Source organism: Nelumbo nucifera, chromosome 4 (genome assembly GCF_055504915.1).
Source record: "Nelumbo nucifera cultivar China Antique chromosome 4, China Antique-T2T, whole genome shotgun sequence".
In the NCBI taxonomy this organism is placed as follows: Eukaryota; Viridiplantae; Streptophyta; class Magnoliopsida; order Proteales; family Nelumbonaceae; genus Nelumbo; species Nelumbo nucifera.
The window spans coordinates 94368777-94512955 of NC_142652.1; the positions used below are offsets into that span (position 1 = coordinate 94368777).

Sequence of the window (144179 nt, forward strand, 5' to 3'; positions counted from 1 at the left end):
ACATGACTACTTTATTTGATTGAGTCATTCTCTCACTAATAAGTAACATACAACCACCTCGGTCTTGAAAGTGGGAAGCAAGTGATGTGGCCCATCCACGTGGCTTAATCTCAGGCCACCATGTGTTCTTGAATGAAAAATCAAGAATCTCACTGATGACCTAAATCAGCCTGGCCATTTGACATAACTAGTTGATTCACTTTGGCCGCCTTCAAGGCCAAATACCATCTCTTAACATGACTACAACTTCTTGGAAAACACAATACCCCCTCTATAAATAGTTAAGGCATATCCAGAAGAAGGGACACACAATATAGCCCTCTTCTTACTCTCACCTCATCCTTTTTTTTTTCTTTTCTTTTTTCTTTTTATAATCAACCTCCTCAACTCAGCCTAGCAACCTCTTGCTTATTGACTTAAGCATCAAAGAATTTCCCCCAGAGACACACCTCAGGGCCATCTCTATCTCTTGTAAGTGCTTGCAGAAGTAGGTTAGTTCAACCAACCTCTTCAACTCGTATGGTATCCAACTACCTCTCACCTCTCATATCTGTTACCCAGATTCGGACTACAACACACACATAACTACAAGACACTACATCTGTGTATCAAGAACATCTCCCCATGAATGACATTGAGATGTTCCCTTAGATGTTTCTGATGTGCAGCTATAGTGTCTTGTGGGTAGCACTATAGGTGGTTGATCTAAATTATTCACTATAACTCTTTTCCAATTCCATGAACTATCTATTTTGGGTGGGTTTTAAGAAATCTTTTTCTTAGGTATTTCTTTATCATCATTTCCTTTTTTTTCCATACGTTTCCCTTTTCTATGTATGGGGTCTCTTTTTATATTATTACATCATATGAATTTTCTATGTAGTGGGTCTAGGGTGATTATAGGTTGGGCCGAACTTTGTACATATGATAAGGGCTATAGCCCGAGCTCAAACCCATGAATTATATTTTTTTGGTGGGCTTTAAGAAACCTTTTTCCAAGGCATTTCTTTATCATTTCATTTTTCCATGCATTTTCCTTTTCTATGTATGAAGGGATAAAAATGGACCGGGTCGGATTTGAATAGGGTATATTCGAATCCAATTTGGCACTGTTCATGTCGGATCCAAATATCCAATCAGATTTGATAAGACTCGATCTAAATTCGAATCCTATTGGATCTTTGGATCTGATTGATCTGACTTGTTTTCTTTAAAAATTAATAAATTATTAAAAAAAAATAAAATATACCAATTTAAATAAAGAAAAAACAAAAAATACAAGTATTTTTTAAATTATTTTCATCATATATACACATGCTTTTTTATAAAAAATAAATAATATAACAAATTTATAGAAATGCAATATAAATAATATATTTATAAATAAATAAATAACATATATATGTATTATATATATTTATATTTATAAATATATAACACATAAAATTGGATCTTCTTAGACCGAATAGGGGGGATCTGAATCCTATCCAATTTCTGAGCAGATCATAGGATCCGATCTAATCCAATCTGAAGGTCCAACCAAGTTTGATCTGAATTTGACTAAATAAGATCGGATCTTGAATTGAATTGAATCATGATCCGATCCATTTGCACCCCTATATGTATGGGGTCTCTTTTATATTATTACATCATATGAATTTTCTATGTAGTGGGTCTAGGGTGATTATGGGTTGGGCCAAGCTTTGCACCTATGATAAGGGTTATAGCCCGAATTGGGGATAGAGTTGGTTTTGGGTCTAGGTCTCTTAGATATAAAATACTAATAGGACCCCATGAGATGCATGGTCATTCTTAAATAAAATCCAAGTTGAAGGACCCTTATGACATTTTCAACCTAAACATTATTTTTGGTTATGTCATCACCATCATCCATGACTTATCCCAATTATATGCGGTCGGCTACATGATTCTTGTTTCACCACAATCTGTTATATTAAAATCCATATCCACTACTAATTATTAATGATTAAATCATTTCTTACTCTACCTAAGTCCTTTTTGGTCCACCCCTAGCCCCTTTATCCCCTTCAAATGTACCAAATCACTTCTTCTCAAATGTGTTGTTGATGGTCTTATATGTATGTGATCAAATCATCTTAGTCTATTTTCTCTAATTTTATCACATGTTGGAGCAGTTCCTAAGTTACTACATATGACTTAATTCATTATTTGATCCTTTATAGTTTTTCCACTCATCCATTTTAGCATTCACATTTATACCATGATCATTTTTTGGACACGTGGTTTCTTCACTGCCTAACACTCATTTCCATACAACAAGCTATCCTTATAACTATTTAATAGAATTTTCCTTTTAGCCTTAAGTGGTATTCTCTTATCACATTAAAGTCCAGATGCACCCCTCCATTTTGCCCATCTTGCTCTAATTCTTTGAGTAACATTTTTGGTTTATGTATTGCTAAATAAGCTTATATTAATTTTTCTATTAATGTTTATTAATTGTATTTTGGTTAGATAAATTGTTGTCAACTTTTGTTATTCTAAATTGAATTTAAATGATAAAACAAAGAAAATGATAACAAAATTTTAAAATATTTATTTCAATAAAAAAGTAGAAAATATATAAAATACATAAGGGCAAAAGATTTAAACCTCCCATAACTTTTCCCCTAAATATCGAAACCTCCCCTCTCCTTTTAACATGGACTAAGACCTCCCCTATTTGGGAATTGTCATCAGACAAAAATCTCTCTTCTATTAATAATAGATTTTTATGGTTAAAATGGTCGTTACCTTATTTACATGAAAAAATACACTTATTAGAATAAGTCTTATCTAAAAAACACTTATTTGGGTAAGTATATTTACCTGGATAATTAACTTATAAAAAAACAAACGGGCCTGGTCAATAGAAGCCAATTTACAATTCAAACGGTCAAAATCGGGTATTTTGGTAATTTTGCGGTTGTAGATCCAACAATGTCAAAGCTCGAGGAGGATGGTACTATTACTATTAGCATAAAACAGGTTAATCGCAACAGTCGAAAAAATACAGGGGTGGTTTCATCTATTTGCCGTTTAATTTATACGGGTAAGACCGGATGCCTGACCCGGGCCCGGATAAAATGTTCGTCTTCATCCTTAAAAAGAACACTGTTGACTGTTGAGTGTTGGCTATCGCTCGTCCGAGGAGGCGGACTCCGGTCTCCGGCAGGGCATTTTCGAGCAAAACCTGAGAGAGAGAGAGATGGACGGAGTTTCTTACCAGCGATTTCCAAAGGTGAAGATTAGAGAGATGAAGGACGACTACCTAAAGTTCGAGCTCCGAGAGACGGACGCAAGTATTGCTAACGCCCTCCGCCGCGTGATGATTGCGGAGGTCCCCACCATTGCAATCGACCTGGTCGAAATCGAGGGCAACTCGTCTGTGCTCAACGACGAGTTCATCGCTCATCGGCTTGGTCTCATCCCTCTGACTAGCGAACGTGCCATGGGCATGCGCTTCTCCCGTGACTGTGATGCCTGTGATGGCGACGGTCAGTGCGAGTATTGCTCCGTTGAATTCCACCTCCATGTCCGCTGCGACACGGACCAGACCCTCGACGTCACCAGCTACGACCTCAGAAGCTCTGACCCTTCCGTGGTTCCCGTTGATGTTGCCCAGCACTCCGAGTCCACCGGTTACGATGCTTCTGAGCAGAGGTAGGAGTAGGACTCCAAATAATGGAACCCTTTTCGAGTTTCTGATGATCTTCTAAAACCCTAAACCCCTTTTTGTGTAGTTTGAGAAGTAAACGGTATTTGTTCGTGTGGGCTTTCCTTCAGGGGGATTATTATTGTGAAATTGCGTCGTGGGCAAGAACTGAGACTGAGAGCCATAGCTAGAAAGGGGATTGGCAAAGACCACGCGAAGTGGTCGCCTGCAGCCACTGTTACCTTTATGTATGAACCTGAAATCCATATTAATGAAGATTTGATGGAAACTCTTACTCTTGATGAGAAAAGGGATTGGATTGAAAGCAGCCCGACCAAGGTTTTTGGCCTTGATCCCAATACTCACCAGGTAAGTTAACCTTGCTATCTTCCTTCTAAACTTTTCAGTATTGTGGTCATATTGCGGGGATACGTGTCTTCGATGTCAGACAAACTAAAAGTCGTAATGGTGGTTGTGAAGATGATGTTTTAAAAGATCTTGAGGACTGAGGAGTATCTCATAATAGTTCATGTAGGTTTTAAGTGTTGGTTTCAGAACAACCATCTAAGATGAAACTAAAACTCTTAAAGTATTAGAAGCAGCAGATGAAACTAAAACTCTAAGATGAAACTAAAACTAAAACTCCTTTCTACTCTCAACCTCTATTGCTTTCATTTCCCAAAATAAAAAGAGCATTCTCATAAACCCTACATACAAAGAAACCCTATATACATAAAGCCCATTTTAACATAAAAGAGGGACCATACCAACTGGTAGATTACAATCTAATCCAATGGTTGAACAATAAGACAAATCCAATTATCTCCATTTTTTAACTACCTTCAAGATCTTTCATTTGTGCTTCCACTTATTTGCAAATAAGGCAAATATCCATTGGTCTTGAGAAACACCTCCAGCTACACATAACTTTCATCACCAGGTCCTGCTACCATGTGATTTAAACAAAAGCAGCCAATGCACTTTTGCACCTGTACCCGAGCTAACAATCCTAATTAACTCCAGAGAGGGACATCGATCATTCCTTTCTCCTAGTAGAAACTTTCTTCTCACCATCATCTGAACTTTGTAAACACATAACATTTGTTTTCATCTCAACTGCAAAAGAGACCTTTCGTGTGGCCACACTACCTTGTGCATCTCATTTCCCACAATCCATCAAAATTTTGGAAATCATTGTACATAGATGTTATAAACCCCTTTTGCAGTAAAGACCTTGCAACCTTTAGAATCCAATTGGATAAGTGATATTAGATTCTTATACATCTTTGGGACATATGCCACACCATTCAAATTGCAAACCACATCATTAAAACATTTTGATTTTCACTGTCCCCACACCCACAATATCACAAGTAGACCCATCACCCAATCAGACAACACTTGTTTTTTCTTGAAATGTACTAAAATATATTTTCTTGGACAAAATGTGCATAAAACATTCAGAGTCTAAAGATCATTCATCTAGAGAAGAAATGTGCATGCCTTTGGAGATTATGAGAACATCTCCATCATCATCCAATGTAGATTTTTTTTGATAGGTGACAGGTAAAAAATTTATTAATATAAATAGAGAATACAAAAAATATGTACAAGAAAGGGTCCCAAGGAGAGGTAGAAGCATCTTCCTCTCTACCATACAACTAATTACAAGATAGCTCGATACAACTGTCCCCTAGTGACCCCTTGTTTGGCCGACAAATCAGCCAAATTATTTGCACCGCTTGGAACCGAATGTAGTCTTACAGTCATATCCCTTGTTAACCATTTAATCCTCCTTATTACATTTCCATGAGTCCAAGATCCTTGCATTTCATTCCTTAGCTAGCCTATCCTCTACTTGAGAGTCCCCTTCAATAACTAGCCTCTCTATATTCATCTCTTTTGCTTTTTGAACCCCTTGTAGGACTGCAAGCATTTTAGCTCTTGTTGAGTCTCAAACTCCAATTAGACCAGAAAATAAGGCTGCTATATTCTTTTCTTTGTTCCTAAGCACTCCTCAAATTCCTAAGGAGCCTTGATTGTCAAAGATACTACCATCGAAATAAAATTTTAAGAATCTATCATGATGTGGTTACCATTCTTTGTAACCTCTACTTTGTCTTGTTGAAGACACAACCACTTCCCTCCAATTCCTTCTCAAATCATCAAAAGAATAGGATGAGAACAAATGCAGAGCTTTTACCCAATGAATCACCCTTGCCAAAATACATTCCAATACTGATTCCAAGCTTCTTTCTTCTTTCTTGAAGATTCTAGCATTTCTTTTCTCCCACATTGTCCATAAAACAACAACCCTGGTACATTTCCACAACATTCTCCCTCTCTTTTTCTGCCATCTAAAAATTTCAACCTCAAACAAGCTGGCCAAGCTCATAGGAGTCCACCTACACCAAAAAAGAGTGAAGAACCAATTCCAAATAGAAGAAATGAAAGAGTAGGAGATTAATAAATGAAAAGCAGATTCATCATTAGTCTTACAAAGTATGTACCAGTTTGGAGATAAGCAAGTAGTCTTTTTTCTCATTTACAGCATGTCTAGAGTATTGATCTTTCCATGAAAAACCTCCCAACAGAAAGCTTCAATTTTTAGGGGTATTGGTTTATACCAAACTTCATGGCAGGGAATGTGGAAGGAAGGATAGTAGGAGAAACCAAGACCCACAAAAAAGAAGCATAAGAGAAAAGTCCCTTTGGACTAGGTATCCAAATCCTCCCATCTGACTTGGTTAGGTTCATCACCACTTCCTCAAGAGTTTGCAGAAACTGAACAACAGAACACTCATTCTCCCTTAGCCCTTTTCTCAAACCCAAATCCCTGTTAGAGTTTTCAGATCCTGAGTAGAATCTTGAAACATGTTCTTTTTTTCTTTTAAAGAGAGAGCATAAAGAGAAGGAAAAACATCTTTCAGAGGTATCTCACTCACCCATTGGTCTTCCCAAAATAAAATTTTATTTCCAGAATAAACATCATACCTGATATGGCTTAAGAATTATGGGAGGATTATCTGAGTAGATTATAGAGGGGTAGTACAAGGGAAAGTTTTCTAGAGTTGACTTGATCAGAGTTATTCTTCCACCCAAGGAAATGTAGTTGCGTTTCCATGCCACTAGCCTTTTCTTAAACCTTTCTAAAATTGGAGTCCAAAAACTATCGTTCCTCGGATTGCCTCCCAAAAGAAGACTTGAGTAATTCATTGGCCACTCACTAGTAGAACAACCTAAACCCTTCGCTGTAGCTTGTATCTCAACATCCTCCATGTTTACCCTAGCTATACAACTTTTTTCTAAATCGATTTTCAGATTGGAAATCCTTTCAAACAACATCAATAAAATTCTCAAAGTTCTCACTTCTCACCTGTTGTGGGTTACAATCATCATAGAAAATGAGTATATCATCTACAAATTGAAGATGTGTAACCACTATACTATCCCTCCCAATTCTACAACCTCTTAACAAACCCCTCTTGATTAGCCTTGGTAATCATTCTACTAAGCACATTTGTAATTAGGGTAAACAGAAAGGGGGACAATGAATCTCCTTGTATCAACCCTCTATGTGACTATGTGTCGAGAAGAAATATCTGACCACACCGTTGACCAAAATAGAAGGATGACAAGTTTGTAGGCAATCACTAATCCACTTACACCATTTTTCCCGAAAACCACATACTCATTACCTCAATCAGACCAATACACTTGATCATATGCTTTCTCAACGTCTAGTTTGCACACTATCCCTTACCTCTAGATCTTTTTCTTTCCTGCACACATTCACTAGCAATTAAAATTTGATCAGTGGTTTTCCTATCCTAAATAAAAGCCCTTTGATATGGGGTGGTAATTGAAGGAATCACTGCTTTGAGCTTCAATGAGAGCACTTTAGCAATTACAAGGTTTAAAATGTCAATGTCGATGGAAATGTCGCTTACCAAAATATAGGACATATGTCGGAAGTGTCAGAAATGTCAAGGGGAAATATTGTAAAAATTAGAGACATTGTGGAAATATTATGAAATATGTGGAAATATGCAAAGATATTTTGTAAAATGATAGAAGAAGCATTAATACATATTTCTAGACTATTATCTTATTCCCAACCATTATATAAAGCTAAGAAACTAAGATTAATAACAAATTAGTAAATGACGATTTACTGATTTATTATGCATTTTGATGTTTTTACAAGGTTATCTGATATTTTCTTTTCTTATTTTTAATTCTGATTTATTATAAATTCTAATATATTTATTTCACACTAGTAAATAGAAATACATTTATTCTGATTTTTTAAATATTAAAGTTATAATACATTATTTTTTATTATAAATTTAATAAACTGATTCTCCTTTTTGTAGTATAAAAATTATGATAAATTCTGATTTATTATAAAACTTAATGAATTTATTATGATTTTCAATACTAAATTTATAATAAATTATGATTTAGTATAAATTTTATTAAATTTATTCTGATTTTTTATATTAAATGTAGAATATGGTTTATTATAAAATTTAATAAACATTTTCTGATTTTAATAAATATTTTAAAAAATACTAACTAGTTAAATATATTGTATTAATGGAATAATCTATATTAATATATTGTATTATATTAATATAATATACTAATATATTATATTTTTAATGTACATTAGTCAACATCATGTCGACATAATAGGAAAAACTGTATTTTTTTTGGTTATTTGGACCGATTTGGTTGACATTTCCGAAATATAGGAAATGTCGACCAACATAATGTAATTTTTAAATTACCATCCATTTTCATGTCGGTGAGCCTCGACATCAACATATGTCTGGCGACATTAGCGACATTTAGAGACATTTGAAACCTTGAGCAATTATTTTATAGCAAAATAATGGGCCTAAACTCCCTAGGACAAGACACCTCTGTTTTTGGGCATCAAAGCTAAAAATGTAGCATTGAGCCCTAGATTTATGACGCTCCTCTCACAGAACTGCTCAAAGGCCTCAAACAAATAATATTTTATTATCTCCCAACAATCTTGATAGAATGCCATGGTAAAACCATGAGGTCCAGGGGCCTTAGATCTATCCATAAAGAACACAACATTCTTAATTTCATAAATCTTAAATCTTTTTTTTTCCAAATTATCCCTAAAGGACTAATCCAAAGCGGGCCAATCTAACCATTCAACAACCAGTCAATCCTCCTCAGGCCTTTTATAAATTGATTTGATATGTTCCACAAAGATATGTGCAATTTCTGGTTGGTCTATCGCCTCCACACCATCTTTCACCAATGCAGAAATGATATTGTATCCTCTAGCTCCTTTCTTTAGATTCCATCTACAAGTCTTTTCCTTTGCATTTAGTGACTCTTCAACTTCCGTTCTATCCAATAGTTCAATGTGAGCAGCTAAACGTTCTTTTTTCTCCCCAAGTCTCTCAAAATGATCCCTATTCCACTCTTTTATTTTGGCTTTCAATCTTTGTGATCTCTTTGAAACCTAACCTCTTTCTATTTGTACTTGCACAATTCCTCCTTCCACCATTCTTCCACTATGGAAAAACTATGGGTGGGTTAACCACAAATTCTCAAATATGAATGGTATTGGACCTCTCACCAACCCTTCTTGCCCTAGCCTAATTGGGCAATGGTTTGAGGTTACTCTAGGCAAGGTTCTAGCTGTCAACCCCTTCCAATGGGATTCCCAATCTAAGGAAAACAAGAATTTTGTCTAGTTTGGACCACGTTGGGTTTGCTTGGTAGTTAGACTAGGTAAAGGGGAGCCAGGGAGGATGAAACATTTCTAAGTTCAGTAATGGCTAAGTGCTAAGGAGGTTGGCTCGGATTGGGAGGAAGGGGTGGTGCATAAAATCATGGAGAACAGAGCAGAGAAGGGGGAGGTGAAGGGATGGTCGCAGGAAGAAGATGAAGGTGAAGTGGAAGAGGTAAAGGGTAAAACTGGAAGTTCAGGGGAGGTTAGGAGTAAGGGAGTAAAAGAGGGAGGGCATGTGGAAAGTTGTAAGGAGAAGGGGAAAGAAGAGCAAGGAACATGTGAAAACGTGGTGGTGGGAGAAATAAGATAGCTGGTAGAGAGCATTAACAGGTTGAAGTGTTCAGGTGGGCTTCACATAACTCTTGGCAAGTTGTTGTTGGGGTGGTTTAGGGGAGTGATTCATGAGGTGGTGGGTTAAGACTCAGATGTGTTTGTGGAAGGAAGAGAAATTCTTGATGAGGTGTTAGTGGCTAGCGAATGCATTGATTTGAGGCTAAGGAGTGGAAGGGCTGTTTGGTGTGTAACTGTGTAAGTTGGATATAGAAAAAGCATATGATCAAGGTTCAAAGTATTGATACGATATGCCCTGTATTGGGCACATCGTATCATATCTTTGGGTGCCTGTTACACCTGTTTACAGGTGTTTTCAGGAACCCCTTTTTTATTAAATAATATATAATTATACTTAAAACTGAAATTTGAAAAAAAAACTAAAAAAAGGCATATCACTTGAAGTACCAATACACCTCTGCCAATACAATCTATTAATGAACAAGGGAGAGCAGTTGGGTTGGGTTGAGGGGTTCAAAGTTGGGCCAGATGGGCCTTGCATATCACACTTGCAATATGCTGATGATACACTTCTTTTTTTAGATGCTTCGGTGGACCAAGTGTTGAATGTAACTTTTATTCTTTTTTTTTATCAGTAAAATGTAAAAGTTAATCTTATTGATAAAAAAATGTAAGAGCTATTCTTGCTAATTTTGAAATACTGACAGGGTTGAAAGTGAATCTTGCAAAAAGCCTTTTGATTGGAGTAGGGGAAATCAGAATAGAGGACATGGAGCAATTGTTTGTTGTTCTTGAGTGTCAGGTAGGGGAGTTACCTTTCTAGTATGTGGCTCTTCTGGTTGGCTCTAAGTCAAATGCAACAGGGATTTGGAATCCTCCTGTAGAGAGAGTGGAGAGAAGGCTGGAGAGTTGGAAAGCAAAGTACCTGTTGTTGGGAGGCAGAATTACTTTGATAAGAAGCGTTTTATCATCTCTTCCTACTTACTACCTCTCATTGCTGAAAATCCTATCAGAAGTGGTCAGGAGGGTAGAGAAGATCCAAAAGGGATTTCCTTTGGGAAGGGGTTGGGGGCTTTAGGAAGTATCATTTAGTTAAATGGGACAAGGTGTGTAGGCCAAAGGAGGGGGGGGGGGGGCTAGGAATTAGAAGGTTGAAGATCTTTAATAAGGCACTGCTGGGTAAATGGCTGTGGAGGTTTGGGCAGGGAGAGGGCGTCTCTTTGGAGTAGAGTGGTGGTAGGGAAATATGGGGTGGTGAAGGTTCATGTGGGAAAACCAAGGGAGGTGACTAACTCTTAAGGGGTGAGTGTATGGAAAGGAATAATGGGCTTCAACCAGGATTTTAGGAGTTTGGTTAGATTCAATGTTGGAGAGGGTGGGAAAGAGATTTTGGGAGGATGATTAGAATGAAGTTGGGAAGTTGTATGAGGTCTGCTTGAGGTTGTAAAGGCTGTCGGAGCATCAACTCAGGATTAACTGATGCTATGAAATCAGAGGTGATCAGGTGGTTTGGTGCCCAAAGTTTAGAAGACCACTATGGGATCAAGAACTGGAGGAATGTATTGTGTTGCTGGAAAGTAGTCCATTTCAGTCTCATCTAGTGATGATGGCCTTTGGTGGAAGGAGAGTAGGGATGGAAAACTCTCAGTACAGTCCTACTTAGGCCTTATCAAGACCATATGACCACAGGACAGGCAGAAGGTGTATGGGGAAATCCAGTCCCTTCGGGTGGAAGCTTTTGCATGGTTGGTCTCCCTGGATAGTATCTTATCAGCAGACCACTTGAAGAGCATGGGCTTCAGCATGGCGAGCTTCTGCTATATGTGCAAGATGGAAGAGGAGACAATGGGCCATTTATTTTTCTCTTGCAAGGTAGCCAATTTTATCTGGAAGTTTTACTCTACACTATCCAGTGCTAGAATCTTTCAGCCAAGATCCACTGCTGAAATCTTTTCATCTTGACCAAGATTTAGAGGGAGCAGGAAGGCAAGGATAGTTTGGTGCTGTATACCTTTTGCAATATGTTGGGCTATATGGAACGAAAGGAATAGAAGGTTATTTGAGAACAAGCCCAAGAACATTGAGATTCTAGTTGCTTCAATTGGCAAACTAGTGACAGTTAAGGTATAGATCCTTCCAGATTTTGCTCAAATAAATAGAGCAGATTTGGGAGAGAACTTCTGGGATGTGCTTGACACCCATTTGGATTGTGATGTACTTTTCCTTTTTTTTTTTCTTTTTAATGAAATCTTTTTTCTTTATTCTTTAAAAAAATTGGAAGGTCAAAGGTCTTAAGAGATAAAAATAGGTCGAAGGGGCTGGAGGTTTTAAGAGGGAAGGACATAATTGAAAAAAAAGGCAAAGTTGTTGGGTTTTTTTGAGTAACTTGACAAAAAATGAGCAACGGTTGGGAGAAAGAAAGCTAGAAACCCAAAGAGGATTGGGTTTGGATGCTGACGACATTTGGGAATGGTAAGAAAGTTTCAAAGGTACTGAGAGAAGGGAGATCGGTTGGGGAACTTGAGAGAGATCGATCATTACAGCAGAATGAAGATGAGGATGAAGACAAGGGCCCTGAGGTCTCATAATGATTTTTTTGATAAGTAAAAGAAAAAATTATATTAAAGGGAAAACAAAAAAGGAATACAACCAAAACAGGTGTTTAGATCACACCCCACAAGCCCCCCTGCAAGACCTCCAACCCATTCTAAAACAAACAAACATACAAAAGGCAAGCTCAATAGGTGCCACTTATACTTCATTCACACAATATGGCAGTGGAGCATAATCACTCTTCAATCTCTCCAAACTCTTCACAGCTTCCTTCCCCATCCCAATTTTCTCCTTCAAGAGCGTCTGCCAGTCTCTTCGTGTTTTCTTCCCTACTCTTCATTTCAAAGGCTTCGAAAGCTTTCCTAACAATACTTTCCCCTCCCAAAAAGAATAAGCCTAGAGACTTTCCGATTTCCACTTCTCTATCAACTAAGCTCTTCAAATCCGCGCTTCCTCTTTTTTTCTTCTCCTCCATCTCCTCATTTGAAGAGGACTCAATATTCTTATCTTCAATTGAACACTCCAACCTCTCTTCCAAACCAATCTTTCTCAGATCCTTATCTTGGGATGTTGCTGAAAAAATCATGTTCCCGTCTTCAACCTGCAAAGATTGATTCTCTGCTTGGGTGATCTCTATAACTCGGCTGAAAGTTTTTGGAGTCTCTGCTTCATTCGAAGCCTTTGAGACTGACAATTTTGGCTTACCTCCTTTTCTAAGGTAAACCCTTATATGGTGTTTTGTTGGTCCTGCCCCTATCAAGCCCCCCTTCAGACGAGAGAAAATTTTAGTAACATGAATAATGTGCGAATTACTTGAACATCGATTCTTCTTTTGTCTCCCCACATCACTAGCCAGCTCCTCACTCTCCTCTATCTTCCTTCTTCGCCCCAAATCTACACCAAGCTTGCCGACCACCACTTCCTCACAAGGAGAGGAATAATCTGATGCCGACTTATCCAAAGGAAGAAGCCAAACTTCTACATCATTTGCTTTAATATTCTCAGGTTCATCTCCACTTTCAGCAACCTCCAAACTATCAACTCTATCAACCTCCTTCCCCACCAACCCTTTCCCCTGATCAAACTCCATCACTTTTTGTCCCTTGCCAAAACCAAACACTCTAGGCATTAACGAAGCTTGACTGGCACCACAAGTCAAATAAAAGTCTCCCTTTTGAACAGCTGGACTGCCAACCTCCTCAACCGACTCATTGGTTTTTCCGTCACTAGCATTTGGAAGACAACCATCTTGAAAGCCTCTGAAATCACTGCTACATTCTTCCTCTTCTTCGACACTCGTCTCAATCTGTCTCTTTACCTCTTCTTCATATTTGGTGATTACCCAAATTCATTTATCTAACTTTCCCCTGTTTTCCTTGACAGCAAAAAACCTCCTCGAAGCCCTCCACGTTCCAGCCTTTGAGTTTTTGAAAAGGACCCGACTCCTCTTATCAATTGAGTTTAAACACTGGGAGATCTGATTGAGGGAGACTGCTTGGCGTAGGCGCAACATCAACTGATTCAACAAGTTGTCGACAATCCTAATCCCTTGGAGATTATGATAGAGGAGAATGAAAAAGGAACAGAGGAAGAAGGGATGGGGATGCTCTAGAGGAGTCATCCAATGGTGGTTTTCTCATTGATGAAGTAAGTCCATTTGACTCTAATTCTTCAGATGCCTTGGATGAGCAAAGGGAGGAAAGGATGGAAGGAAATAAGAAGATAGTAGAAGAAGAAGAGAGGGAAGGAAGTGGGAAGAGAAAGTCGTTGTTCGAGGTTGAAGGGAGTGGTTCTTGGAGTAGGGTTTATAATAGGAAAAGGAAATTAGTGGGTTTAACGAGTGGTGAAGTTGGAGTGAAGGGGGGGGAGGGGGAGAGGGGGGAGGAGGATAGAGGGAGCGGGGAGGAAGAAGAGGCAAGAGAGGTCAAAGGCCAAGATGGTACTAAAATTATTAAGAACAGAGAAGTGGTGGTTAATAAACTAGTGGAAAGGGATGTGATAATTGGGGAATCCTTGGGTTTATTTTTCTAGGGAGGGGGAGGCTTTGCACAGGCTGCTTTTGAACAAGGGGAAGAGTGAGGGGCTGAAGGGCTGAAATCATTGTAGTTGTCAGAAGGGCAAGAATGAAGCTATTAAGTTGGAATATGAGCGGGCTAAGGGAGAGAGCAGAAGGGCAGTGGGGAGGAATTTGATTAGAAAACACAGACTAGAGAGTGTTGGCTGCAGCAAACAAAATTGGAAAATTTTGATGTGGGCATGAGGGAAGAAATCTGGGGAGTGAATAGTGAATAATGGTTGAATTTAAAGGCTGAAGGGTTGTTGGGGGGGGGGGGTTATATTGCGGGATCCAGAGATGTTTAGGAGGCCAAGAATCGTTTGGAGATGCATTCCATTTGCAGTAAACTGGATCATTTGGAATGAGAAGAACAAATTAGAACAAGTCCAAATCATTGCGTTGTTAGTGGCCATAGCTGGTAAATTAGTGTCTAATTGGGTCTTGGTTCCTCCAGATTTTGCTCAGGTCATTTGAGCAGCCTTAGGGGATGGTTTGTGGGGCGTTCTAGAGCTTCAAAGATGTAATGTTGATTAGTTCTGTGTAGAGTAGTTTTTTTGGGGTGTCACCTTGAAGCAAGGGAAGCTCTCTTAATAACTCACAAGACTCAATGAACATATTAAAGTTCCTCATGCTAGTGGTTATTCGTTGGCTTGGTTTGTTGGTTTCATGGGAATACCTAATTACATTGAAGACCCCACACTAGGGACCCTCCCAAAGACCTCCAATTATAGACATTTCCCTCCATTTCTCACATTCTTGAATTTTAAAGACATTGTAAATTTTCTTATCAATTCCTCTACACAATCCACCACTACTAAATTCATCCCATTTTTTCCCATATAAGACAATCTCTTTTTATATAACCAAACTTTGTGTATTTGTAACACTGTCTGTACCTTGCTCTTTTTCCTAACCTTAGATTTAGATCTGCCACTGTCAAATCTTTTGTTAGATGATCCTCATTTCTGATAGATTCCTTGCATAACCATTGGAAAATCATATCCATTCTCATATTTGAACTTCCTCCTAACCTCATTGGATAAGAAAGACGTAGTGACTTCCTCCAACTTCATTGTATCTTTCCCATACAGTAGTAATGTTATGACCAAATTTTTGTATGAATTAGGAAGTGTGGTAAGAAGCAAAAGGGCCTTATCTTCTTCCTCTACCTTGACAGTAACGTTCCCATTTGATGCAAGATACTGTTGAACATGTTTAAGAGTTATAGGTGATTCTCATCTTTCTCCATCTCCAATCCATATGTAGTTGCCGCTTTAGATACAACTTTGTGGTTAAATTTTTCCTCAAATAGAGTTTTTCAGCTTCTCCCACAGCTTTTGGTCTAGAATCTTCCTCTATAATGCTATCTGTCATGAACTATTAAATTGTATTAATACACTTTGATTTGATATCTTATCCTCCCAATCAGCATCCTTCATATCTTCCGGCCTCCCATCTTTTCCCTTCAACACTCTAGTCAAGCCTTATTTAATCAAGATGTCCTTCGTCCTCCTTTGCTCTAGGGTAAATCTGCCTTTGCCATTAAACCTCTCAATTGAGAACTGAGAATTCATCTCTTTTTGCTACTATTACCTCTTAAACAATTTTACAAGCATTTTGTAAATGCCAACTTGGATGATCTTATACCACTTTGTTGGGCTCACAACAACCACCCACAAGATGAAACCACAGTATTTAAAATAAAATAGCAATCAAGAGAATCCAATATTAACAGAGAGAAGAAAACAAACACCACCAAGAACACAAAGGATTTACATGGTTAGGCCTTACCTACCTATGTCCACGGAAGAGATGAAAACCTTTCTTTGTTATGAAAGGAGGGTTAGAGCGAAGGAGGTCTGGACACGTGGCCGTGGCTGGAGGAAAGAGTCCTCCTAATGTGGAAGCTGAAAAATCGCTTGCTAAAAGCAAAGGTGTTTTTCTGGAAAAGTTTTCAAATGTTTTTGAAAACAAAAACTTCTTTCCTGCTGGTTGGTCTTATGCGGATATGGTCAAAGGAGAGTCCCGGTCAGACCAGGGGGGTTCGTCTCAGGTCTAAGATAGAGTTACCTGCTATCGATCTGAACCGGCCAGCTCAAGGTGGGGTTGGTTTGCTCATGTTAAGCTAAGGGTCCAAAACTTTTCGTTGGACTCATGTTACCACTTAAGTGGTCACGTGAGTCGAACCACTATGCAACCGACGATAGACAAAAACAAGCGTCTATCTTCTTCCTCACGCGACTCATATGTTGGGGTCCGAAAATCTTTCTCAGGCGGCCAGATTTCTTCGAAAAAGCCCCTGTGCTGGATTCCGGTGGTGAAGCTTAGAGAAGGCGACCAGAATGGTGCAGAAGGGGATAGGCCAAACCCTAGATATTCCAGAGAGAGTAGAGAAGATGGTGAGGATGAGGATGAAGGATGGGTTAACTGCGATAGTTCGGAGGAGGCGTCAGATTTAGATGGCGAAGATGAAATCCAGTGTGATGAACGTCCAGGAGTGGTGGAAAACACTTTCAACACAGATATTTTGTTCTCAGAGAGTGTAGAAGAGGACTCTTTCTTGCATAAACCCTCCGCTGGGTGTGGAGAATTGAATGGTGCCGAGCATGCTTTGGAAGACAAGGGGGAAAATCGACCTCCAAGTAGGGAAGAATCAAACTAGGAGAGCAACTTAAGACAAGGAATCTGCAAGTGGATTTCGGCTGCTCACCAGAATTCGAGCAGAGAGTGCAAAGGCGGGGATGGACGACAGAGCCTCGGAAGTACGAACAAGGGTGAAGTAAGTCTAGGTAGCGATAAGATAAGCCCTACCCAGCGAGTGAAAGGACTAACCCATTCGGTCGTTATTTCTCCTATTGCCTATGGCCCAGGTATGGCTGTGGTTTCGGTTTTCGATGCTAATGTCTACTCTGCCTGTGGTGTTTGTCTCTCAGATTCCAGCTGTACCCCATTGCTGTGTACCCAAGGGTTAGAGGCTGATATTGGGGAGTTACAGGTGGGGGGTGAGAAGGAGATGAGGGTGGGGGAAGCAGTTTCAAATGCTGTAGTTAAGATTCTGGCTAGGGTGGAATCTAAGGAGGATAGTGGTAAGATGGAGGAGGAAAAGGAGGGGAAGAGGAGGAGTGAGGTAGGGGGGAAATGAAAGACATGGGAGTGGATGAAGAGGAGTCCATAGCTGATTTTGTGGCAAAGTTAGGTTGCAAGGCTAGAGACTTGAATGAGTTGAAAGGATATTTACAGATTGAAAGAGAAGGTGGGATTAGGAGGAAGAGAAGGTTAAGTGAAGCTGAGAAATTGAAGTTGGAAGTGGATGGGGGTAATGATGCTAGAGAAAGGAGAGGGAGGGGAAGAAAAGGAGGTTCCTAGGAAGAAAGGGAGTGGGGCTGAGCAGAGGTGTTGAAGAAATGAAGATAGTAGGAATGTGAGAGGGTTGGGGAGTGCTAGGAAGAGAGCTTTAGTAAAGGAGGTTTTAAAGAAAGAAAATCCAGACATATCTAAGCTTATGACATTTGACAAAAGGTGGGCCAGGAGTGTGTGGAGAGTGAATGGTCTAAGTTGGGCTATGAGTCCATCTTGGGGCTCATCTGGTGGCTTAATTATTCTGTGGAAGGATGAAGTAGTGGAGGGAGTGGAAGAATTAATGGGAAGGTTCTCAATCTTGGTTAAATTTAAGCAGGTGTCAGATGGGTTTGAATGGGCCCTTACCAATGTATATGGCCCCAATAGTTATAAACAGAGGAAGGAGTTGTGGGAGGAGCTGGAAGATGTCAGAGGACTGTGGGAGGGGCCTTGGTGTTTAGGAGGGGACTTTAATGTAATCAGATTCATTGAAGAGAGTAACAAGGAGAGACAAAGGAGTACTACGAGCATGAGGAAGTTCAATGAGTTCATTAATGCTTTTGAGCTAAAGGAATTGAATCTTCAACACAATAGCTTCACTTGGTCCAATCTCCAAGCGGAACCTATTTGCTGAAAACTAGACAAGTTCTTGTTCACCACAGACTAGGAGGAGCATTGGGCAGATTTGGTGTCAAGGGACTTAACCAGAGTTACTTCCGACCATTGGCCAATAATGATTTGTAAGTCCGATCTTGGTGGAAGTGGACCCTTCCCTTTTAGGTTCGAAAATATGTGGTTACTTCACCCGGACTTCAAAAACAAGGTAAAAAATTGGTGGAATGAAAGTAACCCGAAAGTCAATTGGGTAGGGAGTTCCATTGGAAGCTAAAAGATCTGAAAGTCAAAATTAATCCACTTTGGTAGGTTAGAAGAGAGGAAGCAGCAGTTGATAGGTCAGATAGAGGATTTCGATGCTAAGGAAGAAAGGGGTTGTTTTGGGGAAAGTGATAAAGAACAGAGGTGGGAGTTAAGGAAGAGCCTAGAGGACACAATTTTCCAAGAAGAGACTAGTTGGAGGCAGAAATCTAGACATAAATGGGTGAAGGAAGGAGATAGGAACACAAAATTTTCCCATGCAATTGCCAATAGCAGAAAGAAAAACATCATATCTAAGTTGGTAGTTGATGGGACAGTTTTGACTCAACAACATGAGATTGCCAAGGCTTTTGTGGAGCACTTTAAATCCATCTTCAGTAAGCCTCTATTGAAGAGATTAAGGATTGATGGATTGGATTGGTCTAAGCTCCCTGCTAAGTTGATTGTGTGGTTGGAAAGAGAGTTTGACCTGGAAGAAATTAGGGATGCCATTTTCTCCATGGATAGATCTAAAGCCCCGGGCCCTGATGGTTTCACGATGGCTTTTTATCAAGATTGTTGGGAGATAATTAATGCTGATCTTCAAGATGTGTTCTCTGAATTCTTTGAAAGAGGTGTATAAACCCGGGCCTGGATTCTACTTTTATAGCTTTAATTCCGAAGATTGAAGGAGCTTATCACCCTAAAGAGTTCAGACCCATCAGTTTGGTTAATAACTTCTATAAGATCATTGCTAAGGTTCTTTCTAAAAGAATTAGAGAGGTGCTCCCCTCAATTATTACCCACAATCAAGGTGCCTTTGTGATGAATTGACAAATTGTGGACCAAATCCTGATTGCCAATGAGAGCGTGGAAGAATATAGAAGTAGAGGTGAGAAATGACTGGTGTGTAAGCTAGATTTGGAGAAGGCATATGACCTGGTGGATTGGTCTTTGCTGTTGGAGGTTTTAGAGTCTTTCGGATTTGGGAAGAGATGGTGCAAGTGGATAAAAGGGTGCATTAGGACTTGTCATTATTCTGTGTTAGCGAATGGTAGGGTGGTGGATCACTTTCTAGTTGTTCGGGGTATTAGGCAAGGGGACTCTCTATCCACCTTCCTCTTTACCCTAATTGCTAAAGTGTTAGGGGGGTTGATTGAGAGGGCATACTCAAGAAGCTTGATTAGTGGATGGAGAGTGGGGAGGGATAGGGTTCCGATCACTCACCTACAATTTGCAGATGACACAATTCTGTTTTGTGATGGAAAGGAGATTAGTTGGGTGAGTAACTTGAAGAAGGTGATTAAGTTGTTTGAACTAATGACCAACCTCAAAGTTAACCTTGGTAAGAGCTGTGTGATTGGTATTAATACGAGTGAGGGAGAGGTGGAGGAAAGGGCTTGAGTGTTAGGTTGTGAGATAGCTCATTGGCCACTGAAATATCTAGGGCTTCTTTTAGGAGATAATCCTAGAAAAATGAGTTTTTGGAATCTGATGATCGACAGATTCAGTAAAGGGCTAGCTTCCTGGAAGAAGAATTATTTGTCTCTAGGGGGTAGGATTACACTGATTAAGTCAACATTGGCAAACCTTCCAGTTTATTTCATGTCTATGTTTAGAATGCGTGAGATAGCTCATTGGTCACTGAAATATCTAGGGCTTCTTTTAGGAGATAATCCTAGAAAAATGAGTTTTTGGAATCTGATGATCGACAGATTCAGTAAAAGGCTAGCTTCCTGGAAGAAGAATTATTTGTCTCTAGGGGGTAGGATTACACTGATTAAGTCAACATTGGCAAACCTTCTAGTCTATTTCATGTCTATGTTTAGAATGCCTGAAGGAGTCTGTAGGGTGTTGGAAAAACTGACGAGGGACTTCTTATGGGGACCCGAGGAAGAAAAAAGGGACCATAGAGTTAGGTGGGATCTAGTTACAAGATCTAAAAGTGAAGGGGGCCTGGGACTGGGAAACCTCTAGAAGAAGAAAGAAGTTCTTTTAGGGAAATGGTTATGGAGGTGGTCTAAAGAAAGGGAGAACCTGTGGGCCAAAATAATCCTAAGTATTCATGGGCAAGAGGCAATTGGCTGGGATTCGAGACTCTCATCTAGGGCTTCAAGAGTTTTTCCATGGAAGTCGATCCACGCCATCCTTCAATCTTTTCTTCCCTTCATCAGGTATGATCTTGGCTTTGGCTTGTCAGTTAATTTTTGGGAACACATTTGGGTGGGGATTCCCCCTTGAAAGAGCAGTTTCCCTCTTTGTTTGCTCTGTCTAGGTTTAAAAGTGAACCTGTAGCTACCTTTGCTACCGTGTCTAATTCTGCTATTGGTTGGAACTTGGGTTTTAGAAAGGCGCTTAGAGATTCTGAATTGGAACCCATTTCGAATTTGCTTAAGATCCTGGATGAGGTAGTCCTTAAGCCTTCCATTGGGGACTCCAGGGTCTGGTCTCTTGTCCCTTCGGGCATCTTTTCTTGCTCCCTCTTTTTCAAAGCGCTGACATAGCCTAGTCCGGTTCTGGGGTTTTCCTTTCCAGTCCGGGAAATTTGGGGTAATCCAATCTCTCCAAGGGTAGGTGCTTTTTGCTGCGAAGCATTCCTCGAAAAGTGTAACACTTGTGACCTACTTTAAAAGAAAAGGCCTAATTGGTGTTTATCCCCACTCTGGTGCATCTTATGTAAGAAGAATGGTGAAAGCTATTATCACTTGTTTGTTTCTTGCCCTTTTGTTTCAGATATTTGTTGTTGGTTTTTTTTCTCTATTTGATTGTAGGTGGATCTCCCCTTCTAGTGTGCAAAGCTTGTTTAGCTCCACAACAGTGAGGGGTTTAAAAAAGAGAGGGAAAATATTGTGGAGTTGTGCTAGAGCTGCTGTTTGCTAGACGGTCTGGGAAGAAAGAGATCAAAGAGTATTGCATGATAAAGAAAAAAAGTAAGGAAGCCATCATAGAACTTATTTGTGTTAGGGTGGCTCATTGGGTCAAGCCTTTGAAGCTCTTTGAAGATTATTCAGTAGGAGACATCATTAGAAAGTGGGAAGGAGTGGCTCGGTCAGCTCCCATGTCCACTGCTCTTAGACTTGTTTGGACTACACCAGATCTGGGTCTCATCAAATTGAACTTCGATGGTAGCAGTGAAGGAAATCCAGGCCATTTTGATATAGGTGGTATCTTCAGGGATGAAGAAGGTAGAATCATTGCTATGTTCTCAGGATCTATAGGCTGGGGGGACTCACTGAGAGCTGAAATCTTGGCAGCTCTAGAAGGATTTAAAAGAGCTTAGCAACTGAACATTAGTAAGCTGTTGGTGGAAGGTGACTCTTAGTTGACTATTAGATGGTTGCAGAAGGGAGTGTCCAACATGTGGAAGTTCTCAAATGAAAGAAAGAAAATTATTCAGTTAACTCGGAATGACTGTAAGGGTTCAATGGGCCAAGAGGTGCACTAACTCCATGGCTGATACCTTGGCCAAACAGGGGGTGGGAAGAACAAATCTTTTTTGGGCTGTATTATAATATGTGCTTTCTGTTTTGTTAGGGAGGGTTAAGACTTTTTACCCCTCCCTTTTGGTTGTAATTTCTATCTCTCTTTTAATAAAGTTTCTGTTATTGATAAAAAAAGGTATATGGTTTCTTGTGCTTTGCAACCCAAACCAATGTTTAACCCTTGTACACCCTTTCTCTCTTTCCTCTCTCAACTTGAAGAACACAACAAAAGAAAAAGAATCCACTCTTACACCAAGAGCACCCTTCTTATCTCAACCTCCCTTTCTCTCCTCTCCCAAAAGAAAAAAAAAGTGGTCATAAATTCTACATACAAAAAGAACCTCATATGTGTAAAACCCACTTTAATCTAAAGGAGGGACCACAATAACAGTTAGATTACAACCTAATACTATGATAAGTCCTAAATTGCTGTCTTTTTTCAGTAATGATTCCACCTATGACTTTAGATGTAAATCAGTCCTCTAATATCAAGTTTAAATTCAGTAATTAGCAGAATAAAACAGATTTGAATAATTGTATAAGAGAAGAAGATGGCAAAGAGAAGAGGTAAGAGAAGGAGTCGAATTAATTCTCCATTCTCCTCTAACCCTATTTTATTAAGATCTAAAAAATTAATGATGACAAGTATGCCCTTAAGTGGGCGGCCAGCTTGGCAGTTACATAAAGGAAATAAACAAGAATAAATAACAAGCCCATTAAGTGTGGCCCATCAACATAAAATAAAAGATATTACAAGAGAGACTGTTAGGGCCCATTCGGCCCAGTCTCTTTACACCCCCTCAAGCTGAGTATAGATGTCAATCATGCCTAGCTTGCTTATACAGTGTGTCAATTTCCCCTTTGGAACTCCCTTGGTCAAGATATCAGCCAGTTGCTCTTCTGGTGTGATGAATGGTAAACAAACTTCTCCTGAAGAGACTCTTTCTCTTATGAAATGCCTATCAACCTCAATGTGCTTAGTTCTGTCATGTTGAAGAGGATTATGTGCAATGTTGATAGCAACTTGGTTGTCACAATAGAGCATCATTGGTTTTTCATAGTCCACCCCCAATTCCTCTAGAAGGGATCGTAGCCATAGTAATTCTAACACACCATGAGCCATTGCCCTGTATTCTGCTTCAGCTGAAGATCTAACAACTACTGATTGTTTCTTACTCTTCCAAGACAATATTCCTAGCAACTAGAGCACAATAACCAGAGGTGGACCTTCTGTCATCAGTACATCTTGCCCAATCTGCATCAGTAAAGGCTTCCAGCTTCATGTGACCTTGCTTAGCAAACAAAATACCTTTCCCTGAAGTATCTTTCAAATAACACAGAACCCTTTCTGCAGTAGCTAGATGAGTATCTCTGGGAGAATGCATAAATTGACTAATAACACTTACTGCATAGGAAATATCTGGCCGAGTCATGCAAAGGTATAACAACTTACTAAGCAGTTTCTGAAACACTCCCTAATCAGGCAAATGTTCACCATCTGTGGCAGAAAGCTTATGATTAGGATCAATGGGAGTGGAGATGGGTTTAGTGCCAAGTTTACCAGTTTCAACAAGAAGATCAAGGACATATTTGCGCTGAGATATGAAGATACCATCCTTAGATCGAGCAACTTCAATGCCCAAGAAATACCGAAGATCTCCCAAGTCTTTGATTTCAAATCCAGAGTTGAGAAATCTTTTTAGTTTGCTGGCCTCTTCAATGTCATTACCCGTGACCACAATGTTATCAACATAAACAATCAAGAAGGTCACCAGAGAGTCATTTTTCTTTAAGAATAGTGTATGATCAGATTGTGTTTGAATGTAGCCAAATGAGACGAGCAGCTCGAAATCTCTCAAACCAAGCCCGAGGAGATTGTTTGAGACCATAAATAGATCTGTGTAGTTTATACACTTTGCCTTTCATTTCTTTTCCATACACTCCTGAAGGTAGAGACATATAGACCTCTTCATGCAGGTTTCCATTCAGGAAGGCATTTTTAACATCAAACTGGTGGATGGGCTAGTCAAAAGTAGCTGCTAGAGAAAGTAAAACCCTAACTGAAGTCATCTTTGCAACAGGAGCAAATGTCTCAAGATAGTCAATGCCATACATTTGGGTGTAACCCTTAGCAACCAACCGAGCCTTAAATCTCTCAACAGAGCCATCAGAGTGATACTTAATGGTAAACATCCATTTACAACCCACTGGTTCCTTCCCTTCTGGCAAGCCCACAATATCCCAGGTATGGTTCTTATGCAATGCATCAAGTTCAGTCATCATAGCATCCCTCCATTCAGCTTGAGATAATGCTTCCGATACAGACCTGGGTATCACATGGGAAGACACAGAGGCAAGAAAGGAGTAGTAGGAAGGGGAGAAAAGGCTATAAGATAAGTGTTTGGAGATACAATGGGCTGTACACTTCCACTTGCCCTTGCGAAGAGCAATAGGAAGGTCAAGGTCTGGGACAGTCAGAGATGGGTCAGTAGAGGGCTGACCTGTTTCCTCAGGAATGATGAGAGTGGCAAGACGCTCTTCTGAAGGAGTGGAAACAACCTACACATGTCTGAATCTCTGCCTTTGGTACCACCTTTGGATGGCAGGAGCAGAAGGAGGAGGAGGAGCTGAGATATCAGAGGTAGGTCCAATGGAAGAGGTGGACACCCCATGATCGGACTCACAAGGGATGGGAAGAGGAACGACTGGAGACACAACAAAGGGCTCATCAGATTTCTCCCCCTCAGGAGGAATACTAAAGAAGGGAGTCAACTCGACAAAGGTGACATCCCGAGATACAAAGCGGGTGCCACGAACTGGATCAAAACAGCAATAACCCTTCTGTGTGGAGGCATATCCCAGAAACACACACTTATGAGCCTTAGGTTCAAACTTGTGCCTTTGGTGACTATGAATATGCACATAGCAAGTACACCCAAACACACGGAGAGGAAGAGAAAAGAGATCCTCATCCAGGAAGAGAAGACTAAAAGGAGTTTTAAAGCCAAGGACCCGGGAGGGCATACAGTTGATCAGAAATGTAGCAGTAAGAACATCTCCTCAAAACTTTACAGGAACATGGGATGCAAACAAGAGGGATCTGGCAACCTCAACCACATGCCTGTTCTTTCTTTCTGCCACCCCATTTTGTTGTGGAATGTAGGAATAAGAACTTTGATGAATAACCCCAAAAGTTTCAAGATAGGTGGAGAGGGTTCTCTCAAAATACTCCTTAGCATTGTCAGAGTGTAATATTTTGATATGAGTATTAAACTGGGTGAGGATGAGTTCATGAAAATTTTTCACAATAGCTGGTATTTCATCCCTGGATTTCATGAGATAAATCCAAGTGTAATGTGAATAATCATCAATAAAAAGGATAAAGTACCTGTAATCCCCCATGGTTGGCATGTGATATGGCCCCCACACATCAGAGTGAACAATATGGAAAGGAGAAAGTGATCTTTTATTGCTAATTGAATAGGAATGTCTACAATGCTTTGCCAGATCACATGATTCACAATGGAGACTCGAAGACAAGTGACCAAACTGAAAATGACATAATAAAATTTTGTTAACAGACTCTGACACGACTGACTCTAAGGCAACTCCATGAGGTGGTCCCAAAGCTTGATCTGGTGTGTCTAGCAAGTATATTTCGTTCGCCTCATGGCCACTCCCAATCATCCTCTGAGACTGCAGGTCCTGAAAAACATAATGAGTGGGAAAGAAAGTTATGCTGCAATTCATGGACTTTGTTAAGCTACTAATAGATAAGAGGTTTGTGTTAAGCTTAGGGACATGAAGAACAGAAGATAAGAACAGGGTGTCAGAAGTCTTTATATCACCTTTACCAAAGATGGGGGCAAGGGACTCATCGGCAAGGGATATTTTCTCTTTCCCAGAGAGAAGGTGATATGAGCAAAAAAGGTTAGATAGACTGGTCATATGGTCTGATGCACCGGAATCGATAATCCAAGGGATTTTATGATTATCTGAAGCTGAAGCATGATTTGCAGAAGCACGAGTACCTGAGTGAGCAAAAGCCGATGAGGATGATGTACTGTTGGAAGGGTGATCTGAAGAAACTGTAGCTTCCAGGTGATTTAGGAGTCTCCCATACTTCTCAAAATCCAGATTCATTGTAGCCAACTGTTCAATGGTTGATTTCTCTTCACTCTCCTTACTTCTCCCTTCATGTATTGTAGCAGCATTAGCAGTCTTGGGTTTTCCCACTTGACTGCCCTTCTTAGGGTTATTATTGTTCTTAAACCTATCAGGGAGAAGTCCAGGATGAAGTTTCCAGCAGGTGTTCTTTGTATGTCGTGGTTTCTTGCAATATTCACACACCTGTTCTCTCTTCTCAGTAGGGTCCTTTGGTTTCATTACCGCATGTGCAAAATGTTCTGTAGGTGGACTCTACAACTGAACCTGCCGCCTACTCTCCTCACTACTTATCATAGCATATGCCTGTGAAAGAGTAACCTCATTCCTGGCCAAAATATTCTGTCTGATAATATCAAACTTAGGGTTGAGTCCAATGAGAAACTCAAACACCCTATTTTTCTCCACCAGCTTTCTATACATTTTAGCATCATTTTTACTCTCCCATACCACTGTCTCCATAACATCAATTTCCTGCCATAGGGATTTTAGTATAGAGTAGTAGATTGCCACACTCTTCTCCCCCTGTCTCAGGTTTTTCACATCACTTTTCAATTTGTACGCTCTGGCTACATTCAGTTTCTGTGAGTAGGTCTCAGTTACACTGTTCCATATCTCTTTGGCCGAAGACATCCAGAGATATTTTTGACCTATATGGGGTTGCATAGAGTTAACCAACCATCCTGTAACAGTGTAGTTCTCTTGCATCCATTTTTCAAATTCAGGGTCTATCTCTTCGGGTTTCACCTTACTGCCAGTGAGATACCCGAGTTTTCCTCTACTACAAACATAGATTTTTATAGATTGTGCCCAAGCAAGATAGTTCGTCCCATCTAGCTTAATTGTGGTCACACCAGTCAAAACTGAATCTACTGAGGCAGGTCCAGAAACTGGCACCTGCTTGAACTCACTTCCGTATGTCTCCATTAATCAAACGGAAATCAAAGAACAAAAAATTTTGACTATGTAAACTTACTTGAAGCCAAACTAGAACTTGGGTGCTTGAAAAACTAGGGTTTTGCTCCATCCAGCAGATGAGAGGAAGAGAGAAGATGATGCTGCACCTACCAGACTAACCCAAATTCTTCCAAACCTGAACTGCCCTCCTTTAGCAGTCACAAGACACCTTCCAAGCACATAGCGCCACACTCGAGCTTCACCTTTCCTAGTAACCTCGAAAATCTCTAGTCGGCTAGGGTTTCGGGCAGCAGCAAAACAATAACACTTCTTGGCAAAATCTAGCTAGAACTAAACTCTCCAAACCCTTCTACCAACTAGGCAAATGATTCTCTATACTATAGAGAACTTATCTCTCCATACACTCTCTTGATTTTAGAGTGTACATGAACGAAGAAAAAGAAGGAAGAGGAACTAAACCTGCTCTGATACCAAGATGTAAATCAGTCATCTAATATCAAGTTTAAATTCAGTGATTAGCAGAATAAAACAGATCTGAATAACTGTATAAGAGAAGAAGATGGCGAAGAGAAGAGGTAAGAGAAGGAGTCGAATTAATTGTCCATTCTCCTCTAACCCTATTTTATTAAGATCTGAAAAATTAATGGTGACAAGTATGCCCTTAAGTGGGCGGGCAGCTTGGCAGTTACATAAAGGAAATAAACAAGAATAAATAACAGGCCCATTAAGTGTGGCCCATCAACATAAAATAAAAGATATTACAAGAGAGGCTGTTAGGGCCCATTCGGCCCAGTCTCTTTACAACTTTGAAGGTTTATTTACTAAAATGAATATGCCAAGAAGGTTTATTTACTAAAACTTAAAAAGATGACTTTTGGTTTTGGATAGCTTCTGGGTGTGTCTTTTGGTTATTTTATTATGCTCTTGGATTAAATTTGATTTCAGGTTGTGGTAGTTGACCCTGAAGCATACACTTATGACGATGAGGTGATAAAGAAAGCGGAAGCCATGGGGAAACCAGGACTTGTTGAGATTTATGCCAAAGAAGACAGCTTCATTTTCACTGTTGAATCTACTGGTGCCATTAAAGCTTCTCAATTGGTCGTCAATGCAATAGAAGTGCTAAAACAGAAGTTGGATGTTGTGCGCCCATCTGAGGAAACTGAGGAAGCTGATGATCAGTTTGGTGAACTGGGTGCACACATGCGTGGAGGATAGTTTGTCATATCACTATCCGACATTGTTTAGTGAATACATGCATTTAGATTTCCTTTGTGTCGTATACTTGGATTTATACATTTTTTTCTTTTGGGTTCTCCACAGTACACATCTTTCATTTTAAGTCGCATGATATACATCCCAGGCTCATGTTTTTGAGGATGTAATTCTATTTACTCCCCTTGAAGTTGTAACTATTGTTCACTGTGTTCAAGCAGGCTATGCCACAGTTGGGTATTTTGACCTGGCAAGGTGAGTTGATTCTTAGGTGACAACTAGGCAGCACAAATCAACAAATAAATATATACGTAATTTTTGTGTATGCTACCATATATAAGTATTACTCATTACATACTAATAAATCACATATTAAATTGGTAAAATGACCAAATTGCAGCTTTAAATTTTTTCAGAAAAAAATAACAAAGACTTCGAACAACTTCTCTGGTTCAAAGGAAAGAAATGCATACGCAAACAAGGATTAATAATCCAATGTTGATCTCTAAATATACTCCTAACACGCATGTTCAATATTATAGAGGGGGCATAATTATTTATTTCACCCACTATGTTTATATTCTTACTGCCTTCCTGGTTGGAGTCCCAGGTGATGGGCCACTGACATGCCTAGGTAGTTCTAGTACCATTCCACTAATAAAGACAAAGTTTTGACCCTTGAATTTCAATATTACCTTGTTTTCACTGTTTCTTTTATATTTAAAATCATCTGCCTTTCTTAGGACTGCAAATTGGTTGGGCTTGGTTTAGGATTTGTTAAATTTTGAATGGGCCTGGACTTGATGCAGTGATGTTGTGTAAATTCTTCGAGTTGGGTACCCAACTCTCCCTCCTAGCCATCTGAATTATCTTGGCTGCACTGCCTCAGTAAATGACATCTGAATTATGGCTTTGAGGAGTTTAATCTTGAATGTGATTATTAGCTTTAGTCAATCAATCATTGCAACCATGATATAGTCAGCTAGAAGCAGCTTAGTATGAGTTGATAATAGCAGTCAGGATGGGCTACCCCCCGTTGTGTAGCCCCATGGATTGGAGCAGAGAGAGAGAACAGTGAGCCTTATTCTTCAGAGTTCACAGTTCACAGTTCACACCATTGTAAGAGGATTAGCAAGTCACCCAAACTAAGATTAAAACTCACCGAACAAACTAAGATTAGTAAGTCATTTGGCTGTATGCTAAAGATTAAACCCCAAACCAGGTGTGATACAGAACCACTAAAAGAGTAGGGGAAACCGCGCTGAACTTGATGCACAAATGCTTCAAGACCAGTTGGATGAAGATGAAAATTGTCATTGAGGGATCTTGATCTTGTCTGTTATGTTCATCATTCATGGTCATGGGTACTTCCCAAGGATCCCTCTTAACTCTTTCACAACAATGGGAAAATAACACACTGTATAGGCTATTTAGTATTACATGGAACTCATTTCAAATACCATCGATGCATTCCACTACTTTTTTAAGCAAGGAATTAATTGCCCCTTGCATGTTATTTTAATTTTGTTCAACACAGATTCTGCCTTAAATCGATTAACCATATGATTCAGGAGCTCATCCCCTTGCTAGTAAAACAAAATACCAAAATCCAACAATGAACTTAAAGTTAAAGCTGTATTTGTTTGTGGTGTAAATATCAAGACTGGTGTTATATTATATATTATAAACCGGTTTTATAGTAATTTGAGTGGAATGCAATTGAACACCGGAAAATTACACTTACATTGAGTTTTATATTGATAATCAATGTAAATATTGACTTTGATAAAAACGATGTAAACATTTATATTGATAATTCTGATTTTCATTTATATTGAAAATAGCTTTTAAACCAATCAGGCAATCAACATATAACTAAAATGGTATAAAAGTACATTTATACTACAATAAACGCAACCTTAATGGAGACAAGCATTAAAATTTATTACTTGTAAAATAGGTGTCTGAAGAAACATTGTATCATAAGATTAATAAGATTAGTGATAACAATCTAATAATTTATATCAATATGATAAAACCTCAATCAACAATTTATATATCTTGTCTACGCCTTTCAGGTAGTTTCTACTTTCTAGTAAATACGCTAGTTTCTAGTAAATAGCAAGGCTATGGAAGTGAAGACCTGTTCAGGGGCCAGGTAGTCCGATGGGCTGGCCCGATCCGGCTCATTATTAAGTCGGGCTTGGTCATAATTTTAGGCCTATGGGTTTGGGTTTGGGCCTAAAGCACCGGGTCTGATTTTTTTCGGGTAAGATTCGAGCTTTTTTAAAAAAGACAAGCCCGAACCCGAGTCTGATTGATACTATATATTAAATAATAAAAATATATTTTATTTAATAAAAAATATTATACAATATTTTTTCTTTGTTCATCTTCTCTTTTTTTTTTCAAGTAATAGTGAAATGTTTATTATGTTTGAATTTTGAAGGTTTTTAATATAAATAAAACTCTTTTTATTGAATAAAAAAAGAAAAAAATTTCTGGCCAAACTCGGGCTCGGGCTTTATATGAGGGTTGAGGTCAGGCTCAAAACTTAGGCCTGATGGTCAGGCTGGGCTTGGGCTCGGGCCTGAGTATATTCTGTTGATGTTGATGGCCCGAACCTGGCCCATAAACAGATGGAAACGACCTCTCTGGGTTGGAGTTCACATATATATGCGGTCTACAATGTTCCACGGCACATTCCCATTAGGAACATCTCCTGATCATATCATCATTTCTGATACTATTATCGGAAGATGTTCCCAATACACGACGATGGGGATGTGATGTGGGGCGCAGATTTGAATTCCTCTGGTTGCTAGCCTATAACAAGTATCGACGAGAACCGGCCAGCTCGCATAATGAGAGAGGATTTGAGGTGGACGTTTTAGAGGTCTTTCTCAGAGCAAAGACTGCAAGAGAGTGGAAGAAGAGAGCACGAACCATGGCCACAGCTCTCTTCCACACCAATTTTCATCTCCTCCTGAAAAGAACCCACTTTCGTAACAAACACATCTCCAATTCCCGCCCTTCTTACTCCATTAAAGCTACAAAGGTAACCTCTCTCTCTCTCTTCAATTCCCATTTCACAGAGACTGTAGCTCTTTTTTTTTTTTTGTTTTCTGCTTTGAAATATTAATTCTATTATTAGATGGAGGGAAGCCCAGTTGCAGAGAACGAAAAAACAAATGTAAATGAGAGAAAGAAAATCTTCGTTGCCGGGGCTACCGGAAGCACCGGAAAGAGAATTGTGGAGCAGCTGCTAGCCAAGGGTTTTGCGGTTAAAGCTGGAGTACTCGATTTAGATAAAGCAAAAACCAGTCTTTCTGAAAACCCAGCTTTGCAAATTGTGGGTATTTTGATTTCTCTACCCATTATGATGCTCAATTCAAAGTTAGATTGGGTTTTTTCTTTCCCCTTTTTTTTTTCGATTAATCACTGTTAACTGCGGTTCTTAGGAATTGTATTCTATTCGGGTGTAAGGGATTCTATGTTGTTTTATTCATATGCAGGTGAAGGCTGATGTAACAGAGGGTCCAACAAAGCTAGCAGAAGCCATAGGTGATGATGCAGAAGCTGTAATTTGTGCTACTGGTTTTCGACCTTCATGGGATTTATTGGCTCCCTGGAAGGTCAGTCTCTCTTGTGGCAGTGGAATGGTTGAATTCTTGATTTATGCTTGATTATGCTGCTTCTTGAGTCAATAGCTTTTATGTGTGCGTTGTCTCCATGGATTCCATTGTTCATGCAGAAACGGAAAAAAAGTAATTGGGGGTTTGCTTAGTCTCTTTGTTCTACTAACGATTCATGTAAGAAGTTTACTTGTGCAAGGGCATGGAACCCAGAAAGGCCAATTTACAGTCTTCCACATAAAAAGAATTAGTTCTTGTCAAATTTATTACTGTAATTGTTTACATGTTGGTAATGTTTCACCCATACATACTCATAAAGCTTATGCAGCTTGTTTCTCTAGTTTCTCCACCTTTCTGCAGACCACTTTCACATTTCACTGTGGACTGTTAGGCCCATTTGTGAGATCACATCTTCTTCAATCACTTTTGTAAAGATCGCCCATAGGAGTATGAATTCTTTGAATAATCACTTGTTAGGTGACATTTGGAAAGGTGTGTGGTAACCTTGCAAAAGCTACATGCCCTTCCTTTGATTCTCATATTCTTGTATGTATTCAATCATATCACACCAATAGGGGTCGTTGCCTGGTGTAATGGTGGGCCGACAAGTGTGAGAATGCGGGTTCATAACATTGAACTTCATGATTCAAATCATACATGATACTATAAATTGTAACAATTTGACAACTATGCTTCTTATCAGCAAAAATATTTTCTGATGGACTCATTCTATAGTTACTACTATTGTGTATGAGAACAAAATTCAGTATTCATCCACATTTTGGTTGAATTGCTTGGAAAAACCTTATTATGCTGATTGATAATTTTACCATTATACTAATATGGTTTTCTTGCCACATTCTATGTACTTTTTTGAAACTAAAATCCAAAATAAACTTTTAAGTTCTCATCTATGACATTACATATATCTCTTCCTAGTATCTGATATTTCCTATTATTGCAGGTGGATAATTTTGGGACTATAAACCTTGTTGAAGCATGCCGTAAAAGTGGTGTTAATAGATTCATTCTTATCAGTTCTCTTTTAGTCAATGGAGCTGCAATGGGGCAAATACTTAATCCAGCTTACATCTTTCTAAATGTATTTGGACTTACATTGATCGCAAAGTTGCAGGCAGAGAACTATATCAGGAGATCTGGTATAAACTATACCATAATAAGGCCTGGTGGATTGAGAAATGATCCCCCAAGTGGAAATATAGTCATGGAGCCTGAGGTAGAGCTATAACATTTTTTCCTTCCAAATGTGTTTCCATAATCCAGGTTTGTCATCGTAACAGTTTTATCTTTTTTGGGCCTCTTTTTTAGGATACTCTTTATGAAGGCTCTATATCCAGAGATCTAGTTGCAGAAGTTGCTGTTGAGGCGTTGCTCCACCCAGAATCTTATTACAAAGTTGTGGAAATAGTTTCTCGACCTGAAGCTCCTAAACGTTCTTATGGGGATTTGTTCAGTTCTATAAAGCAACACTGATCGATCTCTCTCCCACTCTACAATCATATGCCAATTATTTTATTTATTTGTATTCCTGATTTTTGAACTAAAGCGAATTAGTACAAGATTCATTGCTCGCATTGGAATTTAATTTACTGTGATGTGATCTAGATGCAGAGAACAGCGGTCTGGTACTTTGGAAGAATGTTTTTAATGGATGGTGATGGAACACGTTTGTATGAAAAATCAGACCATGCTTCACCAAAACAAGAATCTCATGACACGCCCATTTACAAAAATAATTTGAGAGTTCAAACTAAACATTCACAAGAAGTCAAGCATATGGAAGGATAAAATTCAAAAGAACCAAGCAACCAGAGAAGCCATGGCTGCGATAGCGACAGATGCACACAGAGCTACTCCAGCATTCTCCATGGCTGGTGATGGGGCAATCTCTCCAACATCTTCAACTGCAACACTGACCCCAAAAGTGGCAAATGCTATCAGAACCATAATATAGATGGTGAATACCAACGACAACTTGCGACCCTCCATTTCTGACTAAGCTTTCTGGTTATTAGAGAGGAGAAACTGATTGTGTAGATAACTGCTGATTGCATTTAAAGAAGGCTTGGAGTGAAGAATCTGCCAATTCTTTCTATGTTGGCATAACCACAAGCATAATTATTTTAGGTCGTAGGTTGTCAATATATTTTACACATCTTAAACTTTTCCACCAGCCAACAGGCTGGAACCTGTCTTACTACAGTCCAAAAGCATTGGAGTAAATATATTTCTAACTTCTGGTTTATGTGTCAAGTACAGAGAATCTTACCAAGAAAAAAAAAAGCACAGAGAAGCAAAGCAAAGAGATGCCATGATATTTAATATAGGAGGTGTTTTTTTTGACACTATGAGTTGCAAGGTTGTGGTTGTAAAATTAGGACTAGCTGCCCCATTGTGAAGTTGTTGACATTCTGCTGTTCCAATTCTTGGGAATTATTTTCAACTTCCCTCTTACAAGTTTTTATGCATATACTTATATGCCTTCACATTAGACATAATTTTCTTGAAATATGTAAAATGTCCATATTCCTTTATCCCCATTGACAGTGAAACTAGTGAGAGGTAGAATACTTGGTCCAAGGTTCAAAGTTTGATATGTGCAAATATTTAGCTGCCATACCTTTTTTTTTTTCACCATGACGTTTCAGGTTTAGGTAAGACAGGATGGGATCATCTAAGAATAATGATTGAACCAGGAGAACCCCCACAAATCCTTTTATTGGTTTTGACAAAAAAACCAATCATCCATCCATGGTAAAAGACTTAAAACATACCCTGAGTTTATGATAAATCCCAATATGGTTTGAGATGCACAGAATATCACTTCTCCCCCTCCAACCATTAACAAGAGATGGCAAGAGAGGTTTTAACATGGATCTTGAGATTGATCAATGAGACTCGATCATTCAATTTCTGATTCAATAGTAGAGATTGATGCTTCAGCTTCGTTATAAAAATACTATTGCAGTGCTATGCTCTCCCCATCCTCCTACCACCCACTCTCATGTTAATCCCTATCAATCTGAGTCTGGATCTGCTCCTTACAAGTCACACCGACCTCACAGCATGCCCTGGCTGCACATCAGGAACATCTCCCATAATTGTATCTATTATTCATAGGGGTTCCCAATACAGGGTGGGATGTGGTTGTGATGTCGGTGTGAGGTGTGTTCTGTGAGAAGCTGATCTCAGTTCTATTAATCCACCAGGCTACCAAAAGACCACAAGCTATCCCAAAAGATAATGGCGATAGCTGTTGGAGAAACTCATAATCTCGCTCTCACAGGTATTCCATCTTCTATGAAGTAAACTTTTTTCTTTAAATTCCAAAATTTGAATTTGTTTAATAACAATTTTGGATGTCCGGGATTTTGGCATTATGGGATATGGTTGTGTATATTAATGGGGAAGATAAACTTTTAGCTAGGGTTTAACGCGATCAAGATCTACATTCAACAACTTGGTGAGAACTCCATTACTGCATGTGCATTCTTGGGCTAAATCTCTCAACCAACATGGACGAACAAAATACAACTTGTTTTATTCTATTAATATCTGGTATTGATCAAGTACTTTCAAATAAACTCCATTGAAGAATTGGAAGAAAACAATATATTTTTCTTCTCATGATCTCATCCTCTGAAGGAATTAGATTTGATTAGCCGCTACAGTAGGGTTATGCTACTGTCAGCACAGGCTGGAGCTCATCTGTCTAATAGTTGGACATGTTGTAATACGACTTGCAACCATGAAGCAGGACATTGAACCCAGCAGATCAACAAATGCAATAAATAAACAAATGAAGAGAGAGAGAAAGATCTAAAAATAAGAGCTTCTAAGCAAGACTATTTGGCATAAGCTTCAACAATTACATTCTACAAACCTGAATGAAATCTCAGAAACTACACTACCTAGCCCTTTAAATTAGTTCAATGGCTAACAGAAAAACCGGCAGAACTGCTTTTGATTCCATGGAAAAATTGCTTTTTCTTTGAAAAAGCAGCGTGCTAGAAAGAATAATGACAAAGAAGCCTCTATAAAAGAAAATCTGGGGAATCTTGGATGAGCAAGATTGCTGTTCTTCCAAAATCACAGACGATTGATCAGGGCTTGAATGCTGAGAATACCACAACTGAGTTATGTCCTCCAAACCCAAAAGAATTTGAAATGGCTGCAAAATGGTATCCAAAGATAAAATGGTAAGTCTGCCTTTGTTTGCTATCAAACAGCTAAAGATCATTACCCAATGTTTCCCAGGTATAGGGATCTTGGGAGGGGCAGACTGGATACTGCCTAGGCTATGCTTTGCCATCAAACGGTTAAAAATGAAAAATTGAGCATCAGGACTTACCAACGTTCACTTCATGCTGTTGCTTTTTATTTGCAACAGTATCAAACTCAACTGAAGGCTCTGGATTCTGCATTAATTAAAGAAATGTCAAATACCAAATCAGATAGGACCTTAGATAATGGTGAAAACCCTGAAACAATTTCTTCCTTCATTTTAGTTGTTAATGTCGTATTTCAGAAATGCTTCCAAGAAGTAATACATACAAACTGGTTTATAGTAGGATGCAGCCACCCTGTAGTAATGGCTTTTACTGTAGCAATGGCTTCTAGGCCTCCTGCTGCACCAAGGCAGTGCCCTATCATAGACTGAACACAAACAAAGATAATTAAAAGTTACAATACAAGGATGCTCATGTGTGTGTGTGTGTGTGTGAGAGAGAGAGAGAGAGAGAGAGAGAGAGAGAGAGAGAGATTTTACCTTGGTTGCATTCATTTTGATCTCCTTTGTGTTCTTGAATACCTTTTTTATGGCATTCACCTCAGCAAGGTCACCAGCGATTGTGGAAGTTGCATGTGCATTTATGTAGTTAACCTGGGAAGCAGGAAAAGTAAAGGAGTGTGGAGGTAAAAAGAGAAGTTAGTCCACTTGCTTACTGATGAGCCAAGGAATTTCTAGAGAATTTTATTCCTTTTGGCATTGAAAAATACTTCAAACAGCAATACAAAGGTTGTTGCATATTAGAATCTATTTGTCAGTTGGCAATTGCATGAAGGCTTACGCCTCCTTGTGTTCGGGAGGCTTACACCTCTTGCACTCGGAACTACACCTCACACCTCTAGGTAGTGGAACGCCTTGCGTCTTGCCTCCATGTTTTAAAACATTGGTCCAGATAAAAGCTTGGCTTGGCTGCTACAAAGTAATAATGCTGCTTAGTCACCGGCCTTACATCTAGTGAGATGCACTAGTAGATAATTCAGCTCTTCACATACAGCTTTTAATTCTGAAAAACAAAATACTCTTCAATTCCCTTATCTCCTTCCCATAAACAAAAGAATTTCTGAAATATCTATATGTTTGGGTGATATTGTCAGTCCCCAAATATATCTTATTCACATGATACTAGACATCCTTCGTTGTGCCAAGGACAATCAAGCTATTGCTAATTCTTTTCTCCATGCCATTCCAAAGCCATGTTCTGATTTGTCCATCCTCCTAAATCCAATATGAAAAGTTAGTTGCATCAAATTTGTGATTCTCTTCAACCAAATAGTGCCCTTTTCCATCAAGAACACCTCGACTGGTTTGACCCAGTGAGCATAATTAGTACCACTCAGTTTAATAGCTGTCATCTGAACCAAGAAGATATCAAATGATTATACAATAGATGTTTTCATCTCCATCTTATCAAACTTCACTTTGAAGAAGCTTCACCAAAAACTTAAGTAACTCACCTGTACAACTGCTGGACGATCATATGCATTACTTCAAAATGGTTTATATTCAATCACAAACACTTTTTATAAATCACCAATTCATACCCCAAAATTGTACTTCATCACATAGTTATCACTCCCCAACTAACCATGTTCGCATCACTTCCAAGGATCCGAGTCAATTCATCCATAAAATTCTTCTCACCAGACACCAGTCACACCCTCTGTGGATGCCAAATAGAGGGTTTACACCATAGCACCAACACACATCGATCACAAGTAGAAAAAGGAAGAAAACTGATTGAACCAAGGAATTTGATCAGAATAGCTTTAATTTGAATTGCCCTCATACAGAGATCAGTTCAATAAGTTATAGATGAAGAATAAGAATGAGGGAACCTAGCATATCAGATTCTAATACTTCAATACATGTAACCTTTTGATCCAACCTGAGAATAGTATAAAGGAAAAGACAAGAGGAGAACCACAAAAGAGAGATGAGTAGAAGAGAAACAAGGGATTGTGGAGTTCAGATTTCTTGTCCCATCACATATGTGGCATTTAAGTTACATGCTGGACCATAACTTAAAAGAACAAAAAGAACTTCATACCCCTAATAAGTAACCTCTTCTTGATTGACAAAAATACTCCTGTTTACACACCTTAAACATAAAACATAAACAGAATATTAACATTAACCCCTTAATACTGTTTTCCTTAAGCAACAGATACTTGTTTAAAACCCAAGTATACAATAAAAAACCAGGTGGAAAACAACAATTGGAAAAGGGACTTGCAGCTTTAAGCATATTTAACAAAGAGTAGATATATTCAACTATGAGTAAATGCTTCTTCATTTAGGTGACAGAGGAAAAACATAAATGTTAAATATAAAAAGTCCAAAAAATTTTCTTCTGTACAATCTGTGCAATCCAGAAATAATCAACCCATCATAATGCTGAGAACAAATAGATGACAACAAGGAGAGTACCTCCTCTGGTGACACACCGGCATCTTCAAGGCTACTCTCAATGCATGATGAAACACCAAGTCCATCAGCCCTTGGATCAGTCATATGATAAGCATCACAGTTAACTGCACCTCCCAAATATTCAGCAATAATTGGTGCACCACGTTTCATTGCATGTTCCAAACTCTCCATTACCTATCAAAAGAATCACCAAACCTTATCAACCAACAAGCAAGACACCTTATTATATATGTGAGAATGTTTACTGCAAAGAATCATTCACTGTTAATAAAGAAATATTAGCTAGATCCAATCTGTAGTAAAGTTCAGGTAAACTGTGGTAACGAGTCATAAACAGATCTGCCTCAACTCCAACTTCACTCATGTCCCTTAAAAATGATGGCTTAGTCATTAGGGTGGGTGGGTGGGTGTGTGTCTGTGTGTACAGACATGCATCGACAGATTTTAACTTCCACTCCATCAAAGTTACGCTGAGGTTTAGACTTAAACTTCCACTGAAACCAAATTAAATCCAATGAAAAGCTTCCACTTCATGGCAACAGAAGGGAAACTTACATAATCGAAGTTCAGGTCACAACTTTAATTTTCAATGAGTTTTAATTATTGCAATCAGCATGTTATGCACATTGCATAAAAATACATTATGTCAGTCACAACACAAAAGCACACCAACTAAAACTCTTAAAAAATAACAGAGAAAGAAGTGTCTTTATGCCAACAATAATGAAAGGGAAGATTCTTTCTAAAACTTAAACAGCAAAATAAAACAAAGTTATTTGAAAACCTCAAATGAGCACGGATGAATGTTCTTTGTATTTAATTCTAACAGAAGATGCACTACCTTATAATCATGAATATGAATTATTTATATATAAAATTTGGATTTCAAGTATATCAAACATGCCCAATGACATACATCACTTTCTATATTTTATGTTCTAGGAGCCATTGGTTGGTCAAATGGTAAAATCTTGGGTGACAAACTTTATGTGGGTTCAAGTCTGAGAGTAACCACTTTGTACAAAAAAAATGCCAAAGATTAGGTCCATATCCAGTCTACCCCTCCTAAGAGTCTAAGACTCCAGATAGCTGGGACCAACAATAGGTAATAGCCTTTTTATTTTATATAATTGTTCTAATTGTTTTTTTTTTTGGTAGAAATTGTTCCAATTGTGTATATGAGCCCCAAATGTGTATTGAGGTTTATTCTATTAATTTTAAAGATTAATCATAGATTTCCAACACTTTCATAGTTTCTATAATTTTACGATGTTTCTATGAGCTTCTGTAAATGTCCACAAATTAATTCCTCGTCCACATGGACTTTAGTTTACCATGAAATGAAGTTTATGACTTTTCCTCTAAGGTAATCTCTCCTTAAGATGCACATCCCAACTGCCACTGAACAAAAAGGAATTATGCATGATAGTGAACATAAATAAACCAAAATGTAAAATATGCCAGAAACACACATGCAACATTTCTCTGTGATAAAGATTCCTCCAAAACTTACCAATACTCCAGCACCTTCTCCCATAACAAAGCCATCTCGATCCTTGTCCCAAGGCCTTGAAGCAGTTTGTGGATCATCATTTCTCTGTGATAAAGCTCTACATGCAACAAAACCACCTAATCCAATCGGAATAATTGCAGCTTCAGTTCCACCAGCAATCATTAAATCAGCTTCACCTCGCCGGATGTGGTTGGCAGCAGCATAGAAGCAATAATTGGAGGTAGCACAAGCAGTTGATATCGAATAGTTTGGCCCCATGAAACCAAGTTCAATTGCAAGTAACGCAGATCCCATGTTTGTTATAGCATAAGGAATAAAAAAGGGAGTGATTTTTCTGTGACCTTTCTCTATTAGAGCTTGAACACCATTAGAAAACACTGTAAGACCACCCATGCCCGTCCCAACAAGCACACCTGCTCGTTCCTTGTCGATCTGAAGAAAACATAAATTCAACAAAGGATAAGGTGTGATAATATAAAATGTAAGTCAGTGAAACTTCTAGAAAAACAATGTTGTAATTAAGTGAAGTTCATTTCAGCTTACAAATCATTTCAAACTAAAATGAGAAATTTGATCATATAAAACAAAGAAAGAAAAACTCCTAAGTTCTAATGCCTATTACACACACACACACACACACACACACAGAGAAGGGTAACTACAGTATCAATAATCAAGAGAAATGAAAATTTCAAGAAATAATATCATTGCTACCATTTTTTACAGAAATTATACCATGCATAGAAGACTGAAGAAGTGATTTGTTACACATTGAAGGGGCTAGAAGAGCTCCGGATAGACCAAAAAGGACATGAGTAGAAGTAGTAAGAAATGATTTAAGCATTAATAATTTAACAGTGGATATAGCTTTAAATAGAACGGATTGGAAAAACAGGATTCATGTAGCTGACCCATATAGTTGGGATACAGCATGGATGATGATAAAGAAAGTTCATTGTGGAAACACCAAACTTAGCAAGTATCCCATAGAACCATTTCCCCGGTACCTCTACGAAGTACAAACTCTGTATTCCCAACTAGAAGCTCTGACTATCTGCTTTATGCTAAACAAAAACGACTGGCTGTTTGGAGGCAAGTCAGGTAACACAGAGCATCCTCCTAGACAGCAGGAGAGCCACGTGATTTTCCATTTCTTGTCTTGCAAATTTTAACGTTTTTAATTATTTCCTAAAAATTTTCAGAATCTGGTGTCCTGTTCTCCAGAATAAACTGAAACAAAAAAGAGGTTTTGATTTGGAATATAAAAATAAAAAAAGTTACAGCAAATAGGGGTTATAGTTTCTGTAAGTGATTATTGTTCACTTACTTAGGTAGAGCACTATGTAGTAATCTCATTTCAGTCAATTACAGGCAAACGGCATTTTGAAATCAAAATACACTACATTGTTAAAAAAAAAAAAAAAAGAAAGACAAAAGAAAACAGACGTAAATCAGTAAGAATGAAAATTTTATAACAACGTCGACGAATCTGAGAAATACGGCATCGTTTTTACAAATGAATGATAAGGAAAACTGGGAAACCCAACATGCTGAAGAATGAGCCAAACAGCAAACATGTACGAACATACGAAGAGAATTTACGAAACCAACTGAAGACAAAATCACAAAAAATTAATGACCTTGGAGAGATTATCACCGCGTAGACCAGCATTTTCGAGGGCCATCTTTCCAGAGACCAGGCAGTAACGGAGGCAATCGTCGAGGCGACGGTCATTCTTGCCATCAATGTAACCCTGGGAAGTAAATCCCCGTATTTGACCGGCGAACCTGGTGGGGAATTTGGACGCATCGAACCGATCGATAGGAGCAATGCCGCTTTCTCCAGCGAGGAGACGGTCATAATAGGTATCAACGTCGTTACCGAAGACGGAAACGAGGCCCATCCCAGTGATGACGACTCTCTTCTTGGGGTCCGTCTCTCGCTTGGGAGCTGAAGTTGTTGTTGACACTGCAGCGCAGATCGGAGTGGATGCGTTCTTCTTGGTAGTGATGGGCTTGACATTGGTGAGTTGAGGGGACTGTTTGCGGAGAGGCTCCAGTGGAGAGATTCGAAGTGCTGGTGAGTGAAGGGCCTCCATGTATTGTTCCTCCGCCGCTACTGGTGGTGATGGGGAAGATTCGGGAGAGAACTGCGGTGGATTGCGAGAGAGAGTGTTATTTGGTAATGAGAAACGGGAAAGTTCTACTTTAGTATTTGGGGTAGTGTCAAGTTAGTACGAAAAAGAAGCCTATTCCAATTGTACTTTGGGTCTAAAGATTTTGACAGTGAGCTGAACCATCGTTCTTCAATTGGTCGTCAATATATGTGATCGACATGTGTACCTAAAGCTTTTTGAAAATATTAAAACTATCCTTCAAACAAGAAAATGTTCGTTATCTTCTATTTTAAGGACAGATGGACATAGTTGGCCAATAAAAAGGCCGAGGAGGCCGTAAACATATTTATGGCTCCTTGGTACATAAAGACTGTAGACACTTGTTGGAATCAAGACAAAAACATTCCCAACCCCGCAATGAATGATGTTGGTAACTTGATTTTGAAACGTTCAAAGTTCTCACCAAATGCAATACGGAGTTGAACAAAAGCACTAGAACCATTTCCACAGGAATTTTTTCCGCTTGATCCACGAAACCGATTACAAACAAGACAAAAGATCTGTGAAAATTAAGAAACCAGAAACAAATTTCAAAGACTAGTATGGGAAAAACTTGCAGATCCAACGGAATTACAAAGATAATTCTGACGTGATGGGATTGAAGCAGTCTGAAGACATCGATTTCAAAGAGGAAACAAAATGAACACGGAAAGCGGTAACTTGATTTTGGTCCCCTACTCCCCCTCAGGCCACAACCACAGCTTTATCTGTATATATGTTCTCATCTCTCTCTCTCTCTCTCTTGATGAATCGTGAATAATTTTATTAGGACGAAAATAAAGTAAACTGACAAGTGGATACAATCTAGAGTTCCCCCAGAAGGTGTGAGTTGCTACCTTCTAAAACAAAAGGAAATCAAAATAAAATTACAATTGAGTCCATAACAAGTGATCTCTGTTCATCCCTTGCTTAGCTAGTAAGTCTGTCAGCCCATTTGCCAACCTCCTCTCCCACTAAACTCTCACTGTGAGATTAGAAGTAAGCCACTTAAATCTCCTTATCTCTCCCATAAAAAACCAATTTGTTGTCTCTGGTTCTTTTAGCCACCCAGTTATCACTTTAGAGTCACCTTCAATGATCAATCTCCCAAAGTTTAACTCTTTAGCAATTTGTGCACCCTGTATAGCTGCTTGCATCTCTACACTAACCACATCCCACACCATTTGGGCCGGCGTATAAAGCAACAATCTGTCTTCATTCCTAAACACACCCCCAATGCCAGAAGGTCCAGGATTGCCAAGGTTGTTGCCATCAAAATTGAGCTTTTATGAAGTCTTCTTCTGGGGGTTTCCAGTCAACTACAAGTTTGTCCTTAGCTAAACAGGAGTTTTTCATAGATTCCAAATTTCTCCATATGTCATCAAAGGAGAAAAGTGAGAATAACTCCAAAGTTTTAGCCCATCTAATAGCCCTTATTAACAAACATTCCCAAACAGTAGCTACATCCCTTGTATCATCGTTAAAAATCCTATCATTTCTTTCTTCCCATACTGTCCATACTAAAGTAGCTCTTACACATCTCCATAACACTCTAACTCTTCTCTTAGACCACCTAAAAGTTGTAGGGTCAAAAAGCCCCCTTGATTTGCAGTGGCATATTCCACACACGCCCAAAAAGACCAAAAACTTCTCTCTCCATTTGCTTTGCAAAGGACACACCAGTTTGGGGAGATGCAAAGGTTGGGCCTTTTCTTTTTTGCAAGGTATCTAAAGCGTTTAATTTCCCAAGAGAGACTTCCCAACAAAGGGCTCCAACCTTGGGGGAATGGGCTTAGACTAGACTTCCTTCCAATAGAAAGCCTGAGGGTTAGGAGCTGAGCACAATTGTGTGAAAAAAGAGGCACAAGAAAAAAGACCCAAAGAATTCGAAGTCTAGACTCTAGCCTAGGTTTAGAAAGGTCCAAAAAAACAAAGCCTAGGTTTTTAGCAACAAAGCAGCCTGATCAAGTTCAGAGTCTCTCAAATCTCTTTTGAAACCCAAATTTCAATTAATGCCTGAGGGTTGGGAGACAGAAACAAAGGTTTGAATGGGTTTGCTTTTAAAAAGGGAGAGAGAATACAAAGATGAATAAGGGTCTTTAAGGGTGGACATGCCAATCCAAGTGATTTTCCCAAAAGAGAATCCTATCACTTGTACAAAGGTCATACCTGATAAGGCTAAGAAATTGGAGAAGGATACCATGAATAGCCTTCCACAGAGAACTTAGGTAGCCTATTGAGACACTCCAGCATCCCAACCATTTCCTACATAACCATGAATACTTCCCACCACCCTATGCCACAACCTCCCTTTCTCTAATCCATAACCATTTACCTAACAAAGATTCATTCTTCTTCCCAATATTGCCTAACTCCAAACCCCCTTGCTTCTTACTTCTATAGACTAAGGGCATGTTCATTTACTCTTAACTCTTGTCTCTTAAGAGAAATCTTTTAACTTTAAGAGAAAAATGGTTGTTCATTATTTCTTATTTCTTATCACTTAAAGTGCAATCATACAACTTTTTATTTTCCAATGATACCCCCAAAAAAGACAAACAAAAACTCTCATATATGTTCAAAATGGATATTTGATAATTTTCATAATTCAGAACAACATTCTCTACATTCAGAGTTCAGAGGAAAGAACAATTCACCAATACCAATGTATCTCTTAATGTAATTATTGCACTTTCAGATGTTAGACTTCAGAGCAAACGAACAAGCCCTAAATCCCATCTCACTAGGTGATCATTCCTTCTTTCACTAGGCTCCCACAAGAAGTCCCTCATGATCTTTTCTAATTTCACTACCTCCCTTTTTGGCATCTTAAATACTGAGAGGAAGAAAACCAAAAGGTCTGCTAAGGTAGACTTAATTAAAGTAATATGACAACCTAGAAACACATAATTCCTCTTCCACACTAACAGTCTCTTGGCACATCTTTCAAGAATTGGGTTCCAAAAACTTCCTTCCCATGGGTTGGTTCCTAATGGCAAACCTAGATATTTCAAAGGCCGCCTAGCAATAGGGCAACCTACGGCTACTGCAACCCTATCCATCTCTTCCTCTCCCGAGTTCAATCCCACTACACATATCTTTTCAAAATTGATCTTTAACTTAGAGACAAATGCAAACAATTTGGTCACCTATTTCAAAATTTTTTCCTTCTGAGGATCAATACTCTCACAAAAAATAATTGTATCATTAGCAAACTGCAAACGTGTGACAACTATGTTCTCTCTCGCAACCCTCTATTCATTAAAAAGTCCGATGCTATCAACTCTTACTAAAATATTACTAAACACCTTAGCTACTAAGGTAAATAGGAAAGGAGAAAGGGGATCCCCTTGCCTCAAACCTTTAGTTGTTGGGAAAAAGTCTTTGACCACTCCATTAACTAGGATTGAATAATGACAAGTCTTTAGACATCCTTTTATCCATTCACACCATCTCTCTCCAAATCCAAAATTTTTCAAAGTGTCAAGAGGAAGAACCAATTGACTATATCATAAACTTCTCCAAGTCCAATTTACACATAAAACCTTTCTTTTTTTATTTTTTATTTTTTTAAATCCTTCACACATTCATTAGGTATCAAAATTTGATCATTGATCTATCTACCTTTAATGAATGCCCCTTAGAAGTGGCTTATCAAATCAATGATCTGTCTACAACTCTCTCTCTCTCTCTCTCACACACACACACACATTACCGTCATCTGATTCCTGTATTCATTGTTGTGTTTGTGCTTCCGACAACAAAGTCATTCTTTTCCTGTCTCTTGGGCTTGAGCCTCAAGAATCTAAAAAGAGCAAAGTAGTCTTGAATCCATGTTCATTAGTGCACCCACCCGCCTTATTGAATTTTCCACAGTACTTGGGAGCCAAGGATATGGAAACCAATTGCCTGTTGGCAAAGAATTCGTACATATCTTCAACTATTTGCTCACAAGTTTTAAGAGGAAACAAAGTTGTTAATCACGTATTGCGAGCAAAACAAAACAAAACAAAACAAGAAAAAAAAAAAAGTAGAAAGATGCGTAGTTAAATACTAGTAGTAAACACAATATATGAAAAATAGATGATAGGTGAAGGACATTTTTGTCCTTTTACATTCTACTCAACATCCGTTAATGGTTTTGGACCTTTTGAAAATTGGGTCCTTGTGGAATTTTTCATTTGACAATCTATGCAACCGGAAAGGTATTGGTACCTAAATAAATTTTATCCAATAATAAATGAGAAACCCACAATTCGAGCTTAGCACTTCGGCTAGAATGGTTGGGCTCCCTCAAGTCAACTCTACCTTCTCGGCAGTCGAGTTGGTAGTCTCATCCCGCTCAGCCTGACTTATCTTATACCTACTTTGTAAAGACATCCATTCCCGAGGGTCGATCCGAACTCTCAATCTTTAACATAGACTCACAAGAAGTGGACCAAGTACTGCCGGACGGGTCCTCCGAATTTAGGAGATCATACACCTTTCAATTTGACTCTACAGACATGGTGGTAGTCGGTAGAATCATCAATTTATTGAAGACCGAAAAAGGACGGACGAAGACTTAGGTGGCGTTTGGTACGATGTTTTTACACATCGTCAGACTCGTTTGGTGTTACGTCTGAAGATTGGTCTGAAATTTGTTTTCATATCTGAACGCCACTGACTTTCATTTTCAGACCGTGTTGAAAGAAAAAAAAAATACCCACTCTTCGTTTTTCATTTAACTTGAAAATTTGGATTCGAACTTCTATATTCTCCACTCGACGCCGTGGTGAATCAAACGGTGGCAAGCTTCTCTCCCTCCCCCTCTCTCTCCCTTGATATTATCTGCATCCCCTGCTTCATAGATCTTTAAATCTACCCAGAGGGAACTCGTATCCATGGAGCAACCTCATCTTTTCACAGGCCTTAGGAGGTCGTCCCCACACTTAATGACGAGTCTCCCTCGGAGGCTTTCTGACCGCGACCAAGATGTCAGGCATCACCTTAATGAGCCACGTGTTCCTACAATTTTCTTGTTCTCACCTCGCCCTTAAATTTATCACACCCTAGGGCCTTTACATCTTTTTTGTGGGCGTAGGTAGGACCTTCGACCAAATCACCTTGATAGTTTTCAAATAAAAAATACAAAATTGTAGAAATGCAATAAAGAAAAAGAAAATTAGATAAACCACTAAAGATTGCAAAAGAAAAAAAATACAATATGAGATACCACACCTTTAATATGCCTATTTTTGTTTTTTTTTTGTAGGCCTATTCTTTGTTATTTTGGTATTTTCTTCTCTTCATCATTCATCAAACTATTGAGCATTTTTAGTAATTTTACTTCTTACCTACGTTGTCAAGCTCGTTAATAACGAAAAAACAGTTTAATGGGGTAGAGTGGCAAAGCATTGGAAAATTCCTTGTCAGTATCTTCCTGTACTTTAGGGGGTTATGTGTCAAGTCAGTCCCTAAACTTGAGGTCGCTGTTAACAATTAAGTGAAATGACGGAAATACCCATCATTTCCCTAAACGAGAAACAAAATGAAATAAATGCCACTACCTAAAAACCCCTTATTTGTCCCATGGGCACCATGTTCAATCGGTTAACGTCGTCAAAGAAGACAACAAAACCCTTGTCGTTGTTGTCTCCAGAGAATAAAGGTCAAAAAAATTACATTTTCTCCCTATTTTTTGTCATCTTCACTAATGTTAAATGATACCCATGTTCCTTGTGTGCCCAGGGTTTAGGTTGTCTTTGGGTTTGAATCTAGAGTTGTTTCACACCATCACCCCTGTGATGAACTGGCAGTAGATACTACAATACCACAATGAACCCGCAATTCACCAAATCTAGTCAGCACCCGAACCTAAAGAAACCATATTCGGACCCATCCAAAGGTCACAAGCCCACCTATGTGCGCGATAAAGCTACGCCCATTAAGGCGTGCGATGAACTCACAACTTGCAAGCCCGCCCGCGACGATGGGTCAAAAGAGACATAGACTGGGCCCATGACAAGGCATGCAGACCTCTTGATAGCAAAAGACCTTATGAGCCGCCACATAGAAGCGGTGAGACGCCAACCACCGAAAGTGATGTCACTGATGCCACGTATAATTAGTCATGGCGCACAAAAGGATAGTAGCACATGTGAGTAATGAGAGATCTCAAGGATAAAGAAAGCTAATCCTTGAGAAGATCCTCATGAAACACATGGCAATACTCCATTACTACATCTAATAATTGACAGCAAATCAAATATCCCCTTTCCTGATACAGAACGAATATCCCCATCTCTTACCTTTTAGGATCTCTGGATCTCCTCCATAAATAGGGATCATCCTCATATTGAAGGAGTTATCCAATCTGAGCATTTCTGTGCTATCAGTACCCTCGAGTATCCCCAACACTCCCATTCTCTAGGACCTTAACCTGCATCTTTCCCCAGACCCCAGGCCTCTCTTTGTCCTTCAAAAAGACCGCCCCATCTAGCCTTACCCCCCATACTACAGGAGGTATCTCATTTTTTATGGTTTTTTTTTTGTTACTTGTTTTGGAAATTAATCACTTGTAATTACCTAAAACCTTGCCCGAACCAGAACATAGAGATAACCTTAGCAATATTGTTAAAATGAGAACAAGCCCAATCAATAGGTTTTCCTTACTAGAAATTTGATTTGCGGGCATCAAATTTACATTGGAATTGATACAGAGATGGTTTCGATGACAAAGATGATAGTTGTTGACCTATGGAGCTAATATACAACCCTACACCCCCCTCTTCTACTCTAATCCCAGTCAACATTGTTTCTCTCAACTAACTCTACTCATCATATTCCGAATCTTCACTTTCTTGATCCTCACCACTTTCCTGCAATTAGATGAAGACATTATTAAAAATAAGAAGATAGGGCAAGATTATATAAGCCAACCATGCCAATTGTGGAAATCCAAATTAGTGGCTTAGAGAGGCTGGATTACAAAGCCAATTAAGAAAAAAAGTAACAGGTAAAAGATTAAAAAAAAGGCAAAAGCCTTGAGTTCAGTGAATAAGCTACCTTTCTCTTGATATACTCCGCCATTGCCTCCTCGAACTCTGCTCTCTTTTCTGTGGCGATGTCATAGTATTGAACTTTTTCCTAGAAAAGGACAAAAATTAAAAGCTAAGATGTTAAGGTAGTTGTCAAGGTAAAACTTTTTCAGGGGTCACCATGTGCCTTCATGTTTTTATATCATGGTATACAAATTTTTGGTGTAGTGCAGCTAAATCACATCATATTATGTAAAAAAGGTAAAATGGTATAAAGAGTACCATAAAAGCAAAGGCTTTAAAAATCGACCCGAAAACAAAAACCGTTTTGACCACCAGTTTCCAGGTCAGCAGTTCAACCGTCCAGGCCGAGTGGTTCGAGCAGGTTGATTTATTTGACCTATTAGGGTAAGGGTAAGAGGATGATGTGTGTGTGTGTATCTATATATATTATGAGAAAAGAGAGAAGTTGCTGTCGGCTGGGAAAGGAAAGAAAAGAAAGAAAGAAAGGGAAGAAGAAGGAGGAGGAGGAGGTGGCGGCGACTCAGATCTCGCAGATCTCTCTCTCTCTCTCTCAGAGCAGTGATTTCAGGTCTGATATCTAATTTCAATCCCTCCCCCCATCTCTTCTCGATCTCTCTGTACATGCTCTCTTAAAAAATTAAATAACAAATATTTTATTAAACCGTGAACCGCTTTCTAGAGTCTACCTGTTTAGTGGTTACACCGCCCAGGTCAGCGGTTTTTGACTAATTCAACGGTTTTTTCAGAAATAGCAGTCCACTTGAAAAAAGGACCCAGAGGTATGACTGTTTCCTGGGTCAAACGGTTCAACCATCCACTCTGGTCCGATTTTCAAAACAATGCATAAAAGGTAAGTTTTCAATTTAGAGAGCATGACAGAGGCTTTATCCCCATTTTTTTACTTTCCTTCTTTGATTTGTCATACAATACAAAGACATTATATTCCCCGTGCCTCTTCACATTAATAGAATCACTTCTAATGTTTGCTTGCTGCTTCAACTAGGGAAACAAGTTGAAATTAACCAAATCATCATGGTTACATGACAAGGTGGCTCTCTTGTTGTCTAGCCTTAACACCTTCAATCTTAAGATTTTCTTGCCAACAGGATAAAGTTACATTTTCACATCAAGGCAAAAAGAAAGCAAGATTATCAAGCATAAATGTCACTCATGAACAGCAAAGCATTGCTAAAGAGCAACAAGTTAGGTTCCATTTAGGTCCCTTGCTGCATCGTCTGAATGGCTAACAAGATAAACTAGTTTACTATGCACAGTAATGCTGAAGAAACATAAAAGATGCTAGTTGGTGTCCTGGACGTTTGATGGTACCTAGGTGGAAAAGGATAAACCTAAAGCCTTTTTGCAAACAGGGGATATCTTGTGACTCAATTCTTTTGTTTAGAGTGGCTGAGGAAACCCTAGAGCATGGTGATTTGACCTAACATTACAGAAAATCAACTCGAATTAACAGCACATGCTCTGCTGATGCAGTGGGTTGGTTAACCATAGAAGGTTAGAATAAATCATGTGGTCCGGCGTCTCACAAAATAAGAATGCAGCAGAAAAAATGTTTCAGAAAATGAGTACAGGAAAAAAGAATTTCAAGTAAGTATTGAGAAATAAAAAAGGTTCAACATCAATTCAAGAACTAGAACTACCAAGAATTAGTCAAGAACCTTTCATGAATACATGGCAGCATGTAGTAAGAGAATCAAAAAAAAAATCAGGTTAAATCACAAGAAATAGAAAAAGGGTTAGATTTTACACAGGAACGGAGAAAGGTTAAAAAAATAACATCAATTCTAGAACCACAGCCAGTAACTTTAATGCATCAAACTATCAATCTATTGCTCTTCTGGCCTTGCATAAATATTTAAGAGAAAGACAGAGAGAGAGAGAGAAAGAACAAAGATTGGTCCACATCATACAAGTTGACCCCACAACTAAGAATAGTCCAAGATTATCAAAGAACACCTTTAAGAGAAAAATATGACCCATCAGCACACTAAAAAATAAATAAATATTTAAATTTAAAGATAATTTGATTCTAGCCATAAATCTGGTAAAATTATACACCATAAACCTGCCACTAGAACCCCACATTCAAGGGAAATCAGTGATCTCTTACATACATGAGAATTCTTCTTTGATCTAAGAACCATCATCCAAGAGTGCTTCAAGATCGCATCTTCAAATCATCTAGAGATCAAGGGTGTGCTGCCTCTAGGTCTTTTTGGTTGTTAAATTTTATTTCTTTTTGTGATTTCTGGGGGTGTGTTGCCTCCCCTCTTGTACCCCTTTCTTCCATTTTATCAAAAAAAAAAAGAAAAGAAAAAAGAAATTTTCTGATGTGGTTGGCCCACTAAACACTGTAGGCCCCACTTCTGATATTTGCTAGTTTTCTATGGGGCCTCTCATATATGCTAAGAATGAGTTCTGAAGCTGTTAACCTTTTTTTCTTTCTTTTCAATCTTATAACCTTCTATAGGACTTGAAGTGGATCAAATTGATATAACCATACAAATGCTACAGCATCAAGGTAAAAAAGAAAAAAGATAAGTTTTTATAGGCACAACTTTACCCAGTGCTGCATGGACACAGACATGAGAATCGGAATTAGATGCCTGTCCAAGAGCCTGACTCGGCAAGATGAGAAAACATGGAGTCACAGACACATCTATGGAAAAGTATATACTATTAAAATATTTCATATTTTTTGAATTCTAACATTATATACCTATAAAAAATGTTTCTTTCATTAGTTGTTTGATGCAAAAAATGGATTCTTGTATATTAGTTGTTCATTTATGTCAAATAAGCTAGGAGATAAAAAGAAACGTTACATAGAAGTGCCCTCACAAATTCATGAAGTGTTGGGCTCCAAAATGTGTCCAACAAGACACATCATCCATTTAGGAGAGTTCATGCAACATGATTTTTTTTTTATCAGAAACGATAACTTTCATTAGAGATAAGTTAACCTGAAATACAGAATTCAACCCTTATTAGAAAAGGTTGATCCAATAAACATCAAACATTACAGCACTGCCCAAAAAAGACTCTCCCTTGCAATCCCTTGTTTTGCTAGGGCGTCAGCAAAACCATTTGCTGATCTCCTTACCCACTTGAACCAAACACCCACCTCCCTTGTTATGCTAAGAATTTCCCTTATCAGCTGTCTATATTGCCAAATTCCCAGCTGCCCTGATTGCATCCACCCAATTACCAACTTGGAGTCTCCCTCTATCTCAATCTACTGTAACCCCAACTGTTTGGCCAGTTTTACACCTTGATGTAGTGCCAAGATTTCCGCTCTTAAGGAATCTCCAACTCCTCTTGGGCCTGAAAACAAAGCCATTATCTGCCTTCATTATCTCTGAAAACACCTCCTATACCAGATGGGCCTGGATTACCTATAGAGCTTCCATCAAAGTTCAGTTTCACCCTTTGTTGTGCCAGTGGGGACCAAACTTCCTGTATCATAGCTTTGGAAGTAGTAGTAGATGCCACAATACCCCAACTTCTATAAATGTCTTCAACTGAGAAATCCTTAAAAAGATCACAGGATTTCAACCAATGGATAACCTTAGTAGTTATTCCTTCCACAACCTCTTCCTTGGATCTACATCTGCCTTTAAAGATCCTATTGTTTCTTTCCTCCCACACTGACCACAATACAGCAGCTCTAGTGGCTCTCCACATAATCCTTCCACGAACCGTTGGTTGCCTGTAAAAAGTTGGATCAAAGAGGTTCGCCACGCTTGAGGAGAGAGTCCACTTGTAGCCAAAGAGAGAAGAGAACCAAGACCAAATAAAGAACACAAAGGGACATGAGATTAGTAAATGTGAAATTGTCTCGCCAGAACCCAAACATAGGCAACAAACATGGGGGGAGAGGCACATATTTGGCCTCTTTTTCTGCAATAAATCCAAGGTGTTGATTTTTTTGAGTACCACTTCCCAACAAAAGGCCTGAATTTTAGGGGGTACAGGGCTACCCCACACCTCCTTTGAAGGAAAGTTCCCTACAAGGTTAGAGGTCTGAAGCAAAATGTTATAGAAAGAAGAGCAATTGAAAAAACCAGAAGGGGAAGGTTTCCAAATTCTGCCATCTCTACAGGACTGATCAAGAAAGACTTCCCCTAACTGAGTGATCAATTTATCAACCATCCCCATTTCAGAATCCCTTAGACCTCTTCTCAAGCCCAAATCCCAGGAGTTATCAACAAACAATGAAGATATCACTTTTCTTTTGTTTTCAGACAAGGAGTAAATAGAAGGAAATCTATCTCTAAGGGAGTTTTCACCAACCCAAATAAGGAAGCATAAGAGGCAAAATACCTTGAATAGCTTTCCAAGGAGAACACTGAGAAGCCCCAGGGTCGAGTCCTGCATCCCAATCGTTATCTGCCAATCCATGAATACTAAAAATCAATCTAGACCAAAGTCTGTCCTGTTCCATCGGTAGTCTCCAAATCCATTTCCCCAGCAAAGCCATGTTTCTTAATCTTATATTTCCTAACCCAAGGCTTCCATCATCCCTACTCCTAGAAACAACCTCCCACTTCACTAAGTGATCCTTCTTAGTATCCCCTGGTTCCCACAAGAAATCCCTCATTATCTTCTCTAACTGGTTAGCTACTTTCATTGGTACTCTAAAGGTAGACAGGAAATAAACTGGCAAGTTGGCTAAGGTTGACTTGATTAAGGTTATCCTACCCCCTAAAGAGATGTAATTCCTCTTCCAATTTTCTAACCTCTTGGAGAATCTTTCAATTACAGGGTACCAAAAACTCTCAACCATTGGGTTCCCTCCCAGTGGTAGCCCCAGATATTGTAAAGGCCAGTCCCCCACTTCACACCCCAAAATCCTAGCTAGGGAATCCACCTCCTCTCCGCCTAGATTGAGCCCTGCCACAACTTTTTCCCTAAATCACTTTAAGATTGGACTTCCTTTCAAATTGAAGCACTAGACTCTTTAAGTTCCGTAATTCCCCTTCCTCCATGTCACAAAACAAGATGATGTCATCTGCAAATTGTAAGTGTGTGACCACCACCTCCTCCCTACCAATCCTCCAACCTCTTATCAAATTGTTAGCATCGGCTCTCGAAATCATGGCACTCAACACATCAACTACTAGGGTAAAGAGGAATGGGGACAATGGATCTCCTTGCCTAATACCCCTCTTTGCAGGAAAGAAACCCTTAGCTACACCATTCGCCAATATTGAGAAATGACATGAAGAAATGCATCCCTTTACCCAACTACACCATCTCTCCCCAAACCCTCTCCGCTTGAGAACCTCTAGTAAAAAATCCCAGTCCACCATGTCATATGCCTTTTCCTTTCTCCTCCTCTTCACCTCAACTCATTCATTGGCAATAAGTATTTGATCTACAATTTGTCTTCCTTCTACAAAGGCCCCTTGATACGGTGAGATTAGAGATAGGAGGATCTTTTTTAATCTTAGCGCTAGGACTTTAGAGAAGATCTTATACATGCTTCCCACCAGGCTTATAGGTTTGAAATCCTTTGGTTGGAGAGCGTCCTTCTTCTTAGGAACCAAGGCAATAAAAGTTGCATTTGCTCCCGAGTTAAATTTGCCTCTCTCATAGAACTCTTCAAAAACCTCCAACAAATCCTCTCTAATTATCTCCCAACAATCTTGATAGAAGGCCATCGAAAAACCATCTGGCCCAAGAGCTTTAGCTCGATCCATGGAGAAGATTGCATTTCTCACTTCTTGGGCCTTCAATCTTCTTTCCAAAGATTCCAATAAGACACTATCTTCCACCCTCCACTCCAAGTCCTCTAAGCTCTCACTAGGTCTCCCTGGGTTGTCATACACTAATTTGAAGTGATTAACCAAAGCTTGAGCTATATCATCTTCCCTTGTCAGCAATTGCCCATCCCACTCCAATTTTGAAACATAATTCTTCCTTCTCCTCCCATTTGCCAACGAATGAAAAAACCTTGTATTGATGTCCCCTTCCTTTAGCCATTTGCACCTAGATTTTTGCCTCCAACTTATCTCCTCCTTCCTAACAAGATCTTCCAGTTCCTGTTTCAAATTCCATCTTTCCACCGTACCCTCTTCCCCCAACCTTCTTTCAGCTTCTAGTCCATCTAGCTCCTACACTCTCTGACTGATTTCCACTTTCCTTTGCTCTAATCTACTAAAAACCTCTTTATTCCAAATCTTGAGTCTAGCTTTCAGGAGTCGTAGTTTCTTGTAAAACCTATACCCCTTCCATCGGAATTCCACTTGGTCCACTTCCCACCATTCTTTTACCTTAGCTAGAAACTCTAGATGAAGTAACCACATGTTTTCAAACCTAAAAGGGCACGGGCCTCCATCTAGTCTTTCTTGAGACAACCTGATTGGGCAATGATATGAAATAGGTCTCGGCAATGCTGTAACACCTAAAGTCCCCCATTCAGCTTCCCAATCCACTTTAAAGAGGAACCTATCCAATCGACAACAGATAGGGTTTTCTTGGACGTTTGACCAGGTAAAATTTGCTTGCTGAAGAGGGAGGTCCCGCAATGCAAAATTCTCCACAAAGAGATTAAACTTCCTCATGCTAGATGTAATCCTATGACTGGGGTTATTGGACTCGTTTAAGAATCTTATGACATTGAAATCCCCACCCAAACACCAAGGGCCATCCCACAATCCCCTAACAGCTGCTAGTTCTTCCCAGAAACCTTCCCCACGATTGTGCAAAGGCCCAACTCAAATTTCTTGTTGACCAAATGCTCCTCACCCATTTCTCGTCCACCTCAAACGGTTTTGATTCTTGTATTAAGACCACATCTGACTTTTCTCTTCTCAAGAAGTCTTTGATCACTTGCCTTTTCTTTGAACTCCCCAAACCTCTTACATTCCAGCTTATTAACTTCATGGACAAACAAATCAGTTAGCCCCAACCAAACCACCCTCTTTACTCCTTTTTTCTATCCTTCCTACCCCTACTCGCTTTATCATAAACCACCCCACTCTTCAACCTCTCCACCTCACTCAGCTTTTTCTTCCTCTTCTTAGAAAGCTCTCCTACCTTCTTACTAGACTCTTCCACCTTCTCAATTCCTTCTAGTTTCTTACCTGACCCCTTCTTCTTCTTTTTCAGTTGTCCTTTTGATTTTCCACTGTATCCACTTTTCTCCACTGTATTGGGAAATTGAATAATCTCCTCCTCAACCCTACCCTCTTTCACATTCAGCTCCTCTTCCATTCTGATTCTAAATAGTTCCATGATCAACACCCAAATTTTGTCCCCTAGTCCTCTCTCTTCTGCTTCTGAATTTATCTCCCCCACTACCTCTGTCACTTGTCCCGAATCAAACGAATTGGCAGACTTTAAAGCTGGGCTGGAATCACCTTAGGCCAGACACACACAGGACTTGAGGAAACAAAGTTAGTAACCAAAAACTGAACCTGAAAACAATCCAAACCTTGGGAGGAAGAAGACGCAATATGAGTTGCTGGAATAGCCTGAACCCCTCTTGTTTGACTTTCGCTGGGAATAGGACCCTCGAAATCAAGATCTGGATTGATTGCAGTGGGAAGCGGGTAGTTTATAGCTCTGCTTGGAGGAACCAGATTGCCAACACACACCGTACAAGCACCCATTCCCTGGTCTTTACAAAGGATTGAATTCCCTTTTCTCCCCGTTTCGGTTTTCTCCTCACCCAAGCCTGTTTTCTTTCTTTCCAACTCCTTTCTAGGCCGAACCAACTCTCCTGGAAGTGTACAAGCCTCTTCTTCGAACAGTAACTTTAATCCTGGGTCATCTTCCTCCCCAAACCTTGAACGGCATTTACTCTGTATACTACCATAGCTGGACACTTCAACATACAACTCCTCTTTCAGAGACTCATCATCTACACTTACCCAGTCTGAGCAGAATCCTCCTCTTCTAACCTCGTGCGATTATATCTCGGATTAGGTTTATCTGGGCTAGTGGAGTAAGAGACCAGTCTTGGCTGCCACGCTAAAGTCGGACCAGACAAACGTTTTTCTTTCGAGCCAGTTGCAGACCAATCTGAAGAGGACGAAGATATACCACAGCGAATGTCCATAGTCTTTTGAACCTTGTTCCACCTCACGTGCCTATTTAAGTGGTCACCTGATTTATCTATGGGCTTACTTGCTGTTGGAGTCTTATTTCCAGGCCCATCCACTTTAAGTTTAAGACTGGGCCCACCAGTACCCCTCACTTCTACCGTTGGCCCATCCTTATAATTTTGAACCTGACCCAGTCTTTTTAAAAGTTTAGTATTGGTTCCCTGACTGCAGGCCTGGGCCATATCAAACGACAATCCACCTGGTTGTTGTTCCAATCTACCTCCACCTGTCCCCACCTTTGGACACTTGTTCAAATTCAAAAAGTCATCCGACAAACTTTCTCCACCTTTGGACGTTACTACCTGAGCAAAAGTGCTAGTCCGATCCTCTGACTTGCCAATTAAAGTGGAAGACTGGGGTACTGCTTTCCTATCCCTTGCTTTTACAGTTTCTTTCCCAGTGTTAACTCGAACCTTGGAGGCCACGTCATCTTCGTCTTCCCCACTCCTCCCCAATCTCCACCATCTAGCTTCTGTAGAAGTTGCAATCCAAACCCTGAGTTCTACATTATCTGAAGTTAAATCCAAAGACCTTGGGATAAGCTCTGGCTTTGCTCCTGCTACATTAATCTGCACGGCACTCAGGTTGGAAGCATCAAAGGAAACCATCTTGCCTCCACATAGCTTCGCAACTTTCCTGAATACCTCCATCTTCCATAGATGGAAAGGCAACCCAATAATTTTCAGATTGATAAGTTCTGTGGGTTCTACCAACTGTACATTGCAAAAAAGCTTCCATTTCTCCAACACCACCACACCTTGCTCTGTTACAGCCGAAACAGTAGCAAAATCCAGAGGAATCCCCTGAAAATACACTACAGCCTTGTGGTCGTCAAAGGGAGAAATCTGCAACACCTCTGTAGTCTTCAATATCTGTTGGACTTCTTCACCTAGTCTCTCCCAATCTTTTACTTTCTTGTTTACCGTTAAGCTGCCAATCCTCTTTAGGTTTGTTCACCCACAATTTCACCAAACCTAGTCCAGCATCAATCTGCAATTTACTTTCCGTCCCTATCTCCTCCTCTCCTGGGATCTCCCTGAAAACTTTCCCTGACTGCCCTTCAGATTCTTCCTTAATTTTTTGACCATCTTTTAGGGCACTTTCTCTGTCATTAGTTGCCACCATAAACTCCTGAATTGCTTCTGCTAACTTGTCCCATCCCGAGGCCTCCCTTCCTTCAGGGAAACAGGTAAACTGCTTCAGCCCCTCACCAAAGTGTTCCTGCACTCCCAAAAACCTCCCGTACTTGGTTCTTTTTTCTTTCAGCCACGTACTTCCTGTTCTGTTCCAATAGACAGCACCTCCACTCCCTTGATTTTTCTGTTATTTTAGCTCCATCGAGAACTCCTTGGAACCATGGTACCGCCCTTCCTTCGAGAAGTAAAGAAGCTTTCCTCGATTATACAATCTTTAGAGAGAGTCCATTTCTAGTCCAGATTTCTTCCAAGATGAAAGTCTTCGCTTCCACCTTCAGCACATTCTTCCATCTTTTTGCTTGCAGGAACTGACCTTCCCTCCCTCTTTCCAAGCTTCCCCCGCTGGTCATCTGGGGTCTTCATGCAACATGATTTTGCCAATGTTTGTAAAGCTATACACCCATGAAACTGGAATTACAATAACCCATATGACACAAGGATGAGTGCATCCAGAAATACCAAATTCCATGTGCATGGTTGATGCACCAGTGCTACTTGTTTTTTTGATAGATAAATATAATTAGCAGCAGTAAAGGAAATCAATCAATGCATTAATGTTACTTATTGAACGATGTTCAGATTATACAAAAAGAATAAAGGACAAAAACAGTAGCTAATCTCATCTATAGTTTAGCTCATTATTTGTGCATTAAGTGTGTTGATTTTGGAACTGATTGAAAGCTTATCTGTACTATTATAAAGTTAACCTTGAATGCAGTTCATGATTCATACTGCTGTAAGCCAATCCTATGAGATGAGGACATGTTGGGATTTGAGATGCCCTCAAAACCACTCACAGCCTTCATATAAAATCACATGCACAAAGACAGTCAGAAACTGAGAACAATAATTGAACCAAACCTCATATGTCATTGTTTTCCACTTCTCCCCACATGCCTTGCCAATCTAAAGAATGAGAATATCACAGAATGCATGAATTAAAAAACTGAAAGGGAAAGAAATAAAGGTAATGAAAGAATGAATGGCTTGAATTAGTAGGGAAAAATTCAAAGAAACAATCTGCAGATGATCTAGCACATACATCGCGCATTGACTTCACATCTGGATTTTGTTCCTGGTATTCCTTGCGAAAATCCTCCCTTCAAAATCACAAAAATGTGCAGTTAAAATGTAGAACGTGACAAAGAACATATGGGTTATATGATGATGTAGAAATACTCATGAACTTGTGCACACTGAATATAGTTCCATGCTTCAATAAAACCAATGCCCATTTTCTGCTAATTGTTGCTATGGTTAACAGAAGGTAATTCTGGGAGACCAAACCTTTCTTTTCTTTATTTCTTTCTTTTTATTTATTTTTTTTCAGGGGGGGGGGGAGGGGGGAGTTTGGAAGGGAGGAAGAGTGTTGGCATTAAGGCATAAATGATAGATCATAAACAATAGTTTACTTTAATTGTTAATTTACAAATCCAAAGCAAAGTCCAATATAATGCTCTACATTATGTTATCCATAACCATGATTTTTTTTCTTTTGCTGCAACACATAACCACGAATATTGAATCAGATAAATGCAGGATGAAACCACAGATAAATACATCCATTTATTTATTCTTCTTGAGTGTCTGAGTATAGATTTAGAAGAGAATGAGAGAGAAGAGAAAGAAATGAGAATAAGAAAAAAGGAAAAGAGAAATGTGGAGAGCGCTAAAAGCATGAGGTGCAGGTGCCAGCTTCTATTCTACTTAGATAGCAACTGTATAAAATAGTAAAATAACCAGTAAACCCATGGTCATGTGACTCCATAAAAAAGCCTCACAAAACAAGGGTAAAAATAAGAAAAGAGAAAATACCGTACAGTAGTAATGGTTGTGCTTAGAGCAGCAGAAAATGTTCCAAGATTGGGTTTTGATAAATAAATATAAGAAAATGTCAAGAATGAATAAAAAATTAAAGTCCAAGTGCTGTAAAAGATGCAGAAATAGAGATGTAGGTAGCAAACTCAGAAAGAGTGATGACTGAATGAGTTACAGTGGCCGGGATGAGCTCCAATAGGAGCCTGCCAGACACTCAGATCCCTTCCTTCTCTCCCTACCAGAGGGACCACTGAAGTGAAAACTTTTGAAATTGAGGGCAATCTCCAATCTAACACTGCCTTCTGCATTCTTATTGGAGAGAAGTAGGGGTTTCTGGAAAAATTGACCCTTAGAGAGGATGAAGCATTGAAAACTCCTTAAGCTTTTATTGCAGCTTCAAGAGGATGGTTTAAATGTTCTGGAAATAAGGAGATTATTCTTCAGAGGCCTACACTCCACCCTCCAACTAAAATCGAAAACTTCACCTCTTGGGCAGGTGAGGAAAGCGCCAGGGGTATATTCATACCTGAAGATGATGATTCTTGTGGGTGGCATGCAATGTTGGATTCCCTCAAGCCACTGATGAGGAAACCTCAAGACCCTCCTTTACCTGCTTTAAACATAGAGACCTTCCCCCCTCCCCCTTTCCCTTGAACCTGGAAAGCTACATAGTCAAAACTAGAAGCAGTAGCTTTATTAACACTCTGCATAATTTCAATCCCTTCAGAGCCTAGAAGCTGGTTTTCATTTGTGAAAAAACAACTGATTTAGTTTGGAGTGACATAGAAAAAGGGTTATCAGCAAACCCACATACCACTGCATTGATTGCCCTTAAACCTCTTGATGGTACTGTTAAAGACACAAATGAACAGAGGCTACAGGTATATTCCTGTTATGGGCCCGCGAATAGGATCTCATCACGGGTTGGTCCACGGGGAAAACCTCCTGCTTTCCCTTGTTCCTCCCTTTCCTTGAAGAACCTATCTTGCCGCCCTAAAGGTGATTTGTTCAAGAGATCACCCTAACTCTCCTTTACTCTTCTCTTTGACTGAAATTTTGGATGCCTTTATTCAATAATAGTGGCCCCTTAAATAGGAGATTACAAGAGTCTTGCTCTTAGGGAGACTCCTTGCTGAATAGGGAGACCTCCAACTCTATCTTGATAAGATAAGACTGATAAGATAAGATAAGTCTCTCTTAATCCTAATCTAATAAGCTAAGATAATCTAATCTACTAACTTAATAAGATAAGAATAACAAGATAGTCTAATCTAATCTGCTGAATGGATAAGACTGTTGCTGCCGAATTGGATAGGATGAGGACACCGGATCATTGCTGCTGCTGCTCCCAATATGCGTCCACATCATTACTCCCCTCTTGGACTACGAGCTTGTCCTCAAGCTCAAATTCAGGATGGGTGTCGGGAAACACCGTCAAAGGAATCCCGGATAGGTGGAATGACTTTGCCCCCCTGGATCGGGTTCCAATGAAGAGGGTTCATCCTCATCTTCCTCTTGTTTCACCAGGAGGCAGAAAAGTCTCTTGCACTTGTGCCCTGCTGAGTAGAGTTCATCGCAATTAAAACATTGGCCCCTTGCCCTGCGTTCCGCCATCTCAGCCCTGGACAAGTGCTTAATAGGGGGTGCAACGACGCTGCTCCCCACACTGGATGCTGATCTGGAATTGTTGCTCGCCTGTGGCTTCCGTTCTTGGCTGGCTGCTGAATATGGAGCCATTCCAAGTGGTTCTGGGGATGCCCATGCTGATGGAGACCGCCCTATACTGAAGGTTCCGCGGCTGAGTTGTAGTTTGCGTTCGAAGGCGCGAGCTATATTCATGGCTGTAACCAGGTTGGGGGGATTCTGCATTTCCACGTCCACCCGCAGGGGTTCTGCTAACCCAGCGATGAACATGTCTACCTGCTGGTCCGGTCGCACTGAAGTTGCCCTTGCGAGGAGGGTCTAGAACTGGCGCTGGTATTCTACCACCGTGCCGGTTTGTTTAAGGTTAATCAGTTGGCCTAAGGGGTTGCTTGTCAGTGGGGGCCCAAATCTAAGAAGGCAGTAGGACTTGAACTGGGTCCAATTGAGCCCAGGTTCTTTCTGTTCTAATCGATAGAACCAGAGTTGCGCTTCCTCTGTTAAGTAAAAGGCGGCTAGGCTTACCTTATCCCGGTCGTCTGTCCGTTGATTTCGAAAAAGCTGCTCGCACTGGTACAGCCAGCCCAAGGGATCTCCATTGCCGTTGTACGACGGGAATTCTAACCTGTTGTACTTGGGGATGACTACGGCCCCCTAGTTGCCGAACTGCTGTTCGCCGGAAGACTCCGGCAGATCTGGTCGGCGGCCGCTAGTGGCTGTCACCCCTTCTATGTTCCTCTCTTTGCTAGAAAGGAATAACTCCATCAGACGCCGTAGTTCCCTGACTTCGTCCTTGATTTCCCGTACTTCCGAGCTGGTCTCCATGAGTCGGTGCTCGAGTTTGTGGACCCTGGACGGCAGCTGCTCCAGATCACCCATGACGCCTTGCTCTGATACTAAAATTGTTATGGGCCCGCGAATAGGATCTCGTCACGGGTCGGTCCACGAGGAAAACCTCCTGCTTTCCCTTGTTCCTCCCTTTCCTTGAAGAACCTATCTTGCCGCCCTAAAGGTGATTTGTTCAAGAGATCACCCTAACTCTCCTTTACTCTTATCTTTGACTGAAATTTTGGATGCCTTTATTCAATAATAGTGGCTCCTTAAATAGGAGATTACAAGAGTCTTGCTCTTAGGGAGACTCCTTGCTGAATAGGGAGACTTCCAACTCTATCTTGATAAGATAAGATTGATAAGATAAGATAAGTCTCTCTTAATCCTAATCTAATAAGATAAGTCTCTCTTAATCCTAATCTAATAAGATAAGATATTCTAATCTACTATAACTTAATAAGATAAGAATAACAAGATAGTCTAATCTAATCTGCTGAATGGATAAGACTGTTGCTGCCGAATTGGATAGGATGAGGACACTGGATCATTGTTGCTGCTGCTCCCAATACGCGTCCACATCAATTCCAGAAGAAGAAGAAGGCCACATCAGCCTAGTGAATCCATTTCAAAGGTAGCTGGAGTTTACTGAATTAAACATGTTGGCAAGTTGTTGTAAATCTGTTGTAAGTTAGTTATGATAGAAACTAGACATTTGGCAAGTTGTTGTTGTAAATCTATTTTACTTACAATAAGATGTGAATAAAGTTTTCACAATTTTCTTCTCTTGTCTTCTTCTCTAATTCAGGATGTCATCCTCCCTCGAAGAGGATCTGCGTTAGGCAGCTCCCCAGCATTTGGTATCAAAGCTTACGGCAGGACACATCATGCCAAGCACACGATTGGAAACCATGGAAGAATGAATGGATTGAATGGAGAGATTCATCTGCATAAAATGACGAGCGATTTGCAAGAGATCAAGCATACTTCAGCAACATTGATGGCCCAGGTGGAGAAAAACTGTGGAAGGAACCCATGATGGCGATCAAGAAGGGAATGGCAGAGATCAAGGAGGAGGAAATCGTGGTTGGACAATGACCAGGTCAGCCAAGTTATACTTCCCAAAATATTCAGGTGAGGATCCCATACCTTGGAAATTTAGGGCAGAAAGATACTTTGAGTACCACGATACACCCAGCCACCAAAGGGTTCTCATCGCTTCATTCCATCTGGAAGGAGAAGCAATCATGTGGTTCCAGTGGTTTTGTCATACCCATCCACAAGATTCTTGGGTGGATTTCACAGAAGCTCTATGTATTCGTTTTGGACCAACAAGGTTCGACAACTATGATAAAGCCCTATCTAAACTTAGGCAAACAGGGTCTGTGAGGGATTATTGTTACGGAAAAAACCCAAGAAAACAGATTCGAATGGCACCCAAACTGAAAGTAAAAGTAGAGATAAAGAGAAACAAGCGCAGAGAACACACACAGATTTACGTGGTTCGGCTTATAGCCTACGTCCACGGGTGAAGGAGGAACAGAAATCCACTATGAAGATGGAAATGGAGAAGAAGTACAAAGTTGTGCTCTCATAGAGAAAACCCTAAGCCCCAAATACACCCAAAGCCTCACTCGTCTCTCACAAGACTTAGACTCTGTATACAAGAGAGAAAACCCCCGAAAATACATAACTCTTCGTATTTGGTTCGGACCTATAAGATGAATATGGATCGGGTCCATAAGAATAGAAGTCAAGGCTCTTCAATCCACTCCGGTGCTTGCAGTGGTGGTCTAGCACAGCTGCAAGAAAAGGACTCAATTGACTTAAAAGGGTGATTCACTTCTTTCTTTCTCCCCAAATCTCTAAATTCTTCCCGCCAGACATTTAATCTTTCCTTAAAAGAAGGATCTTCAAACCACATGTTCTCCAAGTGGAAAGGTGAAGGACCTCCAAAAGGTACTTCTTTCTCAATACGTACAGGACAATGATCTGAAGTAACTCTAGGCAAAGTTCTTGAAATTAATGTCCCCCACAATTCTTCCCAGTTACAGCAAAACAGAAATCTATTTAGTTTGGAGCAAGTAGGGGAGATTGAAAGTTTGACCAAGTAAAATCCACTTGCAACAGCGGGAGCTCTCTCAATTCCAGCAAATCAATTAGGTTGCCAAAGTTTCTCACACTAGTGGTGGTTCCTTGGTTTGTATTATTTGTTTCTTCCGAGAATCTAATAACATTAAAATCACCCCCCAGACACCAAGCCTCCCCCCCCCCAAAAAAAAAGTCCTCTAATAGCAAACAACTCCTCCCAAAATAAGGCCCTGGCCCTGTCTATATATGAGTTGGGACCATAGACATTTGCTAATGCCCATTCTCTCCCATCTGAGGTGCTTCTCATCTTTAGGGAAATTGAGAATTGTCCAATTAGCTCCTCTACACAATCCAACTCCTCATTTTTCCAAATTGTTAAAATCCACCCTGAGGCTCCCCAGGATGGGGTAGAAGACCAACTAAGACCCCTGATTTTCCACAAAACTCCTAATCCATTTTCTGTCCATCTCTAACAACTTGGTCTCTTGGATCATAACCACACTTGGCCTTTCTTTTCTAAGGGAATTCCTCATTATCATTCTCTTCTTTGCCTAAGCCTCTCACATTCCAACTCAAAATCTTCATCTCATTGGTTTCAAAGTCCCAGACAAGTTGTCTCAAATCAGCAGTTCCCTTTTCTTCTTTCCTTTCCCCAGTTCTCCTCTTTCTCAAAGATAAATGCCGCATTTTAGCTTTTCAATCTCATTTTTCTTCCTCTTCCTTTGTTTTCCATTTCTCCTCAAGTAGACTTTTGTTCCCCCTCTTTTTTTTCCTCTAAAAATCCTCCTTTCCCCTCTTGTTTTAAAGGAAAAACTCTCTCCCCCTTAGGCTGCCTTTCTTGAGATGGGTCTAAAATTGGGGAGTTAGGTAATCTATCCCGTCCAACTGAGAGCCTGATCTAAGGCCAAAACAAAAAGGTTTTCTAGGATTAAATTCATGATTTTATTCCTCTCTTCCTCAAAACCATTATCCAAAGATTCTCCAACCCCAAGGTTTGTGGAACTTTAGTCAAAAGCCTTCTAATAAGGTAAAATTCTAGCTGAATCTGCAAGAACAGAGGAGGCAAAATTAGGGGAAGTAATAGGGACAGATGAAGAAACAACAAGTAAAGGAACAGAAGGGGGGATAGGGTGAGAGACTCCCTGCTCCAAGCTTTCATAAGCCTTCCTTGGGGTTCTTTCTACTAAAGAGTTATCCTTGTCAGGTAAAGCATGCATAGCATCAGTTGTCTGTTCCTCTTGTGCTTCCGTACTTTGGTCCGTGTTGATATCAAGATCCCATGTACGGACACCCTAAACCTATGCCTTTGCTGGTTGTTCATTCAATTCCCTTCCGACTACATCTAAAACCGCCCCAAGTTTAAGGCAGGCAGTTCAAACTTCAAACCTACCTTCTCTCAGAGCCAAAGAGTTTTCACTAGAGGGGTCTTCAAGAAAGAGCTTTGTTACATAGTCTTCATCATCCCAGAACTTGTAGGTTTTTGTGGAGTCCTACCTTCCTATGCTAGATGGTTTACCCACTTCATAATCTTCCTCCTATCACAAGTCTTCCCAATCGCTATCTTCCTCTGAATCTTCACGAGAATGCCTAAAAAACTTTGGGTTGGGTTTACCCAGAGTTGTAACATTCTTCAAGGACACCAGTTTCCAAGCCAGATTAGATTCCAAAGCCCCCTTTGATCCATTTGACCTCCCTGAGGTTTTTGATATAGGTTTGAAAATTTTTTCAGTTGTTGCAACAGTGGGAGGGGCTCTAGAAGTCAAAAAAGCAAGATGATAGACCAAGAAAGCAGTCTCCTAATGCACGCCCTTGTCCAGGCACCTAACAATTTAAGTGTTCACATATGCCTTAACTTTTTTGAATGAGTTGAGTTAGCCAAGTTTTTCGGTTCGACCACTAGACCAGCTCTTTGTCACCCCTTTTTCTCTTGTGGGTCACAATTGGGATTTTGGTTTCCATCGAAGATTGAAGGATGGTGAACTTAGGGCTAGCAATATTTGGCACAACACATGAACACATGACCCAAACACGACATGAAGTTAGTGGGTTTGGGTTTACCTTAATCGCGTTTGTATCAAAATCATGGCAACCCAAAGTTGAGTATTAGATCATGCATGTATATTTGGTTGAAATACTATTAACGTAGTTAAGGATGACATTGAAGGTTTTTATGAATTCATTTAGGTAATGGATGATTGAATGTTTATTTTACTATTTATATATATTTATTGTTTAATTTAAACATTTTAATCGTGAGTATTTTGTGTTAATTCAGATTATACATGTTAGTACATAATTAAATAGATTAATCGTGTTAATATGGGTTACGCGGGCAATGTCATATTACCCGTGTAATAAATAGTTCATGTTCATGTTTGAAAATTTGACATGATTAATTAATCGTGTCGATCCATATCCGAATACTCCTACCTTAACACAACACGTGAACAAGAATTGCCACCCTCAAGAACTTTCTTTATTGACTAGTTTGTTACAACTCCTTGAGAGTGTGTGCTTGGACCCCTCCAAAGCGGACAGAAGTATCTGGACTCCCAATCCCACCTTGGCATGACACGTGAACACAAATTGCCACCCTCGTGAACTTACTTTATGGACTGGTTTGTTACAACTCCTTGACAGTGTGTGCTTGGACCCATCCAAACTGAACAAAAATATTTGGACTCCCAATCCCAAAGGTCGTTTTTCTTTTGTCTCCCTATTTAAGGTGGCATTCACTTTCGTGTTTATCTTGTGGACAGGACCATTTTGGTCCATTCCGTGAGAGAATGATGCATTCGGTTCACTATGGATGGTCCCCATCCACAATATCTTGTGGATAAGGACTATCTGCTCACCAATTTATCGTCCCCACATTTATCTCATGGATGGGGACCATCCATAGTTGCCAAACCGGTTTTTATGATTTAATGCATCACATTTTTGTCCTAAACTCCTCTCTTTTAACATTGTCAAGCCATAGCACACTCTTTTCCGTTCTCTGCTAAAACAGGGGACCTTCCTGTATCCTCCGTCATTCTATGCTACCGGACCGCCATTAACAAATCCACTCCTCCGCCAAGTTCACCAACCGGTCTGGAACTGGAACAGGTATGTGAGCCTAGCTATCTCTCTTGCTCTCCATTGGAAAACCAAACAGAAGCTTGTTTTCTCTTCCAAAGTAGCTCCCACCACCACTCCCCTCCACCAGAGCTGATAATTAGCATAAAATTTTTTAGGTTTCACCATAGTTTTTTTTTCATTTTGATTTTATTTTCCTTTGACATATATGGCAAATATATTTTTTATATTTACTAGTAATTACATATTGGTGTTTATTTTATCCATTATTTTTTGAATTATTGTTTCCAATTTATTTTGGGTGTGGACTGTTTTAGTCCACACATTTTGTCCATAGTTCAAAACAACTGTAGACAGTGGTGTGGTGTGGACTAGGCCATACCCACCAATTTCTCGTCCACATTACAAAACACCCCCTAATTCTCTTTGCCTATCCCCCCCCCAGGAGGTTTGATATAGACACACTCCACCCAAAGTAGGAGCTTTTTATTGAAGTGGGTCATGGGAAGATTAACACTATGGACACTTTACAAAATAGAAGACCTTTTCTGTGTGTTTCACCAAACCAGTGCATTCTTTGTAAATCCAGTAGAGAGAGTTGTTATTACCTCTTAATCTCCTATCCTTTTACTACTTATATTTGGGATTGGTTTTTCTCTTTGTTTGGGCACAAGTGGAGTTTACCAATGGAAATAAAGATGCTTTTTGACCCTTCTACCTTTATTTGGCCTAAGAAAAGGGGAAGGATCATGTGGAAATGTGTGGGAGCAGCATTGATAGAGACAATTTAGGAAGAAAAGAATGTTAAAATATTCTCAGAGAGGGAGAGAAGTAAAGAAGCAATGAAAGAATGTCAGATGACCAAAGTAATACGTTGGATTAGAACCATGGACTCATTCTTGCAATTCACTTTTGATGATATTTGGAGAAATTGGGAGGAAGTGGCTAGAAGCTCTTCTCAAAAGAAGAAAGTAAACTCAGTGTTGATGCCTCCTCATAAAGGGTATCTGAAGTTAAATTTGGATAGAAGCAGTAGGCAACCTAGGTTCCTCCGGAATAGGAGGGGTGTTGAAAGGTGAAGGACATGTCATTGATTTATTCCAAAGCCTAGTAAGAGTAGGAGATTCTATTAGAGCTGAATTGCTTGCTACACTCAAGGATTAAAATATCAATACGATATGCCCTATATCAGGCATATTGGTATCAGTATCGATGCATCCAAATTCCAAATATGCTTGGATACAACGATACAAAAATATTTTGAAAACTTTATAAGGTCCCAAACCTCTTCTGGTACCCTCTCATTATTATGAAATAAAAAATAAAAAATAAATAAATGAAGAGTATCGACCATATTGATATGCACCAATACCCATGTTGGGTATTGGTGTGTATCAATATTTCCACAACATATCCCTATGCAGTATGTCAATATTGTAATGATTTCTTAATCAATGTTATGCATTTTTTTGTTTTTAAATATACATTTGTTTTTTAACAGTAATTCTAAAATACTGTTATAAAATAGTGAGTAAGATGGGATTCACATAGCCAACCCCAAACAGTTGGGATTGAGTGAGTTCAACTGAGTAATTATAAAGTTAAGTAAAATTTTCCTTTTGCCAAATGAACCATTTTACCAAAACTGTAAAAATTGATATAAATAGAAGAGTTTAATGTTCTCTCATATCTGTAACATTTTTTATCATGCTTAAGCTATATATAATACATGGAAAATCTCATTTTTATGTAGTAATTGGAATATTCTCTAAGATTTTAGCACAATTCAGGGAATGGAAATTGCAACAATTACATTAAAAAGTAGGCTCCAAGAGGAATTGCTCCTGCAGAAGTTGATGTTATGAAGCAGAAGTGACAAGAAGTGTAGTGATACTCTTGATAATCATGTCCACAAACAAGTTTTAGTTCTCAATAATTTCTATAAGTACGTTTTTTATTTATTCTGGATAGCCTATTGAGATTTTTCTAGTGCCCAAATAAGTCATGGTTAGTTGTGGTAAAGGGGATTTCCCATTCCTCTTGTCTTGGTGATTTCTTGTCACCTGCGAACTATACTGCCTTTTCTTTTCTTCTCTTTTAAGGAGTTTTTTATTTTACTCTCAAAAAACACAAAAAAAAAGGTTTTAAGGTTTTATTTCTAGAGAACTTATCAAAGCATGAAAGTGGATCCAGCATGTTGAGTCAAGATTTCACCTTTGTACGTTTTAAGTTTTTGGAACTGATGACTTGCATGGACTAGCACCTAGAGAATTTCTTCTTAGACTTTACCCAAGAAATTTAGATCTAAATAATGATTAAAGTATTTCTTCTACTATTTTTCTTTCTCTGCTGAATATTCTTTCTGCTGTATGGCAGTGGTCAATTTCCACTGCAGCACTCCTACTTTACCACCATAGCTACAGAACAAAGGTGGTTGAGCTTAGGAGAAAACATACAGAACCTCATACACACACTTTCTCGTTGACCCTTTCAGGAAAGGGGCGAAGAGCAAAACCAAATGGCTCCAAAACAGAAGCAAATAATTATTTGCAAATTCATTTCATCTTTCCTTTTCTTTTCTTTGAGTGTTGTTAAACAATCAGAATAATATATCACCGAGTACACTGTTCTAGTCAGATGTTCAACAAGGAGTAAGAACCCAACTCCCCAATTAAGAAGAATGTGGATTACAAACATCAGAAACAATTCCTGAAGCAATATCCTAGAAAACATAGAAATTTTTGAGGAAAAGAAAAAGAACAAAGTAAATGAAATAAAAGAGGAAATGTAAAAAGCATGATTGATTGAGAGACATACAGGAAGAAGAAGAAAGCAGTTGGGGGTTTCTTGGGCTTGTTGGCATCCTCTTTCTTTGTCTTCTTCTTCGGCTTGGCTTTTGGCTTCTTGGGATTTTTTGGTCTCTTTTCTATTTCGCTAACTCTAATTGGCTTCACAGTCTTCTTCATCTTCTCTGGTGATTTTAACTTCAATGCCTTTTCCCTGACACAAAGAGAAGAACCCATGAACACGATACCAGACAAGTAGAAAGAACAGAGGAGAATTAGAGAGTACTAAGAGTTCATTACTTGTCAGCAGAGGAAGACGCAGAGAGAGACTTCTTCGACTTTGCAGGCTTCTTTGCCATCTCTCTTCTCTCTCCGTCTCTGCTGGGTTTTTATAAACTTTGCCGGCCGTCGCAGACTGGCCGATACTTTGATAGCATGACAGGAAGGGGATGTTTTAATTCGAGTTAAATTATTTAGGGTAAATTACGTATAGGTACCTGTACTTTCGGGATAATAAGTAACAGATACCTTGAACTTTCAATTGTAATATTTGAGTAGTCTAAACTTTTAAAAATAGACACTTCAGTCCATTCGTTAGTTTCTCGTCACTTCAACATTATATAATGTCAAAAATACTTTCTCATGTATTTATGTATTTTTAACATCATTCTATGAAGTAAAATCATCACCAGAGAATGTTGTCGTTTCAAAATTTTAATATGTTATTTGTTTTCCATGTGAGAAATAGGGGTGGCAATAAATAGGAGTTGCTCGAGCTCGAGCCCAATTCAGTGGCTCGATTATTAAACGAGATAAGTTCAGTTTGTGAGGCTCGTAGGGCTATTCATAAGAAGGTCCAAACCGACCAATCTGAACCGACCCAACCCGAGTCGGCCAGGTTTTCATTAGTAGCGGTCGATTTCGAGTTGTACAAATTCATAAACCGATGGTTCGGGTCGGTTTCAGTTTTCTTCTGTGAAAACCGAAACTGACCTGAACTGAACCGACTTAGTTCCTACTTAACTATTTAAATATATATTTCAATTTTAAATTAAATTGACTTAATCTATGTAAATATATATTTCGATTTTAATTTAAATATATTTTATATTTAAAACTGTTAAATAAAGATATTTCAGTTTTACATAAAAACTTGCACCACACAAGCACATGGGCCATGGGGGGCATGGATGAACTTAGAGCCAAAACCGACCCAAATCGACCCAACCCGACTCAAACCGACCAGGTCAGTTTTGCTTAACACTGGGTTGGTTTCGGTTTCCATCTCAAGTAACCCGACCAGGTCAGGTTGGTTGGAAAAACCTCAGTAAACCGACCCAACCCGACCCGTGAACAGCCCTAGAGGCTCGCGAGTCGGTTCAAATATATATATATATATATATATATAATAAAAATATTAGGGAAATTGTCTAAAATTCACCATGTTAGAAAGTTTTTATTTTCCAAAACTCACCTTCCGTTAGTGCACCGTTAATGTTTTTTAATAGAGGTGCCCACGTCAGCATAAATAACAATTTTTATGACCAAATCACCCTTGAATGGTGAGTTAGAGGAAAAGGGTCTTTTTCATTTTTCAATTTTCTTTTTTTATTAAATTTTAGTGTTTTGTTACAATTTCTGTTTTTTACTTTTTTCTATTTTCTACAACCTATAAAGTTTCCTATATTTTTTTTATTTATTTGAAATTTCTATGTTTTCTATAATTTTTGGCATTTTTTCTACAATTTTTATTTTCTGATTTTGTTTTTCAATTTCTATAGTTTCTATAATTTGAAAATATTTTTTTATTTTGTGTGCAATTTCTATAATTTTTTATATTTTTTGCAATTTTCTGTGTTTTTATGTATTTTATATTTGAAAATATTATTTGAACATTTCCTTTTTTTCATATCTAAATATTAAAATATATGTATATACTTTATATATGTTTATATTTTATATTTTTCTATGAAGGTTAAAATGGTAACATATTAACAGTCGCTAGTCTCTTTAACATCAAGTTAGTGACATGGTGAGTTTTAGACATTTTGAAAAGTTATGGTGAGTTTAAGAGAAATGCTGAAAACTCATGGTGAATTTTTGACAATTTCCCAAAATATCATAATTATTAATTATTATAATTCTTAATTTTTAAATATAAAATAAAAAAAAAATTATATATAATTTTTATTTTTATAAAAAAAAAATTCCCAAAATCGAGCTCAAGCCGAGTTGAGCTCGAGCTTATGAATTTTTTACTCGAGCCAAGCTCGAGCCTAGTACTATTTGGCTTGGCTCGACTCGAATCCACCCCTAGTGAGAACGTCATCATGGGGAGACGTTCGATTACCTGAGAATGATCTTAGAAGTACGTGAGAAGGGTATTTTTGGCATTATATAATGTTTAACTGATAGAATACTAACGGGTGGGCCTAAGTGTTTATTTTTGAGAGTTCAAGATACTTATTCAATTATTTAACCTATATTTCAGACCACCTCCTCGCAATTTGGGTATGACAAACTAGCAAATAAGATAAGAGTGCCACCTAGTTCCCTTTCCTAAACTTTCAATTTTAATAAAACCCTAACCCGCCATGTATGTGCCCTACGAGGTCCCTTTCCGTTAATAGCCGTTAATCAATACAGGCACATGACATTAGGTGTACATTAAATATTTTCAAAATGACAAAATTACCCGCATTTGAGGGTTAAAAGAAAGGGAGAAAAGGTTTTTCGGCTCAAACTCCTTTATGCAATGAGCAACTACAATCGGGTAAAGGAGGGAGGCTCCCCTATGCAACAACCAACTACAACCGGACGAAGAGGTGGACTTAAACGGACGAAGAAGGAAGACTCCACTTTACATATTTAATTGCAATTGCATGTGTGAAGGATTATTTAGGTGGTTTTTTCTATTTCGGTGTGTAGGGAAGTCTTCTTCTCAGTCAAGTGCCGATCAACATGCTAGGTACCTTAAGTATAGTCCAAGGGATTGTAAATGTGGTAAGAGGACTGTGATTCGGGTTTAGGAAACAGACTATAATCCGAATAGGATTTTCTAAGCAAATAAGTTAACTAATGTTTGATATTTAGTGCACTGAAGGGATGCTGGCCTCCATTTGGTTGTATTCAGGGCAGCAAACTTCTACCATGCAATTTTTTTTCTTCAGTGGGTAATTCCCATGAACTTTTCTAATGAGGGCATCTCAAGAACGGTTTACCTGGAAAATTGTATTGGAGAGGTTAAGGTATTAGTAGCTGATTTGGACCATAGTATGAAGGCTATGGAATCCTTCCAACTATGGGTGTCAATGGACCGGTTTTGGGTTTGACTCCGTTCAAATCAAAATCAATTAAGACGATTTAGATGGACCAATAAGACAGATTGAATTTGGACGGACAGGATGGACCAATATGACATATTGGATTGGACCTGGTCCGTCCATATTGAATTTATATTAGATTGAGCCAATATCTGGTCCGTTGATAGAAGATAAGAATATAGGTGTCAATGGACCAGGATTGAGTTGAAACCGATCTAAATTAACAGGAATTTGAACAGATTAGACAGCCTCTGGACTGGTCCAAAAATATCCATTGGACTGGATTGGACCAAATCCATTTGTAATGGACTCACATTGGACTGGATCGGATTGGACCAAATCCAGTCCAATTGACACCCCTACTCCCAACATGCAGTTTTACTGAAGGACTGAAGATCATGGGAGTCTTACTTATGTACATGTACAAGAGCTAGGATTATTTGTATCTTTGTTTTGTTTTGGTCATGCGAAGAGTTTGGTTGTTAATGAACCTCCCTTATTGTATGAGAATGGTTACATTGAAGTTGATGATGGGGACCTTATTATTATGGGGTAATGGGTTCACATTCTGGAAATTAAGCTTTCTTTTAATGGAAAGTTCACATTCAGGATCTTTCTTATATACAATCTGATCATGATCATGAGGTCCTGAAACCTTTCACTACTAGCAAAACAAGTTGGTAGCACTCCAGATTGATTAATAGACTAAGCAAATTGAGATGCAAACTAACATTTGGTAGATGACTTTGCATGTGGTTGAGTGTTTCTATCATGTTCAATATTTAAAAGGGAAAAATGTTAGAAATTCACTTTGCCAGCAAATAGTAAAGGTAAAAACCTTTGTTCACCTTAATCTATTAACATCCCATCATATTACTAATGTTAATCTTAATGGAAGATGAGGAAAAGTTAATAATTCCACAGTGTGATGCAACCCACTAACATCCTATCAAATTACTAAAAGCCTCCCTTACCCTAACTTGCATCTTAATGCATACAGTGTGATCCAACCTAATTGGAATGATAAATTCTTGGGCTGACAGTTTGACTTTGAGTCTTAGAATGACAACTCTGTGCAATAATTGCCAAAGGCTAGGTCCCTTATCCAGTCTACCCTTTCAAGACCACAATTAACAAGAACCATCATTTGAATGATCGCAGAATGTGCAGGAACTTAGAAGTTCCCACCATTCAATCTTTGATACCAATCAAGAAACTCTAACCTGCAGTCTCCCAGGTTCATGTAGAAATTGAGCCAACCTGCAAGAACCAGTCGTTAGACTCTCATTCCATCTGATTTTGTTCAGACTTCTACAGGAACACCTAGAACTAGCAAGTTTTGGTTGATAAAATCCAGTTAAAATTCTGGAATTCATCAGGAGTCTTAATTGCAAAAAAAAAAAAAAAAAAACAGTTAAAAATATGGATTTCATCAGGAGTATTGACTGCAACAAAATTCCAATTAAAAACTGGCATTCATCAAGAGTTTTGTGTTTGATAAAAATCCAGTTAAACATCCAGAATTCATCAGGAGTTTTGACTGGAAAAAAAGTCCAGCAACTATAGTCTTCATAAAGAGTTTTGACTCTAAAAAATTCCAGTTAAAACTAGCATTCATCAGGAGTTTTCACTGCAAAAAAAAGAAAAAAAATCCAATTAAATCTGGATTTCATTAAGAGTTTTGACTACAACAAAAATCTAGTTAAACACCGGTATTCAACAAGAGTTTTGATTGCAAAAATCCAGTTAAAAGCTGGTATTCATAAGGAGTTTTGCACTAAACAATTAAAATTGGTATTCATCAGTATAGAAAACTAGTTATCATCAGGAGTTTTGCACAAATATCACCAGTTATCACTAGTAAGTCTTGGCTGCAAAAAAAAAAAAAAAAGCTAGTTAAATCTGGAATTCATCAAAAGATAAAACCAATTATCATTGGTGAGTCTTGGCTGCAAAAAACAATTAAAAACCACATGTTCGACATCACAGTTATTCAAGTTAGTTTTCAGAAAAATAACTAAAAATCACATATCTTCTTCTATAAAATGAAAACAACATCATTTGTTCATCACATATTCACCAAAAAAATAAAAGAAAAGTGTGAATTTCTCCTGTTCAAACGTCACATATCTTCTACTGTCCTGTATATCCTTCCATTCACAATTGTCCTATAGAAGATGTATATCCTTCTTTACACAAAATATTCAATATCTTCCATTGTTCGTGTTTCTTCTTGTATATCCTTCCATTCACAATTGTCCTATAAAAGATGTATATCCTTCTTTACACAAAATATTCAAACAAAAAAAAAGGATGATATTAACATATCCGCCTACTGCATCATCCATTATCTTAAAAAAAGGCAAATCCAGTTCCACCTCCTCCATTTGAAAGATAATAAAAGCTTAACCATGTGTAACAGAATCTCCCATCAACAAATAAAAAAACACAGTCCTCCCATCAACCAGCTGTAACAGTGATCTCCCATCAACCTGCCCTATCAGAGTTCTCTCACATATCCCATCAACAATATTAGATCCCTATGTCATACAAAAATAAAATACCAGTTAAAAGTGCATTTGACCAAGTAGGGATGTATCGTGGAGTATCATGAAAACCATGAAGTTGATAGCTTTCTGGTTCAACACCTACTCCAGTTTTCAAAATATTGACTGTATAGTTTAGCTACTAAATTTTACCAGTATCTTTGTTTTGCAAGATAATGAGGTTAACAAGAAAATATGAGGGTTGGGAGTGTAAAAGTTATTTCTAGTCCATTTTGGTGAACTCAATAAAAGACCAGTCCATTGTTTTTAGTAAATTAGGTTTTTCATTTAGCACTTGTAATTTTCTTTGCTCATTATATGTATTTAATATCATAAAATGATATGGTTTATATCGTGTTCTATTAACATTTTATTCTTGGTTATAAATATACTTGTTTATATGACTCTATAACAAGGGGTGGTGTTAGCACCTGATTTTTGCTTTGTTCACTACTGGAACCCCTAATTCACTCTTAGCACCCAATCAGGCCCTTTCCAATTTCTCTAAAACACCCAAAAAACCCAACTTTCAACCCAAAAGCCTTGAAATCCACAATTAAATATACTTGATACCAATCCATTGACCTCGATCAACCCCCGTCTACATTTCAGACACTACCATCAAACCAGAACCTTCCCAAAGACATACCCAACAAATCCCAAGTCAAGATTCCTCTATTTATCCTTTCATTAAGCAAAGATTCCATTTCGACCTATTTTGTTAGCATGAAACACCTACAACCCAAATACCCTTGATCCAAACACATCTAAGCTAATCAAACCATACGATTAAACCCTAAATGCACCAAAATACCAGCCCATAAGGTTTCAACCTAAGATTTCACCTTTTACCTTTTCATCAAACCAAGATTTCATTTTGGGCCCCCTCGTGACCTTGACACTCTAGACCAATCAAACATCACCCTCAGACCCTAGATACTTCAAAATACCCTCCTATGAAATTTCAGCCCAAAGTACCCTTGTTTTCCCCCTTCATCTAAAAATATTCTATTTTAAAGCTCCTGATTGATCAAACCCCAAATCTTTCTGATCCAAGCCCAGTAGGGCCAACATAGCACCACCTCTCAACCCAGAAACCTCACCCCATAAAATTTCAACCAAAACCACCCTCATTTGCCCTCCTATATAAAAAGATTTCATTTTAAGGCCTTAAATTGATTGAATCACGAATCTATGCGATCTATGCCTAGTTGGCTCAATATGATCTCACCAATCAATTCATAGTGCCCAAAAACCCTACCTTAGGGAATTTCAACCAAAGGCACCCTTGTTTGCCCCTTCATCAAACCTAAATTCTATTTCGAGGCTTTAGATTGACCAAACCAAATCCCCTCCAAATCTGTCTAATTTGGGCCCAGTTGCACTAATATGACCCCACCAATTAACTCAAATTGCCCAAAAACCCTACCCCTGTGAAATTTCAACCAAAGACACCCTTGTTCGCCCCTTCATTATATCTAGATTTTGTTTCGAAGCTCTAGATTAACCCAATTAAACCCCTTCAAATCTGTCCGATCCGGACCCAATTAAGCTAACCTGACCCCACCAATCAACTCAGAGTGTCCAAAAACCACACCCTATCAAATTTCAATAAAAAATCCGCCCATTCATCTAAAAATATTCCATTTTGGCCAATCTCACTAGTTTACACGCACAAAACCACAATGCACACTCATACCCATCTCGACCCTTTGCCATGTACCCATCTCAACCCTCAGGTTTCCCAAAAAATACAAAAATGCCACTGCCTCCCTTATAAAACACAAGTTAAGCATTTATCTCTAATCTTGCAAGTTTACTATTCACCGCCACTGTTCACCATCTTCTTCGTTGAACAACGACGATGTTTCCCCTTCTCTTCCAATGGCCCCTCTCCGTCTTCGCCTCCCCCTCTTTCTTTCTTTCTTTCTTTCTTTCCGCTTCATCTTATTTCTTTCTCCTCGTCGTTATTCACTCTCTCTTGCTTTGTTCATTGCTGTTTTCTGTACGAGAACAGGACATCTAGTTGGTGGCAGAACACCCATTTTCTATTATATTTGGTGAGAGTTTCGTCATCTTCAGCATTGTTTCTCCTCTCTCATCCATTTCCCTGTGGTATCTTCTGCTTCTTATCATTCCAGCAGCTGACCGAGATCCCCTCTATTCTACGAACTTTGTCGTTTGAGTCGAGCAAGTTGCATAAGCCATCGTCAAGTTGTTTACGTATAGAAGGTGGAAGTAGACTCGACCGTTTCACCATTGCACACCATAGTCCCTAATTCGTATACGTGGAGTAAATCAATCTTGCCTGGATCTCCAATTCACAACATGCAGCAACCGGTTAGGATACCACAGAGGTACATCTGATTTGTTCTTTTTTTGTATTTCTTTCTGTAGTGAGGATTTGAGGTTAGGGAAGAAGGTTGATGGAGTAAGTTCCATCGAACTAACTCCGGTAAATTTTCATCCCCTGTCCAATCCGACCTGAATTTTGTTGCCTGCTACCATGCGTTGATCAGATCTGAATGTACCATTGGTAGTGATTGGATTGCTATTAATCTTCTTTTTTTTTTCCTTTTTCTCTTTATGTTTTACCTTTGAAATTAGGTTTCTTATGATGAATGTTGTTAATGATGTGGTTATTCGTTCAGTTCTGTTTTCAATCTTGCTCTGCCTGTTCTAGAGGTTAGGATGTTAACTTTGCATACAAATGTGAGTTTACTTCAAAATGTTTTCTTTTACTCTTTCTTTGAAGATTAAGCCATGATTAAAAAAAAAAGATGATGAAATGCATATTCTCTTCTGTTTTGGTTTATTTATTTAGTTACAATAGTTTGTAATATCGATTGTATTTAGAATATGTTCAAACGTGAGTTTCATAGCTTTTTATAAGTTGGTGGTTGCATTTAGAGCATAATGTTTTGTGGGCGTTTGCTTAAAATCTCATGTGGGCCCTGATGAATCGAATTTTTTGTGATGTATCAACATTTTTGGTGCTAAGTACCTCGTCATTTGGTCTGCTTTCAAGTGGCAGATGACTCAGGCTGAAGTGGAGAACTTTGGCTGCCGAGCTGAGTCGAGCTGGGCAGGCTAGGTGGCGAGATGACTATAGTGCCGAGCTGCCTATGAGGTGCCGAGCTGACCAGGTGGCGAGCTGCCTGGGAGGTGTCGGGTTGACCAGGTGTCAGCTGCCTGTGAGGTGCCAAGTTGCCTAGGTGTCGAGTTGCTTGTGAGGTGCCGAGCTACCTGTGAGGTGTTAGGCTGACCAGGTGCCGAGCTGACTATGAGGTGTCGAGCTGCCTAGTGATGAGCTAGATTGATGAGATTCGTTGCTCTTTAGAGACCTGCAAGGAACCAAATGTCAGAGGACTCTGGGTGGCTAACCCGACAAGGTCGCTCCAATGCTTAAGTCAGTATTCTCATAGTAGACTGTGAGCTAAAAATCACAAAGTATGAGAGCTAGAATTTGCTTACTTGCTCACTTGCCATTGGGGTTGGTGCCTTTATATAGGCATTGTTTGGCGTGGGCTTCACACACCATATTAGATTTCTACGAGGTCGTCTAAGTGGTTCGAGATTCCCGGAGGTAACCGCCATGCATGTTGACCACCCTCCGGATCATTCGACACGTGGGTCAACTTCCAAGGACCGTGGGAGTGTTAGGATATGCATGCTGAATTTGTCGGCGAGCACGTCTCGCAAGTCGCCAGGTCGGCGCATGTGCCAGATCGCTAGGTCGATGCTTGTGCCAGGCTGCCATGTCACACCTGGGCCAGGCCGCCAGGTCGTGCCTGTGCCAAGCTTCCAGCTCGCGCCAGGGCCAAGTCACACCTTTGCCAGGCTTCCAGGTCGCGCCAGTGCCAGGGTGCCAGCTCGTGTCAGGGCCAGGCTGCCAACTTGCGCCTGTGCCAGGCCGCCAGGTGGGACACCATCAAGTTGGCTAAGGCAAGTTGTTGCCTAAGTGGTTCCGGGTGGTGTCACCTATTTGTTCTGAGGTGCCATGTGTCACAATATCATTGGAGGGACAAATCCACCCTCATCCTTTGCTCCTCACTCCTGAGTCGAAAGTAACTCGGCGAAGGGAGTAAATTTCTCCTTTTGGCCCAGAATGAATGATTTGATGAGCTCATAAGTGTCAATTCAATTCCTTAGGCTCTGGGAGCGACTCGCAGTTCGCTCCTTGATTTTGCCCATGCAGAAGAGGCGACTAGGTCTTATGTGGTGAGGAGGTCTTCGCTAGTTCGGTATTTTGGCCCTTAGGCTCTGGGAGCGACTCGTAGTCCACTCTCCTTGATCTTGCCCATGCCGAAGAGGCGACTGAGTCTTATGTGGTGTTGTAGTCTTTGCCAGTTCGACACTTTAGCCCTTAGGCTCTGGGAGCGACTCATAGTCCACTCTCCTTGATCTTTGATTTTGCCCATGCCGAAGAGGCGACTGGGTCTTATGTGGTGCCGAGGTCTTTTATCAGTTCGCCAGTTCACGCCTGGGCCAGGCCGCCAGGTCGCGCCTTAGAGCTACGGCTGCGCTGCATCAGCCTCGTTAGTGATGTCGGTTACCCACTCCTACAAGAAGCTACTAGGAGCTCGTCCTACGGGGGCAACACTACTGACTTTAGGTCACCATCTTGCACGAGAGCCTTGGAAGGCTCGACCGACAGAGGCATCCATGCAGTTTGTTGGCCGCCTACTCCCGCGGAAACCATGAAGAGCTCATCTTTGTAAAGGGTACCTCGCGAAGAGGATTGATGAGGCTTTATCCGAGTTGAAATAAAGTTGGTAAAGCTGCTTAGTCTGTTGGCCATCAACTTCTTGCATAGTCTTTGAGTTCATAAAAAATGAAAACTAGAAAGTGAGAGCTTTTAGTTTCTAAAAGGTGAGAACTTAGCTTTCTGGAAGAAATGGACTTAGCCTTTCGGAGGATGAGAACGTAGCTTTTTGTAGAGTTTCCCACAGACGACTTCAATTAATGAATCAATTTTTTGTTGATGGCCAATTTTTTGTGCTAAGTACCTTGTCATTTGGTCTTCTTCCAAGTGGCCGATGATTCAGGCCGAAGTGGAGAACTTTGGCTGCCGAGTTGAATCGAGTTGGACAGGCTAGGTGGCGAACTAACTATAGTGCCGAACTGCCTATGAGGTGTCGAGCTGCCTGTGAGGTGCCGAGCTGCCTATGAGGTGCTGAGCTGCCTAGGTGTCGAGTTGCCTGTGAGGTGCCAGGCTGCCTGAGAGGTGCCGGGTTGACCAGGTGCCGAGCTGCCTGTGAGGTGCCGAGCTACCTGTAAGGTGCCGAGCTACCTGTGAGGTGCCAGGCTGTCTGGTGACGAGTTGGATTGATGAGCTTCGTTGCTCTTTAGAGACCTGCAAGGAACCAAATGTCAGAGGACTTGGGGTGGCTAACCCAGCGAGATCACTCTGATGCTTAAGTCAATACTCTCATAGTAGACTACGAGTTAAAAATCACAAAGTATGAGAGCTAGAATTTGCTTATTTGCCATTGGGTTGGTGCCTTTATATAGGCATTGTTTGGTGTGGGCTTCACGCACCATATCCGAGATTTCTACGAGGTCGTCTAAGTGGTTCGAGATTCCCGAAGGTAACCGCCATGCGTGTTGACCACCCTCCGGATCGCATGGGCCAACTTACAAGGATCGTGGGAGTGTTGATATGCATGCCGAATTTTTCAGCGAGCACGTTTTGCAAGTTGCCTTAATCGGCGCATGTGCCAGGTCGCCAGGTCGGCGCCTGTGCCAGGCTGTCAGGTCACACTTGGGCCAAGCTGCCAGGTTGGTGCCTGTGCCAGGCCTACAGGTCGCGCTTGTGCCAAGCTGCCAGCTCGCGCTAGGGCCAGGCCGCCAGGTCGCGCCAGTGCCAGTCCGCTAGGTCGCGCCAGTGCCAGGCTGCCAGGCCGCTAGGTCACGCCAGTGCCAGGCTGCCAGCCCGCGCCTGAGCCAGGATACCAGGTCACACCAGGGCCAGGCCACTAGGTCGCGCCAGTGCCAGGCTGCCAGCTCGCGCTAGGGCCAGGTTGCGCCTGTGCCAGGCCGCCAGGTGGGACACCATCAACTTGGCTAAGGCAAGTTGTTGCCTAAGTGGTTCCGGGTGTCACCTAGTTGTTCTGAGGTGTCATGTGTCACAATATCATTGGAGGGAGAAATCCGCCCTCATCAGGCCCCGTCTATTGGATTCAGGAGATCGGTGCCTAATCCCTTCACTTTTCTATCTGAGTCTTACCATGACTAGTTTAGTCGGTGTCTTGGGCCATTGGAGTCACTATTAGATAAAAATGGTTTTTTTTAACGTATTTCTCATAGGTCCCATGACCTCCATTTCCTCAACTAATGGGTGGCGACTCTAATTCAGCCCAAATGAGCGGTTTTCCGATGCTCACAAGTGGGATAGATAGATTTGATTAGTATTAGTATGGGGCCTAGCTCTTTTTTCACCTTTGTTCTATTTATCATCTCCTTCATGGGTCCTTGTTTCTTTCTTATCTTAGTTCTTTCTCTTCTTTTAGAAAGAAATTTGTTCACAAGAAAAGGATTTACTTTTGTCGATATGAGCACCTTTGTTATCATGGATTCCTACAAAGCTCATTCAACAAATAGAGTTCTCCCATCAATCACTTGGACTAACCCAGAACTAAAGCAATAAATTGTATTCAAAATTTTGTATTATTTGTTGCATTATTGAAATCAACATTTAGGATTTGAGCTGCCATGGTAGAAAATAAACCATTTCCCTGTGATGGCTGTCCCCTCATTATTTGTTGCCACCTCTGTACCCTAACTCATAGGTCCCATGTTTTCCTAGCCCTTAGTCCATGTCCAGTTTGGACATCACTCCCATCACTAATACCCCCACTTCCACCACCAGTTGATGTCTGACCTACCTACTTGCTCTTACATCCCCTCTTATTGTGGCCTACTTGCCCACATAATGTGCATTTCATGAACTACCCCTTCTAGACACATGATGACAACTAATTATCCCATATGGGCCCTTTCATTGTAGTTTCTTAGGTCGTCTTGGTTGTGGCCTTATGGCAGGTGGGACAATGGGGATCGGTTGCTCAATATGGGGCCACCGGGTCTCATCTGGGATTGGAACAATGATGTTGTTGTATGCCTTTACACCTTGCAACTATGTATATAGGGCACACATTATCATATATTGAACTCTTCTGCATCTGTATGCACGATATTGCATGACAACAAGGTATCCTAGTCAATGCCCATTGTCTGCGTGTACAAATCATTCTTTCCAAATTGGCAACCATCCTCTTATCAAATTGAGTGACCTTGAATCAAGACATTGTAGCATACATAGTGGAACAGGTATTGGCATGCTCTTGCAAATATGATATTCTCTTCCTAACATTTAGGCATACAGGACTCTTCTCATTGGCAAGCATCCAATACCTTGTTTGCACCAACTTCATTAGTTGCCTCATAATTGTCTCTATCATTGTAATAACGAGTTTGTTTATTGCATCCAATATCCACTTGTTAAAAGACTCTACAAAGTTGTTGCAAACATCACCATTATGTGCCCTTGGTCCAAAGGTTGATCTGTACCACAAAGATGGAGGTATCTTCTTCAACCACTCATATGCAGTATTGTTCAAAGACTGCAAATTCTCCATATACTAATCAAATTCAGCAATCTTGTATGCTCTGTATACACCCCATAAATAGTCTCTTCCCTTGAAGATTCCCTTGAAATTTGCATACAAGTGCCTCACACAAAATCTATGCTCAACACCTGGAATCATTCTCTCAAATGTTTCTACAAGGCCCTAAAAACACAATGAACAATCATTAATATGTGCACACAAACAATTAAATAACATCCATGAACTGGAATATATGCAATGAATATATTAAGAGAAACACCTTTTGTCTATCTAAAATAAATGTCCACCCATGCTCCTCTGGGCCTCCAATTACCTCAAATAATAAAGACAAAAACCAACTCCAAGATACTCTACACTTTGCCTCAACAATAGAAAAAACAGTTGAGAATATACAATTGTTTCCATTCATGGGAACTGTAAACAATATATGACCAAAGTTAGGTTGCTTCATATAACAGCCATTAAGCCCTATAAATGAGCGACAACCTTCCATGAATCCAACCTTCAAAGCATTAAAACACAAAAATAGTCTTTAAACTTGTCTTGGAAAATAATCGTTGAACCCAATCTTCACTGTACTCCTTGGGTTTGAACTCAACAACGCATGACAATAACCAGACTTCTTGTATTGCTCAGTTTGGATCCCCTTAATACCACTTAATACCTTCATCTTGGATCTATATGCGGTTGACCTACTGATATCAACACTGTAATCTTTGAGGGTCTCATTATGTAATGCAAGTACCTTCATATTTGGGTCATCGAAGAATTTGTTCTTAAACCTTTTTGCAAGCCATGCTGAACTTATCTTATCATTCTTTAGAGCCCTTGCATATTCATACTTCCCTAGAAAGGACTTGATTTGGAATGCTTCCCTGTCCCGCATCCAAAATGCATATATGCACTAGCCACACTTATTCTTGCAATGAGCTATAACTTTATCTTTGTTATTCTTCACATACACAAAGTAAAAACCATTGCACAATTGCATATGTGACCAAAGCTTCCCTAAATATTTTTTGATTGATGAATGTCAACCCCACTAACAACTTTGGTGTACTCATTTTCCTTTTTGGTACAAATTCCTCCCATTGTGGTGTCGTTCATCATTTGAATCATGTGGACAAAATAAATCATCTAGCTATTTACGATCATCTAGCAACTCTGGTCCAATTACATCCACTTGAGCTACTGCACTGTTAACTTCATCATGAGCTTCACTATAAGCTTGTTGTGGTTCACTAGGTGGGGCAAGAGTTGATGTTTCCCCATCATACTCACTGTGCTTCTTAGCATCACACCAATCATGGGCTGCACTTGTCCCATCCTCTAATGATGTTGACTGTTCATCATCTTCATGTTTAGTGCTCATTACATAATCTTGGTCATCATTGTCATTATTAGTCTCCAATCTAATTCATTAAAGCAATAATATGCTTGATCCTCATCACCCACATCAGGTTGATCCTCCCTCATGGGGGGGGGGGGGGAGGTCTACATTATCCACATCATGGATCACATATAAATCTATACGGGGCCTATCTTCATGGACCACACACATTTTTAAAACATCTCTACCATTTTGTATGGGTACCATTCCATCATCAAAATCATGGCTTGGCTTCTTGTAAAACACTCTCTAATGATCAACATATCCTAATTCTTTCATCATTGTAGCTATTTCAATATATGATAACAAGTCACCATCCACATTATAGTACTCAATGTCACATCACCACCATAGTATATCAATGGTGGAAATTCAACAAGGGTGCCCCCATGGTGGATGAAAATGGTAAACATCTGTAAGAATATGCAATATAAATGACAAATAGAGATGTTGTCAACAATAGAAACATGGTAACAACATTCTTATCAGCTATTGCAATGCAAGGGACTCCGCTAGTTCTATAATAAAGCAAGGATATGGCAAATATAAGTGCAAGCAATTAGAATAATAGCAAAATAATAATTCATATGCAATTTGAGTAACAACATAATAAGTATAAGGTAAAAGACAAATTGAGAGTAGTAACTAATGGAGCGTATATATGTCTTAGAACGATGATGTATTTAACCTTACAAGATGAGTAAGATCTAAGAAGAATAAAAGAAGAATTTATCAAAATAATAAGATGAGGCACAACAAATTCCATTGTCCTTAAAATCGATTTTGTCCCTTTATGTGCAAACTCTAACTGCTTAAAAACATGTATGTACTTATGTTAAACTTGTGTTTTTTTTTTTATAGGAAGTAATTTTTGCATACTTTTATAATATGAAGTTGAAGTCATGACACTTTTATGAAGCACATTTATCTTTAGAAAGTGTGGATATGGAGAATTAAAACCTCATGTAAATCACAAATCACACACTTGGTAAGTTGTGTGGCTATTTGATAGTAATGGTATAGGCTAATATATGCAATAATTTGTTTAAATATAAGGTTTATGTAAGTGAAAATGGTCAAAATCCTACAAATATGAGAAACAAATACGATATTATGCTTTATTAATGATATCATATTTAAAATTATCTTGTACATTTTGGTTATATTATGCTTTATTAACGATATTATGCTTTATTAATCGAACCAACTAGTATGCATATATTTATGTATATATGTATATATTTTATATTATGTATATCTATGTTTCCACAGTCCAAGGCATAACTGAAAATTGGTCCAAGTTCAATCACAAAGACCCACTAATTGTGCTTGAGATCTAACCCTAGAAATTGAAACAAGCTGCTCTACCAACTCGATAGCACATTAGTGTTACTCTTGTCAAGATAAGCTTATCAAGTTTATCCAATGACTAAAAACATTCTAAACTAATACAAGTCTCATAAGCATCCAGTCCATTTTAAGGAGTAATTCATAGAAACACACCAATTTTAACACAAAACAATAATGTACTGATATTATTAATACATGAAAATTAGTGTACATCAATTTGATTAGAGCTAAGGGCATGCACTATCTAATACTTTTCCCAACTACAATATAGAACAACCCCAAAGTCATCTCCAATTTGATCATTTTCACATTTCAATTGAATTCAAATGTAGATATATTGTCTTGAAATGACAATATTATCCCTTAGCCCTTTTTTAAATTACCAAATTTACCACATTACTTTTGACAACTTATATTTCCATAAGAAAAAGATAAATGGTCACATCGTCTCACCAAAATTAAATAATAAATAAACAAATGGATAAATAGATATATGGAGAAATAAGTAATTAATGATAAATAAATATTTAATTTATTATTTCTTAATCATACCAAACAAAACAAAACTTTAACCCCCAACTAAACTAGAAAAACTCCTATCATCACCTAGGAACTTTTATAACCACTCCGAAGGGACTTCAACAAAACTATAACAAGAACTAAAACTAACATTAGCTAACAAATGAGTAGTCCTATTAATAGTCCAAATTATTTATTGGATTGAATTGGACCTAGCCCATCTGTAATGAATTTATTTTAGACTAGGTTGAGTTGCATGAATATCCAATCCGCTAACAGAAGATAGGAGTAGGGGTGTCAATGGACTATGCCTGGGTTGGACACAATTTGAAATAAAATCAAATTGAACATTTTGGATGGTCCAATAAGACATTAAATTGGATTGGTCCAGTCCAAAATATTTATCGAAGTGTATTGGACCCGATCCATTTGTAATGGACTCAAGTTGGACTAGATTGTGTTGAACCAGTATTCGATCCATTGATAGCCCTTGACTCACAACTAAGGTTCAAAGTATTGATTCACCCCTGTGTATCGATACTTAAAACCATGCACTTTTATTTATTTATCTTTTAAAATTTTGGTTTTTGGGAGAGTTTTTTTCACATATTTTTTATTAAAAAAAGAGGGTTCCGAAACACTTGTAAACAAGTATATCAAAACCTCAAAGATATGATACGCTATGCCCCATATCAAGCATATCATGCCTTGACTCATTTCATAATCAAGCCACTGAATTGGGCTCGTATAGATAAAAAAAGGATCCCGAGTATCTTAACCGTTAATTCAGTTCGACATGTGTTGACTAGTTTTAAGTTTCGACCCAGATCGGATGGTCGGACCATAAAACCGGAAATGGATAACCTTTCCGGGTTCCAGTTAAGTGATGGTTGGGTAATGGGTTAGACGGGTAAACCGCACAATTAACCGGTAAACCCGGGACACGTAGAGCATTACGGTCCGAGTTGGAACCGCTCAATCTACACATTCCCGCGTATTCCACGTCAGCAGAAATGTCCCCCGATATCCGTTAGTCAAAAGGTGCAGACTTCTGCATTGAAACAGTGAAGCCGAAGCCTGAATCGGCGACACCGCTCTCTTGCTTACGTTACAGACATCTTTTTCTTTTTTTTTTTCTCTCCTTCATACTTCTCCTCGTCGACTGCCGGGCTTTTACCGAATTCTTGCCATAAACCGGTCAGATCCTTAAACCCTAATTGTTATCCCAGATCGGGAGCTCTTCCGTTAAATGGAAATTTCTGGTTTTAATAACTCGAATTGATTAGGTGTAAAATAATAAATACGAGATGCAGATGCGGGGAGATTTTTGGTTTTCGAGATAGGAGCATTGGTTACAGGATATCGGTTTTGGGTTTGCAGATAAGGGGATTATATAACGCTTTTTCTTTGGTTCATTTGACTTTGCTTTGGAGGCTGTTCTGGGTTGTCTGTTTTTTTGGTCAAGGGGCTGTTCTGAATTGACTTGTTTCTCAGATTGGTGCACGGTAAGAGCTTGGGAAGAAAGAAAAGGAAATTCTAGGTTTTGTTTATCGTGAAGAATCTGATGCTTGGAAGTGGTGAAGTTTGCTTTTTATTTTTGTTTGCCGTTTGATGACTTAAAAACTGTTTGAATGTGATCGGTGGCGCATGTGAAGTTCTCAGATTACTTTAGAATACTGGATTTTTTTTTTCCTAGGAAGAGTATGATTTGAAGTTTGGATGGGATCGAGGGAGAGTTCGATGAATGTGAGGTTTAAGAGTACTCAAAGATGGATCTTACTGAAAGATAATTTGATTGACGGCCGTAGTGTGGGAACTGTGGATCTTGGGAGTGAGAATGGATCTTTCTGAAAGATATATTGGAATCAATTCGATGAATAGTTGTGAGCCTTCGTTAGAATAGTTACAGGGTTTTGGTAATTGGAAACCAATATGGCTATCACGGATATCTCAATCATACATCACGTCGCCATTGTGTTCGCTTTGCTTTGGGCCTTGTCTTCTTTCAATTGCTGTCATCCTGCTGTTTACTTCATATCCTTAATCTATCTATATCAGGTACAACTTTATGCTTTTTTGTTTTGTTTTGTCAAATGTTAATTTTCTGTTTAGGTACAACTTTATGCTTTTTTATTTGCTGTCATCCTGCTGTTGTTAATATCTAAATTGGAACGCTTGCGATTGGAAGAGATTCTGTTGTTCAAATGTTAATTTTCTGTTTAGGTGTTATTCATGATTCTTTATAATATGTTTCTATTATGCATCTTTGCTTCAGCATCTGGTGGTGTGGATCAAGTTGAATTAGGTAACTATCTTGTATGCTGGATTTGTTTTGTTATTGTTCTAAATATCCATTTCTCTTTTATTGAAGGTCCATGTGCGTTATAGCATGCGGCTGCGAAGGAAAGTACAGTTTGAGGAAAGAAAACAAGCAAATCAGAGAAGGGTAATTTCTTACCTGGTAGTATGGTTCTGTATTGTTTGCTTAATGGGCCATCTTTTTCCATTTTAGTATGAAATGCTGTTTGCTTGTCCTTTTACTTGTTTTCTTATGTCTTTTCCAAAAGTTAAAAAATCATTTGAAGTTTATGAAGACCTCAGTATTATGTTGGACATTTCTTTTCAGGTGCTTTCTGATTCAGAGACAGTCCGGTGGTTAAACCATGTAGTGGAGAAGATCTGGCCTATATGCATGGAGCAGATTGCATCACAGAAAATCCTTCTTCCCATTATTCCTTGGTTTCTGGAAAAGTATAAACCATGGACTGCTGTATGGTTCCCCTTTTTGACTAGTGCTACCCCAGAAATCATATAAAATGTATTTTATTTCTGTAGCAACATGATTCTAATGACTAGGTGATGTTGCCGGGTCTAGACTCTAGAGCACTTCCATTAGAATATTAATATTTCCATGGTTGAATATGTTAACCATTTTTTGATAAGTTGATATTTTAAGTTAGTATGTTAATCATAACCTACATTTTGATGCATGTTCTATTCTATTTTGACATTTGTTGTGATGTTTATTGCTACCTGGTCAGTGTCCCCTTATCATGGTGGTTATGGCATCACATCTTGTTTTGAGAGGTCTTTGTTTTAACCCTGTGGAAAAACAAATGAAAGGTGCCTAGTCCATGTTAGAGTGTTATAATTTTAGCCAGCTCGTTTCCTAAATGGGTTATTATACACTTGTTGGTATATTCTGGCATTCCCAAAAATTTTGTTACCTAAAAGAAATTTGGGCTGCCTGAATCAAGGTTTTAAATTATATTGAGTCAACAGCAACTTGCTGACACAACTTTCCATGTTTCTGCATGCTTGCATGTATTCTTATGTGTATTTTTACTTGGATGATTATGTTTTAGTTGTTGACATTGAGAAATTGATGTATTTTATTCCATGTGCATGTGTAGAAGAAAGCAGTTATCCAGCATCTTTACATGGGAAGGACCCCTCCAATGTTTACAGATATACGGGTCCTTCGTCAATCTGCTGATGATGATCACCTGGTATATGTTACTCCAGCCATTCAAATGGGACATATAGGTCATATTGAATATATGTTTGTGGTTAAAGTTTATTAGTCTTTCCTCCACTAGATGTGGTTACAACCAAGTTCATGCAGGTTCTTGAGTTGGGAATGAAGTTTCTTTCGGCAGATGACATGAGTGCAATACTTGCTGTAAAATTAAGAAAGAGATTTGGATTTGGCATGTGGGCGAAATTGCATGTGACAAGCATGCATATTGAAGGGAAGGTACAGAAATTAGTATGGTATTTTTATGTTGAAGTATTTGGTTCTCATTCATATCTTTTGAATCATACTGGACATTGAAGTTTTTCTTTTCTACACATACTGGAAAATGAAGTTTGATATATATATGTATGAGATTCAAAATTCTGTGAATACAATAAAGTATGAATTGCAAAACTAATTGTTATTTTGTTCTTGTTTTTCTTCTTTTTGGGTTGATCTCTTTGAAATATACTTGACAGTACCACAAATACTTAAGGATTAACATAGTAAAATCTAATTCTTCCCCTCCAAAAAAAAAAAAAAAAGAAAGTCCATATAACCTTTAAAGATATATGAACTTTTGTCATAGTTATATCCAGTGAAGTCTTGATCCTTTTTTTATCCGACAGGTCTTAGTCTTTAATACAGGATAACTTTTTGAGTATTGTACTTCCATCTATGGTGCATAATTATTAAGCTTGAGTTTCTACTTACATGATTCAAAATATCCTTAATATTTCTGGCATATCTTTGATACCTACATTTATCAAAGATGGATACAAAATGGGAAGTGTGGGGAAATCCAGTAACACCTAATATCCATGTTATTTTCATTTTATGCTTACCTAAAAAAACGTTATTCTCATTATACTCCGAAGTCTATTTCTTAAATGTGGGGAAATCCATATTTTGGTGTATCTTTTGGATAAACATTATGCATCTTTGCTCAAGCAGAGTTGCAACTTAATTTGGCATTCTCTACTCACCATTGAAGTGCTTCCAGCAGTTGTTTCTCCTTTTCAAATATCCATATTATGTAGCTTATAGGGGCCATTGCTTGGTGTAATGTTATAATCTCAGGTTGCCGAGTGTAAGAACACAGGTTAAAGTCTGAGAGTGGGCACTTTGTGCAAAAATAAATAAATAAATAAATAAACCATCACCACCATTTAAGCCTTGTCCCAACTATATGGGCTCGGCTACATGAATCCCGTTTCCCCATTCTGTTCTGTTCAGTACCATATCCGTCATTAAATAAATAAAAAGAAAAAGAAAAAGAAAAAGAAAAAGAAAAGAAAAAACATGCCAAAGATTAGGTCTCTATCCATTTCATTTTCTCAAGGCCCCAGACAGCTGGGATAAACCTTGGGTAATGGCCTTTCCATGTAATATAGCTTATGTCTCTATAACCGCCTAGAATGTTTATCCAAGCATCCAACCACCAGGGAGATGAGTATGATAAAATTGATGACAGTTCAAGATTTAATGGTCAAAGAGGACCATAGTTGTCAATTGTTCATTAGATGTAGTACATTTCATGTTCATTTAGTGTGATCAGTTTCCTCACTAAATGAGTGTTGGGCAATCAAAAAGAATGTCCAGAAAATGGGTGTGGTAGAAATGCATATTTTGAGATGGATGAGTGGAAAAACTAAATAAAAGATAGGGTTAGATATCAAGACGTTTGATGAAACCTACAAGCAGCTCCAATTAGGTGATAAAATGAGAGAAAGTAGACTAAGATGGTTTCTGTAGACAGTCGTAGTTTTTCTCTTTATTCGTTAGGTCCTATAATAATATAGTAGCTTGTATATGGGGTATGATGTTGTATTTCTTGTTTCTCTTTGGTTTGCCCTCTTAGTAAGGGCATTTATAAATGTACATATGTTATGCCATCTCAATAAAACTTGGCTCTTTTGGGGTGTGGGTATTTCCCTCAAGTGTTCTTCGTCTTCTCCATTGCATACCTGAAACCCTAGATGGGGTGATGGTTTGGTCATGTGCATAGAAGACCATCTTCGGCACCCATAAGAAGAAGCAATTTGTTGCAAGTTGAAAGGGCTAGAAGTGCTAGGGGCATACCAAAAAGGTCATGGGTTGAAGTAGTAAGGAATGCCCTAAGAACTCATAATTTGACAATGAATATGGAGAAGTTATGGAATGGAAAAATAGGATTCATGTAGCTGACCCCATAAAGTTGGGACAAGGATTAGACGATGATGATGGCTCTTCTTTTAGGCTTTCATCTTAGTGGACATTTTCATCTTTTTCCCTTTCTATTAGATTAGTGCTACATATAAGATTAGCATGAAAAAACATTGGGTTACATAAGTAAACAATAAATAAATAAATGAGAAGCATTGAATTATTTTGAAGTTTGAACAGGATAAGTCATAAGTCACATTGAAAGCTACTGATCTTCACTTTGTTTGGACTCATTACCAAATTTCTAATAATTCTTGTAGGGGCTTTGACTGGTTTTATCTTCAATGAATGATCATAATTCTGTCGTGAAAGCTAAGCTTGATGCCAAGTAGAAAAGAGATGTGAAAATGGTGTCTTTTTGTTGTTATCTAAGTGGTGTTAACTCTTTGAGATTGGTTACAAGGTCACACTTTTCCATTTTGCCCTTCTTCTCTAGGATAAAAGATTATTCCACCAATTAATTGCTTCCTGAAATTACCTCAGTTAAGTTAAAAAAGGAAAAAATATAACCTAATTGTAAATTAAGAATAGATTGGAAGCTTCTACACTGTGACTTATATTTCAGGTCTACTCCGAGATAAAAGGTTTCTTAGGTTGTACTTGTGTTTCTCTGTCTGCCAGACTAAGGACGTGTTAGGAACTTCTATGTTGGGACTTATACTTTGTCATTGTTTTATTTTTTCCTCTTTTTCAGATTGAACATAGAATGTTATCGATGTTGCACCTGCAGTCTTAGTTTGCAGACTGGACTTTAGTTTAAAGGATGGGACTTGATATGTGAGAGAAGGAGGGGCATTGAAACCCTCCTTGGCTCTAAGAAACTTATCTGCATAAGTAATCTACCTTTTAAGGAAGACAAAAACTAATAAAAAATAACTTGTAGTACACATGTAAACCATTTGCATTGCTAACTAGGAACTTTATCCTTAGAAGATGGGTCATGGGCCTGATGCTGCATGCCTCATTATGGGGTCAATATAGAAGCACCTTGGAATTAAAACTGTGGGCAAATGGAAATCATTGGAACCTGTGGCATCAAGCATTCTGGTAAAGGCCTAATCCTGCTACACCATTATGGCTCCTTATAGAGGCTTTGAATTATATCATTTTCTTTCTTCATGATTTCTGATTCAAGTTAAATTTCTGTTATATCAAATAATATCAATTTATGCGTTCTATGTAAGAGAATTGATCTTGTTAGTCTGGATGAGCACTTTGCACTCAATATTCTTCAGTGTATTATCCATTATCTGAACTCTCAAATATAAATTTCATGTATTTTTTACTGTGCTAGTTCTTTGTGGGGGAAAAAATCCTGTTCCTAGTCAAGAAGAAAAGAAACATATATAACTAAAGAAGGTTACATAATTTCATTGTTTAGTTTTAATATTACTCCAAAGTATATGTATATTCTTTTTCTTTTGTAGGTTTTGATTGGTGTGAAATTTCTCCATGAGTGGCCTTTCCTTGGGCGTCTGCGGTTATGCTTTGCTGAACCACCTTACTTCCAAATGACAGTAAAACCTATCTTTAACCATGGAATTGATGTTACAGAACTTCCAGGAATTGCAGGGTGGTTGGTAAGCTTTCTTCATTTTTCTGTGATTCAAGACAAGGATCCACTGCTTTATATTTTTTAAGAGGAATCTAACCAATTTTTTAATGTTTATTTTAATCAGGATAAACTTCTTGCTGTTGCATTTGAAGAGACACTTGTGGAGGTTAGTTCTTTGTTAGCTGCTGATATTTTCAGAAAGTTAAACACATCCTATACAAAATAAATATTTATTAAAAACCCAGTGATAAAATGCTTAATTCTATAGCATACTCTTATATTTTTCTTAATTCAGAAGTTGTAAAGTTTCAGACCATGGCATTTATTTGGGAACTTATTTATGGTATAAATTCTTTGCTCTGCAGCCCAATATGTTGGTTGTTGATGTTGAAAAGTTTATCTCAGCACCAGCAGGTACTTACAGTGAAAAATATTTATCAATCAGACTCGATATTGAGCTTATTAAATGGTGGAACTATGTTAAATTGCTTGTGGTTTAAGTAGTAAAATTGGCATTCTTATTAAATGGAGCTATAGAGCATTACCCAGTGCTGGTCACTGCTATCTGGGGTCTTGGGAAAGGGTGGACTGGATGCAAACTTAACATTTTAACTTATTTTCATTTGTTGCAAAATGGCTTCTCTGTAATGGAACTTGGGTTCTCACACTTTTCACAGCCCAAGACTTTACCATCGCAGTAAGTAATTGCTTCTCCAACTCAACTAAGCTCTATCCCAAGTACATGGGGTTGGCTACATGAATTCTGTTTTGTCATTTTAGTCTGTTCAGTGCCATATCCATTGTTATATTGTGTTTTAAAAGGCGTGGGAGGTATATGCCTGGAGGTGCTCCTCCAGGTGGGGCGCCTCCAAAACGCCCCGAGGTGTATGCCAGAGGCATTGACACGTCTAAGGCATACGCCTCAGGTGCAAGAGGTGTGCGCCTCGTACACTTTTTTCATGAGGCATGCTAGAGGCATATGCCTTTTGCACACCTCATATCAAAGGACAGAAAAAAAGAAAAAAAGAAAAAAAGAAAAAAAGGAAAGGAAAAGAAAGCAAAGGGAAAGGAAAGGAAAGAAAGAGAAAAATGTGATTCTCCTTCCTTTCAACTAGTGCTATGAATCTTCATTCTTCTTAATATAAAAGATTTTTATTAAATAAAAAAGAAAAAAATGAGATTCTCCTTCCTTTTCTTCCTCTTCCTCTTCCCCTTCCTCCTCCTTCTCTTCATCCCCCTCCTCTTAAGGAGGCTTACGCCTCTTACATTCTGAACTACCTAACGCCTCTGTAGTGGAATGCCTTGCATCACGCCTCCATGTTTTAAAACATTGGTTATATTATTAGCCCTCAAGGCAATGACCCCTATTCTTAATAAATAGCATTGTGCTCTCAAAATGTGTAGGCCTGGTGGCATAGGGTACCCAAATCAATGGGTACTCTTGACATTTACAAAGATGGGTTGTTTGATCCTTTATGTGTGAATTAACATTTAATATCATTAGCTACAGAAGTCACCATCTTGTTCATTTGAAAACATGGGATTGGATAGATTTCAAAACTTGGGCATTTTTGTACAAGGCCACCGCTCTCTGATTCAAACCTGTTTTCTCACACTGGTCAGCCTGTGGTTTTACCATTGCACTTGAAAATGGACATTTTGTAAGTCAAAGATAATCTTCAAGGTTTGTTTACTAATCCCTTGGTTGCTCTTTTCACCAGGAATTACCATTCAAAGTATTCATATGAAGTTTTACAATTTCATTTCTTACTCAGATGTAATCTTGTTGAAACTTCACCTTGCTCCAGAAAGCAAAAGATATTTAAGATCAATGTAAAGGAAAAAACAGTAGAAAGAGTAGAAACGAAGGAACTTACAACTAGCTCCAACAGGTGATAAAATGAGGAAAAGTAGACTAAGATGGTTTGGGCACATGCAGAGAATGCTCTTTATGGCACCTGTAATAAGAAGTGATATGTTACAAAATGAAGGGTCTAGAGACTCTCAATATGAAACTTCACCTTGCTCCAGAAAGCAAAAGATATTTAAGAACTATGTAAAGGAAAACCAGTAGAAAGAGTAGAAATGAAGGAACTTACGACTAGCTCCAGCAGGTGATAAAATGAGGAAAAGTAGACTAAGATGGTTTCACACATGCTGAGAAAACTATTTATGACACCTGTAATAAGAAGTGATATGTTACAAATGAAGGGGCTAGAGGAGCAGTCTAAAAGGATATGGCTAGAAGTAAGGTACAAAGTATTGATACTCTCAATATGAAAAATCAGCATATCAAGAGTTTTCTTTAACTGATACTCCTTTTCTTTTAATATTTTTGGTTTGACAATTTTACAGTGGGTATGCTACAGTAATTTTTAATATATAAAACAGTTAAAATAACAGAACTCCCATGTTTGCATATTGATGACCCTGAAAATTGTTATTTATTGTATGATACGTTACAATATGTATCAATACTTCGAACATTGGGTAGACGTAGTTAGAAATGGTATAAAGGTCCATAATTTAATAATGGATATGGCTCATTGAATAGAATGGAATGGCAGAACAGGATTCAAGCAGTGAGCTAGGGTTACAACTTGGGCAGGCCCATCTTAGCCCTGATCGACCCAATTTGAAATTTTATACAGGTTGGGTTTGGATTTCTAGGTCCTTGGGCTCGGCTTGGGCTTAAAACCTCATTTCCCTATTTTTTCTTGTATTGGGCCCAAGCCTAGTCTTTGGATAACCTGAACTGAGCCAATTACCAAAAAAAAAAAAACACCGAGCCCAATCCTAGCCTAACACCTCATGGTCTCTTGTAAGGTTGCTAAAACTGTGTGGGAGTGGGCTATCTCCCTCTTTGGGTGTTCTTGGAATCTGCCTGAGAGTGTCCAAAGTTTGTTCTCTCCCTCTTTTTTCCAATGGCCTAAGAAGCGAGGGAAGACTATGTGGAGGATTATTAGGGTAGCTGTGTGCTGGTCATTGTGGGAAGAAAGAAACTCACGTATTTTTTCAGACAAGGAAAGAACCCTGGAAGAACTGTTAGACCTAATCCTTCTAAGGGCTGTCCACTGGCTAAAATTTTTAGAGTTGTTTTCAGACTTTCCTATGGATGACTTACAAAGAAATTGGAAAGAGATTGCTTCCACTGCTAGGTGCAAGAGGACTCTTTGTCCCTCTTGGTCCCCCCCTCTCCCCCCCCATTGGGTGTTATAAAGTTGAATTTTGATGGCAGTAGTGTAGGGAATCCAGGGCCATTAGGGATTGGAGGAGTCTTCAGGAATGAGGAAGGGATTGCTATTGCTTTGTTCTCTGGCCCTATTGGATAAGGCGACTCTCTTAGGGCTGAGATCCTTGCTGCGCTTGAAGGAATTCGTAGAGCAAAGGAATTAAATATCAGCCGTTTGATCCTGGAAGGTGATTCGAAGGTGGTGGTTAGCTGGCTGAAGAAAGATGACAGCGGATTGTGGAACTATAACAATGAAAAGAAGCAGTTCTTATGGTTATGTAGGGATGTTGAGATACAATACAGTTGGGTGAAGAGGAGTGCCAATTCATTTGCGGATGGTCTGGCCAAGCAAGGGGTGAATAGGGAGTCTGTTTTTTGGGCTAGTCTTTAATTTTTTCTCTTTGTATTCCCATTGTATTCAGTTTTTGGGGAGCTAAGATATTTTATCTCCCCTCTTGTATCCATACTCCTTCTTTTCTTTTAAATTAATGAAGCTGTTGTTATTGATAAAAAAAAAAAACCGAGCCCAATCCTAGCCTAACACCAACATTGCTCAAGCCTAGCCCAGCTACATACACTACATACATACATGCATAGGTTTAGGAACATTTTTAAAAAGCTGTGCCCATTGCCCAATAGGCCCGCCTCAGCCCAAGTAATCAACCCTTAGCCAGCTGGCCCGAGCCCAACCAAGTGTGTCAAATTTTAGTTTGGGCTGGGTCTGGATTGGATAGATTGGGCTTGATCCTGGAATGGGCCTTAGGCCCATGTGTTGGGGTTGGGCACTTGGGCCTGGGTTGACTTAAAGTGATTAAACCCAGCCCACCTTGGCACCCTGTCCAAGTTGCATGCCTATAGCCAGCCCAATATAGTTGGGGCAAGGCCTATATGATGACGACCTGGTGTTTTCAGGTTTTGCTTGAGCTGGCATGTTGGACTATTATAATGGGGAAGTAGAAGCCAAAATGGTTTTTAGTCTGCCTGGTTCTTAGAAATGTTGACTTAGTAAAACCTACTTAAATACAGTCTAAATAGGTTTAATAACTTATAAAATTTATTGTTACAAGCTTATTTTGATAATAACTTTGTAAAAATGTTTTAAAATATAATCTAGAACCATTTTCATCTTTTATGTTTTTTCTTGAATTTTTTATTGAGTGGGTCTAGTTGTCAAACCATACTGTGAAAAAAGGAGGGTCCTTTTTTTATCAGTTAGGAGAGTCCTTTGTGCATGCTGTCCGTGATCCTTTCAATGTTATACCTTGTTACTTGAGGGGCTATGCCAGTTTTTCTAACCTCCATATGGGAGATTTCATAAAGTACATCCTTTTCAACTCATCATCATCATCATCCATATGCCTTTTCCCAACTATATGGGGTCAGCTACATGAATCCTGTTCCACCACTCCATTCTATTTAAAACCATATCCACTGTTAAATTATTAGTGCTTAAATCATTTCTTACTACCCATGTCCTTTTTGGTCTACCCCTAGCTCTTCTACCCATGTCCTTTTCAACTATATTGCCAAAATATAATATTTTTATTTAGGGTATTGGTGGAGTCTTCATGAAAAGTCATGGTAAAGTTATGGCCATTTTTCAGGACCTATTGGCCAATGGGATTCTACAAAAGCAGCAGTACTAGCAATTCTCCAAGGATTAAGGCTAGAAAACAACTGAAGTACAAAGACATTGTGGCCATTTTTTCCTTTATTTTCTTTTATTTTTTAAATGGAACTTGGTGGTCTTTTACATGACACTTCGTAACACTCCAACAGAATATTTTGGTGTTCCGGGAAAAGAAATCTATGTTCTGCTTCCAGGAATGTTAGAAACTTTCTAATGAAATGTTAGCTAATGCAACTTTAGCCAACATATATCATGAGTTTCAGCTTGGTTCTCAAAGATTTGACATCATAAGATCTGGGAGATTAACTACTTATGGTGACTAACAGACATCTAAACTGTGCTTTGCATGTAGATTTTTATTTATAACTTGTTATTTTAGTCAGGGTCTACATCCTTGTTATAAGTTTCTGTGGAGATGATGAACACGGAGTAATAGTTACCTGCATGTGTTTTGTCATTTATTTCTATCAGTATCAAGGGTTCCAACAATTTACGGGCTGTGTGCTGCTTAAAAACTTTCAGGTGGTTGGTTTTCTGTGTATGAGAAAGAACCCATTGCTTATGCCAGAGTGGAAATTGTGGAAGGAATTGACATGAAACCATCTGATCCAAATGGTTGGTTTTCTGACTTACTCATGTACTTAGTTCCCAACAAGACCATTAGAATTGAAAAAAGAAAAAAAACGTTTTATGAGTTTTGACTGGATTTATCTTTCAGGATTGGCTGATCCGTATGTTAAAGGGCAACTTGGTCCATACAAGTTGGTTGATCCGTATGTTAAAGGGCAACTTGGTCCATCCGTATGTTAAAACACTGGCTCCAAAGTGGCAGGAGGAATTCAAAATACCCATTTGTACATGGGAATCACCCAATGTTCTAACTCTTGAAGTTCGTGACAAAGACCATTTCCTTGATGATACCCTTGGGTCTGCATCTTAATTCCTAGTTTTCTGCAACTTAAATATATATTTTTCTGTGTAATGAAAAGCATATGTATCATTCCCCCACTTTGATCTGTCACTATCTCAGACATTTGGTATGCTGGAATATACATAATTAGCATTGTTCTGTAGGTTTTGAAATCATCTAACGAAATATTATCTGCAGAGACTGTTCGGTAAACATTACTGACCTAAGGGGAGGACAGAAGCATGACCTGTGGTTGCCTCTTCGGAACATTAAAATGGGAAGACTTCATCTAGCAGTAACTGTACTTGATACCAATGGCAAGGTATATCTTTGTTATTTATGTGTAAAAAAAAAGAAAAGAAAGAACAGAACACTTAAGAGTTTGGCTTGATTTTTGAGATGCAGAGAGAAAATCTATTTGGGGAACTATCGACCAAGAAAGAAAATACCAGCCTGGATCCGAATGGAATTTCTGAGAAAGGTTCTGATTCAACTTCAATGACAGATCAGTCTCAAAAAATAGCAGATAAATTTGAACCCATTAACATTGAAGGGAAACAGCAGGTAGGAGTATGGGTTCATCACCCAGGAAGTGATGTTTCACCAACTTGGGAGCCTAGAAAGGGGAAGAGTAGGAAATTTGATACCCAAATATACAGAGAGGATCTCTCCACTGACCACCTTCATTCAGCATCAGGTGGGTCCCAATGCAATGATGACAGCAGCAGTGATGAAAATTCAGAAGGAAAGAACCGAGGTCCTCTTAACATGGTTTGGAGGAGCCTGGAGAAAATTGGTTCAGCATTCCACAGAAGTCCTAGAAAGGAGGAATCCACCAATATGAGAGACAGTATTCCCACACCCCGTGTCAACCTTAGAGCAGTCAATGAGAGGACAATGCCTCTAAAAATTATTCTGGGTGATAGTATCACAGGTGGTCTAACTGCCCAAGAGCCAAAAGCTGATGATGGGACATTGAACCCTGAGACAGAGGGGCCAGGCAAGGAAAACATTAAAGGTATGGAAAATAGCATTCTGGAGAATGCTGAAAGGTCTGCTCATGGTGTAAAGCATGTTCTTTTCAGGATGGGGTCAAACAGGTCTAAGGGTGATACATCATCTGTATCAAACGATAAAGATTTACTGTCAGTCTTGACTGAGAACCTTCAGGAATCTGACTCATCTGATGAATTATCCGTATCCTCATCAAAGGATCATGCTTCAGTGATTGAGGGAATCCCAATTGATAGGGAATTTACTGCAGTGGTTGAGGGAATCCCAATTGATTCCACTCCAATAAATGGGCAGGTTGCAGAATCCCCCAAGGAGCAAAATGTCTTGGAGAGCCTGTGTGATTCTGCAACAAATACCAAAGAAACTTCGGATGTGGAAATGGAAAACAATGTGGTGAGTTCCTCTGAATTACATGGTGATGGACTAGTTGAAGAATCTTCAGACCCAAAGCTGAGAGAGAACTTGGCTGCAAATGAATGATGGGATGATAAGCTTGGAAGATGCGAATTTGCTGAAGGTGGCCTCAGATTAATTGCTTTGGTGAAATTTAAGAACTTGATGACAAATCATTTAGTTGGCTGGATCTATCTGTGTACTATATCTCATTCTCTTGTTTAGAACTTTAAATTGCATTTTTAGATTCAAGGAGAAACTCAGAACCGGGCATGGTGAATGTGATGACATATTATTTGAGTTATTGCCTGTTGATTCATATGGAGGATATTTGTAAGAAAAAATCATATAAACAATGTACCTGAGTTTTTGTAGGTTGTACAATTGTAATTTAGAGGAATACTCCCATCTTACCTTTCTATAATTGTTTTTGTGCATTTAAGACCTTTGGAGCAAGTAGCATACTTCTAACTAAAAATTGTTTTTTAAAGTCATGGTTGTTCAAGATCTTGTGGATCAGATCCATTTTATTGACTAGGATGCTGCTCTAGGCAATAGAGGAAATGCATGGCACGCTTGGAGCAGGGAAACGGGAATTAGGAAGCTGGCAGATCCTTGATACATGCTGACTTGAGTCACTCGACTGAGAATGCAAGTGAATCTAATTCGACAGAAAAGCTGTATAAAGATCTGATTTAGTTCTGTTGTACACTTTCATGTAGGATGGCTTTAGAATCTAGAGACTTTTCTGCAGTCAAATCTCTTCCATGAGACCTCTGCTCATGGATGAGAAACATGAATTTCTGTTTGTCTTAGACCCAGAATGGATTGGATTTAACTTAGCATGTCCACTGATTGCCATTTCCCATGCCTTTTCGCAAATCCCCTGAATTTAAGTTCCTAATGAATTTGGCCAAGTACACTTCGTGAACCACCTCAAATTGTTCAGCCGATACAAGCATGTTAAGTACCAGATTTAAGGTCCTAATCTCCGGCGAACGGTTGAATTCTATTCTAGCATGGAAAATAAGCTTCAGGAGGATGTTGATTGCACTATCCAAATTGCCAACAGAAAAAATCGTCAGAATTTACCAAAACAAAGAAGAAATCGTCAGAGAACCTCTAAATCTTTTCAGTCTTGGTTGTCTTCATGACATCATCAAATCATCACTACTGATTCAACTCAAGCATCTGAGCATCTTTTTATGGGATCAACATATGATGCTCGTCAAAGGAAACAGAAGAGGAACAAAGTGCTCAGTTTGCCGTTCTGTTCTGGTCCACGTTGCAGCCATGGCTTCACTGATTCTCATAATGAATCGTTGGTTTCTTCTTCACCAGTCACTACATCCACTAGTGAAGATCTCATGATTTGATCCCCATATTTTTTTTCCTTCGGTAACACTTAATCACTTTCTTTCTATTAAACTTACACCCAAAAGTTATTTACTGTGGAAATCTAAAGTTCTTCCCTCCTTTCCATCATGTTAAAAGAATCCTTTCAGCTCCTCTAAAATATGTTCTTCTACAGTTCCTATGCATTCAAAAGGTTTGTGTCAAACTGAAGCCACCAATTTAATTGGTATATTGCTTTAGGAATCCCTCCCCCCACCAGAATCAACTGTCCACAGGAATCACTTAGAACAACCATAGCCACCGTTGTACTGGCATGAAAAGCAATTAATCCATGTTCTAGTCCAATGTCAATGGCTTATTGCATAAGCACCTACGTGCTGTCTGAGTCAATTCCCATTTCATTATCTCTCATCTTTTAATTTCTCTATACCCAAATACATGCATCTTGTCTTAAAGAAAGGTGCATTGTCGGGTACATCTCATTTTTTATATGGTACTCTCCCCTTGATAATTAATAACTCCTTGTTTACATTATTTTATTTTATCACTATTTTTGGGCAATTTACTAAAACACCCCTTATGCCTTATGGTTTTGGGAATTTACAAAAATACCCCTTATAATTTGCAATCGGTTTACTTAATTGACCTTTCATTAGATGATAGTAAAAAATGACAGTTTTAATCCTAATGTCCATTTGAATAAATTTAATCAAAAGAAAAAGAAAATGAAAATATTATTTCCATGCAGTTTTGGTGATAATGTTAGATGACAAAACAAACACTTCTTAGTGAAAGGTCAATTAAGTAAATATGTTGCAAACTATAGAAGGTATTTTAATTAGAAAATTGAAACTATAATCTATAGGGTAGGTTTAAATAAATCTGTGAAACTATAGGGGATGTGTGTTATAGTAAATAATCCTTTTTTTGAGCAAATGGTAAAGAGAAACAAGAATTGAATTAAAGTAATGGTTTTAAAAAAATTGATACTCCATAAGAGGCTTCAGTTTTGAATACAAATCTGTAATCAATCAAGTTTACATGATCATTTCAAAGATTCTATGCACAATTCATGGTTGGTGTTCATCACAGTGCTCCACACCATCTTGTTCTGATTAGAAAATCACAGAATCATAAGATTCCTGCCACAAGGAGCTGTAGGCATGCTCCTGATCCAATGGAACACCAAAGTAGAACTGAGAATAATCACTGATCACTTCTCCAAACTCAACCAACTCAACCATCTCCCCAGCGCATGAATCCATGTACCAATTCCCCATGTCATCACTTGGGGTGGAAGGGCCCATATCCATATCAATCCAATCAAATTCATTGATGATTTGCTGGGATGGACAAGACCCTGATGAGCAGTTGTGACCATCCCCTACTCCCATGTCTTCCTCACAATTGCCATGACCACCCAATTCCGGCTTTGTAACACCACACCCATCCATCATATTAGGGTCAATCTCTGCTTCTAGAGATCGAATTACACAACCCAACCTCTCATCTTCAGTCTCCTCCACTTGTGCTTCTTCTAGCAATGACTTGAGAAGAGTTTCGTCGATTTCGGAGACATCCATTCCTTCGAATTCGACATTATCGGTGACCGATTCCCAACTTTCCATTGATGATTCAGAAGTCTTAAAGAATAAAAATAAAAAGAAATAATAGTAGCAGCAGTAGAGCAGGAGAAGAAGCAAGAAGAAGAAGCAGCAAAAAGAACTTCAACAGTAGTAGTAGTAGAAAAGAGAAACTCAAAGGGGCATGTCACAACCAACTTCCACAAGAGAAGTGGACTTTATATAGGAAGACAATCATGTGCACCTAATATTTCCTAAAAGCACAAAAGAAAAAAAAAAAACAGATGGGACCCACTAGAGATCTAAGATAGCTTAGAAAGGGAGAGAAGGTTCCACCTGTTTAGAAAACTGATGGCTTTACAGGTAAGCAAAAGGCAGTATTAATTAGGCTGACATGAGAAATTTTGCATTAGGAAGACAAGCCCCAACAAAAAGATGAGCAATCAGACCGGCAGGCACCGTTGCCGGTGGGTCCTAAAGTGGAGGATGAATTTGAATAAGGGAAATGGTTGTAAGGCCACTAAACATCTCAACCCATCCCCCATCTGAGCACATGGAGCCACCACAACGTGTTGGGTGGGTTTAGATCTCACAATCCTCAAAACCACCCTCTTATCCGTAATGGGTGGTGAATCCACCCCATGTGGGCTATGGGCCCACAATCCACCAACCCTGGCCCATTTTGACTCCATCTCCAATACTAATTCATTATTATATTGAACATCATCAAAACCCTAACTCCTCTAAACCCCATCACATCAAATAAACTAATGTAATCTGCTCATTTGGTTTATTAGATAATTAAAATCTCTTAAGTTGTCGCCAATCTAGATTGTTTAAGTGGTTAGACACATGGATTGTATATAACTAATCATATAGGCAAGATGTTTCTGCACATACATGAATTGATTCAAAATTGGGTTTCTATAAATGATTGATTAATTCGTTAATAAATGTTTTCATCTGATTGATTAATTAACGGTTGTTTGTAGATATTATTTGTATAGGGATATTCTTTTGTACAAGAGTTACGTTGCACAAAAGGATATCTGATCAGAATATACTTCTACCACTACATATATTATTTGCTTAATAAGTAACTTTAAACTTTAAGAAATAAATCAAAACTTTGTCTCCATTAAGTGAAAGCTATTATTTTATAAATTTCTTCAAATGTGGAAAGTAATTAAAGCGTGTTGGGTTCATTGCATGAAATACGGTGTATTGTATTTCCATTGGTTTTTGGTGCAAATGCAGACCTTAGAACTCATCTCTCATGAGATGGGGCCCATTCAAAAATCTATAGTGCTTTTTTTAATGGCTTCTTAATTAGCAACTTAACAAAATCTTAAGGCCTCCCAAATCCCAACTTCTCAGTTAAAAAATGACACGTCTACATAGGACATGCAAAAAAAAAATAATAATATTTTTTTTCCTGATATATATTTGAATTATTTGGGCTCTGTTTGCTTGCAGTGCAAATTTCATTTGCATTAATGTAGCAAATAGGTTGAGTGTAAATTTTGATTTACTTTTGCTTTGTTTTTTACTGTCTATTTGTTTGTGAGAAGCGAAATAATGTGGTCTCCACCTTATATGAAAGAAAGTGGAGGTAGGACAAGGATAATTTAGTTGGGAGTGAGGTGAAAAGCAAGATGACGTAATCTCCACCTTATATTAGAGAGAATTGAGATTAGAGGGAGGTGGAAATTTTGAATCAGCTTAATTTTGAGATAAAAATTTTGCACTGCTAATGAATGCAAATGAGACAAGAAATACAATATTATATCAGATGAAAGTGTAAATCATAATTACAAATAAACAGATCAAATCAAGTGCTAAAGTTGTATTTGGTTCAGATTTGCACTGCAAACAAATAGAACCCTGGTGTTACTAACTGAGCAGCCATTCCTTGAATTGTTGATATACAAAATCTTTGACATGAGAGAAGATACACTAAACAAGAGGGCTTTCTTCCAGTAACTTGCCACTTGTCATTTTTTTGGTGGCTGGATTCTTCTAGTTGTGTACTTGGGATTACCTCTCCACATATGGGCTTTGGAAATTCGCATGGGTGCCCTGTAGAACATACTTCACAGCCCATCTTAGTCATGTATTGAGAACATCTCCACATGACAAGTATCAAAGATGTTTTCAATGCACATTGAGATGTGCATGTAGAACGCTTGTAGGGCATCAATTTGAACTCTGACTTTTAGATTTTGGACCTTTTAGTCTTGAAATCTTGATCATTTGAGCGCTCGTTGTGATAGACTCATCAATCCTTTTGGCTCAGTTTGGAAGGAGTACAAATACAAATATATACAGTAAAAATACATAATTTTACACTCTACATATTTATATTTCTATTCCTTCCAAACTGAGCCTTCAGGCTAAAACTAATTCTATTGGTTTTTACATTTAAAATTAAATTTTGGATGTTTGCTTTGAAGGGCATCTTTCATTTCACAACAATTGGAGAGAGAACATTAATTGATGTTAGGAGGTGAATAGAATAAGTTGAAAGTTGGGTTAAGCAGCAAAAGAGAACCGGCCCATATGTATAATTGAACCCAATTTCAAGGGTTTTGCTTTGGTGAGCGGTCACATCTTAAGATGATTGCATACAAGCCCCACTTTAGAGAGACAAACATCTAGAATTTGGATTTTTTTAGCTTCTTTAATCTTTAGTCTGCATTTCCCGTGATACTTGCATTAACCCATACAAGCCCCACTTGCATTAACCCACTTCCCGAGTCAATTAACCGAATTCACTCGCTGAGTTGTGAGTTCAGAAGGAACAAGAGAGAAAGAGATCTAGTTAGCTTAGGATGTGTTTGGTAAAAGAACTTTGGCTTCTATTTAATTGTAGGTATAGTCAATTCTTTTTGTACAGGTCGATGTTAATGTAACTTGCTCCAACATTCAAACATCTTCACAAAAATAAGGAGACATGGCTTCATCATCTATCCTAAAATGTGATTGTACCGGATCCAAAGTTTTTCTGTATTTAGTATGACACCGGATCTGTCTTTCACACCAACTTCGCAACACATTCAACCATGCATTGGGAATATCTGCCATAAATGTATTTTATCATGTATGGGGAAATGCTCCTAATGAATGGCAGGATGGTGTGAGGAGCACTCTATTAACATGATTTCACATTTCATGCATGATGAATATCATTTTTATGGTGATTCCCAGTCTCATGGTGAGATATACGGTATCAGATCTCCTATTTATAAGAACCCTATCCACGTCTCACTACAATTATACAATAAGAACATCTCCTGTATTTATATATCACCATTCATGAGGAGATATTCCCAATATACAGACGTTGCAAGTATCATGTGAGTAGATGTGGATAGGATTCTTGTGAGGAAGAGATCTGAATTGGTTGCTATTGGCAAGAAATCCTAACTAGTTTCTAGCACAACCGACATTGTTGAAGTGTCACCCTAGGAAAGTAGTTGGACTGGGCCCAAATGCCATGCATGTATGACGTGGCTTCCATACTGAAGGGTAGATGTCAATTTAGAAGATTTCCCAGTCTATGAAGTCAGAAGATTATCTCCACCGTCCGTCTGATTAAAATAGAAACTTCTTGGCCATCCATATTTTGGGGGCCTTTTAAATGGTGTATCCCACATTCCCACTCCCAACCATCTAACTTTCCTGCACATCATGGCAAGTGGATGTGACCTCTGAGTGGTTTAGGTACGCAAGCTCATCTGAAAACATTAATAATAAATTAATGGAAACTTTAATTATAACCAGGGTTGTCAATTAATGGATTTGGATTTGGTGAATCCCATTTAACTCCAATATGAGTCCATTACGAATATTTTTAATGTCTGAATATTTTTAATCATTTTGGATCGGTCTAATTTAATGTCTGTTTAATCTGTTCAAATTTATTTTTAATTTAGATTGATTTTAATTTAAATTTGATCTATTAACATCTAATGGACCATATACTGGTTCAATCCAACGCAATTCAATATAAATTTATTATAAATGGACTGGGTTTAATCTAATCCAATAAATATTTTGAAGAATTAATTCTGGATTGGTCCAATTTAATATGTCTTGTTAGTCCCTTCAACCCGTCCAAATTGATTTTGGTTTGGACGGTTCCAATCTAAAACCGATCCAATAACACCCCTTGTTAGAACCCAGAATAATTATAGACTGGGATTTTCACTAAGCGACTATATTATATACTTGATTAACTGAAGGTTAGTTAGGATTTAGGGAGGCCATGCTCATACCCATACCCGACCCAACCCGACTACAATGGGAGTGCCAAGCCTGATACACCTCCTTCAAGGAAAGGTGCCACTATAGTTAGTGGAGGCTATAAGTTTTCATTTTTCAATGCCAGTATGCTGAGAAAGATTAACTTCAACCAACGTAACCCAAAGCCTGTTTAAGGCCAACCAAAACCTGACCCGGTAGGATCTGGTTAAAATCGGTTCATTACTTAACCCGACCCAGTGACAACTCTACTAGGTTCAAACAATAAAATGTTTATACATACTACACAATTGAAAATTGAAATGACTCACCAGGCGTGGCTTTACGAGTTTTCATGAGTCTTACTCAAAAACTCAAACAACTCACTGAGTCAAGGATAACTCACCAGGTTCTAAATTGACTTCTTCTTCCCAGTCAAAAACCTTATCCACTGTGCCAGTTGGCACCGTCATCATTCTGAGTTGACTTGTTGACCTTTACAAATTAGAGCCTTTGATCATGGTGGCATTCAATGGGTGGACCAGCACTGGTTGTAGTCCATGATTGTTGACTTTTGGAATTGTTCTGCTTGTTCAAATTGAATAATAAAGCTTTTGTTTGCCGTGTAAATTTCATTTGCACTGCTTGGTACAAATTCACCGAGTGTAAATTGATTTACTTTTTAGTTTTTAGTTCATATTTGACTTTATCTTATTTAATTGCAAAAAGAAAACAATGTCATTTCCACCTTGGATAAAAGAGAATGGAGATGAGAGTGGGGTTATTCAATTTGTTTGAAATTGAGATAAGAAGCAAGATAATGTAGTCCCTAGGGGTGGATTCGAGCTGAGCTGAGCCGAATAGTACGAGGCTCGAGTTCAGTTCGTCTAGGAAGTATAAGGTTTGAGCTCAAGCTCGGCTCGAGTCAAAAACTCGTAAGCTCGAGCTTGATTTGAGAAAAATGTTTTATAAAAATAAAAATTATATATAATAATATTTTTTTATTTGATATTTAAAAAAATAAGAATTATAATATTTTTATTATATATCTATATATATATATATATATATATATATATATATATATTCGAACTCGACTCGCGAGCCTCACGAGCCAAATCGAGCTCAAATAACTCGTAAAGAGCTTGGCTCGTGGCCACCCCTAGTAGTCCCCATCATATGAGAGAAAATTTAATATAAGAGGAAGGTGGTATAAATTTTGCATCAATTTTTAGAATACAAAATTTATACTATTTATGAATTAATGCTTACAAAAAATATACAAATTTTATATAAAATAGAAGTTAAAATTCTAATTACAACTCTTAGAATTAATTTTTCTAGAGACAAATCTATAGATTTATCGACCGCCTACACAATATTAGATAATTAATCACCCTCCAGATGATAGAGAGCATCACAAAACTATCATCCACACACATGAAAACCATTAATCATAAGTCATGAATCATGACAATATACATCTTATCACCAATAATAGCTCTAAGAATCATATTTGATCTTTGACGTGAATATCTCACCCACTGTTATGGAATGCACTGGACCATGCACTCATGTCATGGGTGGGCATCCATGCATGGACTGCCATGATAGATGGGACATGAGTCATGTTCATCAACTCCCATGTCTCCTGCTAACAGCTAGCATCAACTGCCCCCTTGATTTAAAAAAAAAATGAAAATCAAACAAACAATCCCCATCAAAACAATAGACATAATCAATTTGCAATTGGTCTTATTTATTTTTTTGGGTGACAGATGGTCTCCATGTGGGATACACAAAACCCTTGATTCTTACTCCAACAAGAAGATTTGGATTCTAAGCTTGACTATACATTAACACACCACATTATCAATCAAAAGCAGTTTTGATTGCATTAAAATATGATTTCGTGTATTACATATTTAAAAGATGCTAAAGCAATATTGGTCCACCCAATAAAGATCTATTCCTTAGTCCTTACCACACACATGGCAAACAATAAGGACTGCCTACTTGGTGGGGTACCTACTAGGGTTAGCTATAACCATGATTTCAATGCTGTCATGAGAAGTCCTTACGGTAGCTTGATTAATCAATGTTGGGTCACCCTTGAATTGAATTTCTTTTAATTTAATTATTGAAAGGAAGAAGATGGAAATACTGGGATCCATCATTCATGTATGTTGATCCAATTGGTGGGCATGTGGGTGTGAATTGAGACTCATATCTCAATGGATTCTGCCTCCACTAAGTCTTAATGCTGGATCCCACAACCCTATGTGTGGGGATGGTGCTTGCAGAACATGTCGGAAATCATGGAGAAATTCCGGGTCTATATGGATTTTTATAATTGGAGGAAGGAATAAAGAGTTAATGTAGATAATTGATCATTTCTAATGACCATAGAGAATTTTAGACAGATTTGTTCATAAAAATGTGATTCACACGAAACCCACATTGGCAAATATACTCAAATTCAGAGGTAGTTAAGCTGGTCAAGTTTAGGACGGTTTCTACTTCACAATAAATTCCGATGGGATCTCACATGTTTAAATGAAAATGGGGGAATGAGTGGAAGGAAGTTTCCATGGATGTAATCTTTTCATCTGGTAGAGCACCTATAACTTGCCATATGGTGATAATGTAAGGTGTTTTTTTTTTTTGAATTTGTATTTATAACTAGTTGAATTGTCTCTTGTATTTGGATGATCATATATTTAGAATATTTAGGAGTAGGTCAGATGGCCTCAAATGGTTGGAATATGGTAAATCTGAAATTTGACTTCTTAACAGCAAAAATGTTTCTTAAAATTAATAGAGATGAGATCATCTGTCTTCTTAGTGCCATGAGGTCATCTGTCATAAACAGGCTTTTTTGCCCTACTTGAGTTCTATATACTATGAAGTATGATACCATCAAATTATTTGGCCCAATTAGTGCATGACATGTAGTAGCCTCAGGGCCAGTCTCATCTTTCCACATGCCTTAAAGGGGCAACTGTGAGGTTTCACCCCAGGCTTAACGGCGATGGAGTCCCCTCTGAGTCTCTGACTATTACATGCTTAATTGAGCGTTTGGGCTCATTAAATGCTAAAGTAGCGCTTAACCACATAAAATGCTAGAGTAAATACTTGGCCACATGGTCTCTACTCTTAGTCTCTCTTTGTTTTTCGGTAAGTTATTTATCCGGATAAACGCAGTTACCTAGGTAAGTTTTTCCTGAGAAACACTTACTCGGGTAAGTACATTTATCCATGTTCTTTTATTTCTCATGTAAATAAGGTAATGACCATTTTAGTCATAAAAATCTATTATTAAAAATGACATTTTTGCCCCATTCAAATGTTGACAATTTTCCTTTTGGGTGGAAAAGTTATTTACCCACCTAGGAGGACAATAAAATTTCCGTGGTCACCACATAAATCTGAAAAAAGAAAATGAGATTCTTGATAATGGAAATCAAAGTCCCATTAACCAACTTTACCCCTTCTCAAAAATCCAGAAAAGAACACCCCCTTAATGGAGCAGACAATCATTGTGAAGAATCATTACATAGCCTCATATGCTGCATTAAATAGCACAACACCAATAATTAAGTAGATCAAGAAACATGTATCTCTCTCTTACGCACTCTTTTGCTCTTACTTTAGCTCTCATCTCAACATCTCGATTTTCCAACTACCTTGGCTAACTTAATCATCATAATCTCTGCCCTTGGAATTGATGAAGGAAGATTTGGCCCGACCTCGTAACCACTCAACACGTGGCAAAGGCAACAGCTCGGCACAACAACACGCTTAAGGTGCGAGCTCCGAAAGGAGGAACCAGCAGTTCGAACTCTCTACAAGGAGCCCGAGCTCTCCCATAGACCCCGAGCCTTACGAAATAACCCGAACTGGCCCGCCCCATGGCAGTTCGGGCCACACCTCCATCCGAACTCAAGACTTCACCTCGCACACCACTCCAGCACTTCGCCTCCAGGACTCGAACTGACAACCGTACCGTACCTGACACCGAAGGAATCCGTATCCTGAGGCGACGCACCTGACTGAGACGGTTCCGTCACCTACCACCGCCATCTCTAGTTACAGAGACGGTTCCGACAAAGAGAGCAGTGGCAGTTCTGCCCCAGCAGAGGTGATGACACCCGAACTGGCAGAAGCACAGGGGTAATCATACCTGACCTGACAGAAGCTTAGGAGTGAGTGCGCGAAGTGGTTATAAAAGGCCCCCTTCCCCCCAAGAAGAGGTATGTGAACTTTGCCATCTGGTTTTATCTTGCCTTTGAGGAAATACTAACTTGAGCTTCGGAGCATTTTCACCGGGTTCTTCCCCGGAGATTACTCTCTTTCCCCTTTGTTTCCGGCACCTTCTGCTCCAGCCCGAGGCAAGATCTTTGACAGCTAGAACCCGCCGGATTGCGCACCATCAATTGGCGCCGTCTATGGGAAACACTTCTAAAAGCCTCCCTCTAAAATTCTCATAACCCCTTTTTTCCCAAAAAATCCCAACACTCATGGCTTCTTCCATATACCGGACGTGGCACGGAGATGAACACCACCGGGGAACAACTTCAAGTCCCCGTGGTGTGCATCAGACAGTTCACCATCCCCCTTCCGGTGGATGGGTTCCCCAGCCTGAATGCGCCACGAACAGTGGTGCTCGTAAACCTTTTCACCATGAACGTCCCCTTTCCTCTCCCTGTCGAAACAACCTTTACCGAACCAACTGTTGTCCCCCTGGCGACCAGCCAGAACCATTTGGATGACCTGATGCAATGCATGCGAGCAATGCAAGCCCAAATGCAACAATTCCAACAGCATCAGCTCCAGCAACACCAGGTATTGCACCACATCTCCCAGTATCACTATCAGCATCAGTTCCCCCAACTACCTCTGAACCAACCACAACTTCCACCTCGGCACCCTGCTCCAAAGCCGGTTAAGCCCTCCCCTCAGGGTGGGCGCCATCACTGAGGAGAAGCCTCCCAACTTCAGAACCCCCCCAAGAGCCAGGCCTCATCCCTGGGCCAAGGGGAAAGAAAAATCACCCCCGCCTTGCATCTCGCCGGCGGGTCGGGAACCTCGCCCGCCAAGTCAGTATCTCGGCACTCCAAGTCTGAGCTCCCGTTGACAGAGAATCGATTCAGCATTCTAGTGGCGGACTACCAACAGTCCGAGCCCATCGAGCTCGGCAACACAGAGGCCAGCAGCGCCAGTACCCGGCCCACTCAGCAACGAAGACGCCGACGAAGTTGCCGAACTGCCACCCATGTCCTGCCCGAGCTTAGAGGTAAAGAAGAGACAAGCTCGGACGAGGTAAAAGCCGCCCCTATTCTCTCAGTTCCTTCCCCCCTCTCATCGGAACTCCTTGCAGTCCCCATGCCTAGAGACTTCAAACTCCCCCCTTTAGACAAGTATGATGGGTCCTTCGACCCCAACGACCACGTTGATGCCTTCCAGTCCCAAATGCACCTAGCTAGGGCTAGTGAATCGTGCATGTGTGTGGCCTCCACCACCACCTTCAAGGGGGTGGCCCACACTTGGTATAGGAACCTGGCCCCCGGGTCGATAAGAAGCTGGACCCAGTTCGTGCAGGTCTTCACCGCACACTTCGTTACCAGCAAGCGGTGCCCCAGAATCGAGGAAAGCATCTTCGGAGTAGTCCAAAGGGAAGGAGAATCCATCCGGGGCTACATCAAGCGGTTCAATGACGCGTGCTTGCAGATATCGCGACTGGACCCAGCGGTGCAGCTCACGGCAGCCAAGAGAGGAGTAACACACAAGGAGTTCAAATGGCACATGGTAGCTAACCAGCCCGCGACCGTAGCCGAATTCCTTAAGCTCGCGGATAGTTCATGAGAACAGAGGAAGAGATCAACTAAAGGACCGAAAGTGGGATCGAGAAAAGGAAGAGGGAAGGCGAGCCCTCCAACCCAATCGACAGAAGAAAAAACCTGGCCCGGGAGACGAAGCCGAGCCAGTCGTTCCGAGCTCCCTTAGCAGCTCGGACGGACTACACGCCCTTAAACACGAGGCGGACCGAGATCTTGATGACGATCAAAGATGCCCCATACGTAAAATGGTCACCTCGCCTGAAAGGGAACCCAAACGAGAGAAATAAAAACTTGTACTGTAGTTTCCATAGAGATCACGGTCACAATACCGAACAATGTAATAATCTCCAAGACGAGATAGAGGGACTCATCCGTCGCGGATACTTGAGAAATTTTGTACAGCATAATAATAATAATAACAATAAGACAGGTCGGCAAGGGGAGCACGGAAGGGATGCCCCCAAATCCAGTAGCAGGCTAGCCGAACCGTCGCAAAGACAGCCTCCGGAAGAGAGGCTAGTTCGGGGAACCATCCACGTGATAGTGGGAGGTTCGGTGGTAGCAGGTTGTACTTCGGCAGCGGCCGGGACGTCAGTTCGCGAAGCGGCCCGAGAAGAACAGAACCCTCCAAAGAGGCCGAAGACGGAAAAACCAATTTTCTTCACGGAAGACGACGCGCGAGGGGTTCACTACCCCCACGATGACGCGCTTGTCATAAAACTAAGGATCAGCGACTTCGAAGTCAGGCGCGTACTTGTGGATTCAGGCAGCTCGGCGGACATCCTCTTCAAATCGGCGTTTGACCTGCTTCAGCTGTAGAGAAGCGAGTTGAAGCCCGCGAACACTCCTTTAGTGGGCTTCAGCGGAGAGGAAGTCAGGCCCCTCGGGAAAATAACAGTACCTGTGGAAGTCGGCACATGGCCTTGTGCGGTGAGACTCAACCACGATTTCCTGGTGGTCGCGATCCCCTCCCCATACAATGCCATAATAGGGCGGCCAATCACGCATATCTTGTGGGCAGTGGTCTCCACCTACTATTTGGCAATGAAGTTCCCTACAGACTTCGGTGTGGGGGTAGCGTGGGGCGACCAACTTGAGTCCCGCAAGTGTTATGTTGCCCCCCTGAAGGGAAAAACCAAGGTGGCCAACGATCTCGAACTGGAGCGGCCTACGGAGCAAGGCGAAGAACGAGCTGCACCCATAGAAGAAACGGTCGCGATCCCAACTTCGGCTGCGGACCCAGCTCGGACGCTACAGATCGATGCTTCCGTCCAGGAACCTCTACGAACCGAACTGGTGAGTTTCTTACTTTAAAATTTAGATATTTTTGCATGGTCCGCGACCGATATGCCCGGTATTGACCCCAACCTTATAACTCACAAACTTAATACTGACCCTGTAGTCAGACCCATTAGACAGAAGAAACGCAACTTAGCCCCGGAACGCTGGAGGGCGGTTGACGAGGAGGTCGAAAAGCTCATCGCAGCAGACTTCATAAGGGAAGTTCATTACCCGAGCTGGGTAGCCAACCCAGTGCTGGTGAAAAAGGCAAACGGCAAGTGGCGCATGTGCGTCGACTACATTGATCTGAACCGAGCTTGCCCGAAAGACTGCTTCCCCCTCCCTAGAAATGACCGCCTAGTGGACGCGACCTCGGGACATGAGTTGCTAAGCTTCTTGGACGCCTACTCGGGCTACAACCAAATCATGATGGACCAGTCCGATGAGGAAAAAACCACATTCATAACCGAGTTCGGCCTATACTGCTACAAGGTCATGCCCTTCGGACTGAAGAATGCTGGGACGACCTTCCAAAGACTAGTTAATAAGCTATTTCGGCCCTTAATTGGCACGAAAATAGAGTGTTATGTAGACAACATGGTCGTCAAAGCATAGTTTTCACAGGAATTAATACAAGACTTAGATTCTGTCTTCCAAATTCTGTGTCAATTTAGCATGAAACTAAACCCAAACAAGTGTGTCTTCGGTGTCACCTTGGGTAAGTTCCTAGGGTACATTGTCAACCGGCGCGGTATTGAGGCCAACCCGGACAAGATAAAGGCCATCCTAGATATGAGACCACCCTGAAAAGTAAAAGAGGTTTAGAGGCTAAACGGCCGCATAGCCACTCTGAGCTGCTTCATGTCCAAATCGGCAGACCGCTGTCTGCCTTTCTTCAAAAAAATCAAAGGCAAAGGGTTCGAATGGACCCGAGACTGCCAGCTCGCGTTCGACGAGCTAAAAAACTACCTCACTAGTGTGCCGGTCTTAACCAGTCCCGAGGAGGGCGAGGTCTTAGAACTGTACCTCTCGGCAAGCGACGAGGTGGTCAATTCGGTACTAATAAAAGAAGTAGATCGGGTCCAACGACTCATCTATTATGTTAGTAAAATTTTGCAGGGAGCAGAGACGAGATACCCGTAGATAGAAAAGCTAGCATACGCATTGGTAATTGCAGCTCGGAAACTCCGCCCATATTTCCAGGCTCACACTGTCATCGTCTTGATTGAAAAACCTCTGAGGCAAGTCTTACTCAAGCCCGAGGTTTTCGGTCGGCTGACGAAATGGGCCATCAAGCTCAGTGAGTACGACCTCCAGTATAAGCCACGAACTGCTATTAAGGTCCAAGCCTTAGCAGATTTTATCGCCGAGTGCACGTTCAGCCTCGAAGTCCCTAGGCCAGTTGAGCCCGAGATCCCCAATTGGGGTGAGCTCGGAGCTCCCAAGCCAATAGAGTCTGAACCCCATGAAGTAGCAGCCAGTGTGGCATCTCTCCTGGTTAGGCCAAACGCGAACTGGGATGAGGAGCCCTGGATCCTTCACGTAGATGGCTCCTCGAACCAGCAGGGCAGCGGGGCTGGAATAGTGCTGCGCGGCCCGGGTGGCACGAAATTGGAATACACACTACGCTTTGAGTTCACGGCTTCCAACAACAAGGCGGAGTATGAGGCATTGATAGCCGGACTGAACCTAGCACAAAAAGTAAGAGCAAAACACATAGTTATCTGCAGCGATTCCCAGCTTGTGGTCAACCAGGTTACGGGCGAATACGAAGCACGTGAGCTAACTATGATCGCCTACCTGACAAAAGTAAAGGAGGCTCTGCTCAACTTCCAGTCACACTTCATCAGGCAAATCTCAAGGTCAGAGTACACTGAGGCCGACGCCCTGTCCCGGTTAGCTAGCATGAGTCACAACGCCATGAGAACCGTGTACATAGAGGACTTACCTCAGGCTAGCATTCTCAGTGGGGCAGAGGAGGTCACTCTCGTCCTTGAAGCAGAGCCGAGCTGGATCGACCCACTCGCGAGCTTCTTGCTAGATGGAACCCTCCCTGCGGACCGCAATGTAGCCAGGAGGGTGTAGCACCAGGCAGCCAAATACGTCATAATAGACAAACGACTGTACTGACGGTCCTACATGCTCCCCTACCTACGTTGCTTGCGACCTGCCGAAGCCGAGCTCGTACTCCGCGACACTCATGAAGGTCTGTGCGGCGGATACTTGGGGGGCAGGGCCCTTGCCCAAAAGGCACTTCGACAAGGGTACTACTGGCCAACCATGAAGGCAGAGACCGTCGAACTCGTCAGAAAATGCGACAAGTGTTAGAAGCATGCCAATATCCACCATCGGCCTGCCACCGACCTCAAGTACCTCACCAGTCCATGGCCCTTTGCGCAATGGAGCATCGACCTCCTGGGGCCATTCCCGCCAGCAACAGGTGGGAGGAAGTTCCTAGTGGTGGCGGTAGATTACTTCACAAAGTGGATAGAAGTTGAACCTTTGGCAACAGTTACAGCCCAAAACATACATAACTTGTTTTGGAAGAACATAGTGTGTCGCTTCGGGTTACCTCGGGTACTGATCTCCGACTACGGCAAGCAGTTCGGGGATATCAAGTTTTAGGAATGGTGCCAAGATATGAGAATTCAGCAAAACTTCACATCGGTCGCACACCCACAAGCAAACGGTCAGACATAAGTAATGAACAGAGCTATCATCCGCGGACTGAAAGCGCGACTAGACCGAGCTAAAGGGTTGTGGGCGGACGAATACCAAGTGTTCTATGGGCTCACTGAACTACAGAAAAAACCGCCATGGGAGAGACCCCCTTTAACCTCACCTATGGCACTAAAGCGGTAATCTCGGCGGAGATCGAAGTACCTACACTGCGACTAGAAGCATATGACGATCAGACAAATGGAGACGAGTTACATACCAACCTCGACCTACTGGACGAGGTAAGAGACCTTGCGTACATCCGGACCGCAGCTTACCAGCAAAGAGTAGCTCGGTACTACAATGCCAGAGTAAAAAAGTGGAACTTCCGCGTCGGTGATCTGGTTCTCCGTAAGATCATGGCACCCGAGCCCGGGGTAGGGCCCTACAGAGTAAAGAGAGCGCTCGGGGGGGCGTACGAGCTCGAAACCTTAGAGGGCAAACAAGTACCCCGAGCGTGGAACGTCGTTAACTTAAGGCGATACTACCTATAGACCACCAAACGAAGTGGACTAAGTCGCTACCAGAGCTTAAGGGCTAGGATGCCGAGATAACAAGGACCTCGGCATAGGCAAGCAAAGGCAAAATAGGCCGCACGAGTGCAGTAACCCGGGCAAAACAGATCGGGCATATGGTCAGTTCGGCAAATACAGTCAGTTCGGGAGAGAGAGCAACCAACACTTAACCAAAAGAGTCATTCCATTGCAAAATAAGGGAGTGTACATTTCCAAAAATAAAAAATAAAATAAAATAAAATACATATCGAGCTCACAGGCCCAGAGGCACTTCGTCATCATCAGAAGGCACTTCAATGACACCCGAAGGTCCTGCCTCATCCTCAGAGTCCGGTTCACCGTCTGCAGCATTGGCCATCTCCTGAGTAATGCACGAAGTGGTTATAGCGCTAATATCAAGCTCGGGGTACGTATTCCGGATCATCCACCGGCTTAGTTTAAAGCCCCTTCTGTACGAGCCCACCATCAGGTCATCAAAGCGCGGCGAGGCGATATAGTCATTGACGGCCTTCTTCTTGGCATCCTCGATGCCTTGAGAAAAGATCTACGTCCTCTCCCTAATATCCTCTTGAAGGTATTCAACCTGATGCTGCAAATCCAGCCTTAGGTCCGCCATATGCTTCACCACAACTTCCATGGCCTCGATATCTCTCTGAGACCTCACCAGCCTGGCCTGTGCAGCGCGAGAAGCCGCCTCAGCAACTCGAGAAGCTGCCTCGGTAGCACGGGAAGCCTCTTCGGCAGCTCGCGCCTGCCTCGAGCTCCTTTCCACTTGGGCCGCCAAGGCATGGATAGAAGAATTCACCTATCAAAAGGAAAAATAACAAATGATCAAAAGAATGATAGCAAGAAAGATAAAAACAAGGAGCCCGACAAGAAATCACTGACTTACCACCATGGCATGAATGGCAGCACGACAAGCTACCTGGTTCAAAGGAAGCTCGGTCCATGCCGCAACCTCCTCAGGGTAAATGGCCTCCCTACTCTTCTGAAGAGCGTGGTTCGACGACAACACGCTCCTGAACTCACTGTGGGCTCCCGAGCTTGAAGGCCCAGCTCGCATATAAGCAGACTTAGAATAAGCAGGAGCCCCCGTGTAAGTAGCCTCGGCATAAGGGGCCCCTGCCGCTTCTTGTACTAGAGGGGCCATCTCGGGCTCCCGGGACGGATCCACTGACGGGTAGTCCGGTACCTCGGGCTCCGGATCTCGGGGCAGCTCGACATGAGTTCGTTTGGCGACTCGCTTCCTCCTCTTCATGGCATGAAACAGGTTCCCACCACGAGTCTTCTCTGAGTCCATCACACCTGCAAAAAGAGCTCGACATCAGGAAAATGAAAGAACAAAATAAAACAAAAGGCAAGCCTCTGAGTAAGGAACCTACCCGAACTCAGACCGGCCTCGATGAGCTTGGCCTCCGTCAGATAATGGTGGCATTTTAGCTCAAGCTGTGCCCATTCCCGGAGGCCCTTTGCCGTCTTCCTATCAAGCGTAACACTGGCATCAGGGACAACCATCCCCCACCCAGTTTGGAACGGCCACCCCAATGCACTTCGCACCCCGAAGTAGTCCCGTTTCCACGCCGGGACCTTGTTGGGAAGATCGTGTAAGAGCTTAAACCCCGGGCGAGGAGACAGGTAATACGCCCGCCTACGCCCGGGAAGGGGACCCGCTTGCTTCTTAAGCATCAGAATGAAAGAAAAAATCTCCAAGTCTAAGGGCAAGATCTGTTCGCAAAATAGGGAGATTGTCCCCACCAAGTTACGAATAGAATTCGGGTGAAGCTGGCCGACAGTAACGCCGAAGTGGTTCATGACCTCGACAATAAGGGGGTGGAAAGGCATGCGCAACCCAGCAGCGAGCTGCTCTCGGAATATCACGATCTCATCAGGACCGTGTTCCCAAGGGAAACTGCCCGAGGGTATAAAATAGGTGTACTCCCTAGGCAAGTTATACTGGGTAATAAGGGAGTGAAGCCCCTCAGGCGTCATGGTCGAGGGCCCAAACTTGTCTAACGTCCGACCTCGACGGGAGGAGAACGCCAAATTACCTGAGGCGATTCGGCCTATGGGTTCGAACTCTTCCTCGAGCTCTACCTTGGGTTCACTAGGGCTGTTGGGGGATGTAGCTCGGTTCGTAGAACCTGCATCTGACCCACTCGAAGAACTGTCTGAGCTATCCGAGCTAGACATCGGGAGGAGAAGGATCAGGAAGAAAGTAGACTCACCCAGAAAGAAGGCAAACAGACTACAGAAACTTGGACGCGAGCTCAAGAAGCAAAACGCAGGAGTGACAAAGTGACTGGGGTCCCCCACTATTTATACCCACAGTAACCAAAAATCAACGGTTCTGGTCGAAGCAAATCCAACGGCCCGCAGTCGCGCTGACCGCACGTCTCCTAAGACCGAGACGTGACTGGCCGCACGTCTTTTTAAACTGAAAAAGCACCAGCGCACGTCTCCCCGCATTAAAGGCAGCAACGGCGCGTTTTTTCAAATTTGAAAAGATGCCCGCTATCACGTCTCCCAACGGCGTGTTTTTTGAATTTTGAAAAAATGCGCACTGTCACGTCTGTTAGCATTTAGAGACGGATTGGCGCATTTCCCAACTTTTTGGCGCTCGAGAAACCCGGAAAAATCCTGACGAACGCGCACTTCGCGCTATCAGTCAAAACCAGTTCGAAGTACGAGTCGAATCCACCTGCCACCTCGCGAACTCCCCGCGCCAGGGCAAGTCCCTTTGCGCGAGGAGTGGGGGAAAATTGATGAAGGAAGATTTGGCCTGACCTCGTAACCACTCAACACGTGGCAAAGGCAACAGCTCGACACAACAGCACGCTTAAGGCGTAAGCTCTGAAAGGAGGAACCAGTAGTCCGAACTCCCTACAAGGAGCCCGAGCTCTCCCTTAGACCCCGAGCCTTACAAAATAACCCGAACTGGCCCGCCCCATGGCAGTTTGGGCCACACCTCCATCCGAACTCAAGACTTCACCTCGCACACCACTCCATTACTTCGCCTCCAGGACGTCGAATTGACAACCGTACCGTACCTGACAACGAAGGAGTCCGTATCCTGAGGTGGCGCACCTGACTGACTTGGGATCTGACGCTTGATAGCCGCACTTCAACGACCACCTGCCACCGTCACCTGCCATCGCCATCTCCAGTTACAGAGACGGCTCCGACAAAGAGAGCAGTGGCGGTTCTGCCCCAACAAAGGTGATGACACCCGAACTGGCAGAAGCGCAGGGGTAATCATACCCGACCTGACAAAAGCTTAGGAGTGAGTGCGTGAAGTGGTTATAAAAGGCCCCCTTCCCCCCAAGAAGAGGTATGCGAACTTTGCGCCATCTGGTTTTATCTTGCCTTTGAGGAAATACTAACTTGAGCTTCGGAGCATTATCACCGGGTTCTTCCCCGGAGATTACTCTCTTTCCCCTTCGTTTCAGGCACCTTCTGCTTCAGCCCGAGGCAAGATCTTTGACAGCTAGAACCCGCCGGATTGCGCACCATCAGGAACCATTCATCGAGGCCTCTAGTGTCTTTTCATGCCTAAAGGTAGGATCCTCAGCCAATCTCAACTCCAAGAGATCCTGATTTACCCTCATTGCCAAATTTGGTAACATCAATTTGGAGTCCTAATCTAGCAGCTCGTACACCTTGCCGTCTAACTCAGAAAACATGTTAATAAGGGAAACTTACTAAAGATTGCGAAAAATGAAGTGAAAAAATTAGCTGAGGTGAACTGCTTGACCTACTCAAGCATAATGAAACTGAGAAGCAAATAGCGAGAAATTTAGTCGCTTACCCTCATCTTTTATGGGCAATTCAATGCTTAGGATCTATTTGGTATGGGCAGCAAGGATTGTGTTGCTTCATCTCCCCACATTGTTGGACGCCATGCGGAGAACCTTAGAACCCAAAATGGCACTATAACAAAAGTGTTGATTCTCCTTTGCCCAATACTAAGAATTTTTCGAGTTCATATCAACCCCCCACAACACATCCCAACCGTGTATTGGTCTCATGTGGCCTTGATCTTAAAAGTGGGGCATGTGATACTACCAAATTATTTGGCCTAATCAGTGCATGACACATGGTGGCCTCGAAGGGCAGCCTTGTCTTTTCATAGGCTTTAGTAGAATTTCTCCCCTAGGCTTAATGGTGAGCCCTCTCTGACTGTTATAACCTCGGACGAGTGCTCGGACTCATTAACGTGGTCTCTACTCTTAATGGAACAGATAGTCACTGCAAGCCAAAGTGAGGAGACATTACAAAGCCTTACTAATGATGCATTCAATAGCGCACCACCCATAAGTAGGCCGGATAATAGTAGTTATCTCTCACCCCGATGCCTTGGCATTTTAACACCTTGACTAACTTAATCATCTGAGTCTCTATCCCTACAAGTGAAACCCTTGCTTAATCTCAACTCAAAGAGTTCCCAATTTACCCTTGTTGCCAAATTTGATAACATCAATTTAAATTCCCAATCTAGTAGCTCGTACACCTTGTGGCCTAACTCAAAAGACATATTGAAAAGGGAAACTTACCAAAGACTACATGAAATGAAGTAAGAAGATGACGATGGGGATGGCGTCGCTTTGTCTCCCCATGGAACTTGAATGACACCCTATCAAATGTGTTGATTCCTAAGCCACCATTTTTCATCCTAGGCTTGACGATTTGATGAATTGGAACCTTACCATTTCATGTTTATTTGACCATTAACAACTTTGCAATGGAGGGATGGACTTCACACTATTTCCTTTGCTCAAAGCCACTTCGAGCCTAACAGCCTAGTCTCACGTGGCATTGAAGTTATTTGGCCCAATCATCATGTGACACGTAGCATTGGACTTAGAAGTGAAGGTATGTACAAAGTTATTTGGCCCGATCATCATGTGACACGTGGCAACCTTAGTGGTCAGCCTCATCTTTTCACAATTGTGGGATTTTCCCCAAGCTTAATGACAAGTCCCCTTTGAATATTACAACATTCGTTGAGTGCTCAAGCTTATTAAATGCTAGAGTAACACTCAACCACCTGGTCTCTACTCTTAATGGAATGGGAAATCACTGCAACATGATGCTAGAGTAGCTTTCACCCTTGGAATCATACCCTGAGGCTTTTGACATTTTTTCTTGCTTGAAATAAAATACTTTTAAAAGATGTAAAGACTTGAACCCAATCACTTATATAGTTACAAAAACAACACTTTGAAAATGTTGGTTAGTTGCTTAACGTTGTAAATGCCTCTTTCTATGGATAACAAATCTATCGTTTTGTTTTCTTTTATGGCACATCGGTTAAATATAAGAGTTACAACCATACCTCTGCTATATTTAGTAGAAACTTCTCACAATGATTAAATAGAAAATCCATCTCCTCTAAGTAAGTACATTTATCCATGTTCTTTTATTTTCCAACTAAATAAAGAAATAACCATTTTAATCATAAAAATCTATTATTAAAAGGAAAATTTGTATCCCATTCAAGTGTTAACAAGTTATTCACCCACCTAAAAAATAGGTATCACTTACTCGAATAAGTAATATCCACGAAAATAAACTTTCCCTAATCTCCACATAAATATAGAAAAAGAACATGAATTTCTTGGTAACTTGATCAATGAGAATGGGAATCAAAATCCCACTCACCAACTTTCCCCCTCTCAAAATCCAAAAAAAAAAACCACCTCTTAGAATTTTAACTTTTTGTAGATATTAAATTTCTTATTTATCACATACATAAACAAAATATCCTGAGAGAATTAATTTTATAATAGTTAGTGGCATTATAACTATTTGAAAATGGATGGAAGGCAGACGTGTATATATATATATATATATATATATATATATATGCAGGTACAATCTCTTCATGATATTATAAGAAGGGATTCAATGCTATCATAATAAGGGATTCATAAAAGCTCCATGTTGTTCACTACGACTCAAAGAAAAATCACACTACCAACCTCTAAACAACTACGATTTGAAACAAGACCGAGCACTGCCAGACCCCTGCTTAAGGTGTTTAGTGCTGGAAATAAAAACCTTAAAGAAAGCAAAGCATCAGTCGAAAAGGTAATATTAGATTTAAAAAATAAAAAAATCAGTTGGTTTTCATCTTTTAAAGCAGAATTTCTTTGGCAAACTGTTTTAAGCTAATGACCAAGAAAGAAAAGAAAAAATCAAAGGAATGATACAACAATGCATGAGATGTCATCACGGCTGTTCCTTGATAAAGCCTCTTCAATCAATTGCTCAGCTGCTTCTTGAGAGTCATTCATGTCTCTTATGCAGTCCACTGCCTCTTGGTTGGAGATCACCTGCTCAAACATGCCCACAATTTTTAATCCTCCATTCACTTTGTTAGCAAGTAATTTGAGAAATGTTCATAAAACCTGGTTTCCACGCAACCAAGTCTAAACTCGTTGTGACATCTACCAAATAATAAGACTACAAAGACCACCACTAGACAACCAAAGAAAGAACAACCTTATTTATATAAGAGGTCAGAAACCAAGAAGGCAGAAAGGAAAACCACTCCCCATGTTACAGAGAATGCTAGGGAAATGTATACAAGGCTTGTAACGGTTTCCCTAGCTTTCCCTACTTTCTTTTTTTTCCTTCAAACCAAACAAAACATTAAGCTATGTTTAGTTTGATAGAAATAAGAGCTTTCCCTCAACTTTCTATTTCTCTTATTTAAGCATTATTGTTTTGAAACCATCTTGAAATGGTTTTGAAACACAATATGACATGATTTCTCCCATATGCCAAAACCTCATGGTTCTATCCACAATACACACAATAGTATAGAACACCTTTTAAAGCTTGTGGTTTTAATCATGTGGTCTCTCTCAATCACTCCACAATGGAGCCCAGTGGATTCAAATACATCACAGCCTCAAACAAATTACCTTAATCACAAGGAAATAATGGTCATTGATATTAATTGCCGTTTTTGTTGGACAGTTTCAACTATAAGATGATAAATGGAGGGAATGGAATCTTGTAGCTATAAGAACCCAATAAATAACACAAAAAGGAAACAACCTTTATGTTAGAGGTTGAATTCAAAAATTAAGGGCTTGTTCGTTTTAATAAAATTTAGTCTCATAATATTATAATATATAATATTTTATGTATGCTAATGAAATTTAGTTTTAATCAAAATTTTCTATTTTGGTTATTTCGGTTTTCTTGTAATTCGATTTCGGCTCAATTTTTATTTTTTATTTCAGTTTTTAAAATTTTGATTTATTCGGTTTCACTTTTAACCAAATAAACCGAATGCTCACCCCTAATGTGGGGTCCATGGAAAGTTTATTTTCACTTACCCAAGTGACACCCCATCTCCTAGGTGGATAAGTAAGTTTCCACCAGGGGGGGCATCCCATGGATAAATGCATTTATTTGGATAATTATTTCCCAGGAAACACTTACTTGGACAAATGCATTTATTTTGATAATATTTCCCAGAAAACACTTACTTGGACAAATAACTTCCTGAAAAATGAACACGGCATAAGACTTATTTAATATACCCTGCTTACTTTTGTGTTTCTTCTTTTGCATGCAAACTATAACATTAGCATTTTATTATTATTATTATTATTCCTCTTTCATAAACAAAGAGATTAAAAAGGAAAATTCAAATTGAAGTAAACAATCATAAATCATCAACTCACCTTCCATAAACCATCACTAGCTAGGATGATGAACTCCACATCCATACCTATGGTCTCAATAATGATATCTGGTTCTGAAGTTATATGTTCCTTTAAACTTCCATCTCCAAATGCCCTTGACATTGCAAGTTGTCCATCAACTCGTGGCACATTCCCTGAACTCATTACAAACTATTAGTTTCGTCTTAATGACAATCTAGTCAGTTACTTTTGGCTGAGAGACACATCTGAAACAAATACAGAGAACTGAGAACTATACCTTATTGTAAACCTTATTTTCTGATAATTTTTTAAAATTCTTTTGATTATATAAGGGAACACTCAATGACTAAAGATAATCCAATAATCAAGAAAGACCTTTTGAATGGGAATGATGTCTAACGTTGAATTCGAATCTTCACCTCTTCCGAAAATTACTGCTAACCATTGGTCATATGATTTACCTCTTCTAAATTTGAATGGAAATGGAAACAGTAATGAAAGTAAAAAAAATCAAAAGAAAAGAAAATGCAGACATTTGTATATCAGATATATAGAAGCCTAATTAAGAAGGCATATGCAATGATATTCCAACGACTCTATAAACATGTTTATATACTATAATTAGCTAATTTTTAACCTAATTAAGAAGGCATATGCAATATCCAATTTTCTAGTGGCTGAATCTTATCAATAGACTTAGTTGATGTTAGGTTGTAGGCAAATTTGTTCTTAGGGTACAATAAAGCCTTTGGTAAATAACTAGAATCTACAAAGCTGAATCCTCCAAAGAATCCTTCTATGAGATCCCAGTAGTTGGACTTGAGAGAAATAAGGGTTCGTTTGGTTCGCGAGAATAAGGGTTTATGTGGAGCAAGGTTCAAAGTATCAATATAGGCTGATATGCCGGTAGGGTGTATTAGCATGTATTGATGCATTTTTTTTATGTTTTATTTATTTTTTTTCAAAACCGTTTCAGAGGGGTTGGTTTAAGTCCTGGCTACCCTTTGAACCATGGTCTGACTTGATACAATCCCTATAGGGATGTATTGGGAAGCCACCGACACGATACATATCGGTCAATATGGGCCGATACTTTGAACCTTGATGTGGAGCAACTTGCAAATAAATACATGGAACAATTGGTTAAGAAGAAACTTCCCAAAAAGGAAAGAAAGGATGAAAACACACAATCCTATGGAAACATTCAACTTTCTTATTTGTTTCTTTTTTTTTTTACTTTCCTAGTCTTAGTAGAGTTCTTATTTGTTTGTTTTCTTTTAGATGAGTTAGGAAATGTGTAGGATTTGTCTCCTTTCCTATTTGTTTCCTTAGGAATTGGTTTCCTAGTTTGAGTAAGTTTGTAATTCAAGGCCTATAAAAGGGACCCTAAGCCTTATAGGCAGTGAATTTCTTCAAAGAGTTTCTCTTATTTTTTGGTACATTACCAGAGTTTCAACCTAGTGGATTCTAGGTCTTTTCTTATCAACGTGTAACATGCATGATATCAAGCTCAACCACGATTTTCGTCCTGCGTCAGTTGGTATTAGAGCATGTTATCTTGCCTGTTTCATCAGAACTCTTTAATATCCTGATGGTTGGTTGCAGAGAAGATGCTCACTCTAATGACGAACATGGAGTAGAAGCTCTATGGGATACGTTGGAGGCTCAAGAATGTCAAATGAACGAAAGATTGGATCGCACAACTGAATTGCCAGAGGAGATACGTACCACACTTATAAGTCTCAGCCTTAGCAACAAAGGACGCGAAGACAGAGGTAATGCTCATGAGAAAAATCAACCTGTAGAGAGACGTGCTCCTGTTTGTAGGCAACAACGAGTTTGGGAGGATGATTCTGACAATGAAGGAGAGTTTGAAGAGCCCTACGAAGTGGTCAAGCCATGAAGAATTGGGGAATACAAGATCAAAGTCAAGATTCTTTACTTTCAATGGGAGTTTAGACATTGAAGGTTTTCTTGATTGGTTGTCTGAGGTAGAAAAATTCTTCGACGTCATGGCCATAGCAGATGATCGGAAAGTTCCTCTTATTGCTTACATATTAAGAGGAGGGGCAGGAGCTTGGTGGCAGTGCCATCAAGAGAATAGGGCATTGCAAGGGAAGCATCCCATACGAGAGTGGCACGTGATGAAGCAACTATTGAGAGGAAGATTTCTGCTTGCAAATCATGAATAGATTATGTTCCAACAATTTCAAAACTATGTGTAGGGCAAGCAAATGGTGGCAGAATACACAGAGGAGTTTTTGAGGATGTAGACCCACTGCAATCTTAGAAAGATAAAAGATCAATAGATCGTCAAATACATCAACGGCCTAAGGTATGCCATACAAGATAAATTGGGGATGCAGGCTATATGGTCTATTGATGAAGCCCCAAATCTGGAAATTAGAGCAGAGAGGTTGCTAGTGCTTCAATCAATAAGCAGAACATAGAATTATAAGCGCACACAAGCAGAGCCCTAAAAGTCTTCTACCGCCAAGGATAAGCAGCCCTAGGTTGCTAATCAGACCCGACCATCTGAAGCAGAATTTAAAAAGACTCAAGCAGGGGATGGCTTGAAACCCCAGGTTGGAGCTTCTACTAACAGGACTAGCAATAACCCTTATGCCAAGTCAGTGCCTAATGGTCCTTGCTACAAGTGCAGTGAGTACGGCCATAGATCTAGTGATTGCCCTCTATGGAAGGGTGTTGTTCACATGGTAAATGAGTAGGATTGGGAGGAAGACAACCGTGATCATGATATAGACATGGACAAAGGTGATTTCGATGATATGGTCGGTGGGGAGAGGATGGTAAACCAGTTACTTGTGTGGTGCAGCGAATCCTTTACACACCAAAGGAGGAGGAGATCTCATAGCGATGGAAGATCTTCTAGTTTAAGTGCTCGGTCAATCAAAACCAAAAGTTTTGTGACCTGATTATAGACTACTGCAACTGCGAGAATTATGTGTCCAAGGTGTTGTTGATCACTTGTAGTTGACAATAGAACCACATCTGGCCCCTTATCAAATCGAGTGGATCAAGAAGGGCCTAGCCATTAAGGTGACAGAAATATGTAAAGTTCCTCTTGTTCTCCCATATAAACACATAAATGTTCTGTCTACCCCTATGTGTAGAATCAACACCATATTGCTATGGACTCCCCAACAACACATGACATGCATCCATATCTACTACATCACACATGACCCAAGGGAGGCTCACCCAAAGCTTCTAAAGTGGAGGGACAGTCTTTCCTTTCAATATCTTCATTGGAACTTGAGTTTTTTGTAGACACCAAGGAGGCCAAAGAGATATTTGCTTTGGTGATCAAGGGTGAAGCAGAGTCTGATCATGAAGTTCTAGAGTAGGTGCAACCCCTGTTGGACGAGTTCAATGCCCTAACTATGGAACCAGACCATCTACCCCTTATGTGTGGCATCCAACACTAGATTGATTTGATTCCTAATACCGCCTTACCAAATTTTTCGCATTACCAGATGAGCCCAAAGGAAAGCAAGATCCTAAGAGAGGAAGTGGAGCTTGCTACGAAAAGGGCATATTCGAGAGAGCATCAACCCATGTGCAATACCTGGATTGTTGACACCAAAGAAGGATGGAAGCTGGAGGATGTGTGTTGATAGTCATGCCTTCAACAAGATCACCATCCGATACAGATTTCTCATCCCTCGGTTGGATGATATATTGGACCAATTGGGAGGATCCAAGATGTTCTACAAAATTGACTTGAAGAGCGGATATTATCGGATCCATATCAAGCTTGGCGATGAATGAAAAATGATGTTCAAAACTAAGGAGGGCTTCTACGAGTGGTTGGTGATTCCCTTCAGATTGCCTAATGCTCCTAGCACATTCATGTGGCTGATGAATCATGTACTCAAATCCTTTATCGGTGGGATTGTAGTGGTCTATTTTGATGATATTCTAATCCATTGCAAATTTGAGGGAGAGCATATACATCTATAGGAAGTACTGATGGTACTATAAGAGAATGAGCTCTATGTCAATATGAAAAAGTGCCACTTCATGATTGATAGAGTGATGTTCCTTGGTTATATAGTTGGTGCTGAGGGGATACATGTAGATTATCAAAAGATCTAAGCTATTCGGGATTGGCCATCTCCAAAGACTATGACAAAGGTACGCAATTTTCATGGTTTTGCCACTTTTTACAATAGATTCATCCAAAATTTCAGTAGCATTGTGGTCCCCATCACCAACTGTTTGAAGAAAGGGAAGTTCGAGTGAACAGAACAGGCTGAAAAAAGCTTTATTAAATCAAGGAGAGGTTATCTTCTGCACCAGTACTAGCTTTACTAGACTTTGACAAAGTCTTCGAGCTAGAGTATGATGCCAATGGGGTTGGAATCAGTGGTGTTATTGTGGATGCTTTTGTTGGACTCAGTGTTCCTATCTTATCTTATCTTATCTCTTAGCTAGATTCAGTGTTCCTATCTTATCTCTTAGCTAAATCCAGTGTTCCTATTAATTAGGTAGTAGCATTATTATTTCTTATGTCTTTTAGAAAGTTTTTTAATGTTCTTTTTAGAAAGTTTCCTAATGTTTTTTAGAAAGTCTCTTTTTAGAAAGTTTCTTAATGTTTTTTAGAAAGTTCTTTTTTAGAAAGTTTCCTTAAGAAGGATTCTTGTAATTCCTATTTAAAGGAGCAGATGTTATTCAATAAAATTATCGATAACTTCAGTCAAGAAAGAGCAGGGGAGAGTTGGTGATCTCTTTAACAAATCACCATAAAGGCGCTAAAGATAGTTTCCTAGAGAAAAGGGAGAAACAAGGGAAAATAAGAAGTTTTCCCCATTAACCAACCTGTGACGAGATCCTATTCGCGGGGCCCTTAACAGGTGTTCTATCTCAGGAAGGTAAACCAATAGCCTACTTCAGTGAGAAATTAAACGAGATACGACAAAAGTGGTCAACCTATGAACAGGAGTTGTACGCAATTATTCGAGCTCTTAAGAATTGAAAGCATTATTTGATTTAGTAGGAATTCGTGATCTATTCAGACCACCAATCATTGAAGTATTTCAGAAATCAACGGCACCTCAACAAGATGCATGCCAGGTGGGCAACTTTTTAGAGCAGTTTCATTATATTCTCAAGCATAAATCTTGCGCTTCAAACCGTGTAACTAATGCATTGAGCAGACGCTCCACTCTATTCATCACTATAAGTAATGAAGTTGAGTTCGAGTGCTTAAAGGAGCTTTATGATACTCATTGACCAAGCATATTCTTTTTTCAGATTTATGTGGGGACCAAGGAAAATTTATTTTCTACCCAGGAAAGTGATACCCATCTCCCGGGTGTTTAGGTAAATAACATTCCCACCTGAGAGGCTTGGATTGGACAAAAATGCCCCTTTTAATAATAGATTTTTATGGATAAAATGACCATTGTCTTAATTTCCTAGGAAATAAAAGAACATGGGCATTTACCTAAGTAAATAGCTTACTGAAAAACGAACAAAAACTTCATATTATAATAATATATAGATAGAGGCAATTGTTTCCTACTCCTTTAGAGTTTAGAAGGTCATGAAAGAAAAGGAATGAGACAATTAGTTAGATTGTTATACCTCGTTTTTTGGATACAAAACCACCCTTGCTCTCAATGGCATCTTTCTCTTTTTGTGGCTCATGATCCACAGATAGCTGTTTGGCCACACCTTTCTTGCATAGAACTGCACGAGAGTCTCCCACATTGGCTACAACCAACTTCTCCCCATTGATCAAAATTGCCGTTACTGCAGTTGAACCACCCCGCCGACCACCTACTCTCTCTAAAACCTCATCGTCAGTTATCCCAAATGCTCTTCGGATTGCACTTTTCATATCCATCAAGAAACCAGGCTTCCAATGGAGCACAGCAGAATGAGAGAGCTTAAGATCAATCACCCAATTAACAAATCTAATAGACAAGAGAAAGCGCCAACAAATTTAAAAATGAAACTGCTTGTACCTCATCCAATATGTTGTCAAATAAGTGGCTCTCTAAGTATTTTGGAACAGCACGTCCTGAATGTCCATCAAAGATTGCATACAACCCCAATTCAGCACCTTTCATTCTTCTAGTTTCTGCTACAACATAATCTTCCATTTCATGATTCATTTTTCCTTTGACCAAATGGAATCCATGAGTAAAGCACCTTCCTGATGGATTTCTCTTAGCTTTTTTCCTTTCATTGTTCTTATCTTTCCTTGTTCCATTGCTTGTTTCCTTTTCATCAGTTCTTATTACACTAAAATCATTTATAACTTTTTCCTGCAAATTAAGAAAAACACTCAAACCTTAGAAAGATGCACAAAGTTTTGAATGTTTCTGTTAAACTAAATATAGAAAAAGCCATGAAAGGAAGTGCATGTTTAATTTGGACAATTTCTTAATTACATTATGGATAAAAAGAATTAAACCTCCCCTAGTGTTTCTCCTAAGTACTTATACCTCCCCAATAATTTCTCAAAGGACTTAAAAGTTAAAACCTCCCATTTAAAATGATGTTACTAGACAAATAAAACCCCTCTTTATTTTTCTCAAAATTCCACTTTTGCCCTTTAAATATTATAAAAATAATTAAATAAAAAAACCTGAAAAAAAACAAAGTTTCCCAATGTCCTGAGAGTGCTGCATTGAGTATCATCACAGTTGGGTTTGAGGTGGTTAGTGGCGGAAAGATCAAAGAGACCACCCTTCAGGGACAATGAAGCTTGACCTCAACCCAGAAAAAGGAGAGAGAGAGAGAGTTGCAGAGAATTAAGCAGCGATGGCTTCGTCCACGCTGCAGTCCTTAAATTCATCCATCAAAGAACTGGTTTGCTGCTCAACACATGATGTTGGCTAAGGAAAGAACTGGTTTGAAAGTTTCAAAATTTGAAAATTTGAAAAACGCTGATTGAGCAATTCGATGGTTCACTTTGAAAATTTGAAACACATTAAAGGGCAAAAGTGTCTTTTTAATGGACTCTGGCATTTTTGATGGACATGATGTTTTAAGTCCAATTAGAAAGCACAAGAAAGGTATAAGTATTTATGAGAAAACGGGAGGATTAAGTCAAAAAAAAAAAAAAACCCGCTGAGATGATGATATCCTAATCTTACCTACCTTATATAAAAATGAGAATAGAAAATGATAATCATCAAGAGACCTGATTTTCCAGTTACATTATTGCCCCTCCTTAGTTATAAAAATTCCAAAACTACCGCATTTATTACTTCTATTGGCTTTTCACTACTTCTGTATGATATTAGGTTATGTGTTTAAAATGATTCTTAATCACTGTAAATTAACAACTTCATTATTTTTTTGGGGTTTCATTTGATCCCACATTAAAACAACACTTCGATCAGACCATTATAATCATTTCTTATTTAAAGTTTCAGTTCTCCATGAAAGAAGGGCATGGAATTGAATATCAATTGCATGCAAAATCAAGCATTAATAAAAACAAGCGATCATGGTGATTATTAGCAAAAGAAAAAAAAAAAAAAAAACTGCAATAAACAGTAGACTTCTCTCAAGGAAGATGACGCACCGTCATACTCATTCTAGTCTGAGAAACCTGTTTGATGACGACCCAAAAGAAAACCGAAGCAAACTCTTCTTCTCTTTCTTCAGTTGGTATGGTAGCTCTACTTATTTGCGCTCTGTGCTGTAAGACAAGTGCTGTGTACTCGTATTCATATTCAAGTCGGTGGCACCGTCAGTCATTAAAACGTGTCGAAAGGAAGAACTCGTAGCTCACCACCTGTTGCAATATGAAAGCACATGGTTTTAAAAACTTACAGGTTTCAATGGGAGCAGAGGGAATCGATTAATGGCTCCTCCAATGGATGATCTTCGTTGGTTCTCTTCGTTTTATTGTATACTCTGTTTTTACGTTCTGGGTTTGCCTGTTGTTCTGTATAGCCAACAGCAACAACCATTTCCGCCATTACCAACAATGGTCTAACTGCTTACCCCCTTCGGCCCTCACCAAGAATTAATGGTCCAATCCCAATCCAAGTGGATCCAAGGTAGATCCAGTCTAGACCAACTGCTTCAACATGATCCTGTTCCGCGTTCTAGGCCCATTAATGCTGGCATAGGCACGGGACAGACTAAGATCTAGCCTGGCCCAATCTAATCAACCTGCTTCAGACTAAGCCCAAGCCAAGGAACCAGACAAGTAGACTTATTTTGACTGCTATTTCAGGCCTAATGAACACCCATTTTTCAGTGATTTTTGGGTATTTGGGCCATATTAGGGACATCTTAAACCTCTTATCTAGCATAATTGTTTGCCCAATGAAGGCCTAGTTTAGGGAATTTTGGTTCTATTGTGGGCCACTTTGGGATAGTTTTTAACCATTTTTGCTTATCTTGGTGCTCAATTTTAAAATACTTCTTAGTTAAAATTGAATTATTTTAGGACTATTTTGGACTACACTTGAGAATAATTTTGAGTTATTTTAAGCTATTTTTTTTGGCAATTTTTGGCCAATGTCAAGATTAAGCTAATTATTGACTAATTTTTATATGACTTAGAGTAATTGATTTTTACATTAATACGAATTATTCTTCGAATATTTTGATTATAAATTATAGGCCCCGTTAGGCAATATTTCTCTTGTTACATCGTCCTTCAAATTCATGAACACGTATGCCTTACTTCCCATGTGAGAGCAAGGGCATTTTAGACATTTTCTCCCACCTAATAAACTCCACCCTTATGGCTTTCCTCTTCATTTAACTTCTCTCTACCATCACACAACTAAGGAGTAGTGCACATTGAATTTTTTGCAAAAACAACAAAGGTGAACACTTGTTTTGCACCATTTTTGTTTATTGTCGACGGTAAACGTTGCTTTGCTTATCTTTCTTATCATCGTTTTTCCGTTGTTACTGAATACTCTGTTTTGCCTCTCATTTGATTTTCCTCTCTACCAGTATTATTTCAAGGTAAACGTTACAACAATTCTTGGACGTCTGTTTACCGACAACTAAGTATGATTTATTTTCCCAACTTCCCAACGATTTGAACTTCCATCTACCGTGAAATTCTTAATGATATGAGCTTCTGTCTACTCCTTTTTTCCAATTCCCAACCTGAGTTGCATGAAATGAGACCAGATTGGTTTTCATAACCCTAACTACTTCCTAACGATCTGAAATTCTGTCTACCCTAAAATTCCTAATGATCTAAGCTTCCGTTTACTCCTTTTCCCAACTCCCAACCTAGGTTCCCCTAGAATTGATCTTGTAGTTCAGTGTTCCTATTGAGTATCCATAATTATTCATTTTTTTATAGCTCAACTCAAATATAATTGGAAAATGAACCCTTATGATTAATGTGACTTGAGACTCATAATGGCACTTGTTTTTTGTTAATTTTAGGTTTAATGACTTGCAACAATACAAAATATGTTGATAGATTTGCAGAATTAATAATAAGAAATACTTGTGCCATCCAAACGTTGTTTCTATTTCTATAGAACAGAAATTTGTTTCCGAGGACTAAATTGTCGAACATCTCTATTATTCTTGAAGACCAAGAAACGAAATTCCTGTTCCAGGTGGGAACATTGCCAAACGGGGCCTATTATTCTTGAGAATGTCCTTTTTAATGTTGTTTCATTAAAAAGTGGGGAAGAAATTATCCCTTCACCTTAGAGGAGTTAACTTCCTCCAAGATTGGGGAATAACCAACCTACCCTTCAAGCAAAAACTAACCACACCAAGATTTAACTTGCAATTGCTTTGCTAATTACAAATTCCTTCAGCATGCTGAAAACAAAGGTGCAGACACATTGAAAGAAAACCTCATTTCTGAATGGGTGTTAAGTGTCAATCCTATTTTTGCCATTATTTTACCTTCTAAAGACAATGTTTCTCTGATATTTATGAACCAGTAAACACCAAAAAGCAATCAAAAGTAGATAAACCAACTAGAGAGAAACAAAGCTAATCAAGCTTTGAGATAGGTACCAACATACAAATAACTACTGGTAAAAATGAGAAAAACTGCATCATCTTGTTCATGTGTCTCATCATGGCAATTAGTCATGTAGTTCTGTCGAGTTTCCGGCTGGGATGCTGCTGTTCATAAAGAACTGTTTTCCCTTATAATCTTTAATTATAAGGGAGAGGGAGAAAACAAGATTTATTTTAGCATTATCTTGAGAAGAAGTTCAACCCATATTCTACTTTCTCATTATTTATCCTATGTTTGTTATCTGCCTTAGGAGAACTCACCCCTAAAATCTATCTGTAAGAGGGAGGGAACCCAAGCACATAAATACCCCACAACAGCATCCCATTCTACCGATGTGGGATACCTCATGATGAGGGCGAATTCGGCCCCCCAAAGACATTGTGACACATGGCACCTCAGAACAACTAGGTGACACCCAGAACCACTCAGGCAACAACTTGCCAAGTTGATGGTGTCCAGCCTGGCGGCATGGCCCAAGTGCAACCTGGCGGCCTGGCCCAGGCGCCGACCTGGCAGCCTGGCCCAGGCGCGAACTGGTGACCTGGCACAGGCGCCAACCTGGCAACCTGCAAGACGTGCTCACCAACGAATTCGGCATGCATATCTTAACACTCCCACGATCCTTGGAAGTTGGCCCAGGTGCTGAACGATCCGGAGGGTGGTCAACGTGCATGGCGGTTACCTCTAGGAATCTCGGACCACTTAGACGACCTCATGGAAATCTCGGATGCGGTGCGTGAAGCCCACACAAAACAATGCCTATATAAAGGCACCAACCCCAATGGCATAGGGGGGGCAAGTAAGCATATTCTAGCTCTCATACTTTGTGATTTTTACCTCGTTGTCTACTATGAGAGTACTAACTTAAGCATCGGAGCGACGCCGCCGAGTTAGCCACCTCGGGTACTCTGACATTGGTTCCTCGCAAGTCTCTAAAGAACTACGAAGCTCAACAATCAATCCAGCTCGCCACCAACCAGCTCGGCACCTAATAGGCAGTTCGGCCACTTGGAAGCAGACCAAATGGTGAGGTACTTAGCACAAAAAATTCACACTCCACCGAAAATTGATTCATCAATTGGCGTCGTCTGTGGGAAATGCTACAAAAAGCTAAGTTCTCATCCTCTAAAAGGCTAAGTCCTCTTCTTCAGAAAGCTAAGTCCTCCTTTTTTAGAAACTAAAGCTCTCACTTTATAGTTTCCATTTTTTATGAACCCAAAGACTATGCAGGAAGTTTATAGCTAACAGACTAAGCAGCTCTACCAACTTTATTTCAACTCGGATAAAGCCTCAGCAGTCATCTTCACGAGGTCCCCTCTACAAAGATGAGCTCTTCATTGCTTCCGCGGGAGTTGGCGGCCAACAAATTGCATGGACGCCCTTGCTGGTCGAGCCTTCCAAAGATCCCGTGCGAGCTGGCGACCTAAAGTTAGTAGTGCTGACCCCATAGGTCGAGCTCCTAGTAACTTTTTGTAGGAGTGGGTGACCGGCGTCACGAGACTGATGTAATGCAGCCATAGCACTAAAGTACCGAACTGGCGAAGACCTTGGTACCACATAAGACCTAGTCGCCTCTTCAACATAGGCAAAGATCAAGGAGAGTGAACTACGAGTCGCTCCTAGAGCCTAAGGGCCAAAATACCGAACTAGCGAAGACCTCCTCACCACATGAGACCCAGTTGCCTCTTTAGCATGGGCAAAATCAAGGAGCGGACTATGAGTCGCTCCCAGAGCCTAAGGAATTGAATCGACACTTATGAGCTCATCGAAGTATTCATTCCGGGCCAAAAGGAGAAATCTACTCCCTTCGCCAAGTTACTTTCAGCTCGGGAGTGGGGGGCAAATGATGAGGGCGGATTTGGCCCTCCAAAGGCATTGTGACACATGGCAACTTAGAACAACTAGGTGACAGCCGGAACCACTCTCAGGCAACAACTTGCCAAGTTGATGGTGTCCAGCCTGGTGGCATGGCCCAGGCGCGGCCTGGCAGCCTGGCACATGCGCCGACCTGGCAGCCTGGCCCAGGCACCGACCTGGTGGCCTGGTACAGGCGCCAACCTGGCGACCTGCGAGACGTTCTCACCGACGAATTCGACATGCATATCTTAACACTCCCACGATCCTTAGAAGTTGGCCCACGTGCCGAACGATTCGGAGGGTGGTCAACGTGCATGGCGGTTACCTCCGGGAATCTCGGACCACTTAGACGACTTCGCGGAAATCTCGGATGCGGTGCGTGAAGCCCACGCCAAACAATGCCTATATAAAGGCACCAACCCCAATGGCATAGGGGGGGGGCAAGTAAGCATATTCTAGCTCTCATACTTTGTGATTTTTACCTTGCAGTCTACTATGAGAGTACTGACTTAAGCATCGGAGTGACCTCGTCGGGTTAGCCACCCTAGGTCCTCTGACATTGGTTGCTTGCAGGTCTCTAAAGAACTACGAAGCTCAACAATCAATCCAGCTCACCACCAACCAACTCGGCACCTAATAGGCAGCTCGGCACCTGGTCATCCCAGCACCTCACAAGCAGCTTGACACCTCCCAGGCAACTCGGCACATGGTCAGCCCGGCACCTCATAGGCAGCTCGACACTATAGTCAGCTCGCCACCTAGCCTGCCCAGCTCGACTCAGCTCGACAGCCAAAGTTCTCCACTTCAGCCTGAGTCATCGGCCACTTGGAAGCATACCAAATGATGAGGTACTTAGCACAAAAAATTCACACTCCACCAAAAATTGATTCATCACCTCACATTAGCATACCATACTACCAAAATTTGTGACAGTTTGGTTTGATAGAAAATAAGTGATAAAACAGAAAGTTGAGGAAAAGTTCTTTAACAAAATTTGTGAAATTCCTTAACTTAAGAACTTAGCCTCAACTTTCTGTTTCTCTCTTATTTTCTATCAAACAAAATGCAGCCTTAAGGCTTCCGTTTGAGCAAATAACCAAAAAATAGAGTCAATTGTTAGCTATCACAGTCGATCATCTACAAATTACAAGCCAAATGCACAAGAAAATGAGGGCAGAGTTTGACACTGACAGCTTTCTCAGCTGCCTCTAAAAGGGGAAAGACAAATGCAGCGAATAAACAGCGTGATAGAAAAAGAAATTAGACTTTCATGTTCAGTTCAGCCTGCAATGAAAGTCCCCCATTAACGAAAGAAGTGGTGGATGAGATGGGTGCATGGAACCAGTGATATCAGTGATCTTTGATGCCTAAAGAAGTGGTGGTTGAGAATCTTGGATTGTTTCTGAGGAGGATCTGCAGAGATCATTATGACATTTAAAGAATGTAGCCAATCTTTAAAGAATATCCCCTCCCCCATTAACGAAGATGTGTAGAAAACTGCAAGAAAGTGCCAATACTTTTGTTAGAGCTAGTCACATCATTCACCAATATAGTCAACGGAAGGAATTCAAAATCTCATTGCCAAGAAATGTTGGGAATAAATAGTTTTTGCAATTTAATGAAGAAAGCTGTTGGGTCTGATTCACAACCTCACTGAAGGTTTCCAGGATACCTGCATCACGTAGTCAATCTCTCTTGTATTACCATACAAAAGGACTTCTAAAGAATTGAACTCTGCAACCCATCTAGCTCAGAAACTTCCAGCTACCACTACCAGAACAATCATATCAAAGTTGATTGTATCTGGTTTGGGACTCTGGGGAGTGTATTACCCTTTTAGCTTCCACCCATGATTAATTCGACCTGCCAATCAAGACACAAATACTCCGATTCTCCATTGAACCATCTACCTTTTTAAAGAACTATGACTTCAGTTCACACCCATCAGGATATACTTGAGTCATAATTACACTTTTATAGAGAATGAAACCAGACACTTTTTAAAGATCAACTAGGCAAGAGATGGAATTCTGAAGCTCCACCATTCATTCAATTCACTATTACAGGTAGTAAGTAATATACACACAAAACACTCTGAAAGGAAAAACAAAAAAAGAAACTTACATTCAATGTAAACTTCCCTCAATACACGGCAACTCTTAAATCAAAACCATAACCAGCAACATAAGCACTAAGCCCAATCCTTGGCAGATATTTCTTCTGGCCCCAGACAGCCCCCACACCCTAATGTCGTCGATCACAGGCCCACAGAGGGAGCTATGGTCATCGCTCCTTGTGTTGTAATACACGCTATAGAATGCTACGCGTGTCCACTCGGCCTTTGCTGCGAATGTAAGGTTTGCAGTCGCAAAGGACTCGTTTGCAATAGGCAGGTAATGGACGTTTTGCGCTTGGTCTCCTGCGAAGGCCATCACCGCCAAGGGCTGCTGGCATGAGTCCCCAGCTTGTCCCAGTGAAAACGAGAGACTGTATTCTTTCTGGGGCGTGGTTTCTACCATCTGAGAGATGATACCCTCCTTCCCAGAGAGCAATTCAATAGCCCGTTTTCCCTGGGGAACAGAAAAATGATTCACGTCGATGTACCTGACTGCCCTATTGGACTCGACGATCCAACCAGGCAATGAGGATGCCTCTTCGTCAAGGTTCCTGGGTAGCAAGACGCCTAGCGACCCATTCTTGAACATCCATGGACCTTCTTCGAAGTCGCCATTAACGATAACATTGCCTGCAACATTGAGAAACATGTCAAACACGGTTTTCTGAGGGGACCCATTTGGCCATTTGCAATTCTTATACGAGAAACGCATAGAACAGAATTAGACCTGTGGGTTTATCAGGCGTGAAAAGCTTCTTTATGGCAATGTCGTCAATGATGGGGCCGCATGCTGGATCGTCTTCCATGCCAGGGTTCCGGAACACCAAGGTTGCGTCTTCGGACTCGGCCAGGAAGGCCCACGCATATGAATCCCATCCCTGCACACTGTAAAGGGTCTGGAGATCGATGTTGTGGGAAGCTGGGGGTACAGAGACATTGAGAGATTCCAACTGGGCACATGTCCTAGCAGCGCTGAAGGTGACAGAGTACAGGGATCCCTTCTCAAGCTTGATGTCCTGGCTTATCTCTGCGTCATTGCCGAGCCTCACCGCATGCACACCTTGAGGTACTATAAGGATCATCCCACCTTGTTTTTGGCCTGATTCAACCAATTCCACTACCCCATTTGAATTCCAATCAGGAATAGAAGTCGGGCCATCTCCAACACCAGAGAATCCATTTGTTGGAGCCTTCTCGAAATCACCATTGACAAGTGGACCTGCAAATCACAGCGACATACATTCATCAATCATCAAACACCTTCTCTACACATTGTGATGTAATTTGATTGACCGCAGGCCCGGCCGACCGGCGTATTGGGATCTCCTGCCCACAAGAACCCTGTCCACACATCAGTATAGCCATACATTGAGAACATTTCCCGTATTTGTATATATTACCATTCATAGAGAGATGTTCCCGAAGTGGGTAGGAGATCCGGATTTCCAGCCAGGGTGCCCCGCTAGAGGTCCGGTTGTAGGGCCACAAGTTGATGGAATCAAATCGAATATAGGTAGATCCAAATTTGATTTGTATAATGTGTGAATTCGAATCAGATCTTATTAATCAAATTTATATCAGATTCAAATTAATATAACTAAATTAAGTTAAAAATGATCAAACTATTATATATTATTAATAAATTGAACGAAAAATGATTTTGATATTGTAATTCATAAATAAAATGAATTGAAAATTATTTATATGAAACTTAAACCTATGACAATTTAATAAAACCACAATTTTAAAAGAGTACAGATGCAAATATATGTACAGTATAAATATATATATATATACAAAATAAAACAAAATACAAGGTTTTACAGGATAGAATAGAGATGGATCTGATTCGATCCAATTATAAATGAATCAAATACGGATCACCTTAGCTTAAAAAGGTTGCAATTCAGACAATAAGATATCACTTGTTATCCTACTGGGTTGGTTCTAGATTTTTTTTAATGGACTGAGCCCAGCCCATCTAAATTTGGTCCAAACCCGATCCATTGGCAGCCCTGCTCCAAATTCCAAAACGCGTGATAGCAAAAGAAAGTGGTCCTTATTAAAAATGGGGGGCCTGGACAAATGGTGGGACCCTACGGAGGAGCAGAAGTAGAAAATGTTTGGACTTTGGACTGACTTTGATCTTAAAAATCTCAAAGGATACGATGGACAAATCGAGAGAATTAAAATATTAAAGAATGTGAGGTGGGGTTGTCGTTTTCTGGGATATAATCAGTGGATGTGAGGTCGACAATGAAGGGGCCATTAGCCATGCAACGATAGAGACTTGGAGAACGTAATCAGGTACGGCCAAAGTGTGCCCCCAGATCTCTAATGCACACCGTAGCTGCAATAGAGACAGAGCAGAGATGGTCCCCAGGCCCAGTAATAACCAGTAAGAAAAAAAAAACCCAGATCTAATAAGGCCTTGTGAAAAAATGTTAAAAGGACTTTGTCATTGAACTAACTCTGTTGATTACATTAAAATGACCATTACCCAATAATATTCCAGATCTGCTACTTACCCATTAGGGTGATTTTGCATTGGATTCCTCATAATAGCTCACATTCAAGCGTTTAACTACATATTGGAGTCATCAACCGAGGTCTGGTTCATTGGTGTGTTATTTGGTTTGTTTCAATGCTAGTGTGGAATCAAATCCCCAATTAGTATTTGGAGAAAACGGGGCCAGGGGAAAATTATTAATGGAATATCGGAAGAAAAAAAAAAAACTATGGATTGGAATCTAAATCTGCTGCTACCTGCAAATCCATGCAATAGGGAAATAT

At 39.9% G+C, this 144179-nt stretch overlaps 7 protein-coding genes across 10 annotated transcripts in view; 3 read left to right on the forward strand and 4 right to left on the reverse strand.

Annotated features, from left to right (window-relative positions):
* Positions 1-3096: 3096 nt before the first annotated feature.
* Positions 3097-28571, forward strand: LOC104610226 (DNA-directed RNA polymerases II, IV and V subunit 3-like). The gene is made up of 3 exons (XM_010276743.3): positions 3097-3684; positions 3808-4045; positions 28062-28571. The coding sequence occupies exons 1-3, from the start codon at positions 3230-3232 to the stop codon at positions 28332-28334; spliced, it is 966 nt and encodes a 321-aa protein (XP_010275045.1). The 5' UTR covers positions 3097-3229; the 3' UTR covers positions 28335-28571.
* A 2604-nt stretch (positions 28572-31175) lies between these two features.
* Positions 31176-34232, forward strand: LOC104610216 (uncharacterized protein At2g34460, chloroplastic-like). Its single transcript, XM_010276731.3, has 5 exons — positions 31176-31389; positions 31486-31683; positions 31847-31966; positions 32931-33203; positions 33296-34232. The coding sequence occupies exons 1-5, from the start codon at positions 31279-31281 to the stop codon at positions 33458-33460; spliced, it is 867 nt and encodes a 288-aa protein (XP_010275033.1). The 5' UTR covers positions 31176-31278; the 3' UTR covers positions 33461-34232.
* A 1575-nt stretch (positions 34233-35807) lies between these two features.
* Positions 35808-43490, reverse strand: LOC104610207 (3-oxoacyl-[acyl-carrier-protein] synthase I, chloroplastic-like). Of its 2 annotated transcripts, XM_088903074.1 has the most exons (8): positions 42796-43115; positions 41856-42365; positions 40216-40647; positions 38703-38876; positions 36756-36869; positions 36542-36643; positions 36339-36405; positions 35808-36158 (listed from the first exon to the last, which is right to left on the reverse strand). In XM_088903074.1, exons 1-8 carry the CDS (start codon positions 42832-42834, stop codon positions 36091-36093), a joined length of 1506 nt encoding a protein of 501 aa, XP_088759200.1. In that variant the 5' UTR covers positions 42835-43115; the 3' UTR covers positions 35808-36090. The 2 variants fall into 2 exon arrangements, with proteins under 2 accessions (XP_088759200.1, XP_088759201.1); XM_088903075.1 differs by lacking the exons at positions 35808-36158; positions 36339-36405; positions 36542-36643; positions 36756-36869 and adding an exon at positions 37151-38373 and having other exon boundaries at positions 42796-43490.
* Positions 43491-48946: 5456 nt separating this feature from the next.
* Positions 48947-71438, reverse strand: LOC104610200 (high mobility group B protein 14). 3 transcript variants are annotated; one of them, XM_010276717.3, is made up of 6 exons: positions 71282-71438; positions 71013-71195; positions 59782-59839; positions 59601-59645; positions 49419-49499; positions 48947-49231 (listed from the first exon to the last, which is right to left on the reverse strand). In XM_010276717.3, the coding sequence occupies exons 1-6, from the start codon at positions 71338-71340 to the stop codon at positions 49184-49186; spliced, it is 474 nt and encodes a 157-aa protein (XP_010275019.1). In that variant the 5' UTR covers positions 71341-71438; the 3' UTR covers positions 48947-49183. The 3 variants fall into 3 exon arrangements, with proteins under 3 accessions (XP_010275019.1, XP_088759203.1, XP_088759202.1); XM_088903077.1 differs by lacking the exon at positions 59601-59645; XM_088903076.1 differs by lacking the exons at positions 48947-49231; positions 49419-49499 and adding an exon at positions 51813-52050.
* A 17357-nt stretch (positions 71439-88795) lies between these two features.
* On the forward strand, positions 88796-102638 carry LOC104610192 (C2 domain-containing protein At1g53590-like). The gene is given in 13 exon segments (XM_010276712.3): positions 88796-89798; positions 90112-90186; positions 90367-90510; positions 91154-91249; positions 91366-91497; positions 94890-95042; positions 95142-95183; positions 95383-95431; positions 100402-100494; positions 100598-100662; positions 100664-100806; positions 100988-101111; positions 101195-102638. Coding segments are annotated over 13 exon segments (2331 nt in total). The 5' UTR covers positions 88796-89672; the 3' UTR covers positions 102284-102638.
* A 23168-nt stretch (positions 102639-125806) lies between these two features.
* LOC104586455 (putative protein phosphatase 2C 62) lies at positions 125807-135138 on the reverse strand. Its single transcript, XM_088886578.1, has 5 exons — positions 134975-135138; positions 133404-133706; positions 133021-133324; positions 127429-127583; positions 125807-126063 (listed from the first exon to the last, which is right to left on the reverse strand). The coding sequence occupies exons 1-5, from the start codon at positions 134984-134986 to the stop codon at positions 125926-125928; spliced, it is 912 nt and encodes a 303-aa protein (XP_088742704.1). The 5' UTR covers positions 134987-135138; the 3' UTR covers positions 125807-125925.
* A 6129-nt stretch (positions 135139-141267) lies between these two features.
* Positions 141268-144179, reverse strand: part of LOC104610185 (BIIDXI-like protein At5g11420) — a 4516-nt gene continuing 1604 nt past the window's right edge. The window contains exons 2-3 of the mRNA XM_010276699.3: positions 142114-142605; positions 141268-142016 (exon numbers count right to left, since the gene is read on the reverse strand). Of these exons, the coding sequence (XP_010275001.1) occupies positions 141430-142016; positions 142114-142605 (1079 nt within the window). The 3' untranslated portion in view covers positions 141268-141429. The remainder of the gene's footprint in view (positions 142017-142113; positions 142606-144179) is intronic.

Excerpts from the sequence above, each read along its gene's own strand:
- LOC104610226 (XM_010276743.3), top strand. The coding sequence starts at position 3,230 with ATGGACGGAGTTTCTTACCAGCGATTTCCAAAGGTGAAGATTAGAGAG. Across the intron at positions 3,685-3,807 it reads TACGATGCTTCTGAGCAGAG|GGGGATTATTATTGTGAAAT; the intron begins GTAGGAGTAGGA and ends GCTTTCCTTCAG. Across the intron at positions 4,046-28,061 it reads TTGATCCCAATACTCACCAG|GTTGTGGTAGTTGACCCTGA; the intron begins GTAAGTTAACCT and ends ATTTGATTTCAG.
- LOC104610216 (XM_010276731.3), top strand. The coding sequence starts at position 31,279 with ATGGCCACAGCTCTCTTCCACACCAATTTTCATCTCCTCCTGAAAAGA. Across the intron at positions 31,390-31,485 it reads ACTCCATTAAAGCTACAAAG|ATGGAGGGAAGCCCAGTTGC; the intron begins GTAACCTCTCTC and ends TTCTATTATTAG. Across the intron at positions 31,684-31,846 it reads AAAACCCAGCTTTGCAAATT|GTGAAGGCTGATGTAACAGA; the intron begins GTGGGTATTTTG and ends ATTCATATGCAG.
- LOC104610207 (XM_088903074.1), bottom strand. The coding sequence starts at position 42,834 with ATGGTTCTAGTGCTTTTGTTCAACTCCGTATTGCATTTG. Across the intron at positions 38,877-40,215 it reads GAGAAGGTGCTGGAGTATTG|GTAATGGAGAGTTTGGAACA; the intron begins GTAAGTTTTGGA and ends TTCTTTTGATAG. Across the intron at positions 36,644-36,755 it reads TCAAAATGAATGCAACCAAG|TCTATGATAGGGCACTGCCT; the intron begins GTAAAATCTCTC and ends GTTTGTGTTCAG.
- LOC104610200 (XM_010276717.3), bottom strand. The coding sequence starts at position 71,340 with ATGGCAAAGAAGCCTGCAAAGTCGAAGAAGTCTCTCTCTGCGTCTTCC. Across the intron at positions 71,196-71,281 it reads GCGTCTTCCTCTGCTGACAA|GGAAAAGGCATTGAAGTTAA; the intron begins GTAATGAACTCT and ends TCTTTGTGTCAG. Across the intron at positions 59,646-59,781 it reads ATGTGAAGTCAATGCGCGAT|ATTGGCAAGGCATGTGGGGA; the intron begins GTATGTGCTAGA and ends CTCATTCTTTAG.
- LOC104586455 (XM_088886578.1), bottom strand. Across the intron at positions 133,325-133,403 it reads TTGACAACATATTGGATGAG|CTCTCTCATTCTGCTGTGCT; the intron begins GTACAAGCAGTT and ends ATTGATCTTAAG. Across the intron at positions 126,064-127,428 it reads CTAGTGATGGTTTATGGAAG|GTGATCTCCAACCAAGAGGC; the intron begins GTGAGTTGATGA and ends ATGTTTGAGCAG.